Source organism: Tasmannia lanceolata, unplaced genomic scaffold (genome assembly GCF_043159265.1).
Source record: "Tasmannia lanceolata isolate RefF3 unplaced genomic scaffold, GAP_Taslan_0.1 ptg000008l, whole genome shotgun sequence".
Classification (NCBI taxonomy): Eukaryota; Viridiplantae; Streptophyta; class Magnoliopsida; order Canellales; family Winteraceae; genus Tasmannia; species Tasmannia lanceolata.
Window position 1 is genome coordinate 2,938,386 of NW_027518685.1, and position 137,353 is coordinate 3,075,738.

The window sequence follows — 137,353 nt, forward strand, 5'->3', positions numbered from 1 at the left end:
TAGACATCATTATTGGTTTTTATTCTAGATGGCGCCTACGTGGCAGAGATGTTCCCCCCCCCCCCATAATCTTCTCCTTTTTTTACCAAAATAGAGAAATTTGTTAGGGGAATTAGGAGAACTTCTTGTCTTATTCTTTTTGTCTTTTTCTCTCTCTTACTTTTCTCTCTCTTCCACCTATATTTTGATAATGACACTCTACATCTTCCGCTAATTTCCTCGGGCAACCAAACACTACTCGCAAATCTCCCTCCTACTATTCTCCCCATCTTCCATTCTTGTCTAGTTCTCTTTGACCAATTTACAGCTATATCCCTCTAAGGAAGTCGTAACTATTTCATTTCTAACTAAAACTTAGGAGATGAAATTATTTTCCTAGGAATTTTTTTCCCACGAGAAATATCTTTCCTGAAATTCAAATGGGCCCACTCTATTAACTGAGACCAAAGGGGAAAGATATATTCGTCCCTTCTTTTTACATTGGACAGCCCCCTCTAGTTTTTTTTTTACCTTGGGCCATGGATCTCCTCTGCAATGCCTATAGAAATTCTTCAGATGAAGACGAAGATGAAAAGCTCGTGATTTCTTCGTCCAAGAGATTGAGACTTGAAAACCAACCTCAACGTACAACAAAACCCTCGTCGGATCTCCGCCGGAATTTTGTCTCCGACCGGCCAAAAGAAGCTCCGATTCCCGGCAGATACGTGTCAAAGAGAGAAAGAGCTTTATCGGCGGTAACTAGGGTTTCTAATCAGAACCCCTCTTCCTCGATCATCACATCTCCTGGTTTTTGCTTCTTCTTAGCCTTCTATTGTTTTTCTTTTTTCACCTTACTTTATTTTTATCAGTGGAGCTACAATTAGGGTTCATGATCTTACTCTGGGAATGATTTTAACATTCTTTGAAAATTTGAAGTTTTGTTGGAACAAAACATTGCTTTGTATTTGTATTCGTTGGAGCTAGAATTATGGTTTTGGTGACCTTCCTCTGTTTGATTCTTATAGTAGGAAACCCTAACGTGGTTGCTTTGTGGGTAATATTGAACTGTGTCTGAAACTTTTGAAATTTTGAATCTGGGGAAAATGTGGTTGTGTTTAAATTCAGTAAACAGGTAAAGGACGCTTGTCAATTTCGCCTACCTTTAAGAAATTATTGGGTTCTCCTTCTAAATTTTAATTTGTACTCAATTTAGTGGAAATTAGACTGTTGGTGTGTGCTAAATCTTTTCTGGTCTCACATTTTCCACTTCTTTTCTTTGATTACAATAGTCATCCCTTCCCATAAAGAAACGAGCCTGACAAACCTTCAAGATACGAGCGTGTACAGTGTTTCTGTGTGAAGTATGGAGAACTGCGGATATAAAATGTGAGAAATACCCATCTATTGAAACCGATGAAGTCTTCTCGTTTGTTAAGGGCTGGAGTTTGGTTTGACTTAATGAGTGTTAAGTGAAGATTTAAGCTTTTTCAGATTATATTTTAGATTTATTTATGTGCTTGTTATGAAGTAAAAATTAACATTTTTTTAGAGTCCGTAACAAGAGAAGGTAAGAAGGCGAGCACAACAGTAAGGTTGCTCCATTGTGATCTGGTGGTCACGGATTTGAGTCCCGGAAACAGCCTCTTTGCAAAGCAAGGTTAAGGCTGCGTACATCTAGCCCTCCCCAGACCCCGTAATGGCAGGAGCCTTGTGCACTGGGCCGCCCTTAACATGAGAAGTTATTGTGCTTTGAAAAGTAGGATACTAACGACTTCAGATTGCATGAGTCTAGAGCCCATAGAACCAAGAATAGGATACTAAATCCCCTAGATAGGTGTCACAACTTTTAATTATGCATTTGGAGATTGAGTCCACCAATCCACCTTCCTATTTCCATCGGAGTCTGTCTGCTGAATTCTGGAAGCAGATCGAAGGTTCGTCAAGGGTACAACCAATATAGCTCTGTGGTGGGGTGGGGGGGTTGTTGAGGGAGATTCAAGGTTGTCCTCCCACTGAATGACTTCAATGATACCCAAGCTACCCGCATGGAAATGGATGGCCGAATAGCTATCATCACATAGATTCCCCTGAGACCGGAAGGTTCAGGTTCCTCTTGCTAAGGACAATTCCATCACACACTCTAAAACCAATCAAATTTTCAAGAGGAACAAGGTAACACCATCTCTCTTATAGCCACATCTTAAAAATCTCTCTTATAACAACATCTCATCACAATTTCACAACAGCACAGCTCGAGTCATTCTATCATGGGTAGAAAGAGCTGAAGGCTGCAGCACCTTGGATGGATTATTCCCCTTTAATCCTCTGCCTTTTCATGTGTTTCTACACCTAGTAGGGAAGACGTGGGATGTTGTTGATAGTCCCAAAAATTGTTTCTTTCCCTGTCAGTGATTAAAATACTTGTATTACAACATGTATTGGTCATCTAAAAAGCCGATCAATATCATCTGACTCCTTAAACGATCGAATTTGAGGTCTGGTCCTCAAATACAGAACTAAAATAGAATTGAAACGGTGCTTCCAATCATTTTCCCATTGAAAAGCTCCTTTAGGACTTCATCATTGAATTTGATATTTGAGTCTCGATTCACTTCCCAAAACTCCTGCAATAATTCTTAGACCCTCTCTTTGAGTTTTGTTGGAATATGTAACTTGCCTAAGGGCATTTAGGACTTTGTACATTCCTTTATGTTTTAGTATAAAGATATGAGTTAGGGGGAGATAACCTTAACTCATTTATTTTCTTTGTCTAAACTTTCGGCTAACATGGTATCAGAGCCTTAGGGTTTTCTGATCCCTGGGGTTCTCTATCAGCCTCCATCTTCTCCGCCCCCCCCACCCTTCTTGCCGCGAAACCCAACTCCGGGCCAAGTCTCCTGGTCCTGTACCCCCGCGCAGCAACCCCCCACACATTTTCTACCGCGGAAATCACCAGTTTGGAAATTTTTTTCTAGTACCGAGGATTTGTACCCCTCCAAAATTTTCCAGGAAAATATTTCCTGACCCCCCCCCGCCAAAATCACTTTCCTGGAAATAAGTTTCCAGGGCTGTGTTTTGCCTCGCATCAGAATTTTTTTTTTTTCCAGCCCCAATTACTAGGTTTGTTGGTAAGCCTCACACCCCAAGTTTTTCAACCCACATCATTTTTCCTCCTCTTCCTTTCATCCCTTGGTAAACCCTACCACTCTTTTCTCCCTGTTATTATGTGTTAGATCTTCATCTCTTACCCTACTTTGATTCTAGTTTGTCTTTGCGGCTCCCATCTGTGCCTCATGGCTTCCCTCTTGTCAAGCTTCGTCGATGCCCGTCATTCTTGGAGCCGCGTCTAGCTTTCTTAGCGTATCTTAGTTTGCCCACCTATTATGTTATCTCCTGTTATTCGTCTTGGTTTGGATTGTCTGTTTCTTTCTTGCTTGTTGTTATGGAGGAGGTGCTTGACAATCCTTCCACATGAGTGGCTCCTGGTGTTCATCCGACACCCTCTTTGGCGTCTTCTTCGTCATCATCTCTCTCTGTGGAAGGATCATTCCCACATATCACTACTGTTAAGTTGGATGGGGCAAACTACGTTGCTTGGAAAGTAGCTGTCGAGAAGTATCTTATTGCCCGTGGGAAAGCCCACGTCATTCGTCGTGATCCTCCTCCTACGACGGATCCCACCTTTGATCTATGGGAACAGGAGGATGCTCTTGTTTGTACCCTTCTGTGGCAGAGTATGGCCCCTCACGTCTCTGGGCCCTTGATGCTTCTGCCTACTGCGAAACGGATCTGGGATCAGGTTACTCTTCTTTACTCTGACGTGACAAACATTAGTCGGAACTGCTCTACCTATTCTGAGTGGGTGCGTTTCCACCGTGGTGATCTTCCTCTTGCCACCCATTACAGCCAATTCATTGGCCTCTGTCAGCAACTTGATGTTTACATGCCGCTTACCACGGATCTCACAGAGGCTGCCCGTCAGAGGGATCAGATCCGTGTTGTGCAGTACCTTGAGAGTTTGGGTCCAGAGTACATGCATCTTCGTCAGCAGATTATCGGTTCTGGCGCTATTCCTTCCCTTACTAAGGTTTACTCCCGCGTCCAGCAGTGCTCTCCTGGTGATCCAGTGATATTTGTTCCTATTGATGGTTCTACTCTCGCGACCTATGATGGCAGTACTCGCCCGCCTCGTGGTGGAGCCTCCTCTGGTCGTGGCCATGGCCGTGCCGGCCGTGGTGGTGCTCGTTCTTTTTGCACTCACTGTCAGCGTGAGGGACATTATATTGACCATTGCTATACCCTGCATCCCGAGCTTCGTCAGGCACGCTCGGCTCACATGGGTGCTACTACTGCTTCGGCTTCAGATTGCGCTCCCTCTGCTTCTGTTCCTGCACCAGCTGATTCCACCTATACATTATCCCGTGCCGATTATGAGGAGTTCCAGCGTCTGCGGCTCAGTTCTCGTCCTCCCTCTGCAGGTTTCGCCCAGCCAGGTAGTTCACCCACTACCCTCTATCTAGCTCAGGGTCATGGATCATTGACTCTGGCGCATCCAATCACCTAACTAGTAACTCTTCTCAGCTTCATTCTTTTCACTCTTCTCGTCTCCCTCTCAGTCTATCACCTTGCTGATGGGTCCACTACACCTATTGCTGGTGTTGGTCATATCTCCTCTCATCCTGCTCTTACCTTATCTTTTGTTTTATGTGTACCAAAATCACCATTTAGTTTACTTTCAGTTAGCCAAATTCCTAAATCTCTTCATTTTTCTGTCTCATTTTTCCCATCTTACTGTTTGTTTCAGGATCTCTCGACTGGGAAGACGATTGGAACGGGTCGTGAGGTAGATGGACTCTATCATCTTGACTGTCGGCATCCTACTGTCTTACATAGCTCTGTGGATACATTTCAGTGGCATTGTCGCCTGGGGCATCCTTCACTTCAGCGGCTGCAGCAGACTTCTCTGGTTCCCAGACCTTTTTCTAGTTTTCAGTCGAGTCCTGTGAACTCGAGAAGCACCGTCGTGTGTCATTTCCATCCCGGATCATTAGTCGAGTGTCTAGTCGAGTGTTTTGTCCATTTGAATTAGTCCATTCTGATGTATGGGGACCCTCTAGGGTTGCGTCTAGTACTGGCTTTCGGTATTTTATTGTGTTTATTGATGACTTCTCACGCATGACCTGGTTATATTTACTGAAGAGTCGATCCGACGTGTTCTTTGCTTTTCGCACATTTCATTCTGAAATTAAGAATCAATATAATTGCAATATTAAATGTATTCGTACTGACAATGCTAGAGAATATTTTTCTGATACTAATGGCTTTCAATCCTATCTCTCCCAACATGGGATTTTACATCAGTCTTCATGTGCGTACACCTCTCAACAGAATGATGTTGCTGAGAGGAAACTTTGTTATTTGCTTGAAGTAGGTCGCACTCTTCTTTTTCAGATGACTGTTCCTAAGGCATGCTGGAGTGATGCCCTTCTCACGGCGTGTTTCTTAGCAAATCGCCTTCCTTCCTCTGTCTTAGAGGGTGCCTCTTCTTTCGAGATTTTATCTCCTAGTAAGGAACAGTTTCCTCTGACACCTCGTGTATTTGGATGCGTTTGTTTTGGTCATCACCTTGGACCTGGCCGTGACAAACTCGATCCCCGGTCTGAGCGTTGTTTTTCTAGGGTATTCCCGTATGCAGAAAGGCTATCGTTGCTATAACCCTCATCTGCGTCGCTGGTTTGTCTCAGCCGATGTTACGTTCTTTGAGTCTGAGGCATTCTTCCAACATGGCGCGGCATCTTTCACCCCTTCTCTCGAGTCCGAGGTCTCGCTTCCCTTACCAGATCTACCTGCTTCTCTTCCGTCATTTCCTATTTCCGTGCGGCCAGCTTCTGCAACTTCTACTTCTTCTGCCACGTTGGAGAAGCCAGCTCCACCTAAAATTACACAGCAGTATCAGCGACGCCAAGTTACAGATATGTCTCTTCTACCTCCTCTCGCACAATCATCTTCTGAGCCGATGATCCTTCTCTCCCGCTCTCAGGTATCTTCTCTTCCGCCTTTCTCTGTTGTTTCTGATTCTCCTATTGCATATCGTACGAGATCTCGTTCCACTGCACATCCTATTTCAAATTTTGTTTCTTATGATAAGCTCACCAGTACCTTCCAGAGCTTTGTTTCCTCCTTGTCTTCTATGTCTTTACCACAGTCAGTGGCTGAGGCTCTTGACCATTCTGGCTGGCGTGATGCTATGAACCTAGAAATGGGCACTCTTCATAGTAATGATACATGGGATCTGGTTTCCCTACCCGCTGGTGCCCGTCCTGTTGGTTGTCGGTGGGTTTTCTCCATCAAATACCTCCCTGATGGTACTGTCGAGCGCTTAAAAGCACGGTTAGTCGCAAAATGATACACTCAGACTTTTGGTGTTGACTACACTGAGACCTTCAGTCCCGTTGCGAAAATTCCCTCTGTCTGTGTGCTCCTGTCTCTTGCTGTTAATCATAACTGGCCCCTTCATCAGCTGGATGTGAAGAATGCTTTCCTCCATGGCGACCTGACTGAGGAGGCGTATATGGAGCAACCACCAGGGTTTGTTGCTCAGGGGGAGACTTCCTCCTATGTGTGGCGCCTACGCAAGTCAATCCGGTCTTCCATGAGCGCACCAAGCATATTGAAGTGGATTGTCATTTTATCCGTCAAAGAATCCAGAAAAGAGAGATTTGCACTGTGTTTACTCGGTCAGGGGGCCAATTAGCTGATATGTTTACAAAGTCCTTAAATAAGTCAAAATTGAGTGATATATGTAACAAGCTAGGAATGTATGATATCTACATTCCAGCTTGAGGGGGAGTGTTGGAATATGTAACTTGCCTAAGGGCATTTAGGACTTTGTACATTTCTTTATGTTTTAGTATAAAGATATGAGTCAGGAGGAGATAACCCTAACTCATTTATTTTCTCTGTCTAAACTTTCGGCTAACAAGTTTGATGTTTTTGCTACTGTCTGAACCATTATTCATATTTTCTTTTATCAGACATGTACCTCATGATGTGAACATTTTTTCCAACCTTTAGCCCTGGCCAGTCGGTGAGATCTTGAAGACCAAATACTAGTCCATTCAAATAGCTGACCAACCTAGCAACACAACCACAAAATCTAAAAGAAGAAAAAGGCAAAAAAAGGTCCTAGAGATGTTGGAAAACACAGTGCACGATGGAAACTACTTTTTAGTCATATCCAGGACCAGGTTTTACATAGGATTAATTTTAAATATTTTGGTTCTTTATCTTTTATTGTTTCGTTAATCGAATTGCCCATTGTAGCAACATAGGGATACCTGCAAAAGCCTTGAACTCGATACCTTGAGGAACTCTACACCATGTGACTAAGCCAACTCTTAAGACATGGAAGAAGCCATCATATAATAGCCCTTGTGATTGGGACAACAGAACAGCACTATGATTGGAGATTTTTAGTCTTTTTTCCGATATTATGATTTGGATTCGGGACTGATTTATATGGCTTCCTTGTGATCTTCACCACAGAACTAAGCATTCCATCCATAAGCCTAAATTACTAAGTACTCATTTTCCTTCTGTCTGTCAAATATCGATATCAGTCACCATATAGACTGATGGCCAAAATGATATGTTTCTACAGTATCAGTGAAACACCTTTGAAAATGGTGATATGGATCCTCAAGGTCCCAAAACATAGTGATGCGAAATGTTTCGACCATTTTTTGTGTTTACTTTTATTTTTATTGATTTTTTCATACACCCTTCAACTAAAAACTATGATTTGTTAATTTTAATAAAGATAGAAAATAATTTATAGAAGAACTCTTGAGCGAAATGATATCATCAATGAAGCGTTATATATTTAGTACCAGATGGTTAGAGATGAAATGCATTTGTGCAGAGGTGGCAATAGAGAATTTCCTTTCGGTTTTAGGGTTAAATCCTCTCTACCCACGCTTAAATAGGAAGACAATTGAAAGGGTTACATGTGAGGCAACCCTAAAGGCATTCTGAAGTCCACATTTTAGATTTCTAATGTAGTGTGGGTCCATGTTAAATACCAGAGAAGTGATGTTGGAATGTAGTGGTACTTTAACCCCAGAAAGCACAAGTTTCAACTGAAATAAATAACAATTATACAGTCAAAAAGCAAGATGTAAATGAGCATCTCCAAAAATGAAAAGAGACATCCATTCCAGGTGCTAATCACCTGATATCAAGGTTCAATCCGTGCCGGTTGGTGAATTGGCCAATGAGGAATAGTTTTCTTTTTCTTTTTCTTTTTTTTTCGTTCTCTTTTGTTACACGATCCTGAAAATACAATCAATGTATGCTTTCTGCCAGACTCCTGTTAACTATTATTTTAATGATTTTTGACATTTTGTATAAAAAATCTGTATGTAGTTTATGTAATACTCAAATGTTTCTAATACGCTTAACCAAGCCTGCCATATCTGCTTGTCTACCAATTTTTCTATCCACCACAAGAACTAGAAGTTCAAAAACAAGTAGCGCCTGAAGGAATGAACAATATACTTATTCAATACACTAAAAGAATGTATTGGTTCAAGAGTATATTCATTTGATATTTAGGTATTTTTTAGGCCAAATCACCACATATTGTTGCTTTTGCATGGTCACTTCCAAGTATTGCATGTGGTCACTAACTGTTAAGGATGTGAATGCAACCTACCTCTTACTAGGTCACTAACGAGTCAAAACAGCTTATGAGGGTTTCTACACAGTGCTTTCGGAAGTGATACTTATGAGGTATTAAGTGTCTGGCGTCAGCACATCCTTAAACTTAGATAGACACCTATATTTTACGAGATCTGGTCACACAGTCACATTTCATTAATAATTCAAAACAGCTTATAAGGGTGCCTTCGGAAGTGATACTTATGAGGTACTAAGTGTCTTGCATCAGCACATCCTTAAACTTAGACACTCATATTTTACGGGATCTGGCCATGCAGTCACATTTTGTGATATTACTTTATAATTCTGGCACAGTACAGCTAACTCAATACATGATGTTTCATGTTCTTTCTCAAATAAACTAAAATGAACTATCTTTATTGTGTTTTTTTTAGGGCGATGATATTGTCACCCCCCCTGCGTACGCATTCGCCCCCCTTATTAATGCTTTTTGACGTCAAATCAAGCCAAAAGGGGAGCGAATGCGTAATTTAGGGGGGGTGACAATATCATCGCCCTTTTTTTATCATGATCTTGATTTAATTTTTTGTATCTCAATTGCTAAGAGCATCTATCCTGAATTGTTTCTTCTTGTTTTTCAGTTGTGGGCAGTATCTCAGATTCAGATTTACAATATGATATTTCATCATCATTGAGGTGTCAAACACAGGGTTGTGCGCACCTCAGTAGAATCCCAGAAAGGCTCTCTGTCCCTCTAAACAGCCATACAAAGGCTGTAAATGCCATAAACTGGTCACCAACTCATTGTGCGCTTTTATCTACCCCTTATTCTGTTAAGATAAATTTCTGACACTATTTATCACTTTGTTCAGCTCTTTATTGTTTAAATTTTTATTGTTCATGTTATGGTATTATTATCATTTCTGATCCCATGACTGACTTGCATAATTTTATTTTCCATTTTTACTCAAAACTGTCAAAGCATCAGGTAATTGTGATGCTTAGTTTGTAACATATAAAACATTATTGAAGGAAAAACATACACTGGAAAGACACAATGGTTCTTACCAGCACTTTGGTCTAAACTTGTGACATGTAAAATAATATTCCTCTTTCCAATGTGGAAGAAGGATGTGCAACTGGTAAAGAGTTAAATTCAAGTACACAACATGTCCATATAGAATTTATTGTAGATATATGCTATAGCTAACCACTTGGCCGCAAAGTGTGTCATTTACTCCTATGTTTTGCTCATAGAATGACATCCACTTCAATATGCCATGTCTTCTCATGAGATACAGGAAACACAATCATGTGGGCTGTGGAGTACAGCTATAAAATTAAGAGTAAATAATAAAAGACACAATATCATATCAATTATTAAAGTCCCAAACATCAAATGACAAACAACAATCATAAAAAATTGGCAACTCGTCGTTGTTGTCCTCATTATAGTCGCCTCCCTCCTCGATACATAATACCCTCAAGCACATGCATTTTGCTTGACTGGTTGAAACTGCTTCGATTTGTTTGAACTTTGAACGCCTCATCTGTCTTCTTTCTCACAAGAGGGTGCTTGACTGGTTGAAACTGCTTCGATTTGTTTGAACTTTGAACTCCTCATCTGTCTTCTTTTTCACAAGAGGGTTTTCAAAGGCTTCTTCCAATGCTGAAGGGAAAGGGGGTCTTTCGAAAGAAAGTCTTATTTTCTTTTATACAAAACTTAGGATAAATTGCATGAATCGTATGATGTATGATTGAATTGTAAAACTCATTAAAAAATCGCAAGATTCATACAAGTTAAAGATTCGATCATGGGATTCAAATTGAAATCTACAGGAATTGGTTTAAGTCGTAAATCGTAAGATTTTCAAAACAATAATTCTAAATTTCTAATACATTATAATTTTCCTATCTAGGGACCGTGCAAACTTGTCTAAATGACCCGTATGGTAAACCACTCAAAATGCATATTCTACACAAGCGTGAATGCGCACACCCTTGAAGGCACTCATGCATGTGAGACGAGCCATAAAAAATCGAGTGGACTGAATTGTGTATTTACAAAGCTAAATAAAGTTGCCATTCAAAGAAAAAAAAAGATAAATAAAGTTGCCGGCATAATTGAAGGCTTGCCATTATTGCTCTAACATCATCCACTACTTCTAAGGAACAAGGCTTGCCATTATTGCTCTAACATCATCCACTACTTCTAAGGAACAAATTCATTTAGGCCACGTTTGGATACCCACAAGATTTGGATTTGGATTTAGTTGATATTTTGAACTGGATCAGATCCTTAGATTTCCAAATCAGCTACAGCAGTGCAAAAAATTCCGATTTTCAAATCTGTTCTGCAAGACATTATTTGGAAATCAATATTTTTGGTAACTTCCTTCACCGTCGCTGCTCTGGCAGCAGCAAGATATCCCTCCCTCCTTCCCTCTCTCTCTCTCTCTCTCTTTCTTTCTCTCTTAAAACATAATCATGACGATGATTGATGTATTTTGTATCCAAAACTCAAATACAAATGCATGAGGTATCCAAACGGGCCCTTAGTTTCTTGGTTTATGAATCAAGCTTTGGGCACTTTCTTTGAGCAATAAGTTTTAGGCTCTTCCTGGTGATGGTTTTAAGGATGGTGTTAAACTTTTATGAGTTTCGACATCCTTAATAGCTCAATGGTAGAGTGCAACTGTTCAGGGAATCTGATCCTACTGAAGTTTTTTATAAATATCTGTTTTTGGGCTTGCTTTCTGGTAATGTTTGCAAGTGAGAATGCACATTAATCTGTTAACATTGTACCTTAGAATGGTTAAAGTGACAATTAAGGTGCGTGACTCACCTCTTGCCTCAAACGCCCTGACTCATAACGCCTCAAGGTGTAATGCACTTGAGGAATATGCATAGATGTCTCTTGAAACCCATGGTTAGTACATGTGCAGAGAAAGATCAAATCCTGCAGAATGCAATTAGTTATCCATGGAGAATGAAGGACTATATCATATGTGTCCTCATAGTTGTCAACCCGTGACTCGACTCGTGACTCGATTTCTTAATTTTATGACTCGTGAATCGACTCGACTCATGATTCGTAAGAGTTTTTGAAAAGAGTAGAGATGTAGTTGAAAAAACTATCATTATATCTCAAAAGATGAAACATGTAAAAAAAAATATAACCCAATTGCACATAGATAAAGCACTAAGCCAAAAATATCCATCATCCATCCATAATATAAACTAAGCACGTAACTTTCCAAATGTCATTCACCTTTTGCAGAAAAAGTTTTTCCTGGAAAGTATTTTCCCCTACATCATGTTTTGATCTTTTGATGGGGTGGGGTGGAGCCCATATTCTATACCCAAGAATAGTATGGGTAGGGTCCACTATTTTACCCTTGATCCGATGAGCCCATCAACTCTATCCAAACCTATGCATACACCGTAGGACCAATTTATTTTTTTTTAAAATGGTTTGGACTAATTATTTTACACCTCATGCTATGAATGGGTGGGGTCCAATATTTAATGACCATGCCTAGGATTGGTGGGGCCCACTGTCTCTACCCAAACTAATGCAGAAAGTGGGGCCCACCATTTTACCCCTAATGTTATTGGTGGTGTCCACCGTCCCTACCCAAACCTATGCAGTTGACTGGAGCCCGCCATTTTACATCTCATGTTTTGATGGCTAGTAAATAACTACTTGCTTGTAACTTACAAAAATAATTAAGTTTTAAGTTCCTACCTCCAAGTTTTCAACCATCAAAGCAAGAAAGCCCAGGCCCAACGACTCGATTTAACTCGTAAGAGTCATAGTGTTTTTACTCGACTCGGAGCAACTCGTAAGAGTCACCAGATGACTCGTAAGAGTTTTCGACAGAGGTGACTTGCATGGGCGACTCGACTCGAAAGCCCGGCGACTCGACTCGACTCGAGAGTTGACTCGTACGACTCGTAAGAGTTTGACAACTATGTGTACTTGTCATTTAATATCTTGAGGAATATCTGTTTTTTAGTAATAGGAGCATTTTCCGGGCCTCAAAAAGATAGTATTTGGGTGCTTAAGTTTTTCTTATAATTTTACTATCCTAACGAAATTAGTGTTGCAGCCCATCTTCTTGCATCTGCCGGAATGGATCAAACTATCTGCATATGGAATGTGTGGAGCAAAGATGAGAAGAAAGCACGAATTTTCAGTTTCCATAATGCGGCAGTCAAGGATGTGAAATGGTCACAGGAAGGTTTGTCTCTGCTTTCTTGTGGATATGACTACTCATCAAGGCTAGTCGATGTTGAGAAGGGGATAGAAACACAGGTGTTCAAGGAGGATCAAATTGTGGGGGCCATTAGGCTCCATCCAGACAACACCAGTCTCTTTCTTTCTGGAGGATCAAAAGGCTATCTAAGACTATGGGATATAAGGGTCGGCAAGGTAGTGCAGGAGTATCTTCGAGGTCTTGGCCCAATCCTTGATGTCGAATTCAGTGTAGATGCCAGACATTTCATCTCTTCCAGTGATGTCTCCAGGGGCAATGTCAGTGAAAAATCTATTATTGTTTGGGATGTCATGCGACAAGTTCCTTTGTCTAACCAGGTAAGAGACCCAATCACCTCCCCCTCATCTATTACGGGGATAGTCTTAAGGATCAACATCTTATCAGATAATCAAGTAATAGTCTTAAGGATCAATGTTTTGTCAGATAATCAGATAATCTTGTCATTGTTCAGTAACAGACTAAAGAACCACTTTATAATCTGTTTTTGTTTGCCTTATCTAATACTTTCCCTAATAATTTTTGTGCAACAACCACTTAATAATCTGTTTTTGTTTGCCTTATCTAATATTTTTCTTAATAAAGTTTTGTGCAATTTTATCAGCATGGCATCATTTTTTGTGAAATGACAATGTGTCGGATACTTATTTCTTTATTGCCACATAAGAAATATCTTATACTTAGTGGTGTCCATCTGTTGCCCCTCATTTCTGGTCCACAGAAATGCAGTTAGATTTTATTATGTGCCAACCACTATTCTACAGTATCCAAAAACTACCTGATGGGGTAATGGCTTTCATTTTCTAGTTGTGTTCAATTTATTTCAATTTGTTGATCTTTTTATGAGCCGACAAAGGGAAAAAAGAAACAATGGACATACTTGTTGGCAAAAGAAAAAGGTGGCATTGATGTCACTTTCAATAGTAAGTTTTTTATCTTTTTTTGAATGGTTTCAGCACTAAGAATTTGTTACAATAATAGTTATTGTAGAACTCCAGAATTTTGTCAGTGTAGTCTCAAGTCTCAACAATATCTACTATAAAAAAATGCATTTAAGCATGTAAATTAATGGATTCTTTAAATTTCAACCTCTTGCTTGATGATCTTCGTAGAACTAGATCAAAAACAAACAAAATGATACAGTACTTCGAAAACTAACCTGCCTGCGCAATGTTTTCACTCTTTGTATCAGGTTTACGTGGAGGCCTATACCTGCCCTTGTGTTAAGTATCACCCGTTCGATTCTTGTTTTGTCGCACAGTCAAATGGAAACTACATTGCGATTTTTTCTTCAAGGCCCCCTTTCAAGTTAGACAGATACAGAAGGTATGAGAAGCACGGGGTATCGGGCTTCCCAATCAAGTGCAATTTCAGTTTGGATGGTGAGACACTTGCCTCAGGATCCTCTGATGGCTGTATATTCTTATACAATTATAAATCCACTGATCTTTTAAGGAAAATTAAGGCTCATGAACAAGCATGTATAGATGTTGCTTTCCATCCCCGCCTGCCTAATGTGATCGCATCTTGCAGTTGGAATGGTGATGTTTCTGTCTTTGAATGAGATCATTTTTGTGCCTCTGTCTTTCTATTGATTTTTATTGCATTTAAGATTAGGAATGTGCCTCCCATTTTTTTTCTGGTTCGACGTCAACCCAGCAAATGGGCGTTAATTAAGTGTGATAATCCAGTTTGGGCTCTGTGGGATAATCTCCAAAATGGAATAATTAAATTAGCAGTGTGACTTGAAATATAATTATGTTATGCTCTTTCCAACAGAGCCGTCTAGGGAATATCTAAGTCGCTTTGGGTTGTCTGGTTGTTGGTCATCTGAGCTGTAAGTGCCATTTACAGTTACAGACATGGATGGTGAAATGCTGCCAAAATTTTCAGTCTCAAGGGTTTCCAAATAAATATATATAAATATATTGGGATTCATTTCTCCTCTTCCTGTCTTTCCATGAGAAGGAAAGAAACATTTGATTTCTTCTGTGTTCAGGTCTGCATGTCATCAGGACTACTTTTTTCAGGTTTATATCAGACGACGAAAACAAAAGGAATTTGCTAAGCTCCATCGCAAAAGGCTTTTTGCGGCTGGTCTGTTGCAGTTCAGACCAGCCACCTCGTGAATGGAGACAAAAACTGTTGTCTTCATTAACGAGGTGGCTGGTCTGATGTGCGACAGACCAGCCATGAAAACCCTTTTGCGATGGACGCTAGCAATTCCCAAAAAAAATTATTTAAAATATATTGGTCTGATGTGCGACAGACCTATCCACATCTCCTCAAGCACTATCCGGATATGCCAGCCTTCCTCTAATCGACAATGGTCCACCTAAGTATTCCTCTTGAATATGTGATCACCATATACACCCATATAAAGCAATGCAACAATCATGTTACCCTAATGCCTATGTTTTTCTCAACTTCTACATAAATGTGCTCGCCACCAAAACAGGTCCTTATTCCCCCAAGTAATTCATTTTCAAAAGTATGCTGAAAACTGTGTCGTCCATATGACTGCAATCTTCCACCAATGTTACTGCAATCTTCCACCAATGTTACTGTAATTCAAGATGTGCCATTAAAAAAAAGGGGGAAAAGGAATAAGGAATGTTACTGTATGGGTACTTGTGGTCAAGCCATTGGTCTCACCGGGGTCCACAGGTTTTCTGAACCAGCGACATGAACTGATGGGCCGAAAGGTCCCTCGTGTGACTTTCCCTTCCAAGGATTGCTTAAGAACTCCTTAAATGCAAATTCCTAAAGCCTTTGGTGTTTGATTAGGGAAACCAAACATCCATCTTACACTTACGGTATGCTTGGTTCCCTTTTTTTGAGAAAAATAGTAGGGAATGTAATTCTACTAATTCGCTGAAAGGTGTTTGGTAGGAAATTTATCAAAATTGGGGGGTTTGACCGCCGGGGATGTTGGGCGCTTGTCGGTGACGTGGAACCCTCAAAATTCGCAGGATGAATTTCTCTGAATCGAAGAAAAAATGGGAGAAATTCTCAGGCATATTCTTTTTTCCCATAATTGTCATAACTTGTAAATTTTCAATGTAGTTTTTCAGTAATTGTCATATGTTATTACAATCTATTGGTATTTTTTTCGTAATTTTCCTACTTTGCTTCCATTTTTCTGTAATTTTTCATTTAAAACTTAGTACTTCTGCTATTTTATTAATTTTTTTCGTAATGATTAGTATTTTTGCTAGCAACCTTTGCACCATGTGCCAATCTTTGCACAAATGATGGGCCACAAGCCGATAAGTGGCCTCGGAGAAGGTGGCTAGAAAATTCCTATACAAAAAAAAAGGAAAATGTTATCGGCACTACTTGTTTTTTTATAAGGGCACTCCTTACTTTATTAAAAGTACGGTATGGCCCACACCATAGGATGATCCAAACCGTCCATTAGATGGGCCATAGCCTAAATAGGTTATGCCCCAAAAATCATTTCCATAGGTTGATCCTAACACTCCAATCTGAATGCTAGAGGGTTGATCCTAACCCTCTATAGATCGGAGGGTTAGAATCAACATATTGAAATAATTTTGGGGCATAACTTATTTAGGCTATGGCTCATCTAATGGAAGGTTTGGATCTTCCTATGGTGCGGGCCATACCGTACTTTAAATACAGTGAGGAGTGCCCTCATCCAAAAACAGTTGTATTGATAACGTTTCCTTAAAAAAAATCTTAAAAAATACGATAAAAAACCTCCTTCACATCTCCTAACGCAACCAAACAACGTCCGGGAGATTTGCTTTCAATCTTCCTGTTGACTGATTTCCTTTTGATTTGCTTCTAATCTTCCTTTGACTTCTTCTTCTCTAAATCCTCCCAACATCTACGAGCATCCAAACAGAGCATTAGTCTTTTCTCCCGTCATGTCAAAGTCGTCAACTTTTGATTAAACTTAACCCCCCTCACTGAAAAACACTTTGTCCTAATGCGTCTATGGGAGCCCACTTGGAATTTATGATTGTCAGAAGATTAATTGATTTGAGTCTTTCCCTGGCACACAAAAGTTTTAAATTAATGACCCTGTACGTCACCCATCTTAGCATTACTCTCCCAAGCACTTAATCAAATCCGATGTACAAGTTACTTTTCTCACTTTAGACCCGCTCACCCGCACATGACCCTGTATGTCACCCATCTTAGCATTACTCCCAACTCCCAAGCACTTTAATCAAATCCTATGTACAAGTTACTTTTCTCACTTTAGACCGAGCAATTGAAACTCCAGTTAACTAAACAAGATCTAGCCATGTAATAATAAATTCTAAAGTTATTTTTTATGGGTTAGGATCATCCTATGGAGAAGAGCTTCTTGACACGCTCTATCTACATCAGGACCCAACAAATGAATGGTTTGGATTCACCCAAATAATGTGGGCCCCACTATATTTTTAGGTTGCACGTGCATGCACAACCATCTGCCATATAAATTCTCTATTTTGATTTACGAAATTCTAAGAGATCTGCTTCATTTGATTTGTTTTGGAAAAGATAACTATTTGAGTTTAGTTGACAAAATTCTATTAATATCAATAAGAAAGTTTGTAGAGTTAAAGCATGTAGTGAATTTTTTAGGGTAAAGAAAACCCTAAAAAACATTTTATTTTCAAATTTATTTTCAAAAACTTTGGAAACTTTCTTGACAGCTAGAGAAACAAACACATAACAGCTATAACCATATAGCGCATGTTGAAGTATCAATGATTAAATTACACCATATCTAACCGCTTAAGCTTTTGGAGTAAGTGGTTGTTTCGCATGGTATAAGAGCTATTGCCCCACGATAGAACTTGGGTTCAAATCCAACAACTCATTGATATTGAAAATCCACGTGTAGGGCCAAACCAATAGAGGGGCCACATGCGAGGGAGAGTTTTGGAGTATAAATGATTAAATAACACCATCTCTAACAGCTTAAGCTTTTGGACTCATTGATTGTTTCATATCGCATATGACACCCAAGTAGTTTCTCCTCTCTCCACAAAAGTAACTTTTGCGACTGGTCTGTTGCATTTCAAACTAGCCACCTCGTGAATGAAGACAACAGTTTTTGTCTCCATTCATGAGGTGGCTGGTCTGACATGCGACAGACCAGCCGTGAAATGCCTTTTGCGATGGACGCTAGCAATTCCCAAAATTTAAAAACATAAGCTGAAACGCTGCAAAATGCCTATATGAGTGAGTCAATACCAATGTTCTTCCAATTTTTCCATTCTAGTCTATTTACTAGCATCATTGCCTACAGTCTTCCCAACAACGAAGCAAACCCTAAATTATCTGATTGTCCAACTATTGTCGGTGCAATAACCATAAAAGCTCCGGCACTTCAATAATTCTGGATTCTTCTATGAGGCTATGAACAGTTTCTCTAACGTAAGGGCACTCGGCCTACAGTGTTCAAACTGTAAGTAGATAAAGACACTGTACCGGCCAACACCTATAATCAACCCTTATAGAAGAAAAGGAGATGAAACCCATAAATTCCCCATCCCTCTCAATTTCAATAGGCTTAAGATCACTATCTTTTCTTTCCTGTTTTTTGATGGGTAAACAAAATCATTCCTATCCATGAAAGTGAACGACATAAAAAGGTGTAGAATGACAAAATTGCACGTTCAGAGGCCAGGGTCACAAGACACCATATTATCTAGAGGAACCCAAAGACAAGGACTCCTCGATCTCCATAGGAGATGAGATTTGTGACAGACAGCAGTTGAGACTCCTCTCTCAAATCCCTGTAGAAATCGATTGCTTAGAAACTTTGCCATTGTGGATCTGTGGATAATCTGATTTTAGCTTAAAAGAAGGACCTTTCACATAGGGATGTCGGCATACCGTGTCTCTTTTTATTCAAGTGGAGAACATGAGTGATAACATCTATGAAGACTGAGTGTTAGCCTTTGATAGCTACTCTCATAAAGCATGCATGGCCATGCTTGGAAAACAGTACGAGTAAAGTACCACCTTTTCAAATGCTTACATTAAGCATGTCACATGTGCACGTGATTGATAGCGAGGGCCACAGGGAATTCATCTGGACCCACGCGCACCTGGGTGCCCGCACACGCGCAGGCATGTGGTTATGTTTTTTGTTGGATTTTACTGAGAATATTAGGGCCCATTTGGATGCAGGTTTGGATGCAGAGGAGATTTTGATTTTGAATTCTCACATTTGCAGCGCTTTTTGCGTTGACATTTGGATTCCGATTAAATCTTTGAATTTCCAATTCAGCGAACGACAGTGAAAAAAATCAGATTTCCAAATAAGCTGTGGAAATGAGGTATTGGAAATCCACAGGTCTCGCAGTTTCCTTCACCCTCTTGGCTCCTCAACCTCTCCCCTGCAACATGAATTACCCCCTTCCTTCTCTGTCTCCCTCAACATGAGCCGGCAAATCTATTCATTTTGTACTGAAAACTCATATCCAAATACAAAATCTGAGGCATCCAAACAGGCCCTTATAGCAAATGAAATTTCCATCCCTTCAGCATTTCATCCACTATTTGTTTTCCTTTTCCTAAAAATGACTTTATTTTACGAAAGAAAAAGAAAAAACAAAGTAGAAATGCAGTAACTTTTGGGAAAAGAACCACAAAAGATAGGTTACTGATATTTGCACCACTATGTTTTGATAATGAGACAAACCCACCTTGTCCTTCTCTCTTTAATTGGCTGTTGAGAGCATTTAATTTGGGAGTCGTAATAGCTTTTGACCTTGGTTAAATAATAAAAGACAAGGTGATCTTGTCTCATTAACAAAAACATTGCGAGGGGTCCTGTTGTGCTAACGAGAGCAACCATTATGGGACGTATAACCAAGGGGCAACAAATGTTTTATAGCCACGTGTCTACTTTGTTGGTCATTAAGGCAACCGGTACACGTGCCAGAATTACATTTGTCATCCCAAGGTAGTGTTTGATTTTTGCGTCCGGCCATGTTTGGATTTCAGTAATATTCTGGAAAAAGTTTAGAAAATAAAAACTTTTTCAATTTCAATTTTTCTTCCTTTTCTAATGTTTGAATTGGGCTGGGTTTAAGCTCAACAATGTAATAAACATTTTTTTCATGAATAATAAAGAGCTTTTCACGATCACCTAAGCTTTCCAAAGTCTAAAAACTAGCCTAGTAGCCTGGCCGGTACTATCAATATGACTTGTTTAGTGAAGTAGCTTATACTAAACATATATTAGTGAAGCAGCAACCATGGTTTGAAATTTCGAAATTTCGGATTTCGGTCAAAACCGACACCGAAATCCTAAATGGCCGAAACCTACAAAATTTCGGTAAATTCGGAGAAATTTTGGACAAAATATTAATATTTTATTCCTTTACAAAATTTCAACCGAAATTTAGGCCCAGAAAACCGACATTTCGCCCCTCTTTACCGAATTTCGTCCGAAATTTCTGGATTTCGGCTGAAATATCGGTTTCGGCTAGGTCCGAAATTTATGCTGAAACCGAAATTTCAAACCATGGTTATACATGACTACTTTACATTGATTTGGTTGTTAAACAGCTATTTAAATGATCATCAACATGGAGAGCTAATTAAACGTTGTCAAAACTGTTAAACAAATCATCAACATGCAGTATGGAAGATCTTGCTCTAATAGTATTAACATTTACTTCAGAAGGTACGAGGCAATGGAGACATGAAATTGGGGACCATCAAAGCCTATGATAAATGATCTATTAAAGTTTTCAATTTGTACTAGACCCCATATAGCCCATGTGACATGGCATTGATTGTTGCAACACCACCTGTCACTGTAGTAGATGAACCACTTGTATATCTATATTTCAGTGTACCATACTCAGACATGTGTGTACCATACTCGACATCCCGCTATTGCGGAGGCACCGCAAGCGGAGTTACCTAACTTCAGCAGTCATGAAAACTTTTCCTTGGAATTCTATTTTTTCAACTTCTTCTAACCCCCCCTTTTAAGCTAAAAAAATTATTTTGGGTGAAATTTTTTGAGGTCCTTTACTGGCTAGAAAGGTCTTGGTTGAAATATTTTTTTTTACCTAAGAAGAAGCACGAGCACACCGTGGAAAAATCATTTTCTAATTATTGTTTGCTAGGAAAAAGCTGGGACCAAATATCAGTTCAAATAGTGCAAAATGAAGTGCCAATCTAATATTGGAATTGATTAAAAGGAACAACTACCTAGGATCTATTCATATAATAAGGAAAACAGTATTACTTTACCTTTTATCGAAATTTTCATCTGAAACAGAAACGTCCACATTTCAGAGACGATCGAAACTTAAATTAAAATTTAAAATCTTGCTCTTAAGCATGATTTGAAATTTTGACCGAAATCCAAATCCGGTCAACCCGAAATGGTATGAAATTTCGTTTTGCCTCGAAATTTTGTTCCGAAATTTAACCGAATTTTCAAAATCTCGATTGAAATTTCATTTCCCCCCAAAATCCCGTTCCGTAATTTAAGGAATATCCCAAAAAATATATGGATTTTATCCCTTATTTAATATTATCATGAAATTTCGGCCAAAATTACTGAAATTTTGACCAAGTTAAAGTATATTTTAAATTGATTTTTATGGATTTCGCAGATTTTGGCTGAAATCCGACTAAGTCAATGAACGACTATTTTTCTCGTATAGAATTTTGACCAAAATTTTGATAATTTCGGCTGAAATTTCGTGATAATATTAAATAATTATTAATATTATTTAATATGATCCTAGCCCTCCAATCGATATAGGCTGATCCTAGCCTCCAATCAATAGAGGTTTCCATAATTGTTGTTCCTCTTCAGTAATTATTAATATTAGTTAATATGATCCTAGCCCTCCAATCGATATAGGTTGATTGTAGCCCTCCAATCAATAGATATTTTCATAATTGTTGTTCCTCTTGAGGTACTTGGAATCCGTCAATATTTTGCAAGTGTCCTGCGTGAATAATATAAAGTAGTTGTTTCGTCATTATCATATGTCTTTGCCTCTTCCTAATGAAAGTCGTTAATATCATAACTTATTATTAAAGTGAATAGGCATAATACAGCTGGGATATAGATGGGATTTTTGGCAAAGGATGGAAGAACTTAACCCACGATTCCGTCTTGATATATATAGTAGTTAGATTAGATTTTCTGGAAAAAATTTCACGGTTGCCCAACTTGGCATGCATTTATAATTTATACGCTTACTTGGTAATAAATGTATGAGTGTGTGGTGGGTTGGTGAGGTGGGGCTGGGATTTGATAACGAAAGAACAAAAGTGCTCTGTGAGATTTGAAAGGGCTCTTACTCGTCACATTAATTAACAAGCTCTTAAATGAAACCCATCTAGACGGCAGAGAGCACGCGCAAATAAAGAAAAGGTTTCAAGACACAAGGACAGAGGAGGAGTTTTGGATTGATGTAATAAAATGGGTTTAAGGGTGATGAACATGAAACAAGTTGGGATTATGGGAGACAGAGGAGATGCGCAGGAATTTGAGGCTTGAGGGAGAATTACTTTATTTTTTTCTTAAGCCTTGGAATCTCAAATTCCAACAGAGAGTACTCTCATGGGTCAAAGGGAAGCGATTTACACTCTTCTCAATGTGTCTCCTCTCTTCCTCACAAAACTAGGCATATTCTCATGTAGACATTCCAACCCCACAAACCAAGACACAAGGGGAGAGATAGAGAGCGCACCAAGCACAAGGCACCCAACTTGGGTTGGTTGCACCCTTTCACACACACTTCTCTCCCGACCTCGATCGACGAATCTGGACCATCGGTTGGTTGCTCCATGCGATGCTTCTTAATCTGGGTTTGACTCGTCAAATCCTCCTGTTATTTATTTAACAATTATGGTGGTGAGAAATCGAATGACTTTGCGAAACGTGGTATCATAAAAAATAAAATAAATAAATAAAAAGGGAAAAATACACTTAGACCCCCTGTGGTTTCTGACACATTCAACTTAACTCCTAATGTTTAAAAAGTTACAAGTAGACTCCTTGTGGTTTCAATTTGTATAAGGTAGGCCCTCTCAGTTGACGGTTCGTCCACAGATTGAAGGGTTAGGTTGATCCTATGTAGCTGAATTTTTGGGCACATTCTATCTATGTCAGGGCCTATCAAATGAATGCTTTGGATCATCCAAACAATGTAGGCCCACTATGTTTTTGGTAATGTTTGGATTCGGGTACGGAGTTTGGAGGGGTGTATGGGGTCTTCATTAGCATTGATAGTATTTCAAAAGAGGGGGCCTACCTTATACAAATTGAAACCACAGGGTCTACTTGTAACTTTTTAAACATTAGGGGTTAAGGTGAATGTGTCAGAAACCACAGGGGTCGAAGTGTATTTTTCCAAAAAAAAAATGAATGGGACCACAGCACCTGTCAACGGGAGGTGGAGTGGTTTTTGCCTGAAAGAGGACCATGTGATGACGTGAAAGTGACATCATCTTGGGGCTTCTCTCCCCAACACCCCCTCCTCTTAAATTCCGAATTTCGAGCGCTTTCGGTGAAGTGGGCCCCGGTCTGATCACGGATGACGTGGCGATCCTTTACCGATTATTTTTTCTCTTTTGATATTAATTAATTTTCCCATATGAAAAAAACATCTTTTTGGATTGTTAATGACAATGTATGGTAATCTTGAGAAGGACCTCACTCTTGAATTTACTAATGCTAGTCAAAATGGAGAATTTATATGATGGGTGGCTGTGAAAACATGTGAAGTCTAAAAAAAGGTATGTACGGCCCACTTTTTTTGATGATCCAAACCGTTCATCTGCTTGGGCACAACTTAAATAGGCTGTGCCTAAAAAATTATTTCCATAGGATGATCCTAACCCTCCGATCAGTAGAAGATTTAATAAATGATTCTTGAAAATCTCCATATTCATATCAGTTCAGATCGGAGGGTTAGGATCATCCTATGGAAATGATTTTTGGGGCACAACTTATTTACTTTGTGCCCAAACAGATGAACGGTTTGGATCATAAACAAAAGTGGGCCATACCTACTTTTTTAGACTTCACGTGTTTTCACGACCACCCATCATATAAATTCTCATCAAAATGAATCTTATTCACCTTCACAACTGAGTCTTATTGCCCTCAAGGCCTCAATGTTAATGATGAAGACATCAGATTAAATTAAATGTCTCCCAGCCATTGATTCTGTTCACTCTTTCGAGGATCGTACATTCCTGTAGCATGTTGGCGTATTGATCAAGAACATAGTCTAGAAATAATGTAATCAGGGGCATTTATATGTTTTTAAAAGAAGCTTTGACTTCCCATAATTTGAGAATAATATTAAATCAAAATAATCATGTCTCCAATTAAGATGTATTTCAGGCTTTAAAACCATGTGTCTATGAGTATATGCAAATAACTTTTAAAGGTCTCCGAGGAGGCCATGAACTTTTTATTTGCAAATTACAACATTTAGAGGTATGCAAAGAGGCCTGTAGATTGCAAGTTTACACACTATAGCTAGCACCCAGTCTGACTGTCGCTCTACGATCTCTTGCAATGAGGGTGAGCCTGAAAATCACGCCAATTGTTATAATTATTTTCTAGAACAGAAGAAAGATCATGTGTGTCATATGTCTATTAAGCTAAAATTCAACACACACACACACACTATCAAGAGTCCACTCGCCTTGGGTGTCAAACACTAGACTTGCACAAGTCAGTTGGCGTAGGGAACGGGAACCCACTTCCTAACACCCTACCTCAGGTGACAATCACGCCAGCAAAAGTTATTATGTGACACTACCACGCGTGGCACTAGCATTTAATTCTCCTTCAAAATGTCATCTATCATTTCTTATATCTTCCCGACATGCTTACAACACTGGTCGGTCCTCTCCCGGCTAAAAACTTAAAAGTATGATATATTAATATAAAAGCAAGGTTAGTTTCATCGTTTAATTTCATTTTAATTTGCATGTCGAGGAAGGAAAATTTCTTGCTATCATCTGCACTTCCTTTGTTTATTTATGTACGCAAAAGATGACGTTCATATGATTCTTTAGTGTCAATGTATCATCGAGATAGCTACCTAAATATTCATTGCACAAGTGTATAAAAGATTTATGCACTATGGGTTTCTTTCAAAACGATGCTTATGGGAATATTTCTTGCTTGTAAATGTGGTAGTCTCTAAGTTTGAAAAAGTAGTCTGGTGAATGGTGATGCACTCCACAACAATTATGTACATTTGTCTATAGATATATGATCAACCCATCATACTATAAGGGAAAGGTTCATTAGTTTCTTATAAAGTACGCATACATTGGAGAAATATCAGTAAAAAAGTTTGCAACAATGACCTAAAGAACTAAAGCTCTAAACTATTAAATACTTAACCTCAAAGTTCAATAGATTGAAAAACCCAGTGGTGGCCTGCTGATCGAAAACCTTACATTTATAGGATCATCAAAATTTTCATTTACTTCCTTCTATTCTATGAGATTTTATACATTTGCGTGCACATGAAGTCCAATATTTTTCAAAAGCTTAGTGAGGCCAACTTCGTAGGATGATCCAAATGGTTCATTTATTGGGCCTCAACGTAAATAGGTCACGAAAATCATCTCCGTAGAATGATCCTAATTAACACTTTGATCTTTAGAGGTAGAGGTGCTGCATATTATAGAAACCTCTAAAGATCCGTGGGATTAATTAGGATCATTCTATGGAGATGATTTTCCTTGTGGTCCAACAAATGAATGGTTTAGATCATCCTATGAAGTGGGCCCCACTTTAATTTTTGACAAAATTACTGGCTTCACTATCACACACCATAATAAACTATCAATGTCAGGGCCCCACTCTTTTTTCTTTAGCTTAAGGAAGTTCTTAATTCACCGAGCTTTTGCCTAGGAATCGGATTCCTCCCTACAATAGAAAACACTGCGTGCAAACAAAGACTTCCCATTTTTACACGTGTCAACACACTAAGTTAGGCAGATAGAGAAACCGAGTAAGATGCTCAAACAAGAAACCCTAATTTTCTTGATAAAAACCGCGTCAGATATCTCATCCATTTCCCACAGATTCAAGAGAAAATAGCCGTCAGGCCCTAGAGAGAGAGAGAGATCCTACAGAGAGAGAGAGAGAGAGAGAGAGAGAGCTACGGCAAACAGTCTTGCCCATCTCCATGCTTCAGCAAAGAAAATTTTCTAAAGCAAAACGGGGACCAAATACAGAAAATTAGACACTGGAAATATCAGTTCCCAAGACAAGATAATATATGCTTCATTGCTGTCTTTGGTGCATTTATTTATGACGATGGTATTAAATGGCTACTGGTATTGGCAGTTTGGCACTACCATGTGTTAATAATTACACACACTCAGCTTGTCTTTTCTTTTTTAATTTGGTTTTGACTTTTGAGAGCTTCTTGGAAGTAATGAAAGACAAAATGATTTAGTGCAATTTTCGTAACATGGTAGTGCCAATATCAGTAGCCTATTTAATTCATATCTCTGTTTTCCAATCAGAGAGTGAGAAATTGCCGAGAAAGAGAATCCGATTTTCCATGTCTTTGGATTCTCTTTGACTTTTTTACGAGGAACGAGAAAAGAAAAAAAAATTCTAACATGGTAGCATGGTTTTAAATTTCGACCGACACGGAAACCACACAAAACCTAAATGGTCATTTATTTCAGCCGAAATTTCGGAATTTGGGTCGAAATTCAGGTTTTTCCGAAATTTGACACAAACAATCTGTTTTTTTAATATTTCACTGAAATTTCGGCCGAAATTTAATAATGAATAACATTTTTTTTTTTTTCGTTTTGTACCAGATTTCGACAGGTCGAAATTTCAAGGTCTGAAACCGGTACCGAAACCGAAATTTTAAACCTTGCATGGTAGTGCCAATAGCATGTACGTACAGCGGGTATTCCGGAGATTGCCGGTGTAAATAAACCTTTTTACTTCCTTGCTTGCGGCCCTTGAACTTCTGGATTGGTGGATTCTTTATGTTTTCCGGTTTTCCTTGTACGACAAGGAAAACATGTTAAAAAAAATGTTAGTTAAAGTATGAAAAGTCAATGGAAAAAGAGGAATAGAAAAGGGAGTAGGAAAATTGGGTTAAAACAAACGTATCCTTGTTTTTTGTTTAGAACTCTTAAGTGGAGTCCAGCCACCCACTTTCTCATTTCACTATATATATCTCACCTCCCCCTACACGGCAAGAAGCAGAAGGAAAAATCCCAAGCACTCTTCTTCCTTTCTTTTAACTTTGTTCTCTTAAATCTTTCATTTCATAACCTTCTTCTTCATCATCATCATCTGGGTTTATTTCTATCCAGTGTTTCAACCATGCCAGAGGCTCCAAAGAGCAGTGTTTGTGACAAGAACATGGAGGCACTACAATTCATTGAAGAAGTAACGACCAACGCCGATGAAGTCCAGAAACGAGTGCTGGAAGAAATCCTCTCCAATAGTTCCCATGTTGAGTACTTGCACCGCTATGGCTTGGAAGGTCTGACAGACCGCGAGAGCTACAAGAAGCTCTTGCCAGTAATCACTTACGAGGATTTGCAGCAAGATATTCATCGAATTGCTAATGGCGATACCTCCCCAATTCTTTGCGGACAGCCCATTTCGGAATTCCTCACCAGGTTAGTCTATGTGAAACAACCAATTTGTCTAAAAGCTTGAAGTGTTAAGAGTTGATGTTATTTAATCAGTGATGTACTTCAACACTTCCCCTCACGTGTAGCCCCTCTTTTGGGTTAGCCATGCACGTGGTTTTTTAATATTAAGGAGTTGTTTGGTTTTGAACCCAGGACCTGTAAAACAACCAATTACTCCAAAAAAAAAGGCTGTTAGAGTTGGTGTTATTAAATCATTGATATACTCCAACAGTCTCTTCACATTCTTTTAAATGACTACTTAATTATTGGAGTTTAATTAATTTTGTTTTTAAGATAATTCTCTGTTATGTTTTTTTTATGGTTTAGCTCTGGAACATCGGCGGGAGAGAGGAAGTTGATGCCGACGATTCAAGCAGAGCTAGGGAGGCGATCAATGCTCTATAGCCTTCTTATGCCTGTGATGAACCAATTCCACCCTGGTTTAGACAAAGGCAAAGGAATGTACTTCTTGTTCGTGAAATCAGAAGCTAAGACCCCAGGAGGATTATTAGCCCGTCCAGTTCTAACCAGCTATTACAAAAGCCAGCATTTCATGAACAGGCCTTATGATCCCTACAACGTCTATACAAGCCCAAATGAAACAATCCTCTGTCCGGATTTCTACCAAAGCATGTACTCTCAGGTACTTTGCGGGCTCTATCAAAACAACGAAGTTCTTCGAGTTGGGGCCGTTTTCGCTTCTGGTTTCATTCGAGCAATCCGATTCCTAGAGAAGAACTGGACCCATCTCTGTAACGATATTCGAACCGGAACTTTAGATCCTGAAATCACTGATCCTTCGGTAAGAGAAGCCGTCATGAAAATACTAAAACCCAATCCAAAACTTGCGGATTTTATCCAGAGCGAGTGTAGTAGGGATTCTTGGCAAGGGATCATAACTCGATTGTGGCCTAATACCAAATACGTAGATGTTATTGTGACTGGAACCATGTCTCAATACATTCCAACCCTAGATTATTATAGCAATGGCCTCCCTCTCGTATGCACAATGTACGCATCTTCCGAGTGTTATTTTGGCCTGAATCTTAACCCTCTCTGTAAGCCCAGTGAAGTTTCATACACCATCATTCCCACAATGGCCTATTTCGAGTTCTTGCCGGTGCAACGCAACAATGGAGTCTCAGATTCTATCTCCATACCCAAATCGCTCAACGAGAAGGAGCAGCTGGATTTGGTGGAACTCGTCGATGTTAAGCTCGGCCAGGAATACGAGCTCGTCGTCACAACATATGCTGGTAATGGTTCCTTAATTTCTATTAAATTCTGATTGTTGTACTAAAACTAGTCGAAGTCAACTTGAAACTTGCGTGAGAGTGTAGCCACTCGTTCGAGTTCGACTAGACCCACTTTCAATTTGATTCCAGTCAAGTTTTCTAGTTTTTTTAAACTATGATTAAGTATAAATGATTAAGAGTTTGGCTAGTGACATGGCACTCTATGAGGTGCAACGGAAACTCAATTTTACACATGTTTTGATAGTAAAATCTCAAAACATGTGTAAAACTCTCTAAGGATGTGTAAAATAATTGCAAAATTAAGTTACCAATCAACATCAACACCAACTCTAACAACTTAAGCTTTTGGAGTATTTGGTTGTTTCACATGAGCTATTGTGTCATGCAGGTCCTGGTCCACATGTACTGCCAACCCAAAAGAGGGGTACATGGGGGACCCATCTTAACAACTTAAGGATTTGGAGTAATTGGTTGTTTCACAAACTACATTTCCCAAACTGGATATAGAGGGTTTTCTTTTGTTTTTTGAGTTGTTATTTAACAATCCTTAATTTTATTTTATAGGACTGTACCGATATCGAGTTGGAGACATACTCCGAGTGGCCGGATTCAAGAACAATGCACCCCAATTCAACTTCGTATGTCGGAAGAATGTCGTTCTGAGCATTGATTCAGATAAGACCGATGAGGTCGAGCTGCAAAATGCGGTGCAAAATGCCGTTAACCATCTCGAGCCGTTTGACGCATCTCTTACCGAATACACAAGCTACGCGGACACCTCGAGCATCCCCGGCCACTATGTTCTCTACTGGGAGCTTCGTCTTGGTGCGACACAAGTCCCCTCTTCAGTTTTCGAAGACTGTTGCCTTACAATTGAAGAATCTCTCAACAGCGTTTATCGCCAAGGCCGTGTTTCAGATAACTCTATTGGTCCTCTAGAAATAAAGATAGTTGAAAATGGCACCTTTGATAAGCTCATGGATTATGCACTTAGCCGAGGTGCGTCCATAAATCAGTACAAAGCACCGCGCTGCGTCAAATTTGAACCCATTGTAGAGTTGCTCAACTCGAGAGTTCTTTCCAAATACTTTAGCCCCAAATGCCCCAAATGGGCCCCGGGGCATAAGCAATGGAACAGTGTGAATTGATCGAAGAGTGGATTGATATGCTTCTCTTGGCTAAAGTTCAATGGTTGTTTGAAGAAAGTGGACTTAGAGGAGATGTTTCTGTTATTATGATCACCTTAAGAGAAATAACCCTTTTAGGATGGCCTTTTTTCAGTTATTAAGTATGTGTTTAGAGTCAAATCAGCTGTGTACAAAACAGTTTCTGTTCAGGGAAGTGTTGTTTTTTGACTAGAAGATTCCAACTAATGAGTGTTTCTTTTTTCTTTCCCACACTTCTATTTCGTGCCAGAAATACTGCCCACCAAATTCTCATGGGCTATTCCTTAAACGGCAATAGAGACCAAGGCTTTGAACTCTCCTTTTTACTAGAAGAGCAAAACATTTTCTAAATAATAATAGGGAAATGATTTCCTTGCTCCAGTGTTTTGATAAACATGCGCTCCACTTGTTTGTCGTGTAGTATTTAAAGAGATATCACAGGATATTACGGTTCTCAAAAAGCACTTAAAACACTTTAAATACTACACGACAAACAAGTGAGCGAATGTTTATCAAAACATTGGAACGCTGAAATCATTTCCCTAATAATAATAAGGAAATTAAATGATATCAGCAGTCACCACAACCATATTTTGATATTTTCACAAACCATCTTATATAAATGGCAGAGAGAGAGAAAATCAACCACATTGATTTTTGATAAAGGCAAAAGTCAAAAAAAGAAGTTTGACCTGGATCAAAAATCAAGGGAGAAGGATTTTTCTCTCTACCCCCCGCCCTCGTCGTTTGACGGTCGGCCATAAAAACTCGTCAAAATGTTAATACACATTTCCCTCAAAGAAGCCAATGAAAGAAGAAAGACAGCTGGGTTTGTGCCAATATCAAAACATAGTTGTGCTGATAATAGTTGTGCAAATATCAAGACAACATAGTTGTGCTGATAATAGTTGTGCAAATATCAAGACATGATGATGATGATGATGATGATATCGTTTGAAATTTTTCCTTATTTGTAGATTAATTTATCATATTCATTCGATGCTAAAACAATGGTTAACACTAATTAATGAATGAAGGAAGTTAGACAAAAAAAAGTACAAGGGCAATGATATTTTGTTCACATTAAAAAAACAAACTGGAAATCACCTGCTTACCTATAAAACAGCATGTAAACGGGCCTAACCACGAAAAAGTTAACAAGAGAAACATTCGAAGAGAGGTTTACCTAATTAAAACTTAGTCAAATAAAAATCCCATACTAATCATCTCTAAAAAGTTTTTACTTACAATCGTTGTCTGAAAATCGCGAGATAGTCCGAGCTTTCAGAGACTCTGTATAGCCTGAAACCGCAAAGCAGTGCAGATCGAGTAAAGAGGAGACAGGATAGAGATAATCTGATCAGAAACTGTCCCTGAAAATGACCATATTCATCTGAAAACCCTTTCAGGATCATGTTGATGAAACCCTTCTTTCAAAGATAGCCAACCATTATAACCATACCCAAAAACCTGCAAAAGAGAGAGGAAGACAATTTTAATGTGAACCCACCAACCCTTGTTATTATCAGATCTGAGACAAAGACTGACTGTAGCAGAAGAAATCAGGCGTTGGAATACTATTCTTCTACGCGTATGTACGAATTCGTAGACAGTATAGTATCAACCTGATTTTCTTCCATTTTGCTTTTCATTTTCAAAAGGGTCTCACCTTTTTAGAGATTAAAAAACGAACGCTTTAGATCACCCAAATAAGTAGGCCCAGCTCTACTTTTTTTCTGCCCTTGTGCAAATAAATGCCCCCGCATACGTATAAAATCTGAAAAAAACGATATAATAAAGTGAACGAGTGCCATAATAAAAACCGGACATGTTCTAGAACGGCCCATAGGATTCATTTCCATAGACGAGTGGCAAAGTTTAACGGCCGGCTGCCAACCTGATCTCAACCCTCCTCTTTTATCCTAGCTTGAGATAAGCCGTGAAAAGCATAGGCAGAGTTTTAATAACATAACAGAGAACATGACATTGGATAAGATAAAATGGAAGAAAATGATCCAAGTAGACGAACCCAACTAGAGTAAGGATTAGAGTCAAGTAGATTCATTCCACCTTCCTCATGGCTTCATTCGGTTGCAAGTAAAAAAAAAAACCCATTGAATTTTTGTCATAATAAAGAGAGGAAATAAAGAAGGGGATAAGCATTTATTAGATAAGAGTGTTATTACGAGTGGAGATAGGGAAGAGAGAGAGAGAGCACAATTCCTTAGAAAATTACATGGAAAACTTCCAAGATAATGCTAATGTCATCGACCCAACTAGTTTGGGAAAAAGGCTATGTTGAGTTGAGTTCTAGAACGGCCTAATAGGCAAGAGCAGATGAAGACAAATCCACTTATTCCATTAAGCCCATGCCTTTCATGCAAAAAAGCGTCAGCGTAAGAACCGGGGATAAGGTGTGCGGGGGGGGGGGACCTTCCCTTCCCTTCCCTTGGGGGCCACGTGGCTCGAGGAGGAGCTGTTTACCTGACGTATGAGATTGGGCGTCCTTCCCATTGCGACTGGGCCTTCCAATTGAAGCACAGCAATCCACGTGGGTGTTGTTATTATCTTGTCCCCTTCCTTCTTATTTTAATATTTTTCCTTTTTTTATTATTATTCTTTAAGTTGACCTATTAAAAAATTAATATTTTATTATTTTAATTTCGTTTGGTTAAATCTTCCGCGCAGCCAAAGGCCACGGTTTGGCTTTGACTATACACTCGCTTGCGTTTGCTTGCTTGTACACACACCAAGACTTTTGTACATAAACAAATTTTAATTGCATTTTAGTTATAAAGTTCGGATTCGGTAATAATCGGATTGGCAAAATTTTCACAAAACATATTTGAGAATAGTCGAGAAAAGTACTCTTCGATAGTTTTGAATTTCTCTCGAAATTTAAAAATTAGAGGGTTGCTTGGAAACGGGATCCATTGTTGAAAAAAAGACATGGGATCCTCTATTGTGCCAGGTGCTCATTAAGACAAAATAATAGTGGTGCAGCTCGGGCTGGGCTCGGTCGTGTGGAGGCAAACCCGACCTGACCTGACTTGAGATCAACACCATCCAACCTGAGTTTTTAGGCATACAAAAAAATCTCCCTCCTAATATTCTCCCCATCTTCCATTCTCTTTCATTCTTATCTAATTCTCTTTGACTTATTTTTCTCCTATATTCCCAACCATCTACGAGCAACCAAACAGAACATTAGGAACTCCGTGAAAACTCCTTTGACTCACCAAAGTTATGAAAAATGGACAGCTTCACTCATCAACTTTCCAGCACCGACTCCCTTTTACCTTCATGTGTTCTTGTTCGAATCTTAGTTTTGAAACAAATACATATCCCATCTAATAAATGGAGAGGGATTTGAGTAAGTTAGAGCTAACCCAAGTGGAATGAGATTAAAAATGAAAATGCAAGTGAAGTGGATAAGCATTGAGTTGTCACGCTGGAGAAGGTGATGGAACTTTTGTGGTTAGGGAAACAGATTGTCCATCGTGCTTAGCAAATGGCAGCAAGGTGGGGTTTTTAGTGTTGACTTCGACCATACATGTCATAATCATATGAACTACTGATATTCCTTTGGTTTCTCTCAGCTTTTTCCACGTCTATCTACAATTCTTTTTTCATTGATCTTTAGGTTAAAGATAATCAAGAACTTTTGTATCTTTAGCAACTAGATTCCTTGTATTTGAACATCTCCATTGATAATTACAAGCACTCTCAGCTATCCTACTCCAGAAACCATATTGAGTCAGGTCAAGTTCGTTTTTTCTTTTTTCTTTTATCTTTTTTAAGATTTATAAAGTGGACCCTACTAGAGACAGTTCCTTGGATCAAGTGGGGTCGGATTATTTGATGCAGCTAACGGTTTTCACTTTGATCTTTGGAAGAAACGAAGGAGGTTGAAGAAGGGAGAAGTGGAGGACCATCAACTGTGGATGTGTTGGGTAAGCTTGGGTCAGGTCGGGTTTTGTTTTTTTATTCTTTAAATTAACCCGACCGAGATTGGGTTGGGTTTTTCAACCTAAATACCAACCCGAGATTGGGTCGGGTCTGGTTTCGTTATCTTGCAGATAACGGCCGTAAAGTAGTTTTTGACTCCTAACCGTAAAATAAACATCAATTCTAAAACCAAAATGTGTTCTCTTATGGGTGAAACAGAAGTTAAACAAATACAAGGGAATGCAAGCCACAAAGGCGCCTCGTGCCATTGCAACTTACTTAAGTAAAGGGCGCCCTTTAGCTTAGCATTCCTCAACAAATTTTTTTATTTTTTGGTACCATAGGGTATCCCTACGCCACTTTGTAGGGCGGGACTATTCCTCAACAAACTTTATGCTCATAACAAAGGGATTTGGTAGGGACCATCACTGAAGGCATTTTGCGGGCCGGCTGTTGCATGAGAGTGCAGCCACATAGACTCACTTTTCAACAGATTTTGTCTAATTCATCTAATTCTGAGGTGGCTGCTCTCTCATGCCACAACCGGCCCGCGAAATGCCTTCCGATGGTCCCTAGCAAATTCCTCGTAACAAACAGTAAAAACATTTTAGTCGTTGGTGTATTTAAAGAGCCCCAAATGAGTTACCACGACCCTGCTCGGTTTAGATTATGAGAAAGCTATTTCAGACCACATCCCCACATTCATAGTTGATTTAAACCTTTCATTTTTTGGGGCCCCTGAACAACCCCAAAACCAAGGCGATAGAATGATCCTAACACTTAGATCATAGGACAGACAGAGGTCTAGTGCCAAATGGGAAGAACGAGGGTGATGATAAATTCGCACCCCCGTGTAGGATAATTCGCACCCCTTGAACGTGAATTGATGTGGCAGAGTCAGACAGAGTTTAATACCTTCTCACTATCCTACAGGGGTCATCATTGCCCAAGATCAACTGCAAGATTGGGACAAGAAAAATGAAACCCATTTTAGGGCACCTTTTTCATCGTGATCAATGGTCTGTCATCTTCCGATGAGGTTAGATCCGATCGCAATAGACCGGATTTGAGATGGCAAACATTATCAATGGACAGGATCATCGTAATTATAGTTGTGGGGTCCATGACAAAACGATGATCTCCTTTCGAAATATACGTCTGAGAGGGTGGGTTTGATCGCAATCCATGGAAGAAGAAAAAGAGAAAACCAGCATTTGTAACCCTAACCCTAGCCGTGGAGATTTTAGCTTCAACGATTTACCAGAGCACCTTCTCATCCAAATCCTCTCCTTTCTCCCCATCAAAGACGCTATAAATACCAGTCTCCTCTCAAAAAGATGGAGATTTCTCTGGACTCCTACTCCCAATCTCGACTTCGATCACCGTCTCATAATCCCCCAAAACCCTTCCTTCTCAGAAAGCCGTAAACTCTTCGCAGATTTAGTGGACCGAACCCTAATCCGCTATGAAGGATCCGCAATCCAAAGACTCCGCATTTGTTTCGATTACGACAACCAACTCTACGAATCACACATCGATTCATGAATCCGTTTCGCGATCCGACGAAACGTTAAAGAGCTTGATTTCGACTTATCCGGAGATTATAGAGATAAGGAATTCCCTTATACTACTTTTCTTCTCAACGAAGCAGCTTTTAGTCGTGCTTCTGTTAGGGTTTTGAAGCTCTGTTTCGCAGGTCTTTATCCTGCAAAACGTATGAGATTCCACTTGATCTCGACTGTTCATTTGAAACGATACTTGATGTTAGATCATACTACACCGGATCTACTCAATTTTTATCCGCAGCTTGAGAATTTGGTTATCGACTCTGTTTTTGGTCCGATGACTCATCTCAAGATCTGCTCTGAGAAACTTAAGACGCTCTCGATCATGAATTACGAGCGTAAGAACGAGATTACCTCGGTTGAGATTCATGCTCCAAATCTTGTATCTTTTAGCTGTATATATTATGTTGCTGATGAGTATAATCTGAAGGATGTATCGTCTCTTGTTGAAGCTGTAATTCTTTTTCCTGATCAGTCAGATGAGTTTTTCCCCCATTGGAGTAAGATTATGAAGTTTGTTGGTTATGTCCGAAGTCTAAAGATGCAGAATTTTTCGAGGCGGGTATGTTTCTGTTTGGGTTCTTTCTTTGCTGCTTCATTAGTTTGAGTGTGATGCATTTCTCCCTTCTTTTTGTTTTTTCTAATCTACTGTAAGTAGAAAATAAATGCAATTGTGTACTGAAATGTAACTGAATGGATAGAGGTGTGTAATGTTAGGATTAAGAACATAAAATTCAAATGTTAGGATTAGGAACGTAAAATTCAAATGCATTATTTGATACCTCGTGTACAAACCTGGATCCGTTGGAGGTTACTTGTATTGAAAAGAAACTGAATGGGCAACTGAAATCCTATATTTTCTCAAAAGACTATGATAGAGAATCCAGAACTCTTGTCAAAATGCTTCTAGAGCAAGGCTGGAGTCCGACTTGATTAGTTTCCTCCATAATGATTCCTCTTGTCGCATTCCATGGCAATGGGACTTTCACTGTGAAGATCTTCTGGTTTCTTCCCATCCAGAGGAAACTAAATCATAGTGGGAACAAAATTTACTACAAACATCTCATCGTCTCAGCAAAGAAGAAAGCATTATACATAGTCTTAAAAAGTAGATATGGAATTAGCCCAATTTAAATTGTCATGTCCATTAGATATACCAAAGAAGGAAAAACTTTTCTGTTTGAACTATTGGTTTAAAACTCCCCCACGTCGTCATCGTGGACTCCCCTAAGTTGACTCCCTTTTACCTTGGCTGCGTTCCGTGTTTTGCCACCCTGTTCCGCGTGTTGCCTTACAAAGTTAATAGACTGCCCTAAGTTGACTCCCTTATACCGTGGCCGCTTTTCGTGTTTTGCCGCCACGTTCCCCGTGTTGCCCTACAAAATCAATAAAAACTCCTTTGCCTCTCCTGAATTATGATTGTGTCAACCGAGTACTTAGCTGCGTCATAGAATACTCGATCGTGTCGTGCTAAGTCGACTAGGATTTCCTTTGGCCGCGTTACGCGCCGCGTCCGTGTTTTCAAACAGTGGTTTGAACTAAGGAAGCATGAATCTTCCCCTGCATCGGGGACTCACGTTTCCCGGAACCCGGTTCCGAATCGGGAATCTTGACGCTTCCCCAAAAAGTGGGAATCACGCTTCTCCAAAATGGGAATCGCGCTTCCCCAAATTGAGAATCTCGCTTCCCCAACAACCGGAATCGCGCTTCCCCAAAATGGGAATGCGCTTCCCCGGCGCTTCATCCCGGCGTTTCCCCCGACTCTTTACGCCTCCTGCTTCCCACCATCCTAGGAGCCTTCGCTTCTCGCTTCCCTCTTCCCGCTCTGGCAACCTTGGTTTGAACCATATCATTGGATGAGTATAAGAAAGGCTGCTCTTATTAAAAGTTACATATAAGATGCATTGGGTATTTTGTTTCAAACTGGAATGTTACTTTCCTGACTTTGTTCTAATAGCAAGCCAAGAAAGAGCCAAACTTAATTCGGGGACGTCACTGGATGTGTTTGTAGTCCCCACAAGGGCCATAACCCCTAATTTCTTAGATTAAGGATTCTTAGGTTCCCTCATCCAAGTCCTCTAATTATGGAATGAAAGTATCTTCATAGTTCATACATACATTAAAGGGAAGAAATTCCCCTTCACCATGGGAAAAGGACTCATCCCAGCACACAAGAGCCCAAATGAGGCGACTATTGGAAAGCTCAAGAAAGCCCCATTGAGGGTGTGTGGGCATTGGACTCTAGAAAATGCATTGCGAAATGGGGCGAGGTATTGCCTTTTTTTTGGTACGTAAGCTGGGATTGAACCCCTACCTTTAGGTCTAAGAACAAAGCCTTGACCGTTGAGCTACAGTCTCAACCCCGGTATCGCCTTTATATCATTCCAAATGAAACTTATCAGCAATTGACAATTTTGAAATTCATATTGTGAAGGAAAGTAACTAAGGGGGATTTCTAGCTATTCCACCTTGTCTAGCCATATCTTTTCCACTCACCATGTGGATGGGTTATCCCATTTTCTCATATTTGGCTTTAAGGATGTCAAAACACCGTGCTAAATCTGGCAGATGGTATTTGGCAATTCCCTAACACTTCTTTCCAAGTAATATCATGATCATTTTGGAGTGGCATCCCTCTTCACATTATGGCCTCTCAAACCTTTCCATATTGCCTGCCACTACATATGATATATTAGAAATAGACATGCAATAACCAAGTCATGCAACGTTCCCAGTTTTAGAGGGAATATGTATATCTTATGCGAAAGTTTAATTGTCTATAACCAGTGAGGTTCACAATCTCTTGAATTCTATCATTGTGTACATTAATCTCACATGTTTTTGGTCGTTGATATGTTACTTTGTGACCGCTGTAGTGATAAACAAAGCAAGTGAGAACTCTTCCTGACATAGTTTCAAAATGTTATTGATGTGTTGGCTAGGAGAGATGATTGGAGTAATAGTTGTTAGATTTGGAGGGTGATGCGGGTGCATCCCAGCCATTCGAAGGCCGAGATCTTCAAATCAATGATCAGACTAATCAGGATACTCAGATCAACCATCGGATGACACAGATCGATGATCAAGCCCGAGATGATGCCGGATCATATTACCCGACCGCCGATCGCCCCGAGATCATCTAGATATCGGAGGACGCTACAATCAACGGTCCTTGTTCACAAAGGATCCGCAAATTAATTCATTTAATTTTATTTTTATTTGGAATTTTCTATTGGCGAAAATTAGTTTTATTTTTATTTGGAATTTCCTATTGGCAAAAATTAGCCCTTGTTTTAGTTGTGTTAGGAGTTATTTTGCTTAAAGTTTGGATTAGGAATTGTTCGTCCAAAGTTGGCTAATGTTTAGGAAAAGTTTGAGTTGCTCTAGGGGAGATATTTTTGGAATCTTAGAAGTTTTAGGATAGTTGTGTTTGGATGTCCAACAATGAGAAGAGCTTTTATCCTTCTTTGAGTAGGATTAGGAAAAGTCATGCAAACTCTTATAAATAGGCACCTTTGTAAAACGATTTCCATGATTGAATTAGATTGTGAATGAAAATAAGTTTGTTTTAGGAATTTATCATTTTTAGAAATTTAACTGACATCATCTCACATGTAGTATAGACCGTAGCTTTGATACCATGTTGTTTGTGTGTGTGTGTGTGTGTGTGTGAGAGAGAGAGAGAGAGAGAGAGAGAGAGAGAGAGAGAGAGAGAGAGAGAGAGAGAGAGAGGTCTATTAGGGTTTTCAAGGTGTGTTAAAATATATACATATGCTAACTTTGAGAGACAAAATTACCCACATACTCCCAACAAGTTTCAAGGGGAGTTTTGGGAGTTCGAATACAAAAATAAAGTATTCTATTGGTTCCCAGCATCAAAGCTTCAAATCTGTAAAGTAGAAAAAACTTCTGCTTTTGGCATTTGGGGAGCATGTATAGAGAAAAGAAGGGGAGAGGGGGAGGGGGATCAAAATTAAAGAAGAAGAGAGGGAAAATGATTTCACTTTTTCTAACTTATTTATTTTAATTGAGATTCATGTTCAGGGCATGTTCGGGAGCGCTTCTCATTCTTGCTAGAAGATTCATGCAATATCGGACTAATAAGAATGAGTGGAAGCGACTCCTAGTCGCTCCACAAAATCTCACCTACCTGTCGCCGAAAAAGTAGAAATAGGGGAAACGGACTCTGAGGGCCCTTGCTCCAGAATGTGCTTTTCCGGATTTTCATGCTTTTCTTGTTTCTGCGCCAACCATGGTTTTAAATTTCGATTTCGGTACCGGTTTTGGACCCCACCAAAATCGAAATTTCGACCGAAATTTCTGCCGAAATCCGGCGAAACAAGCAAAACACTATTTTATTCAATACAAAATTTCGGCCAAATTTCGGCAATTTGGGTCGAAATTTCAGTAAATATTAAATTAATTAATAAGAAACAGGTTTTTGGGTGAAATTTCGACTGAAATTCTGAAATTTCGGACGAAATAAAATACCATTTCGGGTTTATATGATTTCGGTCTCCACCGAAATCCGAAATTTCGGATTTCGATCGAAATTTAAAACCATGGTGCCAGAAAAACCGAGGGAAACCATTTTTATAATGGTTGTCGAACACACCCTTAGTGTCTAACATTTTTTACTGTATGAATGTTTACTGTCTAAAGTGAGAACTAAGAACTTAAGATATTACTCTCTGCTGGATATCATGGGTTGGATGTGATAGTTTATTCCAAAATTTGACTTTTTGAGTATTGTTTGACATACACTGGGATTGTATATTTCTTATGGATGCTATGAGATGAGAAGAGGTGTTGTACGGTTGTACCACATTTATCTAATTTCAACTCTTTCAGGCAATGCCAATGTATTTTTATTTAATTTTCTTAATATTCTAGTTTTTTTTTTCTTTCTTTCTTTTATTATACCTAAATAAAAATACCCAAAATAAAGTTAAAGTCTTTTCAAATTCCTTTTCCATCTTTTTCCTTATTTTGAATTCTTAGGCTCAGTTTTCATATTTCTTGAATTTGGTTTGCTAGTTTAAAATTATAATTATTCAACCAATTCATCGCATAAACCGTTCAATTTTAAAAAATTGGTTCCATGAAATTCCGTTCCAACTCCCACAAATTTTAACCAAGATTAACCTTTGATTAGCCATCTCTGCCTCCTCCTAGAATGACCTTTCTCATGAATCAACAGTTGTTAAGATTATGATGTCAACATTGCCCTGCAAGGTGCAGCGAAATAACTATGATGGATTTGGCAAAATACTTGATAACTGTGCATGTGTTTGGAAGTTTCTTTTGTTGATTCTCACTTATTTTGATGTGTCTGGGTAACTATATTTGCTCAGATATGGCATGTGCATCATGGATATGTTTGTGTATGATATTTAACTTATTCTGAAGTATATGACGCTTGTAATATGGATAGCACTTATTTCATAGGTATCTGGTTGTCATAGAAATTGACTTTAGTTTCTGCTACTAAATTTAAGTCAACTTTTTGCTTCCTATCTGGGTATCATAGAAATTGACTTCAGTTTCTGCTACTTAATCTAAGACTTTGCTTCCTATCTGGGTATCAAAGAAATTGACTTCAGTTTCTGCTACTTAATCTAAGACATCTTTTTGCTTCACTATCAATGTAAAAGCTGATACTCACAAGTCAAAAACAGAGCAGAAACACTAGACACGATACCAAAATCGCATTAGATTATCATGGATTTTGAATATTGCAATTTGTAACCTTCCAATCAAATGAATTTCTATAACATAACAACCTTGTTTTGTAAAATGAGAGGGATAAATGAGAAGAGACACACAAATATGAAAAACACGAACACTTGTTGAAGGACCATATCATGGTTATCTCAACATGTCCGGAATATTGATAGCATAATATTGATCATTGAATTTCTGACTAATCTAAGAAATGAGACTGAAATGTTTGCTATCTCATCCTTCCTAGCAATCAAATTGTCAATTTACATTATTATTATTTTTATGTGCAAAGCATTTGCAACAAAAGGGTGAATGCTCTGAAAAGATCCGCCCCTCTAAACTCTGCTCTTTGGAGTTGGTAACGAGGTTGAGTGAAATGGAGCTCCAACGTATAGCCAGAATACTCAGGTTTTCTCCAAATCTTGAAACCATGGTTCTACAAATGGTTTTCAAGGCAGACAACAGTGTAAGCATCAACTCTAATGAAATCTCTTACACTTACAGGCCATTCTGCTTACTCTTCTCTTTTACAACTGGTTCTCTGGTGTTTTTTTTCTAGGCTTCCCAGGAGAGCTACACAGAAGACCACCTAGAAAAGCTATTTAATGGCAGTCCACTGTGCCTCAAGAAATTGAAGATAACATCATTCATGGCTACTGATAATGAGTTAAATCTGGTAAACTATCTGCTCAAGTATGGGGTGACCCTGGAAAAGATTATCATCATTACTGAGAAAACAGATTTACCTTCTGTTCCACCTCAACATGTAGCAGAACGATTTCAAGAACTGAAGTCTTTTCCAAGATCCTCTCAAGATGCTGAAATGTTGTTATTTTAGAACTTTATCAGCTGTCAGATTTTTTTCCATTTTAGTCCTTTTGTTCTAATTTATCAAACTGATGACGGCAATGAGTAATTTCTCTTAGAATTGGGAATTTTTCATTCTTAAATTTCTCATGGCATGCATGATTGTGTTGTAACTTTTCAAGTAATTTGTCAGTCTTGGTTGAAGTTAGAGGCATCATTTAAGCCCACAAAATCTACTTTTGTTGGAAATGCAAGAAAAATTTCACCGAAATCTAGTCAGTTTTTGGCACGCCCCCTACAAAACAAGCATGCAATTTGTAATGCTGCAAGCTTGTTTGGGCATGTTTCTGGAATCTTTTGCTTATTTCAGTTGAAATATTTTGAAACATTCATTTTTCAGTGAAAACACAGTGGAGGATCACATGGGACCTCTCGTACACTCAAACCCATTTTTTGCCGTTTCCACAGTATTCTTTAAGCAGAAAACCATTCTTATGTTCGGATACACTTAAAAGTGATCAAGGGGAACTGTGGATTGTAGAGTGGGTTGATGAATGGAAGCTTTCATCAACAACTCATCTTAGAGTATGCGTGTTTGAGGTTTTTTTTTAAGCTCAATGAATGATATTTTCATAGATCCATATATTTGGCACTAGATCCATGAATCCTTTGAAGTAACTAATGGTTGATTAGTGATGAATTGCTAGTGTTTTAATATATATTTTTATTGACTTTTTTCTTTTCCTAATAATTTAAGAACAACATAGAGTCATGGATTGGGCATTAGATCCTTGCATAGTTACATCTATGACATAGAACATATTGATATATTATTTGTAGCAATTTTTATCTTCTGATTTCATTTTCTGTTTTTTTTTTTTTTTTGAACTGGTATTGATTTAATTTTCTGTTTTTCACACGTACGCGTACACACACACACACACGAAAGAACAGTGTACACTCTTCAATTTGACACTGAATGAATGCATCTATGACATTTTTTGGCCTATCATTAATAATATTTTATTAGTTTTTCGTTATTTTTTCCTTCTGACTCACTCTTTATAAACCACTTTTTTATCTTCAACTATCTCTTACTGATCAACTTTTAGGCATGTTTGGCAACCATGAATAGCAAAGGAGTAGAGACAGGATGAGAAATCCCTAAAAACAATGGAAAAAAGCACCCTACTTCAAATTGTTTTTATGCTTCAGTCAGTCCCACCCTCTCAAGTCTCTCCCTCCCTGCCAATCTCTCACAACTGGCCCCACTAATATTCCATGGAATATTTTTTTCATGGTTGTCAAACATGCCCTCAACCTTTACTTTTGTTTAGACTAATTGCAATGATTCAGATAACACCACAAATAAGGACTATGATTGAGCCATGATAGAAGAGGAGGTCATACATGGATATGATGAGAACTTTCTAAGGATCTTACTTAGCGGGTTTTGGACTATTTTTAGTTTCCAAGCTTCATCCTATTATGTTTAATTTTTAGCTGACAAATTTAATTTTTATCTGACAAAGTTGTGGCATTACTCTAAATTGTGCACCACTTTTAAGAGATTATGTGTATTATATATTTATATTTCATATTTCGTGATTCATAGAATATGATACTTTGTTTTATATTGCTTGGAATGTATGTTTGATCGTAGAAAGTTTCAACTTTATTGCTCTTGCATGAATAAATTGATTTTTTATACTACACTTTACTCTTCGTGACTGGTGCTAACTGTAATTTGATTGAAATTTAGCAGTGTTATTGATATTTGATAAGCTTAAGTTGCAAGCTTATATATAACTAGGAAGATAAAACGAGGGACGTACTGGGTATAGATTACAAGGGAGATGTGGAAGAAACAAAAAGATGTTTTTTGACATCGAGAAAAGGAATGTGGAAGAGAAGAAAGGTACGACCCCTGGTCGCAGGAGTTGAGAGCTTAAAGCTCTTAGGAAATGAAGGGGGGCTCTTTTTGTGTAAATATGCTCGTCGAACGTTTTTTTTTTTGGATGGTAGGGAGTTTTCGGAATTTTTGGTCATTTGTGGTTGACTACGGTAGTCCCTGGATGGTGCAAGGGCTGGGAATGTTGTGTGGGGCTGGAAGCCCATGTTAAAAGTTTTTTCCTGTGTAGAATTATGGAAGGTCACTTTGGTCTATCTGAGCGTGCTTAGGGACACTGTCCTTCGCCGCTCGGGGGAGTTTTTCTCCGCCGGATAACCACTCCTCCCCATGATGGTTGTTTTCTTAGTTACCAAGGTGGGTGACAAAATGCTTTAGATCCTTGATGCATTTCGAGGCATATTAACTCGTTGGTTTTCTTCAATTATGTGGATGATGTTTGGGCTATGAGGTGTTTCTGTTGTTGGAAGTTTTGAAAGGTATTGTAGAAGGTTGCTGGGAAGGGTCGACACAGGAGGAAGTTTGGATGATGGTGGAAGTTTGTTAGTTGTTGTGGAAGTCTGTTTACAGTCTGTTACGCTTTTTTACTTTTTGGTCCCGGAGTATGCTCCTGGACCCTCATACTATGTAATTTCTGGTGGGACTACTGGTCCCCATGTATATTCCATGGTATGAATATAATAGTCGCTTTTCAAAAAAAAAAAAAAATTATGTATATAACTAGGAAGATGGATTCAAAATTTATAGAAACTATGGATTGGTTTTCTGATTGCTGATGGACCAGCATTTGCTGGGTAGACTCGTTGGGCAGACTTCCAGTTGAAGTAAGTCACATCTGGTAACTGATGATGGTTTTAATGGTAGTGGCATTTGTTTGAAAAGCTAGCCCTTAGAGAAGGTTATTCTGTCATTTTCGTCATGGTTATGTTTCCCAGTATTGATGACTCCAAATTGAAGTCACATATGGTCACTGATGATGGTTTTAATGGCAGTGGCGTTTGTTGGGTGGTGAGAAGAGTGGTTTATTGGGGCGGGAATGAGAGATGGGGTTTGTCGGGATTTGGGTGGGATGATGACAGGATTGAGAAAGAGGGGTGACTGGATGATGGGGATGTCGGGTAGTGGAGGAAGAAATACAATCGAGAGAGAGACGAGAGACTCCTGATCGTCTCACATATGAAGATTTTCCTCTTCCCGTCTTCCTTGTCTTCTGTTCATTCCATTGTTGAGCCTAAATCTGATTCTGAAGCTGCATCTCAGTCATGTTGGAAAGAAGCCATGCAGGAAGAACTCAAAGCTCTCATAAAAAATCAGCTAGTTCCTCTCCTTAACTTCATTCTCATTCTATAGAGCGAGTACCTTTGTTCCTCTTCCTGAAGGGAAGCAAAGGATGGGTTTACAAGGTCATGCTCTTATTTTACGACGGTAGGGACGATTGCTTCCATTACTGCCTAGATAGATTGCCAAAACAGGTGCAAGGAGTTCTTCGTGTGCCACCCGTTTCGGATAATCTGGGCTCTTCATGTTTCTAAATGTCAGCTAGAATAGTTACATAACGGGTGCACCAAAACAAAATCCTTAGATCAACATGTATAGATTTTAGTTACATTTATGTCGACCGAGATACTATTACTTTAATAAATGAATTACAGAACTTTGACCAATATCTTAAATCCTTCCGAAAGATAGCAAAAGGTCTGCAAAGTAAAATTTTCATTAGAGTTTAAATAATCCTTCAGATATGTTTGCCCAGCATGAATTCAGGACTGATTGAACAAACCAATGAAAGCATGGATTAATTCCTGGCAAAGTGTTGAAGACCTTCTCGAAGTGCCAACTCTATTTTTCTCAAAGTGGGTCTAAATGTTTCAATCCCCACTTCATATGGCAGATGGGTATAATGTTGAAGGATTGCATGGGTTTCAAATGGAATGAGATCAAACCACGTCTCCCAATTTTAGCTATTTTTCGTATAGGTAAGACAAGTATGTTACCTACTCTGTTTTTGGTAGTTCTGTTATTACTAGAATTTTGAAGGATCTATTTTGCAACTCAAGCAATGTTTGTGAATGGAGAAACACTCAATGTGGCATTGGTTTGGCCTTATAAATTTTTAAATTGGTTAATCTAGTTATGTTGGTTGAGGCTTGAGGCTACACAATCTAAAAATGATAACATGCGAGTTGTGAAGCTCAACAAAAATAATTAGCAGTTCATACCGTTTGAAAGAAATAAAAATAGACAGCCACTATTTCAGAGATCCAGATGGGCACCTCGATGACTAAAGAGGAAAGAGTAAGGCACCCATTCCACCCAACAGGACTAGTCCTTGTTCACAGTCCTAGTGCTGTCCAATTTTAATGTTATATGTGTGATGATACATAAGATTCCCTCGTCAATATTCTAGACATTCTCCCTACGATTAAGATATCTATGGCAGGAGATATGGTGTTTCAATTTCTTGATAGACTTACAGAAAAATTTCTCAGCTAATAATGAAATTGAACATCCTTATTCCCTCGTCAACTGAGAATCCCACCCGCAACCCAATTCCTAATCCATCACTTCTTCCCCACCATCTTCCATTAGATTGCAATTCAACCCTAATAGACACTAATATTGGTATTGGTTATTCATCAGTTCCAGCATTTCAACTCCAGCTAATATAGGGAAGCTTTGTTGAGCTGACTTGAATATTGATCTACAGAAAGGGGTTCTACTTTCTAATCAAAGGCCTATTCTATGGACTCTCTACTCTTATCAAGTGCATGTACAAGCACTTAATAAGGGTAGACATATGGGTGTGTGTATTATACATTGAGCATGGTCACATGTACAGGACAACAAATGGAGTGATCACTATTAGTTGGCAGATACTTCAGTTTACAAGATACAGGTAATCTCTACACGTAAGAGGCTCATAATATCTTTTGTATTATATAACTTTGACATTACAAAACAGTGAAGCTCAATCTTTGATGTGGTTTGCCGAAGGAGACAGTTTTCCTTTACCATCCAAACCCTACAATCATAACTCTCTCTTGATTTATTTCTAAGGATCTTAGGGTTTACTTTAATTTGGGATTACTTTTTTTTTTTTTAAATTTCCTGATGAGGATGGGGCTGTTGATGTGTTTTTTTCCCTGGTGATAATGAGGTTTATATTTCGAATAGTAACATCTTTTAAGACTAAAATCGGCTTAAAACAACTTTTGCACCTATTTTTTTATTTTTTTTTGGGAAGTGTATATTAGCTTGCTTTTCTTACTTGAGACAGCCCCTTCCGGTGTATTTATGACCAAGGTTTTAAATTTCGACCATAATCTGAAAATTTTGGTTTCCGTCAACCCCAAAACCGAAATTGTAGATACTTGAAACGTTATAATATTTTGTTAAAAATTTCGAAACGAAATTTTGTTTTCCTTGAATTTTTTGCCGATATTTAAGGAATTTCACTGAAAAGTCTAGATTTTTTAATTATTTAATACTTTCCCGAAATCTCAGCTAATTTTCTATGAAATAAATTATTATTTTATTTTGTTTCGTGGATTTTGCCTGAAATTTTGACCAAAAAATTCGGTTTCGGTGAGGACCGAAACACTTTCCAAAACCGAAATTTGAAACCATGTTTATGACAACTCTCTTACACAAAAGAGGGCTGTCCCAAGTAAGAAAAACAGGCAAATATATCATTTCCCCATTTTAGAAAGGGAATTGATTTTTGCGCTCTAATGTTTTGATAAACATGCTCTTCAGATGTTTGTCGTGTAGTATTTAAGGGCTTCAAGAGCTTTTTGAGAACCACAATATGCCTCTGACAGCCCTTTAAATACTACACAAACAAAATTTGGAGCGTGTGTTTATCAAAACATTGGAGCGCAGAAATCATTTCCCTTTTAAAATGGTTGTAAAAGTTGTTTCGCATAATCTAAAGGAGTGGATTTCACCTCAGCCAGGACCTAAGTGCGTTGCTCCAAATCATCCCATTCACTTTTTGATGAATGGTTGAGATTTAGCACAAAAAAGTAGGGGTGCAACTTGGGTCGGGGTCAACCCAAACCCGACGGGTTCAACCTGAGTAGGGTTGGCAACTGGTAGGGTCGGGTTGGGAAAACGCCACCTCCCCCCCCCCCTCCCCCATAACGTGATTTGACGTAAAAAAAGTGTTAAAGTCTCCTTTCGTCAGAAAAAACTGGTCAAATGTGTGCATGATAGTGGTGGTGTAAATGGGGTTAGCTAGTGGATGGATGTGTGTTTATGGGTGTTAGTTATATAGCTATGTGTTGTAGGGTAGTGGGAGTTAGTTATTTATGAGGTGTCTTGTTAGTGGATAAGTGTGCTTGTGATGTGGCAATCTCTCTTGCTTGTATTTATGTAATAGCAATCTAATGAAATGAAAGGAAGAGAAATTTCTAGCAAAGAGACATAAGTTTCTTGGAGAGTCATGGTTCCTCTCGATTTGAACCACTAGGATTGTATTTATTAGTGTAGGAATGGAAATTATTCATCCTCATCCTCATCCTCTCCTTTCTCCCCATCCTAGACACTATAAATACAAGCTTCCTCTCTAGTAGATGGAGATATCTCTCTCACCCCCGATCTTGATTTTGATCAACGCCTCATAGTCTCCCAGTAATGGTAATGACATCCCTCTTATTCTCCTACTCTCCGAGTACATGCTGGTCAACCAAACAATACTTACTATTCTCCGAGGTAATTCTAGACAAATCAAAATACTTCTCCTTCCTTTTGACTTTTGACCTCTTATTCTACTACTATCCGAGCCACCCCCGCACATTGAAGGTGACTCAGAAACGTACTAGCTTGGGCCAGCAACAATGGGAAGGGCACATGGCAACAAAACAAAGGGCACGCACATGGCAACAAAGCGAAGGGCACTTGGCCACTAATGGATATCATCGAGGAAAAAAGGGACCCTGTTGAGCGTATTAAAGATGGTGTGGACACTTTGTCGCCGTGCTTGTATGGTCTTCCTCATATATCAATAAATTTGTTGTCTTTAAAAAAAAAGGGGTGAATATAAGCATTGGAACAATTACCAATGGGGGATAAACATTAGGCGAAATTATCACCAGAACCCATGCTTCTCAAAAATTATCAACGAGAGACAAAAGAGGTCTTGTCAGTAAAAGCTGGACGAAAATGCCATTTGGCATTTACAACACGTTTTGACCTTATTTTTTTCTTCTTCTCTCTTCTTTTACTTTTCCATTATTACCTTTTTGATTTTTTTTACCCTACTAGTCATATTCCTCCTTGGTCAGCCACTATTGTTGCTGGCAAATCTTGAAAACTTGAATGTTGAGTTCTTACCATCTATCTCTCTATATCTAGGTTTTGTTTTTTTTTTTTTTAGGGTGTTGCACTATTTTTCCTTCCTCTGTTTCTTATTTGTCTTGTTTAGGGTTTAAGCGATTTGTATTTTAGGGTGTGTTCTAGAGATAATGCATGGATGGCTTCACTCACTTTTTGGAAGACTAGTGGTTGTACAAGAAAAAGTTGATGTAATACATGAATGGATGGCTACACATTTTTTTATTTACTTAAATCTTTTTTTGTAATCCACAAATTGGGATGTAATACATGAAGCACATTTAATGAAAACAACATCCATTTCTTTTGTTATTTCTATCATGAGCAGAATTGTAATGCCATTAGAAGAGTTGCTATAGGCAAAGGGTTTTGTAGCATAAGGGGTTTATCAACTATGTGGAAGGGGGTTAGTAACTATCAAAAGTAGGGTTACCAATTTTCAAATGGGCTTGTCAAGTGCTTGAAAATTGGCCGAGGGTACTGGAGTTTTGGAAGGGGGTTTTCAAGTCTCTAGGATTGGGGTTATCTAGTATAAAAAATAGGGTTACCAATTTCCGAATGGGGTGATCAAGTCCTTGAAAATTAGCCAAGGGTACTGGAGTTTTGGAAGGGGGTTTTCAAGTCTCTGGAATTGGGGTTATCTAGTATCAATAATGTGGTTACCAATTTCCGAATGGGCTTATCAAGTCCTTAAAAATTGGCCGAGGGTACTGGAGTTGTGGAAGGGGGTTTTCAAGTCTCTGGGATTGGGGTTATCAAGTATCAAAATGGGGTTACCAATATCCGAATGGGCTTATCAAGTCCCTGAAAATTGGCCGAGGGTACTAGATTTTTGGAAGGGGGTTTTCAAGTATTTGGGATTGGAGTTATCTGGTATCAAAATGGGGTTACCAATTTACGAATGAGCTTATCAAGTCCCTTAAAATTGGCCGAGGGTACTGGAGTTTTCGAAGGGGGTTTTCAAGTCTCTGGGGTTGGGGTTATCCAGTATCAAAATGGGGTTACCAAATTCCGAATGGGCTTATCAAGTTCTTTATGAACACATTTTTACTTCCTGTTTTTTTTTGCTCGTTCATTTTCACCGTTTTTTTTTCTTTCTACCCTACAATTCATCTTCCTCATCCTCCATTGAAATGGAGAAGGAGAAATGCAAAACCCTAAAACTAATTATGGGAATGAACTCACGTTTCAAGTTTTCGAGCTTTCCCGCCTCCAATGGTGGCTAAATGATGAAGAAGATGACTGCTAAGGTAAAAAAAACAGGGAAAGAAGAGAGAACAGGGAAAAGTGGAAAAGCAAAACGTGTTGCTTAAGAGAAGGGCATTTTCGTCCAACTTTTAATGACAAGACCTCTTTTGTCCCTCGTTGATAATTTCTGAAAAGCATGGATCCTATTGATAATTCCGCCTAATTTTTGTCCCCCATCGGTAATTGTTTTATAAGCATTTTAGAATGGCAATTGGCTGAAGGAGTCTCTCCCATTCTCCTTGCTGAGGATCCGCTCCCATTGTCGCTGTTAGCTCTCATTAATTCTGCAGCCAAGGAATGAATCATCCCTACCGATCTACCTGAAGTTTAGAGAAACATCATCATCGACCGTGCTTTTGTACCCTTCCCCTTGTAATCTACAACCTGAAACTGATATAGAACAAAACTCAAGATGGGAAGATATCGTTGAAGCATACTTGAGATGCAATAAATACCACCCCTGGTTTTGGTGGAATGCTGATATGTGGACTATTTTTTTAAGGCAAAGAACAAGGGGTGCAACACGAGAATTTCCCAGGCGGTCACCCATTCTTGTACTAGTCGCACCCAGAAGCACACTTAACTTCGAAGTTTGGATGGGATGCATTCTGAAGCAAATTCACACCAACCAAAATTGTTTTTTTGTTGTTGAAGGTACTAGTTGCGCCCAGAAGCACACTTATCTTCGGAGTTTGGATGGGATGCAGTGCATTTGTGTAGGAATGATTGTACCATTATGAAGCAAATTCACTCCAACCAAAATTGTGTTTTTTTTTTTTTGTTGTTGAAGGGTTTTGTATAAAATACTCTCACGGATGTCTATTAATGCTAGAAGATTTAACCTACCATGCCCTCTCAATTCTGTCCTTTTCCCACTCTCCCTAACCCTCCCTCAACAGTTGTAAGCTAATATTACATGGAAAAAAAATTCATGGTTGCCAAACATGGTAAAGGTTGGTCGACTTGTTTACCGAAGAGAAATCCTTAGATCGACATGTATAGATTTTACAACTGCATCTTTGTTTCGTATAGGTATGACAAGTATGTCACCTCACCTACTCTGTTTTTGGAAGTAAGTCTTATTATTCCTGGAATTCTGATGTTTCTCTGTAGCAATAGTCCTTGCTTTGGTCTTGTTGATTCTTAAAAAGGGATGGGCAATGATACCCCCACCCCCGGTGGCCCACTAACGGGAAAAGTGAGACGTAAGTTACATAACCCATAAAGCATGTTTCCAATCTACTTTTTACCGGCACAACGCTACTCCAATCTGGTCTCTCTCTCTCTCTCTCTCTCTCCCCAACATGCATGAACGGTTGGTGGTCCCAACAATTAATTTGTTTTAATATGTGAGCAAGGTAGGCATCCATTCAATGGCCCGCAACGTAAATAGGTTGCACCCCAAAATATAGGAGAAAAACCAATAGTCCTTGCTTTGGTCTTATTGATTCTTAAAAAGGGATGGGCGCTGATATCCCCTCGGCGGCCCACTAACGGGAAAAGTGAGACGTAAGTCACGTAACCCATAAAGCACTTTTCCCAACTAATTTTTACCGGTACAACGCTACTCCAATACGGTCTCTCTCTCTCTCTCTCTCTCTCTCTCTCTCTCTCTCTCTCTCTCTCCCAACATGCATGAACGGTTGGTGGGCCCAACAATTAATTTGTTTTAATCTGTGAGCAAGGTAGCCATCCATTCGATGGCCCACAGTGTAAATAGGTTGCACCCCAAAATATCATTTCCAAAGGATGATCCTAGCCCTCCAATCTAAAGAGAAACTGCAAGTTATAGAAACCTCTATAGATTGGAGGGTTGTGATCATCGCATCGAAATGATTTTTGGGGCACAACCTATTAACATTGTGGCTCATCGAATGGATGGTTTGCATCATCCTATGGTTCAGGTTGTACAGTAACATTAAAGCCCAATTGTAGGCCCCACTTATATTTTTCTGAAATAAAGTGTACGGTCCACACAATAGGATGATCCAAGCCGTCCATTTGGTGGGCCGTGAGGTAAATAGGTTGTGCCCCAAAATCATTTCCATGGGATGATCACAACCCTCCGATCTTTAAGGTTTCCATAACAGTTTGGGATGCAACCTATTTACGTTGTAGGCCATCAAATGGATGGTTTGGATCATTTTATGGTGGGGCCTACCTTCCTTGATAGTAGTGTTGTAGAGGGGTGATTTTATCATAAAAGCCGGTAAGAAGGTAAGAAACGTGCTTTATAGTTAGTGGGAGCCTCAATATCAGCATAAAGGGATTTGCTAGGCAATTTGGGACCTTTGCATTAGAGAACAACCACACATGGTCACTTTACGGCAGATTTTGTCATATTTGTTGGCTGGCCTTGACGTCACTGTCACGGATGACATAAGCCACGTGCAGTCAAAAGTTTCCGTTTCTTTCTGTGTCGGAACCCTAACACTGAGAATAAAAGAGTATTGCTCTCAGAAAAAGCACACTCTTAACTCTTTCCATGGAAGTAGAGGAAGAAGAAAACAACGATTCGATTTCCGAGGAAGAAGAAGACAGTGATTGGGAGCCTAACCCCAATCATTGCTTCATCACCAATTTACCAGATCAACTCCTCCTCCTCATCCTCTCCTTTCTCCCCATCCTAGACGCTATAAATACAAGCTTCCTCTCTACTAGATGGAGATATCTCTGGACTCTCACCACCAATCTTGATTTTGATCAACGCCTCATAGTCTCCCCAACCGAAGACTTCTCAAAAAGCCGTCGCCTCTTCGCGAGCTTCGTGGACCGGGCCCTACTCCTCCACGAAGGATCTGAAATCAACAGACTCCGGATCTGGTTCAATTACGACCACGAACTCTACGAATCACACCTATCCTCATGGATCCGTTTCGCAATACTTCGTAACGTGAAAGAGCTCGATTTACAACTTGAGAGGGAATGGGAAGACAATGATTTTTACTTCTGGGACATGCCCTTCCTTTTCAACCCATCTGTCTTCATTCGTGATTCGGTTAGGGTTTTGAAACTCTGCTTGCCCGGCCTTGATCCGACCCCGGATATGCGCTTTGGCTCAATCACGACTCTTCATCTGAAACAAATCGGATTGACAGAACGCACGATACCGGATCTTCTTAACTTTTGTCCGCATCTCGAGAATTTGGTTCTGGATCATGTTGGTTTGTACATGGCTCCTCTCAAGATCTACTCGGTGAAGCTTAAAACTCTCTCCATCGTCAATTCTATTCAAATGAATGGATCTGTTGAGATTGATGCTCCTAATCTTTTATCTTTTACCTGTATCCGTTATTTAGCGGATGATTATTTGATCAAGGACGTGTCGTCTCTGGTTGAAGCTGTCATTATTTTTAGCTTGTCCAACGCTTTTTTCCAGAATTGGAGAAAGATTGTTAACGCTCTAACTCATGTCCGTAGTCTCAAGGTCCAGAGTTGGTGGTGGATGCAGGTATGTTTCTATTTGTGTTCTATGTTTGTTGCTACGCATTAGTTTGAGTTGTTAGAATCATGGTTTTAAATTTCCGCCGAACCAAAATTGAAATATTTCCCAAAATTGAAATATTTCAGTTTCGGCACAAACTGAAACGAAATTCATATGAAGTCATTGTTGACAAGATTTCGCCGAAATTTTACCAAAATGTCACCGAAACATTTTTATACTTTTTTTACAAAATTTCCACCGAAATTTTAAAAATGTACACTTAAATGTTATAATTTCCACCGAAATAGTAAAAATTTCAATTGAAATTGCCAAAATTGACACTGAATTTTTCGACATTTCAGTCGAAATTAAAAAAATAAACGAAATCTCAATTATATTTTGACATGATTTTGGCCGAATTTTTTGCCCGAAACCGGAACATTTCGTTTTCGATGGTGGCGGAAACCGGCACCAAAACCGAAATTTAAAACCTTGGTTAGAATATGTGACATCCAACCGTTGGATTATCTTGGTGGTAGATTAAGCAAGTTGGACAGATGAGGTAACCTAGATATCCTAGGTAACCAGATTAGAGTAGCAATTAGGTTATATCAGTATGTTTCTATCTTTATCTCTTTCCACAATCAGTGCTTATCTTTCTATGTTATTCTTTTTTAGTGTTCTTTATAAACCCTCATTCGGCTCATTGTAATTCACTCAAGATTAGTGGGAAATCTTTAATTTTATCATGAGCGGTACCTTTTTCTTCTTCTAAATAGATTCTATAAGGACAACAGCGATTATGAACATAAAAATTGAAGAAATTAAAGCTTAGCACAAGTTCGGATATAAGGATACCAAAACAATGAGCAAAATCTACAACTTGGTGTTGGAAATTCGTCAACACTTCTCTCCAAGTAATATCATGACCATTTAGGAGTGGCATCCCTCTCCATCGCATGGCGATTAAAGATTTTTAAAATTGTCTGCCACCACATTGTTACATATCTGGCAACATTACCTTTTAGGGTTTGATTTGGTTTCTCATGCAGCTTTGTGATTTGATTTTATTTCCTTTATGTTTGTTACCAAGTTAATAGACTTTCTTATTTAGTAGATAGCCATCAGGGATGGAGCCAACAGGGCACGATGGGGGCAATTGCCCCCAATGAAAATGGGGAAATTTTCGCTATGTGATAGGTTTATTCAGTTTTCTAGTAAAGACCCACTTGAAAATCGAAAATATTTCTCAGATTATGTCCCTGTATTATAGCATTTGTTTCTTAATCCCCTCAAAAAGCAACTGAAGTTAATGCTAAATTTTCGTAAATCCCTTGTTTATAGCATTTGTCTCTCTCTCTCTCTCTCAATTAATGTGATTTACTCTCTCTCTCTCTCACCACTAAAGTTTCAATTTCTACATGAGCAATGACAAAAAAAAGATCCACGTATTTTTCAAAAATGACTGAGACCATTTCATGGGATGATCCAAATCGTTCATTTGTTATGGGCCACAATGTAAATAAGTTGTGCCCCAAAAATCATTTTCATAGGATGATCTAACCCTCCGATCAATAAAGGGACAACCTCTATAGGTTAGGATCATCGATTGGAAATGAGTTTTGAGGCAAAACCTATCTATATTGTGGCCAAATAAATGACCGGTTTGGATCAACCCGTGAAGTGGGCTGTACACATTCCTTTTGGTAAAATGGTGAACAGCCACACACCATATAAAAACTCATGATTGATATAGGTAATTATGAGATTTTATATGTTGTCCGCACGTGAAGTCCAGTGTTTTTCAAAACCTACCTTGTGGCCAACTTCATAGGACGATTCAAACTGTTCATTTGTTGAGCCACAATGTAAATAGGTTGCACGTACCCCTTTAATCAGGGACGTAGCCCGTGGGCGAATGGGGGCACTTGCCTCCCTGAAATCCGGGATTTGTTGGTCCACACCACAGTGTGAATAGGATGTAGTATTTTTCAACTATAATATTTTTCAAAAAAAAAACTAGATCCCTCTTCGAAAAAAGACTAGGTCCCACTTCATATGATGATCCAAACTGTTCATTTGCTAGGCCACAATGTAAATAGTGAAATCTCTGGCATTGTTGGACCATGATGTAAATATTTGGCCCCACCCAACAAAACATAGTGGGCACCAATACATCAAAATTCGAGGTTTAAATTGTGGGTTCCACATAATGCATGTGATAGGGGGAGATTGTGGACCCCACCTATCAAAACAAGAAGTGTAAAAGGTGTGGGCCCAACATACTACAACAACCATTCTTTGCCCCCTCTAGACCAAATTCCTGGCTCCGCCCCTGATAGCAATTATGGGAGAGTTGCCATCTTTTTCAAGATGGAGGGAGGAAAGTTTATTTGTATTTATTCTCATTATTGGAGGAATAAAGGAATCACTTCATTCTGGTTGAAATCTGTTTTTCCAAGAGGACACAGTGTTCCTCTCCCTGAGGGTAATTGCCAATTGATAGGTCCATAACCTATCATTTGGTATCAGAGATGGAGGCTCGTGTCGATTGCATTGAAGCATAAGAGACTGAGGTGAAGGAGCAACTTGATGACAAGTTTAATATCCGTCCACAGGCAATGGAACGATTGTCATCACGGATGCTAACTGTTGCCGGTGACGACGAGTTGAATGTTGCGAGTGAAGGCGGATCAATTGTCAGTAGTCATGTTCAAAATGTGCAAGGAGATGGGCGGATCAAAACGCGCTTTGCACAAATAAACTTTCCTAGATTTGATAGACACGATCCCCTTGAATTTATATACAAGGACAATTTTTTAGTTGTCACAGGACAATGGATCATGAAAGGGTTCTACTAGTGTCATTTCACATGGACAGGGTGGCTTCCACATGGTTCCAATGGATGCACAAAACCACATCTATTCATTCTTGGAAAGAACTTACAGAAGCACTCTTATCACGCTTTGGTCCGACTGATCATGAGAACTTGGATGGGTTGCTGTCCAAGGTTATCAAGAGGAATTTGAATGGATTGCAAATAGGGTTAGGGGTCGACGGACAAGGTGCTCATGGGAACATTCATACAAGGCTAGCGAGACGAGATCAGGCAAGAGGTATTAATGTTCCAACCTTTTTTCCTTAAAGCATGCGATGAGTCTAGCTCGAAGCCAAGAAGAGAAGTTAGATAGTTTGCAGAAGTCAATGCGCCCAGGCCTTAGTCGTGTCGCATTTCCAACTAGCTCTACGACGAATCATACGGGCTCAAGAGGATCAACAAATGTTGGGTTTGAGAGTTACAACCAGCCCACCCAACACAAAGAGTGGATCCGGAACGATTACCGCCCCGGTAAAACAGATCTCACAAGAGGAGATGCATAGTAGGTGCTCAATAGAGGAGATGTGTAGTAGGTGCGCACAAGGTCTTTGTTATTATTGTGATGAGCGCTTCACACCCAGTCATTGATGTAAGAGCATGCAAATTTTTATGATTGAAGATTTGGAGGAACCTAATATGCGATTGGATGAAACCGAAAACAAACGATGGAGTGGTGGAAGTTACACAGTTTCCTTCCTTCACGCCATGAGGAAATGTTGTGGCTTAGGGGGTGGCAATGTTAAACATCTGATAACATTACCTTTTAGGATTTGATTTAGTTTCTCGTGATTTGATTTTATTTCCTTTATGTTTGTTACCAAGTTAATAAACTTTCTTATTTAGTAGATACCAATTGTGGGATAGTTGCCATCTTTCTCAAGATGGAGGGAGGAAAGTTTATTTGTATTTATTCTCATAATTGGAGTAATAAAGGAATCACTGCATTTTGGTTGAAATTCGATTTTCTAGGAGTGTCCCCTTTCCCTCTCTGTGGGGTAGTTGCCAATTGATAGGTGCAGAACCTATAACACATCAAGAACTTCAGAAATGGACATGTAGTTACCTATTCATGCAAACCTCATAGAGGAAATCTGTTTATCTTTTGGGAAAATTGAACTGTCTACAATCAGTGAGATTCGCAATTCCTTGAATTCTATTATTACGGACATCGATGTGACAAAAAAAAAATTCTCATATTTTGGCCACATTGATATGTTACTAGGAAATTTCTATGGTTGTAAACAGTGCACAAAAAAACTCTGCATGCCAAGTTTAAAAATGCCAATTTTGTATTGGAAATGAAAGATAATTCGATTACTGTTTCTAGATCTATTCCTCTTAGAGAGCTACATGTGGTCATTCTCTTGAAGATGTAGCTGTTAGGTTATTGAAATTGGTGGAAAGAAAGGGAAACCATTGCCCTCGGCATCTTAAAATCTGGCCAACTTTACATCTTTCTTTTGGCTCGAGTTGTATTATAAACCATGTGTCAAGGTTCCTTTAAGACACCTCATGATTCTCTTAGCAACTTGTAGGTGTTCTTATCTCAGATAGATTATGCATAAACTGACACACTTGATTTGTAGCATAGGTAATGTCAGGGCGTATGAAGGTCTAAGTATTGAAGTGAACCAAGCATGATTATGTACGCGTTGTGGTCTACCTCATTTTCTCTATCTTGCCTGCTAGCCATCATAGGCTTGATGTGAGACCAATAGGGAAGAAAACTAGATCTCGTAACTTTGATACCAAACTGATGTAGAATTCAAAGATAATATCAATCAATTGTGGGGTTTGAATGAATTTCACAATTACAATCAGATATAACCGATGAATTCAAAAATAATATCAAGCACTTGAGTCCAAGATCAAAATCATTCCGACTCATATGTTGGATTTAAGATCAAGTCGATCTGTAATTCGGAGAATTGAATTTTAAAGAAAGATGACCTTTTGAGCACAGAACTTCTTTGTTCTTTGTATACTCATCATAAAGGAAATGAGAATCCTAATAGTCCTAAGCTGGAAAGGCTTACTATTTATTTTATATTCTTCATCATGAAGGAAATGAGAATCCTATCATAGAGAGAGACATTTCTAAGTGTTAAATTACCAACTTCTCCAAAAATTTAAGCTTTTGGAGAAATGCGTTATTTATCTTTTATACTTTTAACACTCCCCCGCACATGCGGTCCACTTGGCTAACACGTGGCACATGGGTCCCACTGGGCCGATCATCGCATGTGGATTTTTGCTATCCGGGAGGCTTGAACTCAAGACCTTTTGGCTCTGATACCATGTTAACTTAAGCTTTTAGAGAAAGGCGTAATTTATCTTTTATACTTTAACACTAAGAAAGGATTGCTTTATTGTACTGGAGAGATATGTGCTTTTCAAAGTTGAAACCACACTTGATTTAAACAAAAAAATTTCTTAGAGGATTCTTACCCATATTCTTTGTTTTTTAATGGCTATCCATACCCATATTCTAGACTCAAATAACAGATCCTTGCCGTATCCTAAGAATTTTGAGTTTGGAGGATCCTCATTCCAGATCCTCACAATATGTGATAACCAAATCTGTATCCAAATAAATGCGCAGACTTGGCGTGGATATTGATAGGTCCAGATTTTATAACTTGTATTGAATTATCTGACATTTGTGTGATATGGAATTTATAATTAACGTGCAATATTTGAAACAGGTATAATATCGATCTATCGCTCATTTTGATTTCTCTAGGTTTGCATGGATATAGCAATTCACAACTGTCCAATGAAATGATTTTTTAGAGGATAACAGCCACATTTTGTTGAACAAAAGAGATTGAATGAACAGACACGCACATATGTGAGAAATACAGTCACAATGACGTTGAAGGAACATATCATGGTTATCTCTCTCAACGTGTTTGTTTTTTGTCATTGATTTCTAAAAATGAGAGTTCGAGACTGAAATGCTTGCTATCCCTTCCTTTCTAGGAATCTAATTACCAACTTACATTGTTGTTTTTTTTTATGTCAAAGCATCTTCAACAAACAGGTGAATACTCTGAAGAGATCGTCCCCCATAAATTCAGGTATTTGGAGTTGGAAACGGTGTTGAGTAAAATGGAGCTTCCAGGTATAGCTAGAATACTCAGGATTTCTCCCAATCTTGAAACCATGGTTCTTGAGAGCGACATGGTTGACCAAATGGCTTACATGGCAGATAACAATGTAAGCATCAACCATGATTAAAGCTCTTACACTTCATGTGATTCTGCTTACTCTCCTTTATTACAACTGGTTCTATGATTCTTTTGTTAGGCTTCCGAGGAGAGCTACACGGGAGACTATTTAGAAAAGGTATTTACCGGAAGTCCACTATACCTCAAGAAACTAAAGATAACATCATTTTTGGCAACAGATAATGAGATAGAGCTGGTGAAATATCTGCTCAAGTATGGGGTGGCCTTAGAAAAGATTATTCTTGTCCCTTATAAAACAGGTTTAGTATCAGTTTCGCCTGAACATTTAGCAGAACGATTTCAAGAACTGCAGGCTTTTCCAAGATCCTCTAAGGATGCTGAAATATTGTTATTGTAGAACTTTGACTGGTGTAAGTGGTTTTTCCTTTTAGTAGTTTTCTTCTATGTTATTAAACCAATGATTGCAATGAGAATTTCTTTTAGAATTTGGGGATTTTCCATTATTAATTTTTTTATGGCATGCATGCTTGGGTTGCAATTTTCCAAGTAATATATTTAAAGACTCTGGAAAAGTTCTTATTTTATTTATTTTTATTTTTTATTTTTGGTAACTGGGGTTAGGCAAGACCCTGACCAGAGAACAACACAGAAAATAAAGAGAAATTATACATCCGGGAGTAAAGGTTGCCTTCAAGGTCGTCCTTTACAATGTCAATAAGGGTGATCGGAAAGTGATTGCCAAAGATGGCTGAACCCTTGCCAGGACAGTCGGTTTTTGAGAGGAAATCAGCAGCTCGATTAGCTTCTCGCCATATGTGAGAGATGAACCATGAGAAGTTCATGAGGTTCTTGACGATATCGGCAAGGAGCGGTTTCTTCTTCCAGGGACAAGCAATGATACCTTTTATAATGTTAACAGCCAGAAGGGAATCTGATTCGATCCAAAGGTGCTGGACATTTAGATCAGTTACAAGGATGATGGCGTGATGAATAGCTTCAAGTTCCAGCTCTTGAAATTGGTCTGTTTGGATTGGGAGAGAGAAAGCAGCCATGATGGTACCTTTGGAGTCTCGGATGAGGCCTCCTATCGTTGCGTTATCATCGGCTAAGGATGCATTGCAAAGCCACTTTTGGAGGGATCCATGAGCAGTATCTGGGAGCTTTCTGACTTGTGATGCATGGAATGTTGAAGATTTCGGCAAAAGTCTTGTTCCACTGGCTAGATTGACCATCAAGTCTGAAGGAAAATGCATCTAGCTCTTACGATGGATAAAATATCCTTGAGGATCTCCTGTTTATGTCTGAATTTCTTGTTATGGACTCTGTTATTTCTCTCTGTCCAGATGTGATAGATAGAAGCAGTGAAGGCTGTCCTTATGGGCATTGCAAGCTGGTTTTTTTCCAGGGTGAGAGGTTCTAATCCCTTCCTCTTCTTTTAATAAGGATTCGAGTGCCTTTCTTCTGTGGGAGAAACGCCACAAAACAACAGACAGTGAGTCTCAGGAGCCCAGACCCAGGAGTTTGTCTCGGATGGAGAGTTTTTGATGAAGAGCTTGCCAAGAATGAAGCTCTGCTTGGGATATGGCCTCTAAACCAGATGGAGGAAGCCCATTGAATCTTTGGCTTCTTTGTCCGAAGACAATTCCAAGGGCTCTCCAGAGTGAATCTTCCATCAGATATAGGCTTCCAAATAATTTCGTTTGAGGCTACTGGGATTGAAAGAGTTTTGTCAAGGACGCTGTTGATTGTTGTGTGGCCTAGGAGATTTTCAGTATCCCATTTTCCATTGTGGAATAGTTGATCAACTGACGTGCAAAGATGAATAGCTCGTAAGTCTTTTCCTTCAGTGTATTGATTTCGCATGTGGCCATTTAGATGCCATGGTTGGATCTAAAAATCAATTCCTCTCCCAACTGTGGAAAAGTTGAGTTTGACATCAAAGCAGATTGTATTCATTGGTGTAGGAATGGAAATGATTCTCAAATATATAGCACCAGGGAGTCGATGATAGTGATGGAAAAAAGAAAAGAAGCTAAAATACTACCAAAGTGGGCACCACAACCCGTTGGTTTGATTAAGTTAAACTTTGATGGAAGCACAAAGGGAAACCCGGTGCGGGTGGACATTGGAAGCTTGTTTCGGAATTCAGTTGGCTTTGCAATTCTATCCTTTTCAAGTCCTGATGGGGTCTGTGATGTCAATGAAGCGAAGGCAAGAGTGTCCCCCCTATGGTGTTGAAATAGTTCACGGAGCATGGTTTGGGTTCCCTTATTATAGGTGACTCAGGAAACTTACTAGCTTGGGCCAGCAACAAAGCAAAGGGCACATAGCAGCTAATGGATATCATTGAGGAAACAAGGGACCTTGTTGAGCATATTAAGCCTACGATTCAGCATAGCAGGCGATTGGCCAACGAAGAACCAGACAAGCTAAACTAAAGACGGTGCGGACGCCTTGTTTCCGTGCTTGTATGGTCATCCTCGTGTATCAATATAAAAAAAAGGCAAATATAAGCGTTTTAGTATGGCAATTGGCTGAAGGAGCCTCTCCCTGATGAGGTTCCTCTCCCATTGTCCCTGTTAGCTCTCATTAATTTTGAAATCAAGGAATGAAACATCCCCAACTGTCTGCTGGAAGTTTTTAGAAACATAATCATTGAACGTGCTCTTTTAACCCTCCCGTTGCAATCCACAACCTGCAAACTGATATGGAACAAAGCTCAAGATGGGAAAATACTGTTGAAACCATGGTTTTAAATTTCGGTTTCTGTTTAAATTTCGGTAGTTGCATTTCAGCCGAAATCCAGTAATGACAAAAATATTATTTAATTATTTACCAAAATTTGGCCAAAATTACCAAAATTTCGGAATAATTCTATATTTAAAAAAAAATCAAGTTCTCAGAATGCCTGAATTTCGGATTTTGCCAAATTTCGTCTTTTAAAGGGGCTGCTCTTGCATCAAATATCAAGGGTGGCGCTTTTTTCAAGGTCATGCCCGATCTGGCATCACATAATTTCTCATAAAAGTTGTTGCCCGTAACTTCTAAAGGAAATCATTTCACCTCCGTCCGGACTAAATGTGTTTCTCCAAATCAGCTCATTCACTTTTCTATTAATGGCTGAGATTAAAAACTGAAAAGAGATGAACATTGGGCTTTTACTACTAGTTTAATCACCCAAAAACGAGATTTTATATGGTGTAAGCCCTTATAGTCCCTTATTTCCCAAAAAGTACTATCTAAATCGTCCATGTGATGAGCCACAATGTAAATAGGTTGTGGCCCAAAAACCATTTCCATAGGATGATCCTGGTCCTCCGATCTATAGAAGTTCTATAATATGCAGTTCCTCTATAGATCGGAGTGTTGGGATCATCTTATAGAAATGATTTTTGGGCACAACCTATTTACGCTGTGGCCCATTACATGGACGGTTTGGATTAGGGCAGCAACAGGGTCGGGTTGAGTCAGGTTTTTCAAAACCCTAGCCCAATCCTGGATCCCATTATCTCTGCCTTGACCAGCCCTGACCCTGAGTCAGGGCCGAAAAACCTCAACCCATTGCTCGCTCTACAGGGCTCAATGCTAGCCTTGGCCTGGCCCTAATTCACCCTAGTGCAATACCTGTTAAGAGTGCCAAAAATAAAGCAACTACTTATCATATAGAACAAAATGATCAATAAACAGAGGAAGGGAACAAAATAAAACAATATGAATTCAACAACATCACGGGCAACATAGACAATTAATAATAATAATCTAAAGAAACATCAATCCAAGATAATAGAAAACATTAGCAAAAGAAACATGCACAGATGATTCGATTCTATAATAGAAAACTTAGGGTCGGGCCGGGTCACGGTACCCGAGGCATTAACCCAGAATCCGACCCAACCTGAGACAGGGTCTAAAAAAATGAACCCTGACCCGCCCTCAGGGTTGGAAAATCCAGCCCTAACTCTGTTTGGGCTTAGGGGCAGGTCAGGGCTGATAGGGCCAAACTTGCACCCCTAGTTTGGATCATCCTATATTGTGGTCCGTACAGTACTTTTTTAAAAATAAGCTTATATAAGGGCTGAAAATTATATGGTGTAAGTGCTTAGGACAATAAGGCCTTTGTACGGTGGAAGTACCATCCTTGATTGAGCTGCTGTTGGATCAGATATCAAGGGCGGTACCCTTACCGTATTGTTGTAAGCCCTTACCCCCATATAAAATCTCATAAGGGCTTACACCGTATAAAAACTCAAAACGAGGCGGGCCCGTTGCTCTTGATCACGTCAGAGGATTCTACATAAGCCACGTGGCTTTAAACGTTTCCGTTTCTTTCTCCGTCGGAGCCCTAGCCCTAAGGACCCCTAACACGAGAACAAAAGAGTCGTTCGTAAAATCTTATTCTATTTGCATTGCTTTCAGAGTAGTCTTTCTTTTTTTTCTATGGAAGTAGACGAAGAAGAAAACATGGAAGTAGAAGAAGAAGAACAAAACAACGGTTCTAGTTCCGAGGAAGAAGAAGAAAAGAAGAGGAGGAGGAGGAAAACAGTGATTGGGAGCCTAACCTTGAACATTGCTTCATCACCAATTTACCAGATAATCTTCTCATCCAAATCCTCTCCTTTCTCCCCATCCTAGACGCTATAAATACAAGCTTTCTCTCTAAAAGATGGAGATACCTCTGGACTCTTACTCCAAATCTCGATTTCGATCAACGCCTCATAGTTTCTGAAACCGAAGACAAATCAGAAAGCCGTCGCATCTTTGCGGGCTTCGTGGACCGGGCGCTACTCCTCCACGAAGGATCCGAAATCAACAGACTCCGGATCTGGTTCTATTTCGATCACAAACTCTACGAATCACACTTATCCTCATGGATCCGTTTTGCTATCCTTCGTAACGTCAAAGATCTCGATTTAAAACTCGAGAGGGACTGGAAAGACAATGGTTTTCCACAGTACTCCATGCCCTACATTTTTAATGACTATGTTTTCAGTCGTGGTTCGGTTAGGGTTTTGAAACTCTGCTTGCCTGGTCTCGATCCGACTCCGGATCTGCGATTTGGCTCAATTACGACTCTTTATTTGGAACGAATCGGATTAAATTACTCCACCATACCGAATCTGATTACGTTCTGTCCGAATCTCGAGAATTTGGTTCTGGATCATGTTTGTTTGATGACTGATCTCATAATCTCATCGGTGAAGCTTAAGACTCTCTCGATCATGAATACTTTGCAAATGGATGGATGTGTTGAGATTGATGCTCCCAATCTTTTATCTCTAACCCTTAACAATTATGTTGCGGATGATTATATTCTCAAGGATGTGTCGTCTCTGGTCGAAGCTGTTATTATTTTTTTGTTGGGGAACAATTTCCAAATTTGGAGGAAGACTCTGAATGGTCTTACTCATGTCCGTAGGCTCAAGATCGATAATTTGTGGTGGATGGAGGTATGTTTCTATTTGCGTTCTCTATTTGCTGGTGTGATTTCTTTTTTTCTTTTTCTTTTTCTAAACTAACTGCAATCATGTTTTAAATTCAATGAAAATATCCGGTATTATGATTAGGAACATAAAATTCAAACATAAAATAAAACCTAGCACAAGTCTTGATTCACTGGAGGATTCTTATGTACTGAAATGAAACTGAATCAGCATCTGTAATCCTATTTTTGGTCTATATTTAATTCCAAATTTCCAACACTATCTTGTTTGGTAGATAGATACACTTAGTCGTTCGGAATTGGAATGGTTTGATTTTCTCCCTCCGTGAGTATTATTTTGTAATTTTTCTTTCTTTTTCTTGTTTCCTGTATTCTCGGGTGTGGTCCATCTCGGTCCCCCCCTGTTCTTTTTATGATATTTTTCACCATTTCAAAAAAAAAGATACACTTGAAACAAATATCTTCACTGTTTCGCTCGAAGACACTATAATACAGGGTTCAATTAGAGCACCCCTCAAAAGGATGCTAAAGCGATTGTCACGCCCCGAACCAAGGACTCAGTCCAAGCATGCAACAGCGTTATATGTCCAAGAACCTCGGTCTACAGACATACAAGGAATTCCTACAATCATGCAATATACGGAGAAAAAAAAACTAAAAGAAATAATCAAGTTAAATGATCTGTCATCAATAGGAGTCTACTATGGAAACTCATCTGTTCAACCTGGACTACAATTAATCCTATATATATATATATATATATATATATATATATATATATATATATATATAGAAAGCAGAATCCTATACATCTTAAGTTTGCTACTGCCTCTAAATAAATAAAAAACATGAGTCCTAGAGTCTATCCTGCTGGCTCCCAAATCCTGCGAGATACGATTTCCTACTGTTCAGCATCTGTAAATAAATAATAAGAACAAGTCTAATCACCCCGTTGCTATCTGAAGTCTCTTTGACAGACATACTTTACTGTTTTACCAAACATACTTTAACTCATACATCCCCTTGCATAAAGATCATCAATTAGACGAAGAGCAACTAATATAAGAACAAGTCTAATCACCTCGTTATTATCCGAAGTTTCTTTGACGGGCAAGACCTCTGAGTTTCTGTGAACTTTATCCTACAACAATTATTAACCCTAGGTTAATATCTTAGGATAGAAAAAAAGTCCTTCGGGGTGAACTACACCCACAAAACACACCGGGAACCAATTCCAAGAATCGGTCAAACAAACCAGCTCGATCGACCGAACCGATCTTCGGTCGACCAGACAGCAGGTACTAGTTTTATTTTATAAAATCACTCTTATCGGGTTCGGTCGACCGAACATGTGATTTGAGTTTTTTTCCCGATTGCGGGATCTTTCCTTTTGGTGATTCTTTTACCTGAAAACTTCACTCTTTCCTCATATGAAAATCATTCCAACACTCTAGTGTTTGATCATCTCAGATCTGTGCTTTGATTGAATTTCCCAACACAAAGTTCATTGGAGGTAATTGGAAGTAAACGACTCCAACAAACTCGAATCTTCCCTAATCTGAAACAAAACAACTATCCTTTCACCAGATCCTCAAGATCCGTTCGAGGGTCGTGATTTCTTGCTCCCAAACTTCCATTTTCGTTTCAAAACTTTTTGGACGGAGTTTGGCTAACGAAACAGCACACAAACCCTAGTTTGGATCTTAATGTCTTATTTCTTATGGAGTATGGAGATCGAAAACTGAGAACAAAATCAAAATCGAGTCTCTTACCTCTGGAAATCGGCTCTCCTCTCTCGAAATCCTCCGCAACCTCCACACTCTCCAAATTAGGGTTTTTTTATGGGGAAATAAAACTTATTATTAGTATTTATACCAAGGTTGCCAAGGCGGGAATCGAAAGCGGGATTCGATTCGGGATTCGAAAGCGGGAATCGAAGGCTCTTGGGATGGTGGGAAGCGGGAATCGTGGGTTTGCCAGAGAGTCGACGGGGATTCACCGGGGAATCGCTGAGAGTCTTGGGGAGTTGGGATTCGCTGGAGATAAGCTGGGGATTCGCAAGGAATCGGGGTTCCTATAAAGTGGGAATCGGGGTTTTCATAAATTGGGAATCGGGGTTCCCCAGAATCGGGGATTCGAATCGAATCACGGTTCGGATTCGCGATTCGGGGATTCGCGAATCCCCAACTCCAAGTACGAATCCTGCTTCTCTGATTTATACACCTCATCAAGGAGTCCTAATCTCAGCCCTAAAGATGACAAAAATACCCCCCACTTAGTCGAATTTTACATTCGGATTTATTGGGCGTTTTGGGGTATTTCAGCGATAGAGGGCGAGCCTTAGCGCAGCGATAAGGTTGCTCCATTGTGACCTGGTGGTCACGGGTTCGAGTCACGGAAACAGCCTCTCGGGGTAAGGCTGCGTACATCTAGCCCTCACCAGAGCCCACAATGGCGGGAGCCTCGTGCACTGGGTTGTCCTCTTTTTTGGGGGCATTTCAGCAATAATACAGGATTCAATCAGAGCACCCCTCAAAAAGATGCTAAAGCGAAGCTGGAGACCGCGGGAGCCTCGTGCACTGGGCTGTCCTCTTTTTTGGGGGCATTTCAGCAATAATACAGGATTCAATCTGAGCACCCCTCAAAAAGATGCTAAAGCGAAGCTGGAGACCTGGCTTGGTTAATATTCTCAATAATGATTCCTTTTGTGATATTCGATGCCGAGGAGACTATGCTTGTGAGGATCTTCAAGTTTCTTCTCATTTAAAGGTAACCTAATCACAATGGGGATAAAATGTGCCGCAAAGTACAAACATCCCATCCTCTCAGTGAAGAAGGAAATATTCTACATACTGAAAAAGTAGAGACAGAATCAGCCCGATTTAAATTGATTAGATAATGCAAAGAAGGAAAACTTTATTGTTTGGATTATGCAGATTGGATGAATAGATGACGCCTGGTGTTATTAGAAGTTTCACATATGATACAAGGACATTGTTTTTCTGACTGCAATGTTAATTTCCTCAAAATTGATTACTGATGAGTGCTTTGTTCCTGGTAGCAAGCCAAGGAAGCGCCAAAGCATAAGTTGGAGAGAGGTAGCAAGCCAAGGAAGCGCCAAAGCATAAGTTGGAGAGAAGGACTCGGAGTGTTTTTTGTAGGACATGAGGAGCCATATCTCCTAATTTCTTGGAGTAAGGATTTTTTTGGTTTTCCTCATCCGAATCCTGTGATTATGGAATGCAAGTGTCTTCCAGCATGCGTTAGTGGGCTAAAATTTCTCTCGTTAATGGAAAAAGGACATATACTAGCACGAGGGCCCAAATGAGGCAATTATTGGAGATGACTATTCTCAAGAAAGTCCCACCAAGGGTGTTTCGGTATTGGCTTCTAGAACTGAATTGGAAAGTGGTGCAGCAGTATCACCTGCATGTCGTATATCATTCCAAGAATTTTTTTTTAAACAATTGACAAATTAGAAACTAACATTATTAAGGAAATTCGGTCATGTCTCCAGCTATTCCACCACCGACTCATATGTTTTTTATCCAGCATTTGAAGGGTTAGGGGATAACACATTTTCCCATTTGGATTTAAGGATGTCAAAAAACGGAGCAAATTCTACAATTTGATGTTGAAAATTCGCCAACAGCCAGATTTTCGTTTTCAAAAAAAAAATTCGCCAACAGTTCTTTCCAAGTAATATCATGACCATCTAGGAGTGGCATCCCTCTCCATAGCATGTCCTTTAAAGCTTTTTGAAATTGTCTGCCACTACATCAAGAACTTTAGAAATAGACATGTAGTAACCTATTCATGCAAACTTCCTATTTTTGGAGGAAATATGTATATCCATGGGAAATATGTATATTTTTTTAATGGCATCATATGGAGAAGCTGAATTGTCTACAATCAGCGAGGTTCACAATTTCTTGAATTGTATTATTGCGGACGTCGATGTGACAAAAAATCACATTTTTTTGCCACATTGATATGTTACTTAAAAATTGCTATGGTTGTAAACAGAGCACACAAAAACTCTTCATGGTCAAGTTTCAAAATGCCAATTATGTATTGGTGGATCTATCACTCATTTTGTTGTATATTTGTTTGGATATGGCATGTATGCTTCATGGATATTTGTAGGTATGGATATTTTAACTGATTCTTTTAAGTGTCTGACACTTGCATTCTATATATTTTTTTGGATGCAACACTTATATGCTAGTTATCATTTATTTCATAAATATCTTTAAGACAAATTTGTGCTTCACTGTCAAGATAAAGATTCAGTGCTCACAAGTCAAGACAGAAGAGAAAAAAGTGGACCCAATGCCAAAATCACATTAAAATATAATGTATTTTGAAATTGCAATTTGCAACCGCCAATCAAATGATTTTTTACAAGATAACAACCACATTTTGGTGAACAAAAGAGATTGAATGAGCAGACACGCACATACGTGAGGAACACAATGACGGTGATGGAATGGAAGATATCTTGGCTATCTCTCTCAACATGTTTGATACAATGACAGCTTAGTATTTATTGTTGATTTACAGACTAATCTATGCATGAGACTGAAATTCCTTCTGTCCCTTCCTTTATAGAAATCTAATTACAAACTAATGTTGTTGTTTTTTATGTCAAAGCATCAGCAACAAACGGGTGAATTCTCTGAAGAGATCCTCCCCTATAAATTCAGGTATTTGGAGTTGGCAATGGTGTTGAGAAAGATGGAGCTTCCTGGTCTAGCTAAAATGCTCGAGTTTTCTCCCAATCTTGAAACCTTGGTTCTAGAGAACCGAATGGTTTACATGATATATAACAAGATTCGCCGCAACGATGCAAGCATCAACCAGACTCTCGGCAACGATGCAAGCATCAACCAGACTCTCGACAACGATGCTAGCATCAACCAGACTCTCGGCAACGTTGTAAGCATCAATAGTGATTAAAGCTCTTATACTTCATGTGATTCTGCTTAGTATCCTCCTTTACAACTGGTTCTGTGATTCTTTTGTTAGGCTTCCGAGGAGAGCTACACGGGGGACGATTTAGAAAAAGTATTTACTGGAAGTCCACTATACCTCAAGAAATTAAAGATAACATCATTTTTGGCGACAGATAATGAGTTAGAGCTGGTGAAATATCTGCTCATGTATGGGGTGGCCTTAGAAAAGATTATTCTTGTCCCTGATAAAACAGGTTTAGTATCAGTTCCACCTCAACATTTAGCGGAATGATTTCAAGAACTGCAGGCTTTTCCAAGATCCTCTCGGGATGCCGAAATACTGTTAGTTCAGAACTTTGACAGGTCTCAGTAATTTTTCCATTTTATTAATTTTCTTTTAAGTTATTAAACCAACGACTGCAATGAGCATTTCTTTTAGAATTTGGGGCTTTTCCATTATTAAAATTTTCATGGTACACATGCTTGGGTTGCAATTTTCCAAGTATTTGTTTTGTTTGAAGATCAATGCATCATTTAAGACGACTGAATTTACTTTTAGACACGGAATTAAAATTTCCCAAAACCTAGTCATTTTGGCATACCTCGCTACGAAACTAGCATGCAATTTTGTAATGCTTCTCACTCGCTTTGGTATGCTTCGGGAATCTTTTGCTTATTTGGGTTGAAACATTCGGCAACATTACCATTTCAGTCAAAACACTCATGAGGATCACATGGGACGTTTCTTACAAGGAGACCCATTTTTGGGGCTTTCCCATTATCTTCAATCAAAAATCATTCTTGTTTTCAAACTCACTTCAATTTTAAATATAAAAACCATTAAACAAGGGGAAATGCAGAATGGAGAGTGGATTGCTGAATGGGAGCCTTCATCAACAACCTGTTTTAGGAGTTTTCAATTTGAGGTATGTTTTTTAGACAATTAAGGCTGTGTGTTGAATTTTTTAAGCTCTATCATTGATTTTTTTTTTGAATGGTAGCCAAGAATATATTAAAAAAAGAGGACCGAGATGGTCAGATTATAAAGGAGGAAATAAAGAAAAACAACTATTCCAAAAAACAACAAATCAAGGAGGGAGGGAATCAAATAATGCTAAAGAATCTTTGGATACGCCCTCCCTCAGCTAATCCATCCGCCGCCGAATTCACAGATCGTCTCACATGCAAAAATGGCATGGGTGATGAACCAATCCTATAAAAAATTTGATCAAAAATACTGTCGATTCTCCAGGGGCAATTTTGCGATCTTTTGAACCATGAGATCACATTTAAGGAGTCACCTTCTACAACCAAGGAAGCCAAATGATGTTGATCAACTAGTTTTATCCCTTGGTAAACTGCGCGAATTTCCGCTTCCGATGCGTCTGCTACCCCAATGGGTCCAGCATAGGCCCATAATGCCTCCCCCAAGTCATTTCTCAAGACTCCTCCAATGTCGTCCGGACCTGGATTTCCCAAACTAGAACCATCAAAGTTCAGTTTAAGGAAGCCCGGAGGAGGAGGCCCCCATACTTGAACCACCTTTTGTTTAGCCTCCACACTGAAACAAACTTCTCTCCACCTTTCTCAAAGATCATAAGTGGATACAAATCTAAAGCAGGGAAGTATAAAAAATCAAGAAAATAAAAAGTAAGTGGACCTGACCCTACTTCATTTTATTTTTATTCGGACATGGAGTTGAGGGGAAATTTTTATTAACTTAACAAATGGGCATGCTGCATCATGCATATGTCATAGTACTTAGCTGCGTCATAGAATACTCGATCGTGTCGTGCTGAGTCGACTAGGATTTCCTTTGGCCGCGTTACGCGCCGCGTCCGTGTTTTCAAACAGTTGTTTGAACTAAGGAAGCATGAATCTTCCCCTGCATCGGGGACTCACGTTTCCCGGAACCCGGTTCCGAATCGGGAATCTTGACGCTTCCTCAAAAAGTGGGAATCACGCTTCTCCAAAATGGGAATCGCGCTTCCCCAACAACGGGAATCGCGCTTCCCCAAAACGGGAATGCGCTTCCCCGGCGCTTCACCCCGGCGTTTCCCCCGACTCTTTACGCCTCCTGCTTCCCACCATCCTAGGAGCCTTCGCTTCTCGCTTCCCTCTTCCCACTCTGGCAACCTTGGTTTGAACCATATCATTGGATGAGTATAAGAAAGGCTGCTCTTATTAAAAGTTACATATAAGATGCATTGGGTATTTTGTTTCAATCTGGAATGTTACTTTCCTGACTTTGTTCTAATAGCAAGCCAAGAAAGAGCCAAACTTAATTCGGGGACGTCACTGGATGTGTTTGTAGTCCCCACAAGGGCCATAACCCCTAATTTCTTAGATTAAGGATTCTTAGGTTCCCTCATCCAAGTCCTCTAATTATGGAATGAAAGTATCTTCATAGTTCATACATACATTAAAGGGAAGAAATTCCCCTTCACCATGGGAAAAGGACTCATCCCAGCACACAAGAGCCCAAATGAGGCAACTATTGGAAAGCTCAAGAAAGCCCCATTGAGGGTGTGTGGGCATTGGACTCTAGAAAATGCATTGCGAAATGGGGCGAGGTATTGCCTTTTTTTTTGGTACGTAAGCTGGGATTGAACCCCTACCTTTAGGTCTAAGAACAAAGCCTTGACCGTTGAGCTACAGTCTCAACCCCGGTATCGCCTTTATATCATTCCAAATGAAACTTATCAGCAATTGACAATTTTGAAATTCATATTGTGAAGGAAAGTAACTAAGGGGGATTTCTAGCTATTCCACCTTGTCTAGCCATATCTTTTCCACTCACCATGTGGATGGGTTATCCCATTTTCTCATATTTGGCTTTAAGGATGTCAAAACACCGTGCTAAATCTGGCAGATGGTATTTGGCAATTCCCTAACACTTCTTTCCAAGTAATATCATGATCATTTTGGAGTGGCATCCCTCTTCACATTATGGCCTCTCAAACCTTTCCATATTGCCTGCCACTACATATGATATATTAGAAATAGACATGCAATAACCAAGTCATGCAACGTTCCCAGTTTTAGAGGGAATATGTATATCTTATGCGAAAGTTTAATTGTCTATAACCAGTGAGGTTCACAATCTCTTGAATTCTATCATTGTGTACATTAATCTCACATGTTTTTGGTCGTTGATATGTTACTTCTTGACTGCTGTAGTGATAAACAAAGCAAGTGAGAACTCTTCCTGACATAGTTTCAAAATGTTATTGATGTGTTGGCTAGGAGAGATGATTGGAGTAATAGTTGTTAGATTTGGAGGGTGATGCAGGTGCATCCCAGCCATTCGAAGGCCGAGATCTTCAAATCAATGATCAGACTAATCAGGATACTCAGATCAACCATCGGATGACACAGATCGATGATCAAGCCCGAGATGATGCCGGATCATATTACCCGACGGCCGATCGCCCCGAGATCATCTAGATATCGGAGGACGCTACAATCAACGGTCCTTGTTCACAAAGGATCCGCAAATTAATTCATTTAATTTTATTTTTATTTGGAATTTTCTATTGGCGAAAATTAGTTTTATTTTTATTTGGAATTTCCTATTGGCGAAAATTAGCCCTTGTTTTAGTTGTGTTAGGAGTTATTTTGCTTAAAGTTTGGATTAGGAATTGTTCGTCCAAAGTTGGCTAATGTTTAGGAAAAGTTTGAGTTGCTTTAGGGGAGATATTTTTGGAATCTTAGAAGTTTTAGGATAGTTGTGTTTGGATGTCCAACAATGAGAAGAGCTTTTATCCTTCTTTGAGTAGGATTAGGAAAAGTCATGCAAACTCTTATAAACAGGCACCTTTGTAAAACGATTTCCATGATTGAATTAGATTGTGAATGAAAATAAGTTTGTTTTAGGAATTTATCATTTTTAGAAATTTAACTGACATCATCTCACATGTAGTATAGACCGTAGCTTTGATACCATGTTGTTTGTGTGTGTGTGTGTGTGTGTGTGTGTGTGTGAGAGAGAGAGAGAGAGAGAGAGAGAGAGAGAGAGAGAGAGAGAGAGAGAGAGAGAGAGAGAGAGAGAGAAGGTCTATTAGGGTTTTCAAGGTGTGTTAAAATATATACATATGCTAACTTTGAGAGACAAAATTACCCACATACTCCCAACAAGTTTCAAGGGGAGTTTTGGGAGTTCGAATACAAAAATAAAGTATTCTATTGGTTCCCAGCATCAAAGCTTCAAATCTGTAAAGTAGAAAAACTTCTGCTTTTGGCATTTGGGGAGCATGTATAGAGAAAAGAAGGGGAGAGGGATCAAAATTAAAGAAGAAGAGAGGAAAAATGATTTCACTTTTTCTAACTTATTTATTTTAATTGAGATTCATGTTCAGGGCATGTTCGGGAGCGCTTCTCATTCTTGCTAGAAGATTCATGCAATATCGGACTAATAAGAATGAGTGGAAGCGACTCCTAGTCGCTCCACAAAATCTCACCTACCTGTCGCCGAAAAAGTAGAAATAGGGGAAACGGACTCTGAGGGCCCTTGCTCCAGAATGTGCTTTTCCGGATTTTCATGCTTTTCTTGTTTCTGCGCCAACCATGGTTTTAAATTTCGATTTCGGTACTGGTTTTGGACCCCACCAAAATCGAAATTTCGACCGAAATTTCTGCCGAAATCCGGCAAACCAAGCAAAACACTATTTTATTCAATACAAAATTTCGGCCAAATTTCGGTAATTTGGGTCGAAATTTCAGTAAAATATTAAATTAATTAATAAAAAACAGGTTTTTGGGTGAAATTTCGACTGAAATTCCGAAATTTCGGATGAAATAAAATACCATTTCGGGTTTATATGATTTCGGTGTCGGTCTCCACCGAAATCTGAAATTTCAGATTTCGATCGAAATTTAAAACCATGGCGCCAAAAAAACCGAGGGAAACCATTTTTATAATGGTTGTCGAACACACCCTTAGTGTCTAACATTTTTTACTGTATGAATGTTTAGTGTCTAAAGTGAGAACTAAGAACTTAAGATATTACTCTCTGCTGGATATCATGGGTTGGATGTGATAGTTTAAACCAAAATTTGACTTTTTGAGTATTGTTTGACATACACTGGGATTGTATATTTCTTATGGATGCTATGAGATGAGAAGAGGTGTTGTACCACATTTATCTAATTTCAACTCTTTCAGGCAATGCCAATGTATTTTTATTTAATTTTCTTAATATTCTAATTTTTTTTTTCTTTCTTTCTTTTATTATACCTAAATAAAAATACCCAAAATAAAGTTAAAGTCTTTTCAAATTCCTTTTCCATCTTTTTCCTTATTTTGAATTCTTAGGCTCAGTTTTCATATTTCTTGAATTTGGTTTGCTAGTTTAAAAGTATAATTATTCAACCAATTCATCGCATAAACCGTTCAATTTTAAAAAATTGGTTCCATGAAATTCCGTTCCAACTCCCACAAATTTTAACCAAGATTAACCTTTGATTAGCCATCTCTGCCTCCTCCTAGAATGACCTTTCTCATGAATCAACAGTTGTTAAGATTATGATGTCAACACTGCCCTGCAAGGTGCAGCGAAATAACTATGATGGATTTGGCAAAATACTTGATAACTGTGCATGTGTTTGGAAGTTTCTTTTGTTGATTCTCACTTATTTTGATGTGTCTGGGTAACTATATTTGCTCAGATATGGCATGTGCATCATGGATATGTTTGTGTATGATATTTAACTTATTCTGAAGTATATGACGCTTGTAATATGGATAGCACTTATTTCATAGGTATCTGGTTGTCATAGAAATTGACTTTAGTTTCTGCTACTAAATTTAAGTCAACTTTTTGCTTCCTATCTGGGTATCATAGAAATTGACTTCAGTTTCTGCTACTTAATCTAAGACTTTGCTTCCTATCTGGGTATCAAAGAAATTGACTTCAGTTTCTGCTACTTAATCTAAGACATCTTTTTGCTTCACTATCAATGTAAAAGCTGATACTCACAAGTCAAAAACAGAGCAGAAATAGACACGATACCAAAATCGCATTAGATTATCATGGATTTTGAATATTGCAATTTGTAACCTTCCAATCAAATGAATTTCTATAACATAACAACCTTGTTTTGTAAAATGAGAGGGATAAATGAGAAGAGACACACAAATATGAAAAACACGAACACTTGTTGAAGGACCATATCATGGTTATCTCAATATGTCCGGAATATTGATAGCATAATATTGATCATTGAATTTCTGACTAATCTAAGAAATGAGACTGAAATGTTTGCTATCTCATCCTTCCTAGCAATCAAATTGCCAATTTACATTATTATTATTTTTATGTGCAAAGCATTTGCAACAAAAGGGTGAATGCTCTGAAAAGATCCGCCCCTCTAAACTCTGCTCTTTGGAGTTGGTAACGAGGTTGAGTGTACACTTTTCAATTTGACACTGAATGAATGCATCATTGACATTTTTTGGCCTATCATTAATAATATTTTATTAGTTTTTCGTTATTTTTTCCTTTTGACTCCTTCTTTATAAACCACTTTTTTATCTTCAACTATCTCTTACTGATAAACTTGTAGGCATGTTTGGCAACCATGAATAGCAAAGGAGTAGAGACAGGATGAGAAATCCCTAAAAACAATGGAAAAAAGCACCCTACTTCAAATTGAGTTTTTATGCTTCCGTCAGTCCCACCCTCTCAAGTCTCTCCCTCCCTGCCAATCTCTCACAACTGGCCCCACTAATATTCCATGGAATATTTTTTTCATGGTTGTCAGACATGCCCTCAACCTTCACTTTTGTTGAGACTAATTGCAATGATTCAGATAACACCACGAATAAGGACTATGATTGAGCCATGATAGAAGAGGAGGTCATACATGGATATGATGAGAACTTTCTAAGGATCTTACTTAGCGGGTTTTGGACTATTTTTAGTTTCCAAGCTTCATCCTATTATGTTTAATTTTTAGCTGACAAATTTAATTTTTATCTGACAAAGTTGTGGCATTACTCTAAATTGTGCACCACTTTTAAGAGATTATGTGTATTATATATTTATAATTCATATTTCGTGATTCATAGAATATGATACTTTGTTTTATATTGCTTGGAATGTATGTTTGATGGTAGAAAGTTTCAACTTTATTGCTCTTGCATGATGTTAATTGATTTTTTATACTACACTTGACTCTTCGTGACTGGTGCTGACTGTAATTTGATTGAAATTTAGCAGTGTTATTGATATTTGATAAGCTTAAGTTGCAAGCTTATATATAACTAGGAAGATAAAACGAGGGACGTACTGGGTATAGATTACAAGGGAGATGTGGAAGAAACAAAAAGATGTTTTTTGACATCGAGAAAAGGGATGTGGAAGAGAAGAAAGGTACGACCCCTGGTCGCAGGAGTTGAGAGCTTAAAGCTCTTAGGAAATGAAGGGGGGCTCTTTTTGTGTAAATATGCTCGTCGAACGTTTTTTTTTTTGGATGGTAGGGAGTTTTCGGAATTTTTGGTCATTTGTGGTTGCCTACGGTAGTCCCTGGATGGTGCAAGGGCTGGGAATGTTGTGTGGGGCTGGAAGCCCAACGCTAAAAGTTTTTTCCTGTGTAGAATTATGGAAGGTCACTTTGGTCTATCTGAGCGTGCTTAGGGACACTATCCTTCGCCGCTCGGGGGAGTTTTTCTCCGCCGGATAACCACTCCTCCCCATGATGGTTGTTTTCTTAGTTACCAAGGTGGGTGACAAAATGCTTTAGATCCTTGATGCATTTCGAGGCATATTAACTCGTTGGTTTTCTTCAATTATGTGGATGATGTTTGGGCTATGAGGTGTTTCTGTTGTTGGAAGTTTTGAAAGGTATTGTAGAAGGTTGCTGGGAAGGGTCGACACAGGAGGAAGTTTGGATGATGGTGGAAGTTTGTTAGTTGTTGTGGGAGTCTGTTACGCTTTTTTACTTTTTGGTCCCGGAGTATGCTTCTGGACCCTCATACTATGTAATTTCTGGTGGGACTACTGGTCCCCATGTATATTCCATGGTATGAATATAATAGTCGCTTTTAAAAAAAAAAAAAAAAAGTATGTATATAACTAGGAAGATGGATTCAAAATTTATGGAAACTATGGATTGGTTTTCTGATTGCTGATGGACCAGCATTTGCTGGGAAGACTCGTTGGGCAGACTTCCAGTTGAAGTAAGTCACATCTGGTAACTGATGATGGTTTTAATGGTAGTGGCATTTGTTTGAAAAGCTAACCCTTAGAGAAGGTTATTCTGTCATTTTCGTCATGGTTTTGTTTCCCAGTATTGATGACTCCAAATTGAAGTCACATATGGTCACTGATGATGGTTTTAATGGCAGTGGCGTTTGTTGGGTGGTGAGAAGAGTGGTTTATTGGGGCGGGAATGAGAGATGGGTTTGTCGGGATTTGGGTGGGATGATGACAGGATTGAGAAAGAGGGGTGACTGGATGATGTGGATGTCGGGTAGTGGAGGAAGAAAGACAATAGAGAGAGAGAGAGAGAGACGAGAGACTCCTGATCGTCTCACATATGAAGATTTTCCTCTTCCCGTCTTCCTTGTCTTCTGTTCATTCCATTGTTGAGCCTAAATCTGATTCTGAAGCTGCATCTCAGTCATGTTGGAAAGAAGCCATGCAGGAAGAACTCAAAGCTCTCATAAAAAATCAGCTAGTTCCTCTCCTTAACTTCATTCTCATTCTATAGGGCGAGTACCTTTGTTCCTCTTCCTGAAGGGAAGCAAAGGATGTCGATGGGTTTACAAGGTCATGCTCTTATTTTACGACGGTAGGGACGATTGCTTCCATTACTGCCTAGATAGATTGCCAAAACAGGTGCAAGGAGTTCTTCGTGTGCCACCCGTATCGGATAATCTGGGCTCTTCATGTTTCTAAATGTCAGCTAGAATAGTTACATAACGGGCGCACCAAAACAAAATCCTTAGATCAACATGTATAGATTTTAGTTACATTTATGCCGACCGAAATACTATTACTTTAATAAATGAATTACAGAACTTTGACCAATATCTTAAATCCTTCCGAAAGATAGCAAAAGGTCTGCAAAGTAAAATTTTCATTAGAGTTTAAATAATCCTTCAGATATGTTTGCCCAGCATGAATTCAGGACTGATTGAACAAACCAATGAAAGCATGGATTAATTCCTGGCAAAGTGTTGAAGACCTTCTCGAAGTGCCAACTCTGTTTTTCTCAAAGTGGGTCTAAATGTTTCAATCCCCACTTCATATGGCAGATGGGTATAATGTTGAAGGATCGCATGGGTTTCAAATGGAATGAGATCAAACCACGTCTCCCAATTTTAGCTATGTTTCGTATAGGTAAGACAAGTATGTTACCTACTCTGTTTTTGGTAGTTCTGTTATTACTAGAATTTGGAAGGATCTATTTTGCAACTCAAGCAATGTTTGTGAATGGAGAAACACTCAATGTGGCATTGGTTTGGCCTTATAAAATTTTAAATTGGTTAATCTAGTTATGTTGGTTGAGGCTTGAGGCTACACAATCTAAAAATGATAAGGCACCCATTCCACCCATAAGGACTAGTCCTTGTTCACAGCCCTAGTGCTGTCCAATTTTAATGTTATATGTGTGATGATACATAAGATTCCCTCGTCAATATTCTAGACATTCTCCCTACGATTAAGATATCTATGGCAGGAGATATGGTGTTTCAATTTCTTGATAGACTTACAGAAAAATTTCTCAGCTAATAATGAAATTGAACATCTTATTCATTTTTATATGGTCTGGGCGTCAACTGAGAATCCCAATTCCTAATCCATCACTTCTTCCCCACCATCTTCCATTAGATTGCAATTCAACCCTAATAGACACTAATATTGGTATTGGTTATTCATCAGTTCCAGCATTTCAACTCCAGCTAATATAGGGAAGCTTTGTTGAGCTGACTTGAATATTGATCTACAGAAAGGGGTTCTACTTTCTAATCAAAGGCCTATTCTATGGACTCTCTACTCTTATCAAGTGCATGTACAAGCACTTAATAAGGGTAGACCTATGGGTGTGTGTATTATACATTGAGCATGGTCACATGTACAGGACAACAAATGGAGTGATCAGTATTAGTTGGCAGATACTTCAGTTTACAAGATACAGGTAATCTCTACACGTAAGAGGCTCATAATATCTTTTGTATTATATAACTTTGACATTACAAAACAGTGAAGCTCAATCTTTGATGTGGTTTGCCGAAGGAGACAGTTTTCCTTTACCATCCAAACCCTAAAATCATAACTCTCTCTTGATTTATTTCTAAGGATCTTAGGGTTTACTTTAATTTGGGATTACTTTTTTTTTTTTTTTTAATTTCCTGATGAGGATGGGGCTGTTGATGTGTTTTTTTTCCCTGGTGATAATGAGGTTTATATTTCGAAAGTGACATCTTTTAAGACTAAAATGGGCTTAAAACAACTTTTGCACCTTTTTTTTTTTTTTTTTTTTTGGGAAGTGATATATTAGCTTGCTTTTCTTACTTGAGACAGCCCCTTCCGGTGTATTTATGACCAAGGTTTTAAATTTCGACCATAATCTGAAAATTTTGGTTTCCGTCAACCCCAAAACCGAAATTGTAGATGCTTGAAACGTTATAATATTTTGTTAAAAATTTCGAAACGAAATTTTGTTTTCCTTGAATTTTTTGCCGATATTTAAGGAATTTCACTGAAAAGTCTAGATTTTTTAATTATTTAATACTTTCCCGAAATCTCAGCTAATTTTCTATGAAATAAATTATTATTTTATTTGGTTTCATGGATTTTGCCTGAAATTTTGACCAAAAAATTCAGTTTCGGTGAGGACCGAAACACTTTCCAAAACCGAAATTTGAAACCATGTTTATGACAACTCTCTTACACAAAAAAGGGCTGTCCCAAGTAAGAAAAACGGGCAAATATATCATTTCCCCATTTTAGAAAGGGAGTTGATTTTTGCGCTCTAATGTTTTGATAAACATGCTCTTCAGATGTTTGTCGTGTAGTATTTAAGGGCTTCAAGAGCTTTTTGAGAACCGCAATATTCCTCTGACAGCCCTTTAAATACTACACAAACAAAATTTGGAGCGTGTGTTTATCAAAACATTGGAGCGCAGAAATCATTTCCCTTTTAAAATGGTTGTAAAAGATGTTTCGCATAATCTAAAGGAGTGGATTTCACCTCCGCCAGGACCTAAGTGCGTTGCCCCAAATCATCCCATTCACTTTTTGATGAATGGTTGAGATTTAGCACAAAAAAGTAGGGGTGCAACTTGGGTCGGGGTCAACCCAAACCTGACGGGTTCAACCTGAGTAGGGTTGGCAACTGCTAGGGTCGGGTTGGGAAAAGGGAACCCGAAAACTTGGTTGTTGCTTTTCAGTAAAAATATCATCTCCCTATTACCCCCCCCCCCCCCCCCATAACGTGATTTGACGTAAAAAAGTGTTAAAGTTTCCTTTCGTCAGAAAAAACTGGTCAAATGTGTGCATGATAGTGGTGGTGTAAATGGGGTTAGTTAGTGGATGGATGTGTGTTTATGGGTGTTAGTTATATAGCTATGTGTTGTAGGGTAGTGGGAGTTAGTTATTTATGAGGTGTCTTGTTAGTGGGTAAGTGTGCTTGTGATGTGGCAATCTCTCTTGCTTGTATTTATGTAATAGCAATCTAATGAAATGAAAGGAAGAGAAATTTCTAGCAAAGAGACGTAAGTTTCTTGGAGAGTCATGGTTCCTCTCGATTTGAACCACTAGGATTGTATTTATTGGTGTAGGAATGGAAATTATTCATCCTCATCCTCATCCTCTCCTTTCTCCCCATCCTAGACGCTATAAATACAAGCTTCCTCTCTAGTAGATGGAGATATCTCTCTCACCCCCGATCTTGATTTTGATCAACGCCTCATAGTCTCCCAGTATTGGTAATGACATCCCTCTTATTCTCCTACTCTCCGAGTACATGCCGCGCAACCAAACACTACTTACTATTCTCCGAGGTAATTCTAGACAAATCAAAATACTTCTCCTTCCTTTTGACTTTTGACCTCTTATTCCACTACTATCCGAGCCACCCCCGCACATTGAAGGTGACTCAGAAACGTACTAGCTTGGGCCAGCAACAATGGGAAGGGCACATGGCAAAAAAACAAAGGACACGCACATGGCAACAAAGCGAAGGGCACTTGGCCGCTAATGGATATCATCGAGGAAATAAGGGACCCTGTTGAGCGTATTAAAGATGGTGTGGACACTTTGTCGCCGTGCTTGTATGGTCTTCCTCATATATCAATATAAGCATTGGAACAATTACCAATGGGGGATAAACATTAGGCGAAATTATCACCAGAACCCATGCTTTTCAAAAATTATCAACGAGGGACAAAAGAGGTCTTGTCAGTAAAAGCTGGACGAAAATGCCATTTGGCATTTACAACACATTTTGACCTTGTTTTTTCCTTCTTCTCTCTTCTTTTACTTTTCCATTATCACCTTTTTGATTTTTTTTACCCTACTAGTCATCTTCCTCCTTGTTCAGCCACCATTGTTGCTGGCAAATCTTGAAAACTTGAATGTTGAGTTCTTACCATCTATCTCTCTATATCTAGGTTTTGTTTTTCTTTTTTTTAGGGTGTTGCACTATTTTTCCTTCCTCTGTTTCTTATTTATCTTGTTTAGGGTTTAAGCGATTTGTATTTTAGGGTGTGTTCTGGAGATAATGCATGGATGGCTTCACTCACTTTTTGGAAGATAAGTAGTTGTATAAAAAAAAATTGATGTAATACATGAATGGATGGCTACACATTTTTTTATTTACTTAATTTTTTTTTTGTAATGCACAAATTGGGATGTAATACATGAAGCACATTTAATGAAAACAACATCCATTTCTTTTGTTATTTCTATCATGAGCAGAATTGTAATGCCATTAGAAGAGTTGCTATAGGCAGAGGGTTTTGTAGCAGAAGGGGTTTATCAACTCTATGGAAGGGAGTTAGTAACTCTCAAAAGTAGGGTTACCAATTTTCAAATGGGCTTGTCAAGTGCTTGAAAATTGGCCGAGGGTACTGGAGTTTTGGAAGGGGGTTTTCAAGTCTCTAGGATTGGGGTTATCTAGTATAAAAAATGGGGTGATCAAGTCCCTGAAAATTAGCCAAGGGTACTGGAGTTTTGGAAGGAGGTTTTCAAGTCTCTGGAATTGGGGTTATCTAGTATCAATAATGGGGTTACCAATTTCCGAATGGGCTTATCAAGTCCTTGAAAATTGGCCGAGGGTACTGGAGTTTTGGAAGGGGGTTTTCAAGTATCTGGGATTGGGGTTATCAAGTATCAAAATGGGGTTACCAATTTCCGAATGGGTTTATCAAGTCCCTGAAAATTGGCCGAGGGTACTAGAGTTTTGGAAGGGGGTTTTCAAGTATTTGGGATTGGGGTTATTTGGTATCAAAATGGGGTTACCAATTTACGAATGAGCTTATCAAGTCCATTAAAATTGGCCGAGGGTACTGGAGTTTTGGAAGAGGGTTTTCAAGTCTCTGGGGTTGGGGTTATCCAGTATCAAAATGGGGTTACCAAATTCCGAATGGGCTTATCAAGTCCCTTATGAACACATTTTTACTTCATGTTTTTTTCACTCGTTTATTTTCACCATTTTTTTTCTTTCTACCCTACGATTCGTCTTCCTCATCCTCCATTGAAAGGGAGAAGGAGAAATGCAAAACCCTAAAACTAATGATGGGAATGAACTCACGTTTCAAGTTTTCGAGCTTTCCCGCCTCCAATGTTGGCTAAATGATGAAGAAGATGACCGGTAAGGTAAAAAAAAATAGGGAAAGAAGAGAGAACAGGGTAAAGTGGAAAAGCAAAACGTGTTGCTTAAGAAAAGGGCATTTTCGTCCAACTTTTAATGACAAGACCTCTTTTGTCCCTCGTTGATAATTTCTGAAAAGCATGGGTCCTATTGATAATTCCGCCTAATTTTTGTCCCCCATCGGTAATTGTTCTATAAGCATTTTAGAATGGCAATTGGCTGAAGGAGTCTCTCCCATTCTCCTTGCTGAGGATCTGCTCCCATTGTCGCTGTTAGCTCTCATTAATTCTGCAGCCAAGGAATGAATCATCCCTACCGATCTACCTGAAGTTCAGAGAAACATCATCATCGACCGTGCTCTTGTACCCTTCCCCTTGTAATCTACAACCTGAAACTGATATAGAACAAAACTCAAGATGGGAAGATATCGTTGAAGCATACTTGAGATGCAATAAATACCACCCCTGGTTTTGGTGGAATGCTGATATGTGGACTATTTTTTTAAGGCAAAGAACAAGGGGTGCAACACGAGAATTTCCCAGGCGGTCACCCATTCTTGTACTAGTCGCACCCAGAAGCACACTTAACTTCGAAGTTTGGATGGGATGCATTCTGAAGCAAATTCACACCAACCAAAATTGTTTTTTTGTTGTTGAAGGTACTAGTTGCGCCCAGAAGCACACTTATCTTCGGAGTTTGGATGGGATGCAGTGCATTTGTGTAGGAATGATTGTACCATTATGAAGCAAATTCACTCCAACCAAAATTGTGTTTTTTTTTTTTTTTTGTTGAAGGGTTTTGTATAAAATACTCTCACGGATGTCTATTAACGCTAGAAGATTTAACCTACCATGCCCTCTCAATTCTGTCCTTTTCCCACTCTCCCTAACCCTCCCTCAACAGTTGTAAGCTAATATTACATGGAAAAAAAATTCATGGTTGCCAAACATGGTAAAGGTTGGTCGACTTGTTTACCGAAGAGAAATCCTTAGATCGACATGTATAGATTTTACAACTGCATCTTTGTTTCGTATAGGTATGACAAGTATGTCACCTCACCTACTCTGTTTTTGGAAGTAAGTCTTATTATTCCTGGAATTCTGATGTTTCTCTGTAGCAATAGTCCTTGCTTTGGTCTTGTTGATTCTTAAAAAGGGATGGGCAATGATACCCCCACCCCCGGTGGCCCACTAACGGGAAAAGTGAGACGTAAGTTACATAACCCATAAAGCATGTTTCCAATCTACTTTTTACTCTCTCTCTCTCTCTCCCCAACATGCATGAACGGTTGGTGGTCCCAACAATTAATTTGTTTTAATATGTGAGCAAGGTAGGCATCATTCAATGGCCCGCAACGTAAATAGGTTGCACCCCAAAATATAGGAGAAAAACCAATAGTCCTTGCTTTGGTCTTATTGATTCTTAAAAAGGGATGGGCGCTGATATCCCCTCGGCGGCCCACTAACGGGAAAAGTGAGACGTAAGTCACGTAACCCATAAAGCACTTTTCCCAACTAATTTTTACCGGTACAACGCTACTCCAATGCGGTCTCTCTCTCTCTCTCTCTCTCTCTCCCAACATGCATGAACGGTTGGTGGGCCCAACAATTAATTTGTTTTAATCTGTGAGCAAGGTAGCCATCCATTCGATGGCCCACAGTGTAAATAGGTTGCACCCCAAAATATCATTTCCAAAGGATGATCCTAGCCCTCCAATCTAAAGAGAAACTGCAAGTTATAGAAACCTCTATAGATTGGAGGGTTGTGATCATCGCATCGAAATGATTTTTGGGGCACAACCTATTAACATTGTGGCTCATCGAATGGATGGTTTGCATCATCCTATGGTTCAGGTCGTACAGTAACATTAAAGCCCAATTGTAGGCCCCACTTATATTTTTCTGAAATAAAGTGTACGGTCCACACAATAGGATGATCCAAGCCGTCCATTTGGTGGGCCGTGAGGTAAATAGGTTGTGCCCCAAAATCATTTCCACGGGATGATCACAACCCTCCGATCTTTAAGGTTTCCATAACAGTTTGGGATGCAACCTATTTACGTTGTAGGCCATCAAATGGATGGTTTGGATCATTTTGTGGTGGGGCCTACCTTCCTTGATAGTAGTGTTGTAGAGGGGTGATTTTATCATAAAAGCCGGTAAGAAGGTAAGAAACGTGCTTTATAGTTAGTGGGAGCCTCAATATCAGCGTAAAGGGATTTGCTAGGCAATTTGGGACCTTTGCATTAGAGAACAACCACACATGGTCACTTTACGGCAGATTTTGTCATATTTGTTGGCTGGCCTTGACGTCACTGTCACGGATGACATAAGCCACGTGCAGTCAAAAGTTTCCGTTTCTTTCTGTGTCGGAACCCTAACACTGAGAATAAAAGAGTATTGCTCTCAGAAAAAGCACACTCTTAACTCTTTCCATGGAAGTAGAGGAAGAAGAAAACAACGATTCGATTTCCGAGGAAGAAGAAGACAGTGATTGGGAGCCTAACCCCAATCATTGCTTCATCACCAATTTACCAGATCAACTCCTCCTCCTCATCCTCTCCTTTCTCCCCATCCTCGACGCTATAAATACAAGCTTCCTCTCTACTAGATGGAGATATCTCTGGACTCTCACCACCAATCTTGATTTTGATCAACGCCTCATAGTCTCCCCAACCGAAGACTTCTCAAAAAGCCGTCGCCTCTTCGCGAGCTTCGTGGACCGGGCCCTACTCCTCCACGAAGGATCTGAAATCAACAGACTCCGGATCTGGTTCAATTACGACCACGAACTCTACGAATCACATCTATCCTCATGGATCCGTTTCGTAATCCTTCGTAACGTGAAAGAGCTCGATTTACAACTTGAGAGGGAATGGGAAGACAATGATTTTTACTTCTGGGACATGCCCTTCCTTTTCAACCCATCTGTCTTCATTCGTGATTCGGTTAGGGTTTTGAAACTCTGCTTGCCCGGCCTTGATCCGACCCCGGATATGCGCTTTGGCTCAATCACGACTCTTCATCTGAAACAAATCGGATTGACAGAACGCACGATACCGGATCTTCTTAACTTTTGTCCGCATCTCGAGAATTTGGTTCTGGATCATGTTGGTTTGTACATGGCTCCTCTCAAGATCTACTCGGTGAAGCTTAAAACTCTCTCCATCGTCAATTCTATTCAAATGAATGGATCTGTTGAGATTGATGCTCCTAATCTTTTATCTTTTACCTGTATCCGTTATTTAGCGGATGATTATTTGATCAAGGACGTGTCGTCTCTGGTTGAAGCTGTCATTATTTTTAGCTTGTCCAACGCTTTTTTCCAGAATTGGAGAAAGATTGTTAACGCTCTAACTCATGTCCGTAGTCTCAAGGTCCAGAGTTGGTGGTGGATGCAGGTATGTTTCTATTTGTGTTCTATGTTTGTTGCTACGCATTAGTTTGAGTTGTTAGAATCATGGTTTTAAATTTCCGCCGAACCAAAATTGAAATATTTCCCAAAATTGAAATATTTCAGTTTCGGCACAAACTGAAACGAAATTCATATGAAGTCATTGTTGACAAGATTTCGCCGAAATTTTACCAAAATGTCACCGAAATATTTTTATACTTTTTTTACAAAATTTCCACCGAAATTTTAAAAATGTACACTTAAATGTTATAATTTCCACCGAAATAGTAAAAATTTCAATTGAAATTGCCAAAATTGACACTGAATTTTTCGACATTTCAGTCAACATTAAAAAAATAAACGAAATCTCAATTATATTTTGACATGATTTTGGCCGAATTTTTTGCCCGAAACCGGAACATTTCGTTTTCGATGGTGGCGGAAACCGGCACCAAAACCGAAATTTAAAACCTTGGTTAGAATATGTGACATCCAACCGTTGGATTATCTTGGTGGTAGATTAAGCAAGTTGGACAGATGAGGTAACCTAGATATCTTAGGTAACCAGATTAGAGTAGCAATTAGGTTATATCAGTATGTTTCTATCTTTATCTCTTTCCACAATCAGTGCTTATCTTTCTATGTTATTCTTTTTTAGTGTTCTTTATAAACCCTCATTCGGCTCATTGTAATTCACTCAAGATTAGTGGGAAATCTTTAATTTTATCATGAGCGGTACCTTTTTCTTCTTCTAAATAGATTCTATAAGGACAACAGCGATTATGAACATAAAAATTGAAGAAATTAAAGCTTAGCACAAGTTCGGATATAAGGATACCAAAACAATGAGCAAAATCTACAACTTGGTGTTGGAAATTCGTCAACACTTCTCTCCAAGTAATATCATGACCATTTAGGAGTGGCATCCCTCTCCATCGCATGGCGATTAAAGATTTTTAAAATTGTCTGCCACCACATTGTTACATATCTGGCAACATTACCTTTTAGGGTTTGATTTGGTTTCTCATGCAGCTTTGTGATTTGATTTTATTTCCTTTATGTTTGTTACCAAGTTAATAGACTTTCTTATTTAGTAGATAGCCATCAGGGATGGAGCCAACAGGGCACGATGGGGGCAATTGCCCCCAATGAAAATGGGGAAATTTTCGCTATGTGATAGGTTTATTCAGTTTTCTAGTAAAGACCCACTTGAAAATCGAAAATATTTCTCAGATTATGTCCCTGTATTATAGCATTTGTTTCTTAATCCCCTCAAAAAGCAACTGAAGTTAATGCTAAATTTTCGTAAATCCCTTGTTTATAGCATTTGTCTCTCTCTCTCTCTCTCTCTCAATTAATGTGATTTACTCTCTCTCTCTCTCACCACTAAAGTTTCAATTTCTACATGAGCAATGACAAAAAAAAGATCCACGTATTTTTCAAAAATGACTGAGACCATTTCATGGGATGATCCAAATCGTTCATTTGTTATGGGCCACAATGTAAATAAGTTGTGCCCCAAAAATCATTTTCATAGGATGATCTAACCCTCCGATCAATAAAGGGACAACCTCTATAGGTTAGGATCATCGATTGGAAATGAGTTTTGAGGCAAAACCTATCTATATTGTGGCCAAATAAATGACCGGTTTGGATCAACCCGTGAAGTGGGCTGTACACATTCCTTTTGGTAAAATGGTGAACAGCCACACACCATATAAAAACTCATGATTGATATAGGTAATTATGAGATTTTATATGTTGTCCGCACGTGAAGTCCAGTGTTTTTCAAAACCTACCTTGTGGCCAACTTCATAGGACGATTCAAACTGTTCATTTGTTGAGCCACAATGTAAATAGGTTGCACGTACCCCTTTAATCAGGGACGTAGCCCGTGGGCGAATGGGGGCACTTGCCTCCCTGAAATCCGGGATTTGTTGGTCCACACCACAGTGTGAATAGGATGTAGTATTTTTCAACTATAATATTTTTCAAAAAAAAAACTAGATCCCTCTTCGAAAAAAGACTAGGTCCCACTTCATATGATGATCCAAACTGTTCATTTGCTAGGCCACAATGTAAATAGTGAAATCTCTGGCATTGTTGGACCATGATGTAAATATTTGGCCCCACCCAACAAAACATAGTGGGCACCAATACATCAAAATTCGAGGTTTAAATTGTGGGTTCCACATAATGCATGTGATAGGGGGAGATTGTGGACCCCACCTATCAAAACAAGAAGTGTAAAAGGTGTGGGCCCAACATACTACAACAACCATTCTTTGCCCCCTCTAGACCAAATTCCTGGCTCCGCCCCTGATAGCAATTATGGGAGAGTTGCCATCTTTTTCAAGATGGAGGGAGGAAAGTTTATTTGTATTTATTCTCATTATTGGAGGAATAAAGGAATCACTTCATTCTGGTTGAAATCTGTTTTTCCAAGAGGACACAGTGTTCCTCTCCCTGAGGGTAATTGCCAATTGATAGGTCCATAACCTATCATTTGGTATCAGAGATGGAGGCTCGTGTCGATTGCATTGAAGCATAAGAGACTGAGGTGAAGGAGCAACTTGATGACAAGTTTAATATCCGTCCACAGGCAATGGAACGATTGTCATCACGGATGCTAACTGTTGCCGGTGACGACGAGTTGAATGTTGCGAGTGAAGGCGGATCAATTGTCAGTAGTCATGTTCAAAATGTGCAAGGAGATGGGCGGATCAAAACGCGCTTTGCACAAATAAACTTTCCTAGATTTGATAGACACGATCCCCTTGAATTTATATACAAGGACAATTTTTTAGTTGTCACAGGACAATGGATCATGAAAGGGTTCTACTAGTGTCATTTCACATGGACAGGGTGGCTTCCACATGGTTCCAATGGATGCACAAAACCACATCTATTCATTCTTGGAAAGAACTTACAGAAGCACTCTTATCACGCTTTGGTCCGACTGATCATGAGAACTTGGATGGGTTGCTGTCCAAGGTTATCAAGAGGAATTTGAATGGATTGCAAATAGGGTTAGGGTTCGACGGACAAGGTGCTCATGGGAACATTCATACAAGGCTAGCGAGACGAGATCAGGCAAGAGGTATTAATGTTCCAACCTTTTTTCCTTAAAGCATGCGATGAGTCTAGCTCGAAGCCAAGAAGAGAAGTTAGATAGTTTGCAGAAGTCAATGCGCCCAGGCCTTAGTCGTGTCGCATTTCCAACTAGCTCTACGACGAATCATACGGGCTCAAGAGGATCAACAAATGTTGGGTTTGAGAGTTACAACCAGCCCACCCAACACAAAGAGTGGATCCGGAACGATTACCGCCCCGGTAAAACAGATCTCACAAGAGGAGATGCGTAGTAGGTGCTCAATAGAGGAGATGTGTAGTAGGTGCGCACAAGGTCTTTGTTATTATTGTGATGAGCGCTTCACACCCAGTCATTGATGTAAGAGCATGCAAATTTTTATGATTGAAGATTTGGAGGAACCTAATATGCGATTGGATGAAACCGAAAACAAACGATGGAGTGGTGGAAGTTACACAGTTTCCTTCCTTCACGCCATGAGGAAATGTCGTGGCTTAGGGGGTGGCAATGTTAAACATCTGATAACATTACCTTTTAGGATTTGATTTAGTTTCTCGTGATTTGATTTTATTTCCTTTATGTTTGTTACCAAGTTAATAAACTTTCTTATTTAGTAGATACCAATTGTGGGATAGTTGCCATCTTTCTCAAGATGGAGGGAGGAAAGTTTATTTGTATTTATTCTCATAATTGGAGTAATAAAGGAATCACTGCATTTTGGTTGAAATTCGATTTTCTAGGAGTGTCCCCTTTCCCTCTCTGTGGGGTAGTTGCCAATTGATAGGTGCAGAACCTATAACACATCAAGAACTTCAGAAATGGACATGTAGTTACCTATTTATGCAAACCTCATAGAGGAAATCTGTTTATCTTTTGGGAAAATTGAACTGTCTACAATCAGTGAGATTCGCAATTCCTTGAATTCTATTATTACGGACATCGATGTGACAAAAAAAAAATTCTCATATTTTGGCCACATTGATATGTTACTAGGAAATTTCTATGGTTGTAAACAGTGCACAAAAAAACTCTGCATGCCAAGTTTCAAAATGCCAATTTTGTATTGGAAATGAAAGATAATTCGATTACTGTTTCTAGATCTATTCCTCTTAGAGAGCTACATGTGGTCATTCTCTTGAAGATGTAGCTGTTAGGTTATTGAAATTGGTGGAAAGAAAGGGAAACCATTGCCCTCGGCATCTTAAAATCTGGCCAACTTTACATCTTTCTTTTGGCTCGAGTTGTATTATAAACCATGTGTCAAGGTTCCTTTAAGACACCTCATGATTCTCTTAGCAACTTGTAGGTGTTCTTATCTCAGATAGATTATGCATAAACTGACACACTTGATTTGTAGCATAGGTAATGTCAGGGCGTATGAAGGTCTAAGTATTGAAGTGAACCAAGCATGATTATGTACGCGTTGTGGTCTACCTCATTTTCTCTATCTTGCCTGCTAGCCATCATAGGCTTGATGTGAGACCAATAGGGAAGAAAACTAGATCTCGTAACTTTGATACCAAACTGATGTAGAATTCAAAGATAATATCAATCAATTGTGGGGTTTGAATGAATTTCACAATTACAATCAGATATAACCGATGAATTCAAAAATAATATCAAGCACTTGAGTCCAAGATCAAAATCATTCCGACTCATATGTTGGATTTAAGATCAAGTCGATCTGTAATTCGGAGAATTGAATTTTAAAGAAAGATGACCTTTTGAGCACAGAACTTCTTTGTTCTTTGTATACTCATCATAAAGGAAATGAGAATCCTAATAGTCCTAAGCTGGAAAGGCTTACTATTTATTTTATATTCTTCATCATGAAGGAAATGAGAATCCTATCATAGAGAGAGACATTTCTAAGTGTTAAATTACCAACTTCTCCAAAAATTTAAGCTTTTGGAGAAATGCGTTATTTATCTTTTATACTTTTAACACTCCCCCGCACATGCGGTCCACTTGGCTAACACGTGGCACATGGGTCCCACTGGGCCGATCATCGCATGTGGATTTTTGCTATCCGGGAGGCTTGAACTCAAGACCTTTTGGCTCTGATACCATGTTAACTTAAGCTTTTAGAGAAAGGCGTAATTTATCTTTTATACTTTAACACTAAGAAAGGATTGCTTTATTGTACTGGAGAGATATGTGCTTTTCAAAGTTGAAACCACACTTGATTTAAACAAAAAAATTTCTTAGAGGATTCTTACCCATATTCTTTGTTTTTTAATGGCTATCCATACCCATATTCTAGACTCAAATAACAGATCCTTGCCGTATCCTAAGAATTTTGAGTTTGGAGGATCCTCATTCCAGATCCTCACAATATGTGATAACCAAATCTGTATCCAAATAAATGCGCAGACTTGGCGTGGATATTGATAGGTCCAGATTTTATAACTTGTATTGAATTATCTGACATTTGTGTGATATGGAATTTATAATTAACGTGCAATATTTGAAACAGGTATAATATCGATCTATCGCTCATTTTGATTTCTCTAGGTTTGCATGGATATAGCAATTCACAACTGTCCAATGAAATGATTTTTTAGAGGATAACAGCCACATTTTGTTGAACAAAAGAGATTGAATGAACAGACACGCACATATGTGAGAAATACAGTCACAATGACGTTGAAGGAACATATCATGGTTATCTCTCTCAACGTGTTTGTTTTTTGTCATTGATTTCTAAAAATGAGAGTTCGAGACTGAAATGCTTGCTATCCCTTCCTTTCTAGGAATCTAATTACCAACTTACATTGTTGTTTTTTTTATGTCAAAGCATCTTCAACAAACAGGTGAATACTCTGAAGAGATCCTCCCCCATAAATTCAGGTATTTGGAGTTGGAAACGGTGTTGAGTAAAATGGAGCTTCCAGGTATAGCTAGAATACTCAGGATTTCTCCCAATCTTGAAACCATGGTTCTTGAGAGCGACATGGTTGACCAAATGGCTTACATGGCAGATAACAATGTAAGCATCAACCATGATTAAAGCTCTTACACTTCATGTGATTCTGCTTACTCTCCTTTATTACAACTGGTTCTATGATTCTTTTGTTAGGCTTCCGAGGAGAGCTACACGGGAGACTATTTAGAAAAGGTATTTACCGGAAGTCCACTATACCTCAAGAAACTAAAGATAACATCATTTTTGGCAACAGATAATGAGATAGAGCTGGTGAAATATCTGCTCAAGTATGGGGTGGCCTTAGAAAAGATTATTCTTGTCCCTTATAAAACAGGTTTAGTATCAGTTTCGCCTGAACATTTAGCAGAACGATTTCAAGAACTGCAGGCTTTTCCAAGATCCTCTAAGGATGCTGAAATATTGTTATTGTAGAACTTTGACTGGTGTAAGTGGTTTTTCCTTTTAGTAGTTTTCTTCTATGTTATTAAACCAATGATTGCAATGAGAATTTCTTTTAGAATTTGGGGATTTTCCATTATTAATTTTTTTATGGCATGCATGCTTGGGTTGCAATTTTCCAAGTAATATATTTAAAGACTCTGGAAAAGTTCTTATTTTATTTATTTTTATTTTTTATTTTTGGTAACTGGGGTTAGGCAAGACCCTGACCAGAGAACAACACAGAAAATAAAGAGAAATTATACATCCGGGAGTAAAGGTTGCCTTCAAGGTCCTCCTTTACAATGTCAATAAGGGTGATCGGAAAGTGATTGCCAAAGATGGCTGAACCCTTGCCAGGACAGTCGGTTTTTGAGAGGAAATCAGCAGCTCGATTAGCTTCTCGCCATATGTGAGAGATGAACCATGAGAAGTTCATGAGGATCTTGACGATATCGGCAAGGAGCGGTTTCTTCTTCCAGGGACAAGCAATGATACCTTTTATAATGTTAACAGCCAGAAGGGAATCTGATTCGATCCAAAGGTGCTGGACATTTAGATCAGTTACAAGGATGATGGCGTGATGAATAGCTTCAAGTTCCAGCTCTTGAAATTGGTCTGTTTGGATTGGGAGAGAGAAAGCAGCCATGATGGTACCTTTGGAGTCTCGGATGAGGCCTCCTATCGTTGCGTTATCATCGGCTAAGGATGCATTGCAAAGCCACTTTTGGAGGGATCCATGAGCAGTATCTGGGAGCTTTCTGACTTGTGATGCATGGAATGTTGAAGATTTCGGCAAAAGTCTTGTTCCACTGGCTAGATTGACCATCAAGTCTGAAGGAAAATGCATCTAGCTCTTACGATGGATAAAATATCCTTGAGGATCTCCTGTTTATGTCTGAATTTCTTGTTATGGACTCTGTTATTTCTCTCTGTCCAGATGTGATAGATAGAAGCAGTGAAGGCTGTCCTTATGGGCATTGCAAGCTGGTTTTTTTCCAGGGTGAGAGGTTCTAATCCCTTCCTCTTCTTTTAATAAGGATTCGAGTGCCTTTCTTCTGTGGGAGAAACGCCACAAAACAACAGACAGTGAGTCTCAGGAGCCCAGACCCAGGAGTTTGTCTCGGATGGAGAGTTTTTGATGAAGAGCTTGCCAAGAATGAAGCTCTGCTTGGGATATGGCCTCTAAACCAGATGGAGGAAGCCCATTGAATCTTTGGCTTCTTTGTCCGAAGACAATTCCAAGGGCTCTCCAGAGTGAATCTTCCATCAGATATAGGCTTCCAAATAATTTCGTTTGAGGCTACTGGGATTGAAAGAGTTTTGTCAAGGACGCTGTTGATTGTTGTGTGGCCTAGGAGATTTTCAGTATCCCATTTTCCATTGTGGAATAGTTGATCAACTGACGTGCAAAGATGAATAGCTCGTAAGTCTTTTCCTTCAGTGTATTGATTTCGCATGTGGCCATTTAGATGCCATGGTTGGATCTAAAAATCAATTCCTCTCCCAACTGTGGAAAAGTTGAGTTTGACATCAAAGCAGATTGTATTCATTGGTGTAGGAATGGAAATGATTCTCAAATATATAGCACCAGGGAGTCGATGATAGTGATGGAAAAAAGAAAAGAAGCTAAAATACTACCAAAGTGGGCACCACAACCCGTTGGTTTGATTAAGTTAAACTTTGATGGAAGCACAAAGGGAAACCCGGTGCGGGTGGACATTGGAAGCTTGTTTCGGAATTCAGTTGGCTTTGCAATTCTATCCTTTTCAAGTCCTGATGGGGTCTGTGATGTCAATGAAGCGAAGGCAAGAGTGTCCCCCCTATGGTGTTGAAATAGTTCACGGAGCATGGTTTGGGTTCCCTTATTATAGGTGACTCAGGAAACTTACTAGCTTGGGCCAGCAACAAAGCAAAGGGCACATAGCAGCTAATGGATATCATTGAGGAAACAAGGGACCTTGTTGAGCATATTAAGCCTACGATTCAGCATAGCAGGCGATTGGCCAACGAAGAACCAGACAAGCTAAACTAAAGACGGTGCGGACGCCTTGTTTCCGTGCTTGTATGGTCATCCTCGTGTATCAATATAAAAAAAAGGCAAATATAAGCGTTTTAGTATGGCAATTGGCTGAAGGAGCCTCTCCCTGATGAGGTTCCTCTCCCATTGTCCCTGTTAGCTCTCATTAATTTTGAAATCAAGGAATGAAACATCCCCAACTGTCTGCTGGAAGTTTTTAGAAACATAATTGAACGTGCTCTTTTACCCCTCCCCTTGCAATCCACAACCTGCAAACTGATATGGAACAAAGCTCAAGATGGGAAAATACTGTTGAAACCATGGTTTTAAATTTCAGTTTCTGTTTAAATTTCGGTAGTTGCATTTCAGCCGAAATCCAGTAATGACAAAAATATTATTTGATTATTTACCAAAATTTGGCCAAAATTACCAAAATTTCGGAATAATTCTATATTTAAAAAAAAATTCAAGTTCTCAGAAAGCCTAAATTTCGGATTTTGCCAAATTTCGTCTTTTAAAGGGGCTGCTCTTGGATCAAATATCAAGGGTGGCGCTTTTTTCAAGGTCATGCCCGATCTGGCATCACATAATTTCTCATAAAAGTTGTTCCCCATAACTTCTAAAGGAAAGCATTTCACCTCCCTCCGGACTAAATGTGTTTCTCCAAATCAGCTCATTCACTTTTCTATTAATGGCTGAGATTAAAAACTGAAAAGAGATGAACATTGGGCTTTTACTACTAGTTTAATCACCCAAAAACGAGATTTTATATGGTGTAAGCCCTTATAGTCCTTTATTTCCCAAAAAGTACTATACGGACCACGCTATAGCATGATCCAAATCGTCCATGTGATGGGCCACAATGTAAATAGGTTGTGGCCCAAAAACCATTTCCATAGGATGATCCTGGCCCTCCGATCTATAGAAGTTCTATAATATGCAGTTCCTCTATAGATCGGAGTGTTGGGATCATCCTATAGAAATGATTTTTGGGCACAACCTATTTATGCTGTGGCCCATTACATGGACGGTTTGGATTAGGGCAGCAACAGGGTCGGGTTGAGTCAGGTTTTTCAAAACCCTAGCCCAACCCTGGATCCCATTATCTCTGCCCTGACCAGCCCTGACCCTGAGTCAGGGCCGAAAAACCTCAACCCATTGCTCGCTCTACAGGGCTCAATGCTAGCCCTGGCCCGGCCCTAATTGACCCTAGTGCAATACCTGTTAAGAGTGCCAAAAATAAAGCAACCACTTATCATATAGAACAAAATGATCAATAAACAGAGAAAGGGAACAAAATAAAACAATATGAATTCAACAACATCACGGGCAACATAGACAATTAATAATAATAATCTAAAGAAACATCAATCCAAGATAATAGAAAACATTAGCAAAAGAAACATGCACAGTTGATTCAATTCTATAATAGAAAACTTAGGGTCGGGCCGGGTCACGGTACCCGAGGCATTAACCCAGAATCCGACCCAACCTGAGACAGGGTCTAAAAAAATGAACCCTGACCCGCCCTCAGGGTTGGAAAATCCAGCCCTAACTATGTTTGGGCTTAGGGGCAGGTCAGGGCTGATAGGGCCAAACTTGCACCCCAAGTTTGGATCATCCTATACTGTGGTCCGTACAGTACTTTAAAAAAAAATAAGCTTATATAAGGGCTGAAAATTATATGATGTAAGGGCTTAGGACAATAAGGCCTTTGTACGGTGGAAGTATCATCCTTGATATCTGATCCAACAGCAGCTCCTCAAAAAGTGAGTTGCTGTTGGATCAAATATCAAGGGCGGTACCCTTACCGTACTGTTGTAAGCCCTTACCCCCATATAAAATCTCATAAGGGCTTACACCGTATAAAAACTCAAAACGAGGCTCATTTGTGGAGGTAAAATGGATGTCTTTAAACCTTTACAAATTAGTCCATTTTTTGCCTCCACAGTTGGAATGGTTAGGATGATCCTATGGATCTGATTTTTTGTGGACACCCTATCTATGTGAGGGCCTTAAAAATGAATGGTTTGGATCACCCAAATAATGTGGCCCCCACTGTATTTTAAGCTAGTGTGTAGATAACTTATCTACACATATGTGTAGGAACCGTTTTCTCATATATATATTATATATATATATATAGAGAGAGAGAGAGAGAGAGAGAGAGAGAGAGAGAGATAGAGAGAGAGAGAGAGAGAGAAAACGGTTCCTACACACATGTGTAGATAAGTTATCTACACACTAGCTTAAAATACAGTGGGGGCCCACATTGTTTGGGCGATCCAAGCCATCCATTTTAAAGGCCCTCACATAGATAGGGTGTCTACAAAAAGTCAGATCCATAGGATCATCCTAACCCTTCGAACCGTGGAGGCAAAAAATGGACAAATTTGTGAAGGTTTATACACATTCATTTTACCTCCACAAATCGTAGGGTTGGGATGATCCTATAGAGCTGATTTTTTATGGACACCCTATCTATCTGAGGGCTAATCAAATGAATGGTTTGGATCACCCAAACAATATGCCCTCCATTGTATTTTAAGCTAGTGTGTAGATAAGTTATCTACACATGTGTGTAGAAACCGTTCTCTCATATATATATATATATATATATATATATATATATATATATATATGTATAGAAAGCAGAATCCTATACATCTTAAGTTTGCTACTGCCTCTAAATAAATAAAAAACAAGAGTCCTAGAGTCTATCCTGCTGGCTCCCAAATCCTGCGAGATACGATTTCCTACTGTTCAACATCTGTAAATAAATAATAAGAACAAGTCTAATCACCCCGTTGCTATCCGAAGTCTCTTTGACAGACATACTTTACTGTTTTACCAAACATACTTTAACTCATACATCCCCTTGCATAAAGATCATCAATTAGACGAAGAGCAACTAATATAAGAACAAGTCTAATCACCTCGTTATTATCCGAAGTCTCTTTGACAGGCAAGACCTCTGAGTTTCTGTGAACTTTATCCTACAACAATTATTAACCCTAGGTTAATATCTTAGGATAGAAAAAAAGTCTTTCGGGGTGAACTACACCCACAAAATACTCCGGGAACCAATTCCAAGAATCGGTCAAACAAACTAGCTCGATCGACCGAACCGATCTTCGGTCGACCAGACAGCAGGTACTAGTTTTATTTTATAAAACCACTCTTATCGGGTTCGGTCGACCGAACATGTGATTTGGGTTTTTTTTCCCGATTGTGGGATCTTTCCTTTTGGTGATTCTTTTACCTGAAAACTTCACTCTTTCCTCATATGAAAATCATTCCAACACTCTAGTGTTTGATCATCTCGGATCTGTACTTTGATTGAATTTCCCAACACAAAGTTCGTTGGAGGTAATTGGAAGTAAACGACTCCAACAAACTGGAATCTTCCCTAATCTGAAACAAAACAACTATCCTTTCACCAGATCCTCAAGATCCGTTCGAGGGTCGTGATTTCTTGCTCCCAAACTTCCATTTTCGTTTCAAAACTTTTTGGACGGACTTTGGCTAACGAAACAGCACACAAACCCTAGTTTGGATCTTAATGTCTTATTTCTTATGGAGTATGGAGATCGAAAACTGAGAACAAAATCAAAATCGAGTCTCTTACCTCTGGAAATCGGCTCTCCTCTCTCGAAATCCTCCGCAACCTCCACACTCTCCAAATTAGGGTTTTTTTTATGGGGAAATAAAACTTATTATTAGTATTTATACACCTCATCAAGGAGTCCTAATCTCAGCCCTAAAGATGACAAAAATACCCCCCACTTAGTCGAATTTTACATTCGGATTTATTGGACGTTTTGGGGTATTTCAGCGATAGAGGGCGAGCCTTAGCGCAGTGATAAGGTTGCTCCATTGTGACCTGGTGGTCACGGGTTCGAGTCACGGAAACAGCCTCTCGGGGTAAGGCTGCGTACATCTAGCCCTCCCCAGAGCCCGCAATGGCGGGAGCCTCGTGCACTGGGCTGTCCTCTTTTTTGGGGGCATTTCAGCAATAATACAGGATTCAATCAGAGCACCCCTCAAAAAGATGCTAAAGCGAAGCTGGAGACCTGGCTTGGTTAATATTCTCAATAATGATTCCTTTTGTGATATTCGATGCCGAGGAGACTATGCTTGTGAGGATCTTTAAGTTTCTTCTCATTTAAAGGTAACCTAATCACAATGGGGATAAAATGTGCCGCAAAGTACAAACATCCCATCCTCTCAGTGAAGAAGGAAATATTCTACATACTGAAAAAGTAGAGACAGAATCAGCCCGATTTAAATTGATTAGATAATGCGAAGAAGGAAAACTTTCTTGTTTGGATTATGCAGATTGGATGAATAGATGACGCCTGGTGTTATTAGAAGTTTCACATATGATACAAGGACATTGTTTTTCTGACTGCAATGTTAATTTCCTCAAAATTGATTAATGATGAGTGCTTTGTTCCTGGTAGCAAGCCATGGAAGCGCCAAAGCATAAGTTGGGGAGAAGGACTCGGAGTGTTTTTTGTAGGACATGAGGAGCCATATCTCCTAATTTCTTGGAGTAAGGATTTTTTAGTTTTCCTCATCCGAATCCTGTGATTATGGAATGCAAGTGTCTTCCAGCATGCGTTAGTGGGCTAAAATTTCTCTCGTTAATGGAAAAAGGACCTATACTACTACGAGGGCCCAAATGAGGCAATTATTGGAGATGACTATTCTCAAGAAAGTGTTGGAAAATTTGTTGAGGGTACTGTTGATGATAGAAAACAGAAACTTGTTGCTTCAAGGCGTGATATCACTTTCCTTAAGACAAGATTCGCCCCCACTAGTAGTGTGCAAAGGGGATCCGCGAATTGCCTCCAAGATACAATGAAGCCTAGTAGGGAAGCCCTACTAATGTTTGATGACGCGTAGCACTAGCGGAATCAAACCCGAAATGCCCTTCCGAAATTCCAAGCCTTAGAGAAATCTCTAGATTATGTTTCTGCAGAAAAACAGTATCTAGAACAGTAAACAAAAGAAAAACAGTATGTAGAAATACTTGGGGATTTTTGTAGGAGTGTAGAAGAGAGTGTAAAGTCTGTCAGAATTGCCAATTCGATTTCTATCTGAAATGACCCAATTCTGCACATTTTATAGACCACCTGGTGTCTTTTCAGTGTGAAAAACACCTGTACAGGGCACCTTTCCAGAATGTTTGAAATCTGACCGTTAGATCGCACCCATTGATATTGAACGGTCCTGATCGATCCTAGATGTGACTGTTGGTTTGAGTAAAACTTCTCTCCAACCCAGTCATCGTTAGATCAACCATCTATGGTGTGGATCACACCCCCTTGGCACTTGACCGTTGGGGGAAGGGACACAACCCATTTGATCACACCCTTTGACCGTTGGAGTTATGGGCCAACCGTTAGGCCCGAACCGAAGCCCAACCCAACCGGTCGGCTTGATGGGCTTACGAACCATTTGGCGAAGTGCAAAGTGCGCCTAAAAAAACGCCACTATGCGCCCTATAGCCCATTGCCCACGCCGCGCGCGCGTGTGCGCGTGTGCGAACGGTGCGTTGCACCGTCCCGCGGGTCCAACCATGGGTTCAACCCAATGTGCAATCAAACAAGTAATAGAAAAGTGTAGTGCTTTATAAGCTCTTCTCTTTCTTTTCTCTCATCCGGTACGGGACTATCTTTTCAACTACACTTCTACATCCTTTTGTAAAAGCAAATTTTTCCAAGAAAACATTTTCTTTTTCCCAAACGCTTTTGATAAAACATTTTCCAAAACACTAAAACATGTAATATACATGATTTTGAAAATGCAAAATCACTAACAGAAAGTCCCACCAACAGTGTTTTGGTATTGGCTTCTAGAACTGAATTGGAAAGTGGTGCAGCAGTATCACCTGCATGTCGTATATCATTCCAAGATTTTTTTTTTTAAACAATTGACAAATTAGAAACTAACATTATTAAGGAAATTCGGTCATGTCTCCAGCTATTCCACCACCGACTCCTATGTTTTTTATCCAGCATTTGAAGGGTTAGGGGATAACACATTTTCTCATTTGGATTTAAGGATGTCAAAAAACGGAGCAAATTCTACAATTTGATGTTGAAAATTCGCCAACAGTTCTTTCCAAGTAATATCATGACCATCTAGGAGTGGCATCCCTCTCCATAGCATGTCCTTTAAAGCTTTTTGAAATTGTCTGCCACTACATCAAGAACTTTAGAAATAGACATGTAGTAACCTATTCATGCAAACTTCCTATTTTTGGAGGAAATATGTATATCCATGGGATTTTTTTTTTTTTTGAATGGCATCATATGGGGAAGCTGAATTGTCTACAATCAGCGAGGTTCATAATTTCTTGAATTGTATTATTGCGGACGTCGATGTGACAAAAAATCACATTTTTTTGCCACATTGATATGTTACTTAAAAATTGCTATGGTTGTAAACAGAGCACACAAAAACTCTTCATGGTCAAGTTTCAAAATGCCAATTATGTATTGGTGGATCTATCACTCATTTTGTTGTGTCTTGTTAACTATATTTGTTTGGATATGGCATGTATGCTTCATGGATATTTGTAGGTATGGATATTTTAACTGATTCTTTTAAGTGTCTGACACTTGCATTCTATATATTTTTTTGGATGCAACACTTATATGCTAGTTATCATTTATTTCATAAATATCTTTAAGACAAATTTGTGCTTCACTGTCAAGATAAAAATTCAGTGCTCACAAGTCAAGACAGAAGAGAAAAAAGTGGACCCAATGCCAAAATCACATTAAAATATAATGTATTTTGAAATTGCAATTTGCAACCGCCAATCAAATGATTTTTTACAAGATAACAACCACATTTTGGTGAACAAAAGAGATTGAATGAGCAGACACGCACATACGTGATGAACACAATGACGTTGATGGAATGGAAGATATCTTGGTTATCTCTCTCAACATGTTTGATACAATGACAGCTTAGCATTTATTGTTGATTTACAGACTAATCTATGAATGAGACTGAAATTCCTTCTGTCCCTTCCTTTATAGAAATCTAATTACAAACTAATGTTGTTGTTTTTTATGTCAAAGCATCAGCAACAAACGGGTGAATTCTCTGAAGAGATCCTCCCCTATAAATTCAGGTATTTGGAGTTGGCAATGGTGTTGAGAAAGATGGAGCTTCCTGGTCTAGCTAAAATGCTCGAGTTTTCTCCCAATCTTGAAACCTTGGTTCTAGAGAACCGAATGGTTTACATGATATATAACAAGATTCGCCGCAACGATGCAAGCATCAACCAGACTCTCGGCAACGATGCAAGCATCAACCAGACTCTCAACAACAATGCTAGCATCAACCAGACTCTCGGCAACGTTGTAAGCATCAATAGTGATTAAAGCTCTTATACTTCATGTGATTCTGCTTAGTATCCTCCTTTACAACTGGTTCTGTGATTCTTTTGTTAGGCTTCTGAGGAGAGCTACACGGGGGACGATTTAGAAAAAGTATTTACTGGAAGTCCACTATACCTCAAGAAATTAAAGATAACATCATTTTTTGCGACAGATAATGAGTTAGAGCTGGTGAAATATCTGCTCATGTATGGGGTGGCCTTAGAAAAGATTATTCTTGTCCCTGATAAAACAGGTTTAGTATCAGTTCCACCTCAACATTTAGCGGAACGATTTCAAGAACTGCAGGCTTTTCCAAGATCCTCTCGGGATGCCGAAATACTGTTAGTTCAAAACTTTGACAGGTCTCAGTAATTTTTCCATTTTATTAATTTTCTTTTAAGTTATTAAACCAACGACTGCAATGAGCATTTCTTTTAGAATTTGGGGATTTTCCATTATTAAAATTTTCATGGTACACATGCTTGGGTTGCAATTTTCCAAGTATTTGTTTTGTTTGAAGATCAATGCATCATTTAAGACGACTGAATTTACTTTTAGACACGGAATTAAAATTTCCCAAAACCTAGTCATTTTGGCATACCTCGCTACGAAACTAGCATGCAATTTTGTAATGCTTCTCCCTCGCTTTGGTATGCTTCGGGAATCTTTTGCTTATTTGGGTTGAAACATTCGGCAACATTACCATTTCAGTCAAAACACTCATGAGGATCACATGGGACGTTTCTTACAAGGAGACCCATTTTTGGGGCTTTCCCATTATCTTCAATCAAAAATCATTCTTGTTTTCAAACTCACTTCAATTTTAAATATAAAAACCATTAAACAAGGGGAAATGCAGAATGGAGAGTGGATTGCTGAATGGGAGCCTTCATCAACAACCCGTTTTAGGAGTTTTCAATTTGAGGTATGTTTTTTAGACAATTAAGGCTGTGTGTTGAATTTTTTAAGCTCTATCATTGATTTTTTTTTGAATGGTAGCCAAGAATATATTAAAAAAAGAGGACCGAGATGGTCAGATAATAAAGGAGGAAATAAAGAAAAACAACTATTCCAAAAAACAACAAATCAAGGAGGGAGGGAATCAAATAATGCTAAAGAATCTTTGGATACGCCCTCCCTCAGCTAATCCATCCGCCGCCGAATTCACAGATCGTCTCACATGCAAAAATGGCATGGGTGATGAACCAATCCTATAAAAAATTTGATCAAAAATACTGTCGATTCTCCAGGGGCAATTTTGTGATCTTTTGAACCATCAGATCACATTTAAGGAGTCACCTTCTACAACCAAGGAAGCCAAATGATGTTGATCAACTAGTTTTATCCCTTGGTAAACTGCGCGAATTTCCGCTTCCGATGCATCTGCTACCCCAATGGGTCCAGCATAGGCCCATAATGCCTCCCCCAAGTCATTTCTCAAGACTCCTCCAATGTCGTCCGGACCTGGATTTCCCAAACTAGAACCATCAAAGTTCAGTTTAAGGAAGCCCGGAGGAGGAGGCCCCCATACTTGAACCACCTTTTGTTTAGCCTCCACACTGAAACAAACTTCTCTCCACCATTCTCAAAGATCATAAGTGGATACAAATCTAAAGCAGGGAAGTATAAAAAATCAAGAAAATAAAAAGTAAGTGGACCTGACCCTACTTCATTTTATTTTTATTCGGACATGGAGTTGAGGGGAAATTTTTATTAACTTAACAAATGGGCATGCTGCATCATGCATATGTCATATATCTCGATAGACATTTAGATACATCGAAATATAGATTCACACCTGGGATGTTTCTACAGATCCGCTCATATGGCCATGTTTTATTTGGGGGAATAAAATAGAGATTGTCTCTCGAAGAGATGGCCGCTTTTCGTGTTTTGCCACCACGTTCCCCGTGTTGCCCTACAAAATCAATAAAAACTCCTTTGCCTCTCCTGAATTATGATTGTGTCAACCGAGTACTTAGCTGCGTCATAGAATACTCGATCGTGTCGTGCTGAGTCGACTAGGATTTCCTTTGGCCGCGTTACGCGCCGCGTTACGCGCCGCGTTCGTGTTTTCAAACAGTTGTTTGAACTAAGGAAGCATGAATCTTCCCCTGCATCGGGGACTCACGTTTCCCGGAACCCGGTTCCGAATCGGGAATCTTGACGCTTCCTCAAAAAGTGGGAATCACGCTTCTCCAAAATGGGAATCGCGCTTCCCCAACAACGGGAATCGCGCTTCCCCAAAACGGGAATGCGCTTCCCCGGCGCTTCACCCCGGCGTTTCCCCCGACTCTTTACGCCTCCTGCTTCCCACCATCCTAGGAGCCTTCGCTTCTCGCTTCCCTCTTCCCGCTCTGGCAACCTTGGTTTGAACCATATCATTGGATGAGTATAAGAAAGGCTGCTCTTATTAAAAGTTACATATAAGATGCATTGGGTATTTTGTTTCAATCTGGAATGTTACTTTCCAGACTTTGTTCTAATAGCAAGCCAAGAAAGAGCCAAACTTAATTCGGGGACGTCACTGGATGTGTTTGTAGTCCCCACAAGGGCCATAACCCCTAATTTCTTAGATTAAGGATTCTTAGGTTCCCTCATCCAAGTCCTCTAATTATGGAATGAAAGTATCTTCATAGTTCATACATACATTAAAGGGAAGAAATTCCCCTTCACCATGGGAAAAGGACTCATCCCAGCACACAAGAGCCCAAATGAGGCAACTATTGGAAAGCTCAAGAAAGCCCCATTGAGGGTGTGTGGGCATTGGACTCTAGAAAATGCATTGCGAAATGGGGCGAGGTATTGCCTTTTTTTTTGGTACGTAAGCTGGGATTGAACCCCTACCTTTAGGTCTAAGAACAAAGCCTTGACCGTTGAGCTACAGTCTCAACCCCGGTATCGCCTTTATATCATTCCAAATGAAACTTATCAGCAATTGACAATTTTGAAATTCACTAAGGGGGATTTCTAGCTATTCCACCTTGTCTAGCCATATTTTTTCCACTCACCATGTGGATGGGTTATCCCATTTTCTCATATTTGGCTTTAAGGATGTCAAAACACCGTGCTAAATCTGGCAGATGGTATTTGGCAATTCCCTAACACTTCTTTCCAAGTAATATCATGATCATTTTGGAGTGGCATCCCTCTTCACATTATGGCCTCTCAAACCTTTCCATATTGCCTGCCACTACATATGATATATTAGAAATAGACATGCAATAACCAAGTCATGCAACGTTCCCAGTTTTAGAGGGAATATGTATATCTTATGCGAAAGTTTAATTGTCTATAACCAGTGAGGTTCACAATCTCTTGAATTCTATCATTGTGTACATTAATCTCACATGTTTTTGGTCGTTGATATGTTACTTCTTTTTTTTTGAAAAGGGCAACAGATTATATATATATATATATATGTAAAAACAGAACCGAGGTGGTCCTGAAGGAACAAAGATAATACAAAGATAGCAGTACAATAATTCAAGGAGGTAGATAGTCAAAGCACTCAAACGCGGCCCGAAAGACTCCTTTCTTGGCAAGGGAGTCTGCTTCCGCATTGGCTGATCTCCTGACATGGCGAAAAACTATTGAGGAGCCCTTAGCCCTGTCCTCTATTTCCTCTAAGAGAGGCAAAAATCGCCAAGGGGGAGAAGCGTTACCCGAAAGCCAGCGAATAACATTTAAGGAATCCCCTTCGACGATAATTTTGTCGCACTCTAGACGAGGCATCGAGAGAAGCCCGCTATGAATGGCTCGGACCTCTGCCTCGTTTGAGTCTGCCACTCCGATAGGTCCCGAGTAGACCCAGAGGACTTCCCCTTTGTGGTTTCTACATAACCCCCCTACTCCTGCCATTCCTGGATTGCCGATAGACGATCCGTCAAAGTTAAGTTTCAGGGATCCCGGAGGAGGAGGAATCCAGGAGGGGAGGATTTTCACTTTGGTAGCCGATTCCAAGCATATGATTGACCATCCTTCCCAGAGGTCGAAAGCTGAAACAAAACGAAACAGAGGAAGGCTTCGAGCCCAGGATATGACCGCAGCTATCAACTGAATATAAATCCAATAGGGAGATCTAGCCTTCCCTTCAAAGATACGAGCATTCCTCTCTTTCCACAAGAACCACCATGAGGCCAGGAGACACATCTTCCACAGCGTTCTGCCTTTCCTTTTCCAAGGAGTCCAGGCCCAACTCTGAATGAATTCAGCCATAGAGTTGGAGGGGACCCAACTGATTCCAAAACGAGAAAAAATAAGACCCCAAATATGGCGAGCAACCTTACAGTGTATGAAAAGGTGGTCAATGGATTCCCCAGCGGATAAACATAGAGGACAGTGATCTACCAACCACATTCCTCGTTTCCTCAAAAAATCCATAGTTTGAATACGGCCCCAGCTAACCGACCACCCAAAGAAAGCAACTCTCGGAGGGCAAGATTGTCTCCAAAACGAGGAGGACACATGCTCCACTGAAGAAGGGATCAGATGGTTATAAAAAGATTTGACTGAAAATATCCCCGAAGGATTCCAAATCCAAATCCGACGATCTACGCCCGAAGACTTGATGAAGCAAGAATCCAATAAGGAGAGGAGGGCGTTGTAAGAGTTTAACTCCCTAACAAAGAAGTCTCTGCGAAACTTAAGAGACCAAGCCACCTTCCCATGTTCCCTTACAAAACATTCCGACACCCAGACCTCTTTCTGAGATGAAACGATGAATAAGTCAGGAAACATCACTTGAAGAGGATCGGCCGAACACCAAGGATCCTGCCAGAACCGAATCCGATCCCCCCTATATACTCTGAATCGGACGCCAGGAGCAAATAACGACTTCAACTTCAAGATGTCCCTCCAAGCCGTGAGACCTTTGAGTTTAAAATTATCAACAGAGTCCCAATGCCCATGATCTGAACCATACTTACTTCCAATGACCCGGACCCACAAAGAGGATTGTTCTTCGCCAAATCTCCACAGCCACTTGCCCATAAGGGCCTGGTTAAAACTCTGAACCCTCCTGATACCCAAACCTCCATTTTTAGTAGGCAAGCAGACCATACTCCATTTAATCAGGGAGACCCCCTTGGAAGACCCTGATCCGCCCCACAGGAAGCGTCTCTGAATTTGTTCGATGCGTTTAGCAACCGAGGCGGGACATTGAAAAAGAGATAGAAAATATATCGGCATATTGGATAGAACGGCCTTTATAAGCACCAATCTACCTCCTTTGGAAACCAACCGGCGCTTCCAGGTGGCCAAACGTCGCTCAATCCTTTGAATAATAGGAGCCCATAGGTTGTGTTTCGGTCGACCCACACCAAGAGGAAGACCCAGATAGGTTGCTGGAAAGACATCTAAATCACACCCCATAATTCCGGCGAAAAAGGATGCATCGTTCTCAGAAACGTTGATCGCGAACAACCGAGATTTTGCGAAATTAGATCTTTGACCCGAAACCATCTCATAACAACGAAGCATAGCTTTAAGGTTAAGAATCTGGGATATGACCGGAGAACAGAACAGAAGAGTGTCATCCGCAAACTGAAGAAGCGATACTTCCACCTTGCTCTCGCCAATAAGGAACCCTTGATATAGCCCCAACTCACTTCCTTTTTTCAGCAGTCTGCACAGTGATTCGGCCACAATCAGGAAAAGAAAAGGAGAGAGAGGATCGCCCTGCCGCAATCCTCTAGAAGATTTGAAGAATCCTTTTGCTGATCCGTTGATGAGGACAGAAAACCAGGCGGACGATAAGCAGTTCCGGATCCACCCTCTCCACCTTCCCCCAAAGCCCATACGACCCATGAGAAAATCTAATGCTGCCCAATCCACTCGGTCATATGCCTTCTCCATGTCAAGCTTGCATAGAATGCCGCCTTCCCCCTTCCTCCGATAATAGTCAATGGCTTCATTGGCTGTTAAAGAACAATCAAGAATTTGCCGGTTGCTTATGAAGGCACTTTGACAGACCGATATAATTGAAGGAAGAACCACTTTGATACGATCCGCCAGAACCTTTGCGAGGACTTTGTAAAGGCTGCCCACCAAGCTAATCGGGCGAAAATCCGAGCTTTTTGTTGCTCCTTCAATTTTTGGAATGAGGACGAGAAAAGTTGCACCTGTCCCTTTGTCAAGGATGGCTCCCTCAAAAAATTCTATGAAGAATCGAAGAATATCCGATTTTACTGTTTCCCAGCAAGTTTGAAAGAAAGCCAAACAAAAACCATCGGGTCCAGGGGCTTTATCTTTTGCCAGAGAAAATAGTGCTGATCGGATTTCCACCTCAGAGAAAGGGATTTCCAATCCGGCTGAGGCTTCCAGGCTTAAGCTAGCAAAACAAATGTCTTGAGGAATTGGGCGTAACATCCCATCAGCTGAGTATAAAGATCTGTAGAATTCAATAATTTCTTCAATAATTCGCTCCTTGTCAGATACAATCTCCCCCTCCACTTCTAAGGATTCAATTCTGTTCCTTCTTCTGCGAGCACTAGCCATGGCATGGAAGAAGGCTGTGTTTTTATCTCCCTCCAACAACCACTTGACTCGAGATCTTTGGCGCCAAGAGATTTCTTTAAGCATCAACAACTCTTTATGCTCTTGAATTAATCTTCCTTGTTGCTCATAATCCTCCGCCGAGGCCAAACCACTCTCTGCCAATGTATTTATCTCCATCAATCTGTCCTCAAGAATCCTCTTCCTGCCTTGGTCCACTTCTTTCTGCTCCTTATCCCACTCTTTTAATTTCCCCTTAATGAAGCGTAATTTTTTGCCTATAACTACGTCCCCTGGACCTTCAAAGACGCTTTCAGACCACCATCGGACTAAGAGAGCCTCCATTTGGGGATTTTCCAGCCAAGCTAATTCAAATCTGAAGGGGGGCGGGCCCCAGAACTCCATTTTAGGAGACAAAAGGAGAGGGCAATGGTCGGAAACTGAATGGGGTAAAGCCTGCTGATAGACTTCAGAAAGAATTGCCAACCAGTCACCCGAGAGAAGAAATCGGTCAAGCCGACTCCGGTTCGAACCTCTGGCCCAGGTGAAAGAGGAGCCACCCAAAGGTAAATCTGCGAGCTCGTTGATTGCGATGAAATCAGCGAAAGATCTCATGCCCGCAGTGACTCGCTGACCCCCAAGTCGATCTCTTGATCCTAGAACTTCATTGAAATCCCCCCCGATACACCAAGGAGCGGAACATAGGCGACGCGTCTGATTTAATTCTTCCCAAAAAAGACACTTCTCAGAGGATGACAAAGGACCATAGACACCTGAGAAGAACCAGACTGAATTATCATTGCATTTACGGAAAGCAACGGAGAGAGAGAAAACTCCACGCCAAACATCTGTGCTGGCCCACAAGACTGAATCCCAAGCCACCAAGATGCCCCCTGAAGCTCCTTTGGATGCTAAGAAAGCAAAATTCCAGTCAGTATTGAACCCCATGCTTCTCATATCTATGTTACGGATTTGCTCCATCTTTGTTTCCTGGAGACAAACAACCTCAGGGCGCCGATGTTTAACTAATGCTTTGATTTGAATTCTTTTCTCCAGAGAGCCCAAGCCGTTTATATTCCAGGATAAAATCTTCATTAACAACTATATTCCGATGAATTCCTCCCCGCCCTGATACCAGACTTTCTTCCTTTTTTCTGGGATGTGAGACCTTTGCTATGCGATCCAGAATCATAATTGATATCCGATTGAAGTCTCACCAATTCGCGCTCCGTGCGTTTCAGGTTTACTTCGGATATGGAGACTGGAGATGACACTCCAGCGACCTCTCGTAGTTCTGCCTCCTTTATGCTAGACCTATATTCCTCAACGGGACCCAGAAATATTAGACCCAGATGAGAACTAATGTGCATGGTATGATCCACCATCAATTCAAGCACCTGTTGGGAAGAAACCAAGCCCGAGTCATTCCGTGGAGGGACATAAGATAGTTCTGAGTCACAAGGCAGGAGCTGAAAATCCGCCTTGCTACACCATCTCAGTGGACAAAGATGGGAGAAACTTCCAAGCGATACCCTGACGAGCGAGCGAAAAGACCACTCCCTAACTTCACCAGAGAATAAATGCTTTATACCTCCCAAACCACTATAATCAATGATCACCTTCCTTTGCCCCACCCGGCACTGAATGAAGAAACGGTCATCACGAGAGATAAGGATACATCTACTCTTGTGACTTTGCAGACTATGCCCCCACACCCGGTTGTCACCGAGCTCCTCCTCAGTCTCAGAATACGTGAGAGTAGCGCCCATTGTGCTTGAGTCGTGGATGAGGCTCTCCTCCTGGTTCCCAGGACTCGCCAGTGGAGAAGCCCAAAGGTCCTCTGAAGCAACTTCTCTTTCAGAAAATTCCATTGGACCCGAATCGGGCACGTAGATTACATCTACTCGAGGAGAGTCGCTGTGGTGCGGAGGGGATAAGGCTGAGATAATATCTTCAAAGCTGTTGACCTTAGAGTAAGGAGTAGCTGTTGCTGATGAGTCTTGAATAGGACCAGCTACACTGGACCACCTGTTGATATGTTACTTCTTGACTGCTGTAGTGATAAACAAAGCAAGTGAGAACTCTTCCTGACATAGTTTCAAAATGTTATTGATGTGTTGGCTAGGAGAGATGATTGGAGTAATAGTTGTTAGATTTGGAGGGTGATGCAGGTGCATCCCAGCCATTCGAAGGCCGAGATCTTCAAATCAATGATCAGACTAATCATGATACTCAGATCAACCATCGGATGACACAGATCGATGATCAAGCCCGAGATGATGCCGGATCATATTACTCGACGGCCGATCGCCCCGAGATCATCTAGATATCGGAGGACGCTACAATCAACGGTCCTTGTTCACAAAGGATCCGCAAATTAATTCATTTAATTTTATTTTTATTTGGAATTTTCTATTGGCGAAAATTAGTTTTATTTTTATTTGGAATTTCCTATTGGCGAAAATTAGCCCTTGTTTTAGTTGTGTTAGGAGTTATTTTGCTTAAAGTTTGGATTAGGAATTGTTCGTCCAAAGTTGGCTAATGTTTAGGAAAAGTTTGAGTTGCTTTAGGGGAGATATTTTTGGAATCTTAGAAGTTTTAGGATAGTTGTGTTTGGATGTCCAACAATGAGAATAGCTTTTATCCTTCTTTGAGTAGGATTAGGAAAAGTCATGCAAACTCTTATAAACAGGCACCTTTGTAAAACGATTTCCATGATTGAATTAGATTGTGAATGAAAATAAGTTTGTTTTAGGAATTTATCATTTTTAGAAATTTAACTGACATCATCTCACATGTAGTATAGACCGTAGCTTTGATACCATGTTGTTTGTGTGTGTGTGTGTGTGTGTGTGTGTGTGAGAGAGAGAGAGAGAGAGAGAGAGAGAGAGAGAGAGAGAAGGTCTATTAGGGTTTTCAAGGTGTGTTAAAATATATACATATGCTAACTTTGAGAGACAAAATTACCCACATACTCCCAACAAGTTTCAAGGGGAGTTTTGGGAGTTCGAATACAAAAATAAAGTATTCTATTGGTTCCCAGCATCAAAGCTTCAAATCTGTAAAGTAGAAAAACTTCTGCTTTTGGCATTTGGGGAGCATGTATAGAGAAAAGAAGGGGAGAGGGATCAAAATTAAAGAAGAAGAGAGGGAAAATGATTTCACTTTTTCTAACTTATTTATTTTAATTGAGATTCATGTTCAGGGCATGTTCGGGAGCGCTTCTCATTCTTGCTAGAAGATTCATGCAATATCGGACTAATAAGAATGAGTGGAAGCGACTCCTAGTCGCTCCACAAAATCTCACCTACCTGTCGCCGAAAAAGTAGAAATAGGGGAAACGGACTCCGAGGGCCCTTGCTCCAGAATGTGCTTTTCCGGATTTTCATGCTTTTCTTGTTTCTGCGCCAACCATGGTTTTAAATTTCCATTTCGGTACCGGTTTTGGACCCCACCAAAATCGAAATTTCGACCGAAATTTCTGCCGAAATCCGGCGAAACAAGCAAAACACTATTTTATTCAATACAAAATTTCGGCCAAATTTTGGTAATTTGGGTCGAAATTTCAGTAAATATTAAATTAATTAATAAAAAACAGGTTTTTGGGTGAAATTCCGAAATTTCGGACGAAATAAAATACCATTTCGGGTTTATATGATTTCGGTGTCGGTCTCCACCGAAATCCATCGAAATTTAAAACCATGGTGCCAAAAATACCGAGGGAAACCATTTTTATAATGGTTGTCGAACACACCCTTAGTGTCTAACATTTTTTACTGTATGAATGTTTAGTGTCTAAAGTGAGAACTAAGAACTTAAGATATTAGTCTCTGCTGGATATCATGGGTTGGATGTGATAGTTTAAACCAAAATTTGACTTTTTGAGTATTGTTTGACATACACTGGGATTGTATATTTCTTATGGATGCTATGAGATGAGAAGAGGTGTTGTACCACATTTATCTAATTTCAACTCTTTCAGGCAATGCCAATGTATTTTTATTTAATTTTCTTAATATTCTATTTTTTTTTTCTTTCTTTCTTTTATTATACCTAAATAAAAATACCCAAAATAAAGTTAAAGTCTTTTCAAATTCCTTTTCCATCTTTTTCCTTATTTTGAATTCTTAGGCTCAGTTTTCATATTTCTTGAATTTGGTTTGCTAGTTTAAAAGTATAATTATTCAACCAATTCATCGCATAAACCGTTCAATTTTAAAAAATTGGTTCCATGAAATTCCGTTCCAACTCCCACAAATTTTAACCAAGATTAACCTTTGATTAGCCATCTCTGCCTCCTCCTAGAATGACCTTTCTCATGAATCAACAGTTGTTAAGATTATGATGTCAACACTGCCCTGCAAGGTGCAGCGAAATAACTATGATGGATTTGGCAAAATACTTGATAACTGTGCATGTGTTTGGAAGTTTCTTTTGTTGATTCTCACTTATTTTGATGTGTCTGGGTAACTATATTTGCTCAGATATGGCATGTGCATCATGGATATGTTTGTGTATGATATTTAACTTATTCTGAAGTATATGACGCTTGTAATATGGATAGCACTTATTTCATAGGTATCTGGTTGTCATAGAAATTGACTTTAGTTTCTGCTACTAAATTTAAGTCAACTTTTTGCTTCCTATCTGGGTATCATAGAAATTGACTTCAGTTTCTGCTACTTAATCTAAGACTTTGCTTCCTATCTGGGTATCAAAGAAATTGACTTCAGTTTCTGCTACTTAATCTAAGACATCTTTTTGCTTCACTATCAATGTAAAAGCTGATACTCACAAGTCAAAAACAGAGCAGAAATAGACACGATACCAAAATCGCATTAGATTATCATGGATTTTGAATATTGCAATTTGTAACCTTCCAATCAAATGAATTTCTATAACATAACAACCTTGTTTTGTAAAATGAGAGGGATAAATGAGAAGAGACACACAAATATGAAAAACACGAACACTTGTTGAAGGACCATATCATGGTTATCTCAATATGTCCGGAATATTGATAGCATAATATTGATCATTGAATTTCTGACTAATCTAAGAAATGAGACTGAAATGTTTGCTATCTCATCCTTCCTAGCAATCAAATTGCCAATTTACATTATTATTATTTTTATGTGCAAAGCATTTGCAACAAAAGGGTGAATGCTCTGAAAAGATCCGCCCCTCTAAACTCTGCTCTTTGGAGTTGGTAACGAGGTTGAGTGAAATGGAGCTCCAACGTATAGCCAGAATACTCAGGTTTTCTCCAAATCTTGAAACCATGGTTCTACAAATGGTTTTCAAGGCAGACAACAGTGTAAGCATCAACTCTAATGAAATCTCTTACACTTACAGGCCATTCTGCTTACTCTTCTCTTTTACAACAGGTTCTCTGGTTTTTTTTTTCTAGGCTTCCCAGGAGAGCTACACAGAAGACCACCTAGAAAAGCTATTTAATGGCAGTCCACTGTGCCTCAAGAAATTGAAGATAACATCATTCATGGCTACTGATAATGAGTTAAATCTGGTAAAATATCTGCTCAAGTATGGGGTGACCCTGGAAAAGATTATCATCATTACTGAGAAAACAAATTTACCTTCTGTTCCACCTCAACATGTAGCAGAACGATTTCAAGAACTGAAGTCTTTTCCAAGATCCTCTCAAGATGCTGAAATGTCGTTATTTTAGAACTTTATCAGCTGTCAGATTTTTTTCCATTTTAGTCCTTTTGTTCTAATTTATCAAACCGATGACGGCAATGAGTAATTTCTCTTAGAATTGGGAATTTTTCATTCTTAAATTTCTCATGGCATGCATGATTGTGTTGTAACTTTTCAAGTAATTTGTCAGTCTTGGTTGAAGTTAGAGGCATCATTTAAGCCCACAAAATCTACTTTTGTTGGAAATGCAATAAAAATTTCACCGAAATCTAGTCATTTTTTGGCACGCCCCCTACAAAACAAGCATGCAATTTGTAATGCTGCAAGCTTGTTTGGGCATGTTTCTGGAATCTTTTGCTTATTTCAGTTGAAATATTTTGAAACATTCATTTTTCAGTGAAAACACAGTGGAGGATCACATGGGACCTCTCGTACACTCAAACCCATTTTTTGCCGTTTCCACAGTATTCTTTAAGCAGAAAACCATTCTTATGTTCGGATACACTTAAAAGTGATCAAGGGGAACTGTGGATTGTAGAGTGGGTTGATGAATGGAAGCTTTCATCAACAACTCATCTTAGAGTATGCGTGTTTGAGGTTTTTTTTTAAGCTCAATGAATGATATTTTCATAGATCCATATATTTGGCACTAGATCCATGAATCCTTTGAAGTAACTAATGGTTGATTAGTGATGAATTGCTAGTGTTTTAATATATATTTTTATTGACTTTTTTCTTTTCCTAATAATTTAAGAACAACATAGAGTCATGGATTGGGCATTAGATCCTTGCATAGTTACATCTATGACATAGAACATATTGATATATTATTTGTAGTAATTTTTATCTTCTGATTTCATTTTCTGTTTTTTTTTTTTTTGAACTGGTATTGATTTAATTTTCTGTTTTTCACACGTACGCGTACACACACACACACACACGAAAGAACAGTGTACACTCTTCAATTTGACACTGAATGAATGCATCTATGACATTTTTTGGCCTATCATTAATAATATTTTATTAGTTTTTCGTTATTTTTTCCTTCTGACTCACTCTTTATAAACCACTTTTTTATCTTCAACTATCTCTTACTGATCAACTTTTAGGCATGTTTGGCAACCATGAATAGCAAAGGAGTAGAGACAGGATGAGAAATCCCTAAAAACAATGGAAAAAAGCACCCTACTTCAAATTGAGTTTTTATGCTTCCGTCAGTCCCACCCTCTCAAGTCTCTCCCTCCCTGCCAATCTCTCACAACTGGCCCCACTAATATTCCATGGAATATTTTTTTCATGGTTGTCAAACATGCCCTCAACCTTTACTTTTGTTTAGACTAATTGCAATGATTCAGATAACACCACAAATAAGGACTATGATTGAGCCATGATAGAAGAGGAGGTCATACATGGATATGATGAGAACTTTCTAAGGATCTTACTTAGCGGGTTTTGGACTATTTTTAGTTTCCAAGCTTCATCCTATTATGTTTAATTTTTAGCTGACAAATTTAATTTTTATCTGACAAAGTTGTGGCATTACTCTAAATTGTGCACCACTTTTAAGAGATTATGTGTATTATATATTTATATTTCATATTTCGTGATTCATAGAATATGATACTTTGTTTTATATTGCTTGGAATGTATGTTTGATCGTAGAAAGTTTCAACTTTATTGCTCTTGCATGAATAAATTGATTTTTTATACTACGCTTTACTCTTCGTGACTGGTGCTAACTGTAATTTGATTGAAATTTAGCAGTGTTATTGATATTTGATAAGCTTAAGTTGCAAGCTTATATATAACTAGGAAGATAAAACGAGGGACGTACTGGGTATAGATTACAAGGGAGATGTGGAAGAAACAAAAAGATGTTTTTTGACATCGAGAAAAGGAATGTGGAAGAGAAGAAAGGTACGACCCCTGGTCGCAGGAGTTGAGAGCTTAAAGCTCTTAGGAAATGAAGGGGGGCTCTTTTTGTGTAAATATGCTCGTCGAACGTTTTTTTTTTGGATGGTAGGGAGTTTTCGGAATTTTTGGTCATTTGTGGTTGACTACGGTAGTCCCTGGATGGTGCAAGGGCTGGGAATGTTGTGTGGGGCTGGAAGCCCATGTTAAAAGTTTTTTCCTGTGTAGAATTATGGAAGGTCACTTTGGTCTATCTGAGCGTGCTTAGGGACACTGTCCTTCGCCGCTCGGGGGAGTTTTTCTCCGCCGGATAACCACTCCTCCCCATGATGGTTGTTTTCTTAGTTAGCAAGGTGGGTGACAAAATGCTTTAGATCCTTGATGCATTTTGAGGCATATTAACTCGTTGGTTTTCTTCAATTATGTGGATGATGTTTGGGCTATGAGGTGTTTCTGTTGTTGGAAGTTTTGAAAGGTATTGTAGAAGGTTGCTGGGAAGGGTCGACACAGGAGGAAGTTTGGATGATGGTGGAAGTTTGTTAGTTGTTGTGGAAGTCTGTTTACAGTCTGTTACGCTCTTTTACTTTTTGGTCCCGGAGTATGCTCCTGGACCCTCATACTATGTAATTTCTGGTGGGACTACTGGTCCCCATGTATATTCCATGGTATGAATATAATAGTCGTTTTTCAAAAAAAAAAAAAATTATGTATATAACTAGGAAGATGGATTCAAAATTTATGGAAACTATGGATTGGTTTTCTGATTGCTGATGGACTAGCATTTGCTGGGTAGACTCGTTGGGCAGACTTCCAGTTGAAGTAAGTCACATCTGGTAACTGATGATGGTTTTAATGGTAGTGGCATTTGTTTGAAAAGCTAGCCCTTAGAGAAGGTTATTCTGTCATTTTCGTCATGGTTATGTTTCCCAGTATTGATGACTCCAAATTGAAGTCACATATGGTCACTGATGATGGTTTTAATGGCAGTGGCGTTTGTTGGGTGGTGAGAAGAGTGGTTTATTGGGGCGGGAATGAGAGATGGGGTTTGTCGGGATTTGGGTGGGATGATGACAGGATTGAGAAAGAGGGGTGACTGGATGATGGGGATGTCGGGTAGTGGAGGAAGAAATACAATCGAGAGAGAGACGAGAGACTCCTGATCGTCTCACATATGAAGATTTTCCTCTTCCCGTCTTCCTTGTCTTCTGTTCATTCCATTGTTGAGCCTAAATCTGATTCTGAAGCTGCATCTCAGTCATGTTGGAAAGAAGCCATGCAGGAAGAACTCAAAGCTCTCATAAAAAATCAGCTAGTTCCTCTCCTTAACTTCATTCTCATTCTATAGGGCGAGTACCTTTGTTCCTCTTCCTGAAGGGAAGCAAAGGATGTCGATGGGTTTACAAGGTCATGCTATTATTTTACGACGGTAGGGACGATTGCTTCCATTACTGCCTAGATAGATTGCCAAAACAGGTGCAAGGAGTTCTTTGTGTGCCACCCGTTTCGGATAATCTGGGCTCTTCATGTTTCTAAATGTCAGCTAGAATAGTTACATAACGGGCGCACCAAAACAAAATCCTTAGATCAACATGTATAGATTTTAGTTACATTTATGCCGACCGAAATACTATTACTTTAATAAATGAATTACAGAACTTTGACCAATATCTTAAATCCTTCCGAAAGATAGCAAAAGGTCTGCAAAGTAAAATTTTCATTAGAGTTTAAATAATCCTTCAGATATGTTTGCCCAGCATGAATTCAGGACTGATTGAACAAACCAATGAAAGCATGGATTAATTCCTGGCAAAGTGTTGAAGACCTTCTCGAAGTGCCAACTCTATTTTTCTCAAAGTGGGTCTAAATGTTTCAATCCCCACTTCATATGGCAGATGGGTATAATGTTGAAGGATTGCATGGGTTTCAAATGGAATGAGATCAAACCACGTCTCCCAATTTTAGCTATGTTTCGTATAGGTAAGACAAGTATGTTACCTACTGTGTTTTTGGTAGTTCTGTTATTACTAGAATTTTGAAGGATCTATTTTGCAACTCAAGCAATGTTTGTGAATGGAGAAACACTCAATGTGGCATGGGTTTGGCCTTATAAATTTTTAAATTGGTTAATCTAGTTATGTTGGTTGAGGCTTGAGGCTACACAATCTAAAAATGATAACATGTGAGTTGTGAAGCTCAACAAAAATAATTAGCAGTTCATACCGTGATTGTATGACAATTTGTTTGAAAGAAATAAAAATAGACAACCACTATTTCAGAGATCCAGATGGGCACCTCGATGACTAAAGAGTAAAGAGTAAGGCACCCATTCCACCCATAAAGGCTAGTCCTTGTTCACAGCCCTAGTGCTGACCAATTTTAATGTTATATGTGTGATGATACATAAGATTCCCTCGTCAATATTCTAAAGACATTCTCCCTACGATTAAGATATCTATGGCAGGAGATATGGTGTTTCAATTTCTTGATAGACTAACAGAAAAATTTCTCAGCTAATAATGAAATTGAACATCTTCTTCCCTCGTCAACTGAGAATCCCACCCGCAACCCAATTCCTAATCCATCACTTCTTCCCCACCATCTTCCATTAGATTGCAATTCAACCCTAATAGACACTAATATTGGTATTGGTTATTCATCAGTTCCAGCATTTCAACTCCAGCTAATATAGGGAAGCTTTGTTGAGCTGACTTGAATATTGATTTACAGAAAGGGGTTCTACTTTCTAATCAAAGGCCTATTCTATGGACTCTCTACTCTTATCAAGTGCATGTACAAGCACTTAATAAGGGTAGACCTATGGGTGTGTGTATTATACATTGAGCATGGTCACATGTACAGGACAACAAATGGAGTGATCAGTATTAGTTGGCAGATACTTCAGTTTACAAGATACAGGTAATCTCTACACGTAAGAGGCTCATAATATCTTTTGTATTATATAACTTTGACATTACAAAACAGTGAAGCTCAATCTTTGATGTGGTTTGCCGAAGGAGACAGTTTTCCTTTACCATCCAAACCCTAAAATCATAACTCTCTCTTGATTTATTTCTAAGGATCTTAGGGTTTACTTTAATTTGGGATTACTTTTTTTTTTTTAATTTCCTGATGAGGATGGGGCTGTTGATGTGTTTTTTTCCCTGGTGATAATGAGGTTTATATTTCGAAAAGTAACATCTTTTAAGACTAAAATCGGCTTAAAACAACTTTTGCACCTATTTTTTTTTTTTTTTGGGAAGTGATATATTAGCTTGCTTTTCTTACTTGAGACAGCCCCTTCCGGTGTATTTATGACCAAGGTTTTAAATTTCGACCATAATCTGAAAATTTTGGTTTCCGTCAACCCCAAAACCGAAATTGTAGATACTTGAAACGTTATAATATTTTGTTAAAAATTTCGAAACGAAATTTTGTTTTCCTTGAATTTTTTGCTGATATTTAAGGAATTTCACTGAAAAGTCTAGATTTTTTAATTATTTAATACTTTCCCGAAATCTCAGCTAATTTTCTATGAAATAAATTATTATTTTATTTGGTTTCGTGGATTTTGCCTGAAATTTTGACCAAAAAATTCGGTTTCGGTGAGGACCGAAACACTTTCCAAAACCGAAATTTGAAACCATGTTTATGACAACTCTCTTACACAAAAGAGGGCGATCCCAAGTAAGAAAAACGGGCAAATATATCATTTCCCCATTTTAGAAAGGGAATTGATTTTTGCGCTCTAATATTTTGATAAACATGCTCTTCAGATGTTTGTCGTGTAGTATTTAAGGGCTTCAAGAGCTTTTTGAGAACCGCAATATTCCTCTGACAGCCCTTTAAATACTACACAAACAAAATTTGGAGCGTGTGTTTATCAAAACATTGGAGCGCAGAAATCATTTCCCTTTTAAAATGGTTGTAAAAGTTGTTCCGCATAATCTAAAGGAGTGGATTTCACCTCAGCCAGGACCTAAGTGCGTTGCCCCAAATCATCCCATTCACTTTTTGATGAATGGTTGAGATTTAGCACAAAAAAGTAGGGGTGCAACTTGGGTCGGGGTCAACCCAAACCCGACGGGTTCAACCTGAGTAGGGTTGGCAACTGCTAGGGTCGGGTTGGGAAAAGGGAACCCGAAAACTTGTTTGTTGCTTTTCAGTAAAAATATCATCTCCCTATTTACGCCACACCACCCCCCCCCCCCCCCCCCCCCCCACACACACACAACGTGATTTGATGTAAAAAAGTGTTAAAGTCTCCTTTTGTCGGAAAAAACTGGTCAAATGTTTGCATGATAGTGGTGGTGTAAATGGGGTTAGTTAGTGGATGGATGTGTGTTTATGGGTGTTAGTTATATAGCTATGTGTTGTAGGGTAGTGAGAGTTAGTTATTTATGAGGTGTCTTGTTAGTGGGTAAGTGTGCTTGTGATGTGGCAATCTCTCTTGCTTGTATTTATGTAATAGCAATCTAATGAAATGAAAGGAAGAGAAATTTCTAGCAAAGAGACATAAGTTTCTTGGAGAGTCATGGTTCCTCACGATTTGAACCACTAGGATTGTATTTATTGGTGTAGGAATGGAAATTATTCATCCTCATCCTCATCCTCTCCTTTCTCCCCATCCTAGATGCTATAAATACAAGCTTCCTCTCTAGTAGATGGAGATTTCTCTCTCACCCCCGATCTTGATTTTGATCAACGCCTCATTGTCTCCCAGTATTGGTAATGACATCCCTCTTATTCTCCTACTCTCCGAGTACATGCCGCGCAACCAAACACTACTTACTATTCTCCGAGGTAATTATAGACAAATCAAAATACTTCTCCGTCCTTTTGACTTTTGACCTCTTATTCCACTACTATCCGAGCCACCCCCGCACATTGAAGGTGACTCAAAAATGTACTAGCTTGGGCCAGCAACAATGGGAAGGGCACATGGCAACAAAACAAAGGGCACGCACATGGCAACAAAGCGAAGGGCACTTGGCCGCTAATGTATATCATCGAGGAAATAAGGGACCCTGTTGAGCGTATTAAAGATGGTGTGGACACTTTGTCGCCGTGCTTGTATGGTCTTCCTCATATATCAATAAATTTGTTATCTTTAAAAAAAAAGGGCTGAATATAAGCATTGGAACAATTACCAATGGGGGATAAACATTAGGCGAAATTATCACCAGAACCCATGCTTTTCAAAAATTATCAACGAGGGACAAAAGAGGTATTGTCAGTGAAAGCTGGACGAAAATGCCATTTGGCATTTACAACACGTTTTGACCTTGTTTTTTCCTTCTTCTCTCTTCTTTTACTTTTCCATTATCACCTTTTTGATTTTTTTTACCCTACTAGTCATCTTCCTCCTTGTTCAGCCACCATTGTTGCTGGCAAATCTTGAAAACTTGAATGTTGAGTTCTTACCATCTATCTCTCTATATCTAGGTTTTGTTTTTCTTTTTTTAGGGTGTTGCACTATTTTTCCTTCCTCTGTTTCTTATTTATCTTGTTTAGGGTTTAACCAATTTGTATTTTAGGGTGTGTTCTAGAGATAATGCATGGATGGCTTCACTCACTTTTTGGAAGACAAGTGGTTGTATAAGAAAAAGTTGATGTAATACATGAATGGATGGCTACACATTTTTTTATTTACTTAAATCTTTTTTTGTAATCCACAAATTGGGATGTAATACATGAAGCACATTTAATGAAAACAACATCCATTTCTTTTGTTATTTCTATCATGAGCAGAATTGTAATGCCATTAGAAGAGTTGCTATAGGCAGAAGGTTTTGTAGCAGAAGGGGTTTATCAACTATGTGGAAGGGGGTTAGTAACTCTCAAAAGTAGGGTTACCAATTTTCAAATGGGCTTGTCAAGTGCTTGAAAATTGGCCGAGGGTACTGGAGTTTTGGAAGGGGGTTTTCAAGTCTATAGGATTGGGGTTATCTAGTATAAAAAATGGGGTTACCATTTTCCAAATGGGGTGATCAAGTCCCTAAAAATTAGCCAAGGGTACTGGAGTTTTGGAAGGGGGTTTTTAAGTCTCTGGAATTGGGGTTATCTAGTATCAATAATGGGGTTACCAATTTCCGAATGGGCTTATCAAGTCCTTGAAAATTGGCCGAGGGTACTAGAGTTTTGGAAGGGATTTTTCAAGTCTCTGGGATTGGGGTTATCAAGTATCAAAATGGGGTTACCAATATCCGAATGGACTTATCAAGTCCCTGAAAATTGGCCGAGGGTACTAGAGTTTTGGAAAGGGGTTTTCAAGTATTTGGGATTGGGGTTATCTGGTATCAAAATGGAGTTACCAATTTACGAATGAGCTTATCAAGTCCCTTAAAATTGGCCGAGGGTACTGGAGTTTTCGAAAGGGGTTTTCAAGTCTCTGGGGTTGGGGTTATCCAGTATCAAAATGGGGTTACCAAATTCCGAATGGGCTTATCAAGTCCCTTATGAACACATTTTTACTTCCTGTAAGGTAAAACAACAGGGAAAGAAGAGAGAACAGGGAAAAGTGGAAAAGCAAAACGTGTAGCTTAAGAAAAGGGCATTTTCGTCCAACTTTTAATGACAAGACCTCTTTTGTCCCTCGTTGATAATTTCTGAAAAGCATGCGTCCTATTGATAATTCCGCCTAATTTTTGTCCCCCATCGGTAATTGTTCTATAAGCATTTTAGAATGGCAATTGGCAGAAGGAGTCTCTCCCATTCTCCTTGCTGAGGATCTGCTCCCATTGTCGCTGTTAGCTCTCATTAATTCTGCAGCCAAGGAATGAATCATCCCTACCGATCTACCTGAAGTTTAGAGAAACATCATCATCGACCGTGCTTTTGTACCCTTTTCCTTGTAATCTACAACCTGAAACTGATATAGAACAAAACTCAAGATGGGAAGATATCGTTGAAGCATACTTGAGATGCAATAAATACCACCCCTGGTTTTGGTGGAATGCTGATATGTGGACTATTTTTTTAAGGCAAAGAACAAGGGGTGCAACAGGAGAATTTCCCAGGTGGTCACCCATTCTTGTACTAGTCGCACCCAGAAGCACACTTAACTTCGAAGTTTGGATGGGATGTAGTGCATTTTTGTAGGAATGATCGTACCATTCTGAAGCAAATTCACTCCAACCAAAATTGTTTTTTTGTTGTAGAAGGTACTAGTTGCGCCCAGAAGCACACTTATCTTCGGAGTTTGGATGGGATGCAGTGCATTTGTGTAGGAATGATCGTACCATTCTGAAGCAAATTCACTCCAACCAAAATTGTGTTTTTTTTTTTTAATTGAAGGGTTTTGTATAAAATACTCTCACAGATGTCTATTAACGCTAGAAGATTTAACCTACCATGCCCTCTCAATTCTGTCCTTCTCCCACTCTCCCTAACCCTCCCTCAACAGTTGTAAGCTAATATTACATGGAAAAAAAATTCATGGTTGCCAAACATGGTAAAGGTTGGTCGACTTGTTTCCATTTTCATCTGCACCGAAGAGAAATCCTTAGATCGACATGTATAGATTTTACAACTGCATCTTTGTTTCGTATAGGTATGACAAGTATGTCACCTCACCTACTCTGTTTTTGGTCGCAAATCTTATTAGTCCTGGAATTCTGAAGTTTCTCTGTAGCAACTGGAGCAATGGTTGTTATAGGACAAAAACCAATAGTCCTTGCTTTGGTCTTGTTGATTCTTAAAAAGGGATGGGCGCTGATATCCCTCCCGGTGGCCCACTAACAGGAAAAGTGAGACGTAAGTTACATAACCCATAAAGCATGTTTCCAATCTACTTTTTACCGGAACAACGCTACTCCAATATGGTCTCTCTCTCTCTCTCCCCAACATGCATGAACGGTTGGTGGTCCCAACAATTAATTTGTTTTAATATGTGAGCAAGGTAGGCATCCATTCGATGGCCCGATGGCCCGCAACGTAAATAGGTTGCACCCCAAAATATAGGAGAAAAACCAATAGTCCTTGCTTTGGTCTTATTGATTCTTAAAAAGGGATGGGCACTGATATCCCCTCGGCGGCCCACTAAAGGGAAAAGTGAGACGTAAGTCACATAACCCATAAAGCACTTTTCCTATCTAATTTTTACCGGTACAACGCTACTCCAATACGGTCTCTCTCTCTCTCTCTCTCTCTCTCTCTCTCTCTCTCTCTCTCTCTCTCCAACATGCATGAACGGTTGGTGGGCCCAACAATTAATTTGTTTTAATCTGTGAGCAAGGTAGCCATCCATTCGATGGCCCACAGTGTAAATAGGTTGCACCCCAAAATATCATTTCCAAAGGATGATCCTAGCCCTCCGATGTAAAGAGAAACTGCAAGTTATAGAAACCTCTATAGATTGGAGGGTTGTGATCATCGCATGGAAATGATTTTTGGGGCACAACCTATTAGCATTGTGGCTCATCGAATGGATGGTTTGCATCATCCTATGGTTCAGGTCGTACAGTAACATTAAAGCCCAATTGTAGGCCCCACTTATATTTTTCAGAATAAAGTGTCCGGTCCACACAATAGGATGATCCAAGCTGTCCATTTGGTGGGCCGTGAGGTAAATAGGTTGTGCCCCAAAATCATTTCCACGGGATGATCACAACCCTCCGATCTTTAAGGTTTCCATAACAGTTTGGGATGCAACCTATTTACGTTGTAGGCCATCAAATGGATGGTTTGGATCATTTTATGGTGGGGCTTACCTTGCTTGATAGTACTGTTGTAGAGGGGTGATTTTATCATAAAAGGGAGTGAATGCTTAGCCGGTAAGAAGGTAAGAAACGTGCTTTATAGTCAGTGGGCTGTCAGGTAGGCAAATAGCCTCAGGGTAAAGGGATTTGCTAGGCAATTTGGCGACCTTTGCATTAGAGAACAACCACACATGGTCACTTTACGGCAGATTTTGTCATATTTGTTGGCTGGCCTTGACGTCACTGTCACGGATAACATAAGCCACGTGCAGTCAAACGTTTCCGTTTCTTTCTGTGTCGGAACCCTAACACTGAGAATAAAAGAGTATTGCTGTCAGAAAAAGCACACTCTTAACTCTTTCCATGGAAGTAGACGAAGAAGAAAACAACGATTCGATTTCCGAGGAAGAAGAAGACAGTGATCGGGAGCCTAACCCCAAACATTGCTTCATCACCAATTTACCAGATCAACTCCTCCTCCTCATCCTCTCCTTTCTCCCCATCCTAGACGCTATAAATACAAGCTTCCTCTCTACTAGATGGAGATATCTCTGGACTCTCACCACCAATCTTGATTTTGATCAACGCCTCATAGTCTCCCCAACCGAAGACTTCTCAAAAAGCCGTCGCCTCTTCGCGAGCTTCGTGGACCGGGCCCTACTCCTCCACGAAGGATCTGAAATCAACAGACTCCGGATCTGGTTCAATTACGACCACGAACTCTACGAATCACACCTATCCTCATGGATCCGTTTCGCAATACTTCGTAACGTGAAAGAGCTCGATTTACAACTTGAGAGGGAATGGGAAGACAATGATTTTTACTTCTGGGACATGCCCTTCCTTTTCAACCCATCTGTCTTCATTCGTGATTCGGTTAGGGTTTTGAAACTCTGCTTGCCCGGCCTTGATCCGACCCCGGATATGCGCTTTGGCTCAATCACGACTCTTCATCTGAAACAAATCGGATTGACAGAACGCACGATACCGGATCTTCTTAACTTTTGTCCGCATCTCGAGAATTTGGTTCTGGATCATGTTGGTTTGTACATGGCTCCTCTCAAGATCTACTCGGTGAAGCTTAAAACTCTCTCCATCGTCAATTCTATTCAAATGAATGGATCTGTTGAGATTGATGCTCCTAATCTTTTATCTTTTACCTGTATCCGTTATTTAGCGGATGATTATTTGATCAAGGACGTGTCGTCTCTGGTTGAAGCTGTCATTATTTTTAGCTTGTCCAACGCTTTTTTCCAGAATTGGAGAAAGATTGTTAACGCTCTAACTCATGTCCGTAGTCTCAAGGTCCAGAGTTGGTGGTGGATGCAGGTATGTTTCTATTTGTGTTCTATGTTTGTTGCTACGCATTAGTTTGAGTTGTTAGAATCATGGTTTTAAATTTCCGCCGAACCAAAATTGAAATATTTCAGTTTCGGCACAAATTGAAACGAAATTCATATGAAGTCATTGTTGACAAGATTTCGCCGAAATTTTACCAAAATGTCACCGAAATATTTTTAAACTTTTTTTACAAAATTTCCACCGAAATTTTAAAAATGTACACTTAAATGTTATAATTTCCACCGAAATAGTAAAAATTTCAATTGAAATTGCCAAAATTGACACTGAATTTTTCGACATTTCAGTCGAAATTAAAAAAATAAACGAAATCACAATCATATTTTGACATGATTTTGGCCGAATTTTTTGCCCGAAACCGGAACATTTCGTTTTCGATGGTGGCGGAAACCGGCACCAAAACCGAAATTTAAAACCTTGGTTAGAATATGTGACATCCAACCGTTGGATTATCTTGGTGGTAGATTAAGCAAGTTGGACAGATGAGGTAACCTAGATATCTTAGCTAACCAGATTAGAGTAGCAATTAGGTTATATCAGTATGTTTCTATCTTTATCTCTTTCCACAATCAGTGCTTATCTTTCTATGTTATTCTTTTTTAGTGTTCTTTATAAACCCTCATTCGGCTCATTGTAATTCACTCAAGATTAGTGGGAAATCTTTAATTTTATCATGAGCGGTATCTTTTTCTTCTTCTAAATAGATTCTATAAGGACAACAGCGATTATGAACAAAAAAATTGAAGAAATTAAAGCTTAGCACAAGTTCGGATATAAGGATACCAAAACAATGAGCAAAATCTACAACTTGGTGTTGGAAATTCGTCAACACTTCTCTCCAAGTAATATCATGACCATTTAGGAGTGGCATCCCTCTCCATCGCTCTCCATCGCATGGCGAGGGATTTTTAACATTGTCTGCCACCACATTGTTACATATCTGGCAACATTACCTTTTAGGATTTGATTTGGTTTCTCATGCAGCTTTGTGATTTGATTTTATTTCCTTTATGTTTGTTATTAAGTTAATAGACTTTCTTATTTAGTAGATAGCCATCAGGGATGGAGCCAACAGGGCACGATGGGGGCAATTGCCCCCAATGAAAATGGGGAAATTTTCGCTATGTGATAGGTTTATTCAGTTTTCTAGTAAAGACCCACTTGAAAATCGAAAATATTTCTCAGATTATGTCCCTGTATTATAGCATTTGTTTCTTAATCCCCTCAAAAAGCAACTGAAGTTAATGCTAAATTTTCGTAAATCCCTTGTTTATAGCATTTGTCTCTCTCTCTCTCTCTCTCTCTCTCTCTCTCTCTCTCTCTCTCTCTCAATTAATGTGATTAACTCTCTCTCTCTCTCACCACTAAAGTTTCAATTTCTACCTGAGCAATGACAAAAAAAAGAACCACATGTATTTTTCAAAAATGACTGAGACCATTTCATGGGATGATCCAAATCGTTCATTTGTTATGGACCACAATGTAAATAAGTTGTGCCCCAAAAATCATTTTCATAGGATGATCTAACCCTCCGATCAATAAAGGGACAACCTCTATAGGTTAGGATCATCGATTGGAAATGAGTTTTGAGGCAAAACCTATCTATATTGTGGCCAAATAAATGACCGGTTTGGATCAACCCGTGAAGTGGGCTGTACACATTCCTTTTAGTAAAATGGTGAACAGGCACACACCATATAAAAACTCATGATTGATATAGGTAATTATGAGATTTTATATGCTGTCCGCACGTGAAGTCCAGTGTGTTTCAAAACCTACCTTGTGGCCAACTTCATAGGACGATTCAAACTGTTCATTTGTTGAGCCACAATGTAAATAGGTTGCACGTACCCCTTAAATCAGGGACGCAGCCCGTGGGTGAATGGGGCACTTGCCTCCCTGAAATCCGGGATTTGTTGGGCCACACCACAGTGTGAATAGGATGTAGTATTTTTCAACTATAATATTTTTCAAAAAAAAACTTGATCCTTCTTCGAAAAAAGACTAGGTCCCACTTCATATGATGATCCAAACTGTTCATTTGCTAGGCCACAATGTAAATAGTTAAATCTCCGTCATTGTTGGACCATGATGTAAATATTTCGTCCCACCCAACAAAACATAGTGGGCACCAATACATCAAAATTCGAGGTGTAAATTGTGGGTTCCACATAATGCATGCGATAGGGGGAGATTGTGGACCCCACCTATCAAAACAAGAAGTGTAAAAGGTGTGGGCCCAACATACTACAACAACCATTCTTTGCCCCCTCTAGACCAAATTCCTGGCTCCGCCCCTGATAGCAATTATGGGAGAGTTGCCATCTTTTTCAAGATGGAGGGAGGAAAGTTTATTTGTATTTATTCTCATTATTGGAGGAATAAAGGAATCACTTCATTTTGGTTGAAATCTGTTTTTCCAAGAGGACACAGTGTTCCTCTCCCTTAGGGTAATTGTCAATTGATAGGTCCATAACCTATCATTTGGTATCAGAGCAATTGATTCTTGGGCATGCATAGGAAGAAACAAGGTGCCACCGATCAGGAAAAGATGGAGGCTCGTGTCGATTGCATTGAAGCATAAGAGACTGAGGTGAAGGAGCAACTTGATGACAAGTTTAATATCCGTCCACAGGCAATGGAACGATTGTCATCACGGATGCTAACTGTTGCCGGTGACGACGAGTTGAATGTTGCGAGTGAAGGCGGATCAAAACGCGCTTTGCACAAATAAACTTTCCTAGATTTGATGGACAGGATCCCCTTGAATTTATATACAAGGACAATTTTTTAGTTGTCACAGGACAATGGATCATGAAAGGGTTCTACTAGTGTCATTTCACATGGACAGGGTGGCTTCCACATGGTTCCAATGGATGCACAAAACCACATCTATTCATTCTTGGAAAGAACTTACAGAAGCACTCTTATCACGCTTTGGTCCGACTGATCATGAGAACTTGGATGGGTTGCTGTCCAAGGTTATCAAGAGGAATTTGAATGGATTGCAAATAGGGTTAGGGGTCGACGGACAAGGTGCTCATGGGAACATTCATACAAGGCTTGCGAGACGAGATCAGGCAAGAGGTATTAATGTTCCAACCTTTTTTCCTTAAAGCATGCGATGAGTCTAGCTCGAAGCCAAGAAGAGAAGTTAGATAGTTTGCAGAAGTCAATGCGCCCAGGCCTTAGTCGTGTCGCATTTCCAACTAGCTCTACGACGAATCATACGGGCTCAAGAGGATCAACAAATGTTGGGTTTGAGTGTTACAACCAGCCCACCCAACACAAAGAGTGGATCCGGAACGATTACTGCCCCGGTAAAACAGATCTCACAAGAGGAGATGCGTAGTAGGTGCTCAATAGAGGAGATGTGTAGTAGGTGCGCACAAGGTCTTTGTTATTATTGTGATGAGCGCTTCACACCCGGTCATTGATGTAAGAGCATGCAAATTTTTATGATTGAAGATTTGGAGGAACCTAATATGCGATTGGATGAAACCGAAAACAAACGATGGAGTGGTGGAAGTTACACAGTTTCCTTCCTTCACGCCATGAGGAAATGTCGTGGCTTAGGGGGTGGCAATGTTACACATCTGACAACATTACCTTTTAGGATTTGATTTAGTTTCTCATGATTTGATTTTATTTCCTTTATGTTTGTTACCAAGTTAAAAACTTTCTTATTTAGTAGATACCAATTGTGGGATAGTTGCCATCTTTCTCAAGATGGAGGGAGGAAAGTTTATTTGTATTTATTCTCATAATTGGAGTAATAAAGGAATCACTGCATTTTGGTTGAAATTCGATTTTCTAGGAGTGTCCCCTTTCCCTCTCTGTGGGTAATTGCCAATTGATAGGTGCAGAACCTATCACACATCAAGAACTTTAGAAATAGACATGTAGTTACCTATTCATGCAAACTTCATAGAGGAAATCTGTTTATCTTTTCGGAAAGTTGAACTGTCTACAATCAGTGAGATTCGCAATTCCTTGAATTCTATTATTACGGACATCGATGTGACAAAAAAAAATTCTCATATTTTGGCCACATTGATATGTTACTAGGAAATTTCTATGGTTGTAAACAGTGCACACATTGATATGTTACTAGGAAATTTCTATGGTTGTAAACAGTGCACAAAAAAACTCTGCATGCCAAGTTTCAAAATGCCAATTTTGTATTGGAAATGAAAGATAATTCGATTACTGTTTCTAGATCTATTCCTCTTAGAGAGCTACATGTGGTCATTCTCTTGAAGATGTAGCTGTTAGTTTATTGAAATTGGTGGAAAGAAAGGGAAACCATTGCCCTCGGCATCTTAAAATCTGGCCAACTTTACATCCTTCTTTTGGCTCGAGTTGTATTATAAACCATGTGTCAAGGTTCCTTTAAGACACCTCATGATTCTCTTAGCAACTTGTAGGTGTTCTTATCTCAGATAGATTATGCATAAACTGACACACTTGATTTGTAGCATAGGTAATGTCAGGGCGTATGAAGGTCTAAGTATTGAAGTGAACCAAGCATGATTATGTACGCGTTGTGGTCTACCTCATTTTCTCTATCTTGCCTGCTAGCCATCATAGGCTTGATGTGAGACCAATAGGGAAGAAAACTAGATCTCGTAACTTTGATACCAAACTGATGTAGAATTCAAAGATAATATCAATCAATCGTGGGGTTGGAATGAATTTCCCAATTACAATCAGATATAACCGATGAATTCAAAAATAATATCAAGCACTTGAGTCCAAGATCAAAATCATTCCGACTCATATGTTGGATTTAAGATCAAGTCGATCTGTAATTCAGAGAATTGAATTTTAAAGAAAGATGACCTTTTGAGCACAAAACTTCTTTGTTCTTTGTATACTCATCATAAAGGAAATGAGAATCCTAATAGTCCTAAGCTGGAAAGGCTTACTATTTATTTTATATTCTTCATCATGAAGGAAATGAGAATCCTATCATAGAGAGAGACATTTCTAAGTGTTAAATTACCAACTTCTCCAAAAACTTAAGCTTTTGGAGAAATGCGTTATTTATCTTTTATACTTTTAACACTCCCCCGCACATGTGGTCCACTTGGCTAACACGTGGCACATGGGTCCCACTGGGCCGATCATCGCATGTGGATTTTTGCTATCCGGGAGGCTTGAACTCGAGGCCTTTTGGCTCTGATACCATGTTAACTTAAGCGTTTAGAGAAAGGCGTAATTTATCTTTTATACTTTAACACTAAGAAAGGATTGCTTTATTGTACTGGAGAGATATGTGCTTTTCAAAGTTGAAACCACACTTGATTTAAACAAAAAAATTTCTTAGAGGATTCTTACCCATATTCTTTGTTTTTTAATGGCTATCCATACCCATATTCTAGACTCAAATAACAGATCCTTGCCGTATCCTAAGAATTTTGAGTTTGGAGGATCCTCATTCCAGATCCTCACAATATGTGATAACCAAATCTGTATCCAAATAAATGCGCAGACTTGGCGTGGATATTGATAGGTCCAGATTTTATAACTTGTATTGAATTATCTGACATTTGTGTGATATGGAATTTATAATTAACGTGCAATATTTGAAACAGGTATAATATCGATCTATCGCTCATTTTGATTTCTCTAGGTTTGCATGGATATAGCAATTCACAACTGTCCAATGAAATGATTTTTTAGAGGATAACAGCCACATTTTGTTGAACAAAAGAGATTGAATGAACAGACACGCACATATGTGAGAAATACAGACACAATGACGTTGAAGGAACATATCATGGTTATCAACGTGTTTGTTTTTTGTCATTGATTTCTAAAAATGAGAGTTCGAGACTGAAATGCTTGCTATCCCTTCCTTTCTAGGAATCTAATTACCAACTTACATTGTTTTTTTTTTTTTATGTCAAAGCATCTTCAACAAACAGGTGAATACTCTGAAGAGATCCTCCCCCATAAATTCAGGTATTTGGAGTTGGAAACGGTGTTGAGTAAAATGGAGCTTCCAGGTATAGCTAGAATACTCAGGATTTCTCCCAATCTTGAAACCATGGTTCTTGAGAGCGACATGGTTGACCAAATGGTTTACATGGCAGATAACAATGTAAGCATCAACCATGATTAAAGCTTTTACACTTCATGTGATTCTGCTTACTCTCCTCTATTACAACTGGTTCTATGATTCTTTTGTTAGGCTTCCGAGGAGAGCTACACGGGAGACTATTTAGAAAAGGTATTTACCGGAAGTCCACTATACCTCAAGAAACTAAAGATAACATCATTTTTGGCAACAGATAATGAGATAGAGCTGGTGAAATATCTGCTCAAGTATGGGGTGGCCTTAGAAAAGATTATTCTTGTCCCTTATAAAACAGGTTTAGTATCAGTTTCGCCTGAACATTTAGCAGAACGATTTCAAGAACTGCAGGCTTTTCCAAGATCCTCTAAGGATGCTGAAATATTGTTATTGTAGAACTTTGACTGGTGTAAGTGGTTTTTCCTTTTAGTAGTTTTCTTCTAAGTTATTAAACCAATGATTGCAATGAGAATTTCTTTTAGAATTTGGGGATTTTCCATTATTAATTTTTTTATGGCATGCATGCTTGGGTTGCAATTTTCCAAGTAATATATTTAAAGACTCTGGAAAAGTTCTTATTTTATTTTATTTTATTTTTTATTTTTGGTAACTGGGGTTAGGCAAGACCCTGACCAGAGAACAACACAGAAAAGAAAGAGAAATTATACTTCCGGGAGTAAAGGTTGCCTTCAAGGTCCTCCTTTACAATGTCAATAAGGGTGATCGGAAAGTGATTGCCAAAGATGGCTGAACCCTTGCCAGGACAGTCGGTTTTTGAGAGGAAATCAGCAGCTCGATTAGCTTCTCGCCATATGTGAGAGATGAACCATGAGAAGTTCATGAGGTTCGATATCGGCAAGGAGCGGTTTCTTCTTCCAGGGACAAGCAATGATACCTTTTATAATGTTAACAGCCAGAAGGGAATCTGATTCGATCCAAAGGTGCTGGACATTTAGATCAGTTACAAGGATGATGGCGTGATGAATAGCTTCAAGTTCCAGCTCTTGAAATTGGTCTGTTTGGATTGGGAGAGAGAAAGCAGCCATGATGGTACCTTTGGAGTCTCGGATGAGGCCTCCTATCGTCGTTATCATCGGCTAAGGATGCATTGCAAAGCCACTTTTGGAGGGATCCATGAGCAGTATCTGGGAGCTTTCTGACTTGTGATGCATGGAATGTTGAAGATTTCGGCAAAAGTCTTGTTCCACTGGCTAGATTGACCATCAAGTCTGAAGGAAAATGCATCTAGCTCTTATGATGGATAAAATATCCTTGAGGATCTCCTGTTTATGTCTGAATTTCTTGTTATGGACTCTGTTATTTCTCTCTGTCCAGATGTGATAGATAGAAGCAGTGAAGGCTGTCTTTATGGGCGTTGCAAGCTGGTTTTTTTCCAGGGTGAGAGGTTCTAATCCCTTCGTCTTCTTTTAATAAGGATTCGAGTGCCTTTCTTCTGTGGGAGAAACGCCACAAAACAACAGACAGTGAGTCTCAGGAGCCCAGACCCAGGAGTTTGTCTCGGATGGAGAGTTTTTGATGAAGAGCTTGCCAAGAATGAAGCTCTGCTTGGGATATGGCCTCTAAACCAGATGGAGGAAGCACATTGAATCTTTGGCTTCTTTGTCCGAAGACAATTCCAAGGGCTCTCCAGAGTGAATCTTCCATCAGATATAGGCTTCCAAATAATTTCGTTTGAGGCTTCTGGGATTGAAAGAGTTTTGTCAAGGACGTTGTTGATTGTTGTGTGGCCTAGGAGATTTTCAGTATCCCATTTTCCATTGTGGAATAGTTGATCAACTGACGTGCAAAGATGAATAGCTCGTAAGTCTTTTCCTTCAGTGTATTGATTTCGCATGTGGCCATTTAGATGCCATGGTGGGATCTAAAAATCAATTCCTCTCCCAACTGTGGAAAAGTTGAGTTTGACATCAAAGCAGATTGTATTCATTGGTGTAGGAATGGAAATGATTCACAAATATATAGCACCAGGGAGTCGATGATAGTGATGGAAAAAAGAAAAGAAGCTAAAATACTACCAAAGTGGGCACCACAACCCGTTGGTTTGATTAAGTTAAACTTTGATGGAAGCACAAAGGGAAACCCGGTGCGGGTGGACATTGGAAGCTTGTTTCGGAATTCAGTTGGCTTTGCAATTCTATCTTTTTCAAGTCCTGATGGGGTCTGTGATGTCAATGAAGCGAAGGCAAGAGTGTCCCCCCTATGGGTGTTGAAATAGTTCACGGAGCATGGTTTGGGTTCCCTTGTTATTGAAGGTGACTCAGGAAACTTACTAGCTTGGGCCAGCAACAAAGCAAAGGGCACATAGCAGCTAATGGATATCATTGAGGAAACAAGGGACCTTGTTGAGCATATTAAGCCTACGATTCAGCATAGCAGGCGATTGGCCAACGAAGAACCAGACAAGCTAAACTAAAGACGGTGCGGACGCCTTGTTTCCGTGCTTGTATGGTCATCCTCGTGTATCAATATAAAAAAAAAGGCAAATATAAGCGTTTTAGTATGGCAATTGGCTGAAGGAGTCTCTCCCTGATGAGGTTCCTCTCCCATTGTCCCTGTTAGCTCTCATTAATTTTGAAATCAAGGAATGAAACATCCCCAACTGTCTGCTGGAAGTTTTTAGAAACATAATCATTGAACGTGCTCTTTTACCCCTCCCCTTGCAATCCACAACCTGCAAACTGATATGGAACAAAGCTCAAGATGGGAAAATACTGTTGAAACCATGGTTTTAAATTTCGGTTTCTGTTTAAATTTCGGTAGTTGCATTTCAGCCGAAATCCAGTAATGACAAAAATATTATTTAATTATTTACCAAAATTTGGCCAAAATTACCAAAATTTCGGAATAATTCTATATTTAAAAAAAAATCAAGTTCTCAGAATGCCTGAATTTCGGATTTTGCCAAATTTCATCTTTTAAAGGGGCTGCTCTTGGATCAAATATCAAGGGTGGCGCTTTTTTCAAGGTCATGCCCGATCTGGCATCACATAATTTCTCATAAAAGTTGTTGCCCGTAACTTCTAAAGGAAATCATTTCACCTCCGTCCGGACTAAATGTGTTTCTCCAAATCAGCTCATTCACTTTTCTATTAATGGCTGAGATTAAAAACTGAAAAGAGATGAACATTGGGCTTTTACTACTAGTTTAATCACCCAAAAACGAGATTTTATATGGTGTAAGCCCTTATAGTCCCTTATTTCCCAAAAAGTACTATCTAAATCGTCCATGTGATGAGCCACAATGTAAATAGGTTGTGGCCCAAAAACCATTTCCATAGGATGATCCTGGTCCTCCGATCTATAGAAGTTCTATAATATGCAGTTCCTCTATAGATCGGAGTGTTGGGATCATCTTATAGAAATGATTTTTGGGCACAACCTATTTACGCTGTGGCCCATTACATGGACGGTTTGGATTAGGGCAGCAACAGGGTCGGGTTGAGTCAGGTTTTTCAAAACCCTAGCCCAATCCTGGATCCCATTATCTCTGCCTTGACCAGCCCTGACCCTGAGTCAGGGCCGAAAAACCTCAACCCATTGCTCGCTCTACAGGGCTCAATGCTAGCCTTGGCCTGGCCCTAATTCACCCTAGTGCAATACCTGT

General features: G+C 39.3%; 11 protein-coding genes and 1 long non-coding RNA gene across 13 annotated transcripts; 9 read left to right on the forward strand and 3 right to left on the reverse strand.

Annotated features, from left to right (window-relative positions):
- Positions 1-469: 469 nt before the first annotated feature.
- LOC143883942 (Transducin/WD40 repeat-like superfamily protein) lies at positions 470-14,516 on the forward strand. Its single transcript, XM_077387267.1, has 4 exons — positions 470-786; positions 9,300-9,464; positions 12,771-13,255; positions 14,128-14,516. The coding sequence occupies exons 1-4, from the start codon at positions 519-521 to the stop codon at positions 14,497-14,499; spliced, it is 1,290 nt and encodes a 429-aa protein (XP_077243382.1). The 5' UTR covers positions 470-518; the 3' UTR covers positions 14,500-14,516.
- A 12,623-nt stretch (positions 14,517-27,139) lies between these two features.
- On the forward strand, positions 27,140-30,246 carry LOC143883943 (indole-3-acetic acid-amido synthetase GH3.6-like). Its single transcript, XM_077387269.1, has 3 exons — positions 27,140-27,578; positions 27,921-28,849; positions 29,414-30,246. Exons 1-3 carry the CDS (start codon positions 27,277-27,279, stop codon positions 29,995-29,997), a joined length of 1,815 nt encoding a protein of 604 aa, XP_077243384.1. The 5' UTR covers positions 27,140-27,276; the 3' UTR covers positions 29,998-30,246.
- Positions 30,247-31,015: 769 nt separating this feature from the next.
- LOC143882546 (uncharacterized) lies at positions 31,016-31,980 on the reverse strand. The gene is made up of 2 exons (XR_013252261.1): positions 31,844-31,980; positions 31,016-31,485 (listed from the first exon to the last, which is right to left on the reverse strand). It is a non-coding gene; the product is annotated as an uncharacterized LOC143882546 (long non-coding RNA).
- A 3,168-nt stretch (positions 31,981-35,148) lies between these two features.
- LOC143882430 (putative F-box/LRR-repeat protein At3g42770) lies at positions 35,149-35,508 on the forward strand. Its single transcript, XM_077385922.1, has one exon. The coding sequence runs from the start codon at positions 35,149-35,151 to the stop codon at positions 35,506-35,508; it is 360 nt and encodes a 119-aa protein (XP_077242037.1).
- A 13-nt stretch (positions 35,509-35,521) lies between these two features.
- Positions 35,522-42,202, forward strand: LOC143883944 (F-box/LRR-repeat protein At5g38396-like). Its single transcript, XM_077387270.1, has 3 exons — positions 35,522-36,090; positions 41,545-41,718; positions 41,812-42,202. Exons 1-3 carry the CDS (start codon positions 35,680-35,682, stop codon positions 42,088-42,090), a joined length of 864 nt encoding a protein of 287 aa, XP_077243385.1. The 5' UTR covers positions 35,522-35,679; the 3' UTR covers positions 42,091-42,202.
- A 10,415-nt stretch (positions 42,203-52,617) lies between these two features.
- LOC143882431 (F-box/LRR-repeat protein At4g14103-like) lies at positions 52,618-57,355 on the forward strand. Its single transcript, XM_077385923.1, has 3 exons — positions 52,618-54,001; positions 56,593-56,673; positions 57,122-57,355. Exons 1-3 carry the CDS (start codon positions 53,036-53,038, stop codon positions 57,353-57,355), a joined length of 1,281 nt encoding a protein of 426 aa, XP_077242038.1. The 5' UTR covers positions 52,618-53,035.
- Positions 57,356-59,923: 2,568 nt separating this feature from the next.
- LOC143882547 (uncharacterized) lies at positions 59,924-60,528 on the forward strand. The gene is made up of 2 exons (XM_077386023.1): positions 59,924-60,071; positions 60,162-60,528. The coding sequence occupies exons 1-2, from the start codon at positions 59,964-59,966 to the stop codon at positions 60,438-60,440; spliced, it is 387 nt and encodes a 128-aa protein (XP_077242138.1). The 5' UTR covers positions 59,924-59,963; the 3' UTR covers positions 60,441-60,528.
- Positions 60,529-60,660: 132 nt separating this feature from the next.
- On the reverse strand, positions 60,661-61,296 carry LOC143882432 (uncharacterized). The gene has a single exon (XM_077385924.1). It carries the CDS (start codon positions 61,294-61,296, stop codon positions 60,661-60,663), a length of 636 nt encoding a protein of 211 aa, XP_077242039.1.
- Positions 61,297-62,056: 760 nt separating this feature from the next.
- Positions 62,057-71,037, forward strand: LOC143882433 (putative F-box protein At1g49610). Its single transcript, XM_077385925.1, has 4 exons — positions 62,057-62,254; positions 64,543-65,490; positions 70,137-70,421; positions 70,512-71,037. The coding sequence occupies exons 1-4, from the start codon at positions 62,057-62,059 to the stop codon at positions 70,728-70,730; spliced, it is 1,650 nt and encodes a 549-aa protein (XP_077242040.1). The 3' UTR covers positions 70,731-71,037.
- Positions 71,038-86,693: 15,656 nt separating this feature from the next.
- LOC143882435 (putative F-box protein At1g49610) lies at positions 86,694-94,101 on the forward strand. The gene is made up of 4 exons (XM_077385926.1): positions 86,694-87,659; positions 90,255-90,335; positions 93,541-93,732; positions 93,823-94,101. Exons 1-4 carry the CDS (start codon positions 86,694-86,696, stop codon positions 94,099-94,101), a joined length of 1,518 nt encoding a protein of 505 aa, XP_077242041.1.
- Positions 94,102-94,321: 220 nt separating this feature from the next.
- On the reverse strand, positions 94,322-94,957 carry LOC143882436 (uncharacterized). The gene has a single exon (XM_077385927.1). The coding sequence runs from the start codon at positions 94,955-94,957 to the stop codon at positions 94,322-94,324; it is 636 nt and encodes a 211-aa protein (XP_077242042.1).
- A 31,498-nt stretch (positions 94,958-126,455) lies between these two features.
- On the forward strand, positions 126,456-134,212 carry LOC143882548 (putative F-box protein At1g49610). Of its 2 annotated transcripts, none has more exons than XM_077386025.1 (3): positions 126,456-127,619; positions 133,564-133,660; positions 133,846-133,978. In XM_077386025.1, exons 1-3 carry the CDS (start codon positions 126,654-126,656, stop codon positions 133,947-133,949), a joined length of 1,167 nt encoding a protein of 388 aa, XP_077242140.1. In that variant the 5' UTR covers positions 126,456-126,653; the 3' UTR covers positions 133,950-133,978. The 2 variants fall into 2 exon arrangements, with proteins under 2 accessions (XP_077242140.1, XP_077242139.1); XM_077386024.1 differs by having other exon boundaries at positions 126,462-127,619; positions 133,564-133,755; positions 133,846-134,212.
- Positions 134,213-137,353: the final 3,141 nt, after the last annotated feature.

Bases quoted from the DNA above. Each gene is read 5' to 3' on its own strand.
- LOC143883942 (XM_077387267.1), top strand. From the start codon at position 519: ATGGATCTCCTCTGCAATGCCTATAGAAATTCTTCAGATGAAGACGAA. The intron at 787-9,299 runs GTTTTTGCTTCT...CTTGTTTTTCAG, and splicing joins CTCGATCATCACATCTCCTG to TTGTGGGCAGTATCTCAGAT. The intron at 13,256-14,127 runs GTAAGAGACCCA...TCTTTGTATCAG, and splicing joins AAGTTCCTTTGTCTAACCAG to GTTTACGTGGAGGCCTATAC.
- LOC143883943 (XM_077387269.1), top strand. From the start codon at position 27,277: ATGCCAGAGGCTCCAAAGAGCAGTGTTTGTGACAAGAACATGGAGGCA. The intron at 27,579-27,920 runs GTTAGTCTATGT...TTTATGGTTTAG, and splicing joins ATTTCGGAATTCCTCACCAG to CTCTGGAACATCGGCGGGAG. The intron at 28,850-29,413 runs GTAATGGTTCCT...TTTATTTTATAG, and splicing joins CGTCGTCACAACATATGCTG to GACTGTACCGATATCGAGTT.
- LOC143882430 (XM_077385922.1), top strand. From the start codon at position 35,149: ATGGAAGAAGAAAAAGAGAAAACCAGCATTTGTAACCCTAACCCTAGC.
- LOC143883944 (XM_077387270.1), top strand. From the start codon at position 35,680: ATGAGATTCCACTTGATCTCGACTGTTCATTTGAAACGATACTTGATG. The intron at 36,091-41,544 runs GTATGTTTCTGT...TTATGTGCAAAG, and splicing joins TGCAGAATTTTTCGAGGCGG to CATTTGCAACAAAAGGGTGA. The intron at 41,719-41,811 runs GTAAGCATCAAC...TTTTTTTTCTAG, and splicing joins TTTTCAAGGCAGACAACAGT to GCTTCCCAGGAGAGCTACAC.
- LOC143882431 (XM_077385923.1), top strand. From the start codon at position 53,036: ATGGAAGTAGAGGAAGAAGAAAACAACGATTCGATTTCCGAGGAAGAA. The intron at 54,002-56,592 runs GTATGTTTCTAT...ATCCGTCCACAG, and splicing joins AGAGTTGGTGGTGGATGCAG to GCAATGGAACGATTGTCATC. The intron at 56,674-57,121 runs GTCAGTAGTCAT...TTTTCCTTAAAG, and splicing joins CGAGTGAAGGCGGATCAATT to CATGCGATGAGTCTAGCTCG.
- LOC143882547 (XM_077386023.1), top strand. From the start codon at position 59,964: ATGGAGCTTCCAGGTATAGCTAGAATACTCAGGATTTCTCCCAATCTT. The intron at 60,072-60,161 runs GTAAGCATCAAC...TTCTTTTGTTAG, and splicing joins CTTACATGGCAGATAACAAT to GCTTCCGAGGAGAGCTACAC.
- LOC143882432 (XM_077385924.1), bottom strand. From the start codon at position 61,296: ATGCATTTTCCTTCAGACTTGATGGTCAATCTAGCCAGTGGAACAAGA.
- LOC143882433 (XM_077385925.1), top strand. From the start codon at position 62,057: ATGGAAAAAAGAAAAGAAGCTAAAATACTACCAAAGTGGGCACCACAA. The intron at 62,255-64,542 runs GCAAGAGTGTCC...CAACGGTTCTAG, and splicing joins GTGATGTCAATGAAGCGAAG to TTCCGAGGAAGAAGAAGAAA. The intron at 65,491-70,136 runs GTATGTTTCTAT...TTTATGTCAAAG, and splicing joins ATAATTTGTGGTGGATGGAG to CATCAGCAACAAACGGGTGA.
- LOC143882435 (XM_077385926.1), top strand. From the start codon at position 86,694: ATGGAAGTAGAGGAAGAAGAAAACAACGATTCGATTTCCGAGGAAGAA. The intron at 90,336-93,540 runs GTCAGTAGTCAT...TTTATGTCAAAG, and splicing joins CGAGTGAAGGCGGATCAATT to CATCTTCAACAAACAGGTGA. The intron at 93,733-93,822 runs GTAAGCATCAAC...TTCTTTTGTTAG, and splicing joins CTTACATGGCAGATAACAAT to GCTTCCGAGGAGAGCTACAC.
- LOC143882436 (XM_077385927.1), bottom strand. From the start codon at position 94,957: ATGCATTTTCCTTCAGACTTGATGGTCAATCTAGCCAGTGGAACAAGA.
- LOC143882548 (XM_077386024.1), top strand. From the start codon at position 126,654: ATGGAAGTAGACGAAGAAGAAAACAACGATTCGATTTCCGAGGAAGAA. The intron at 127,620-133,563 runs GTATGTTTCTAT...TTTATGTCAAAG, and splicing joins AGAGTTGGTGGTGGATGCAG to CATCTTCAACAAACAGGTGA. The intron at 133,756-133,845 runs GTAAGCATCAAC...TTCTTTTGTTAG, and splicing joins TTTACATGGCAGATAACAAT to GCTTCCGAGGAGAGCTACAC.